This window comes from Canis lupus, chromosome 1 (assembly GCF_003254725.2).
Source record: "Canis lupus dingo isolate Sandy chromosome 1, ASM325472v2, whole genome shotgun sequence".
Taxonomy (NCBI): domain Eukaryota; kingdom Metazoa; phylum Chordata; class Mammalia; order Carnivora; family Canidae; genus Canis; species Canis lupus.
This window is the reverse complement of record NC_064243.1, coordinates 75,086,164-75,230,342: the sequence shown is the minus strand read 5'-3', so window position 1 is coordinate 75,230,342 and position 144,179 is coordinate 75,086,164. Positions and strand designations below refer to the sequence as shown.

Sequence of the window (144,179 nt, the reverse complement as noted above, 5' to 3'; positions counted from 1 at the left end):
CCCATGCCAGCTTAGGGAAGGGACCACAACCTGGGACATCTCTGAAAAACCCCCATCTCAGTGCCAGTCAGGACACACGGCATTTCCCTGTAACAGGGCTCCTTCCGGGTCTCTGCAGCACCCAGCCCAGAGGTAAATGGCATTAATCACTCAGTGAGTTTTGGTTGATGACATGAGACTGGTTTGCATAACCTGGCTGCACTGGAGAGGGGAGCACCCAGGCCACTGTCAGACGGGCTTTGGGACCTGGTGTAAGAGAAAGAAACCCTCAGGTGTGCCCCTACATCCTGGAGCTGGGTTCACCCCCATTCTCTCCATTTTACTAACTCTTTGGAAAATGTAGGCAGGGCCTGTGAGCCCAAAAGAAAAGCCAGAAAGGAAATTCTTGTTTCCAAGTGACAGGGCAAAGTTAGGGATCCAAACAAGTTCAGTTAAAAGAGATTTTTCATGTTTATCAACAGGAATAGTTCAAGAAGGAAAAAAAACAATAGGTTTTTATTTTTTTTTAAACAATAGGTTTAAAGAGTTTCATGAGAAAATCTTATGGCATTCCAGTAATCCCACTGCTTTGTTCAGAAACCTGCCAAGGTGGTAAGAAAAGAGCCTTATCCCCATTGACGTGGTCTTAAACACAAGGCAACACGCCTGTCTGCTCACCTGGAAGCCAGTGTTGCTGCAGCCCTTGGCTCTGGGGGTTGTCATACCCGTCAGCTCCACAAAGTCTCTGCTGCTCATGGAATTGGCTGGGCTCCGAATTCTTTTCAGATCTGGTCTAGAGGTTCCTCAGTAGCTTGAAAGGGATCACAGCCTCTGCTGATGTCAGGCTGCCACCTGCTGTTTGTGGCACCTGGGCAAGGCTAGCATTCGAAATTTAAGATTATCTGTTGGGTGGAGTAGGTGAAAGGAGTGGTTTTAAGGGAAGGAAACCCTTCCAGTTCAGGTCCACTGGACCCACCTCATACATTTTGGCCTTTTTTTTTTTTACTCTGGAAAACTCTTTCAGTGCGCAGGACAGAAAAGGATGCTTTCTCAACAGTCGTGAGTGAAATAATCTATTTCCTGTGGGTGGTGCTGGGGACTAGGAATCTTGGAGGAGGGCCGAGGGCCTTTAGGACTAGTTGCTACCCATTGCCAATATTCTGTGCTTGGTCTAGGCTTATACAGTGGTCTTGAGTTATCGTCAGTAGAAGCAAAAACAGGTGTGGTAAAATGAAGTTAATAAATTGCTCAAAGGTCATTTGGCTAATCAAGGGACGGTCAGAAGTCTTCATGTCTAGGAGATTCCAAAGCCTTTTGACTACATCCCTGTCCACAGACTGGACTGCTTTCAAAATCTACCTCCTAGAGATGCATACATGCAGCAGAAAAATGGAATGTGACCAACTGCTCACTTAATAAAAGTATTTTTAGGAAATCATTAGCTCGAGGATTCTTTCAAAAACGGCAGTTTCCCTTAGTACTTTTAAAATGAAGTACAATTGTGGGCCTCTTTGGAAATCTGAAAACGCTTATGATAAGTGAAAAGCTAGAATTAATGAGTGATATACTGCATACAGGTGGATAAAAGAATGGAAGAAAATATCAAATATTACTAATGGTTATTTCTGGGTTGTGGTGTTATGGGTGGTTCTTATTTTCTCCTTCATACTTTGCTGAGTTTTCTATCATGATTTACTATAATGATTAAGAACTCACTGAAACCACATTGCCTGGGTTTAAATTCTGTCTCTACCACTTCCTGCAGCAAACTATAGCTCAAGAGCTAAACTCAGCCAGCTACTTTTTTTTTTTTAAGATTTATTTATTTATTTTAGAGAGATTGAAAGAGAGAGAGGGAGAAGGAGCAAGCATGTGTGGGGTAGGGAGAAGGTATAGAGGGACAATCTCAAACAGACCCCTGCTGAGTATAGAACCCTATGCAGGGCTGGATCTCATGAAATAGACCTGAGCCAAAACCAAGAGTTGATTGCTTAACCAACTGTGCCACCCAGGCAGCCCAAGGTGCTTATTTTTATACATACAGCCTAAGAGCTAAGAATACTTTTTAAATTTTATTTATTTTTATTTACTTATTTTATTTAATTTTTTACTTTCTGTGATTTCTACTTTTATTCATTTATTTTTTAAAAAAGTTTATTTAAATTCAATTTGCCAACATACAGTATAATACCGAGTGCTCATCTCATCATGTGAGTTTTTAGGTTTTTAAATGGTTGGAAAAAATCAAAGGTATAGATATTTCATGACACAAGCAAAATATATTAAGTTCAAATTTCAGTGTCCATAAATAAAATTTTGTTGGAACACAAACATACCCATCCACTAATATATTATTTACAGCTGCTGTTGCTCCACAGAGCAGGGTTGGGTAAACACAGACTGATGGCTGAAAGTCTAAAATATTCACTACCTGGCTCTTTATGGACAATGTGTGCTGATCCTTGACTGACTATGTGAATATAGACAAGGTACCGTGTTTTCTGTGCCTCAGTACTTCATCTATAAAATTGGGATAATAGTTGTCATTTTACACTATATGATTGAGATGCCAAAATGTGTTAGTACACTTAAAAATACATGGCCTGGTGCTGGGCACATACTAAATTTGTTGTGATAAGATAATATTTATCTTAAAATGTTAGGAAAAAAAAGCACAGTGATCTCTAAACAGTAGTTTGCATGTGTTTTAGGGACAAGCTTTCTCCCTGAGGCCAGGTACACCTATGGCTTTGCAGGTGACATGTTGTGCTTACACGGGAAGGCTTAGCACTCCCACTAGATTGTCAATCCAGTCTCTCCCCAAAGCCCACTGTATTGGCGGTGTGGGAAGGGTGATCTCTGACTTCTCACTGTGTGCTCCTGTACACACCCCTGTTCCAAGTCCTCACCATGTTTCAACACCATCAGAGCTTACTTTATGGTTGTGTTCTTTATTTAATTTCACTGATTAATGGAGACTTGGGAATTTTGATCAGTTCTTCCCCATAATTGTGATATGCCATGGTAAGTTGGCACCATGTTACCAAATGCAAAAAGTCCAACTGTAGGTGATCAAGAGAGGCAAGAAAAACAGAAAGCAGATCATGTGGGGAAATTTTGTTATAAAATTGTTGGAAGAAGCCAGCTGTTACAACCAGCTATCAAAAGCACCATGAACTCAAGACAAATCTACTTAGAGCCTGGGTAAAATTCTTACTCTGGAAAAAAACAAAAAACAAAACCCAAACTATATTCTGCTACTTGTTATAAGCGTAGGTAGCTGGACTGACATACCTGACATTCTGCAGATACTCTTATATGAACCTTTTATAATGTAAAACCTAGTGTTTTCTTTGCCCCCAGGCTGTTTTCAAGCTTAAATCTGAAAAGAGTACAAACATTTTTGATAACATATCACTGTGCAAACAAGAACACTCTATAGTGCCGATTGAAAAACACAGTGACTTGCCCCTTCCGTGCTCCACCTCCACCAGTGAAAAGGAAAAATGGAGACCTAATTAGAACAAATTATATGTACAATGATGATGCTAAAATGCAAAATTGACGGTCAGTCATAGAGAAGTTTTAACTTAAAATGCTCTCTATCTGAAACCTATTAAAAGCTTTAAGAACTAATGAAAATTCAGACTCTTTGCAACATTGGTTAAAATGATCAGTAGCTTAAACACATTTCATATGTAAATAAACATGGGACATGGGCACAAAAAATGATCAGTAGCTTGGTAGAAGCTATGGTTCATTTTGAACAATTTGGAAATAGAAATTGTGATCAGAAAATGAGGTGAAAGACCCTTTCAACTTTACAGGACTGGGTGATTTGGGATGGTCAGCTAAGAAGGGCTGTTACTGGGAAAAAAACATTGCAATTTCTGGAAAAGGGAACACCCAAATATGTTTTCTATATCACTTCATAACTGTTATGGCAAGAATCTTGAACAGGTGATAAACATAGATGAAAATTTTGATGAGAAGAGTATTTATAATGTTGAAACTTTATAATTGTGAGACCTGAAAGATGCATTCTTAACCAAATGGTCACCAAGAATGGGACAAAGCAACATCATGTGCCTCCCGATATGATGCACAAAGCAGGACAAATCACTTCTGAGGGATTCCTGCCCCAAATGCGTGACTCAAATCTAACAATAAGGACATTAGAATCAGTTACAAAATAAAATGGCCTGTGTTCCTTCAAATCGTTAAGGTCATGGGAGGCAATGAAGGCAGAGAGACCATTTTAGATAATAAGATACTCAAGATACAGGGTGAATAAATGTAACACACCATCCTGCAGTGGATCCTGGACTAAGGGCAATGTTTGTTATAAAGGACAATATAGGGACACATTGAACAAATCTGAACTTTGGTCATAGCAATATATCCATGTTAAAGTTCCTCATCTTCATAACTATACCGTGTTACATAAGTGAATGACCTTAGATAGACATTGGATATTTAGGAATAGAGGGGTATGATGTAATTTATTCCTGAATGTCTTAGGAAAATAAGCAAATGGTAAATGTACATGAGTATGAGAGAAAACTTAAAAAAAGCAAATGAGGCAATGTGTAAATGGTGAATCAGATTAAGTTCTGGGAGTTTATGTTATCCTTGCAGATCTTTTGTAAGTTTGAGATGATCTTGGAGTAAAAAGTTAAAAAAGAGATGTTTTTTGAATATTCACATATGCAAATATATAAATATAGTTTCTGCCTGTTATGTATGTAGGTAATGAAATGGTTAATTTATATATGTTTTATATACACAGTCGCTCTGGAAGGCAGGATCCAGATTCATCCTGCAGGACCTGGTGCACGAGGTCAAAGTTGGATGAGATCATACTCTTCTGCTTGAGGTAATGTAAGGCCTCCTTCAGGCAGACTACTTGGTCTTCATGAGCTAAGCCATGCAGATGATGGATGAACAGGAGATCCCAAAACCTTGCCTCCCTTTTCCCTGACACGGTCAGCGAAGTCTATGCTTCTTAAGAGTGGGAGCTGCTGTCAGCCACATGGCTGTCCTCCTGTTGGATCCATGTGTAGTGGAGGGGGGCCATGCTGGCCTCAGAGCTCTGTTGTGAGACACTCAGTGGCCTGTGATGTGCAGGATGGTGTGGACATTGCCCTGATGCCTGCTAAGCAGTTTGGTGAGTACCTTGCACTTGTATGTATGGTAGGTTCTTTCAAGGTTGAGGAATGGAAGGCTTGCAACCGGGCTGCCCTCACCTGATGTTGAGCAATGTTTTCCACATTGGCTGACGAGGGCTCTCTTGTTGCACTGTTCTCTTGTTAAAATGGGTTTAACAGTCACATAACACTGAGTATACTCCGAACCGAAGGTCTCATATGCCACTTGGAGGAAGTAGAACCACAGAGTTGTAGGCAGCTGATGGAGATAAGAGCTGCCTGACATGGTCAGCACGACCAGATGCTCACCACTTCCAGAAAAAAAAAAAAAAAAAAATATATATATATATATATATATATATATATATATATAGTCTTTGAATCTTTGTATTATCCCACATATTTTCTCCTATGTGGTTAAATGCAGATTCCATACAAATTTTATTATTTGATTACAGAGTTGGGATGATTTATTAATAAAAGCCTCTAAATTCTGTTATGGATGGAGGTTAAGATTTTTGGTATATGGATTTCCTCTCATATAACACATCCATAAAATGATGTAAGATCTGTCATTACTCAGTCAAGCATCTGGCTCATAATTACAGAATGCCAACAGTGACATCAAATTTCCAATCAGTGACATTGAATTAAAAGAACTTAAGCATGTACCCCAAATGTAAGTTGTTCTAACATTTGATGTAAATGTAAAAGTAAATGTTTAAATGACATCTTGAGCTCACTTACATTTTCAGCCGTACCCATCACTATGCTATAATTTCACATATTATCAAAGCTTGAGATAGTGTTGGGGCTCTTAAACCAGGTAGGAGCACACCTAGAAGTTGTAGCATTATTTAGGGACACTAGGCAATATTGGTATTTTATTCTATTCACTCTACTGTACTAGAAACATTTTATAAGCAGAAAAGTACTATATTCTACATATGCCTTGTAACCTTCACAAATGGTCAAAACTATGTAAAATCAGGCAAGACAACCTCAATTTTTGAGTTTTTCTGTTAACTTTAGTTTGTTAGTCATCATTTGCTTTGTCAGCATTCATTAGCAGGATTCAAAACTTATCAAAAATTATAAAAAAATTCCAGGTAACTTCTATTCATTTACTCTGTGCAAATTAAAAAAAAATTTAAACATTTGTTTATTTGACAGAGAGGAAGAGCCCAAGTAAGGGGAATGGGAGAGGGAGAAGCAGACTCCCCACGGAGCAGGGTGCCTGATGCACGACTTGATTCCTGGACACTGGAATCATGACCCAAGTTGAAGACAGACGCTTAATCAACTGAGTCACAGAGGTACCCCGAGTCCGTGCAAATTTTAATGAGTAAAAGAAAAAAAGAGATCCTAGTCCCAGCTTCCTCTTCTGAGAATTGCACATACAGAGCTACTGTTCACCATTGTTCTCTGTTGGTAGAGTAACAGGGCAGAAATGCCTGGGCCTCGACTCATCTTGTTTGTTCTCATCCTTGCTCACAAGTCTTCCAGACCCTTCAGACTCTGTTTTGGATTGGAGAATTTTCACTTGAACTTGGACTGGTTCTTTTTTTTTTTAATTTTTTTTTTTAAATTTATTTATGATAGTCACAGAGAGAGAGAGAGGGAGAGAGAGAGAGGCAGAGACACAGGCAGAGGGAGAAGCAGGCTCCATGCACCGGGAGCCCGACATGGGATTTGATCCCTGGTCTCCAGGATCGTGCCCTGGGCCAAAGGCAGGCACCAAACCACTGCACCACCCAGGGATCCCATTGGACTGGTTCTTTCACCTTGCTTGGTCCTCAGCTCCCAAGTGGGTTGTCTCAAACCTCTGAATCCTCCAGCTGGCCCGCCTCTAGTCCAAGGGCCTGACTATCCCTGCACTGTTGAATCTCCCTGCAGGCACAGGACTCTTGCTGGGGGCAGCAGAGAGGAGCTATACAAAAGCTTGGAGAGCTCAGATCTTGGCTTCTCAATGCTGTCCGCCTGTAAGGAACCAGACAGGTATACCTAAAACGTGTGCTAGAAACAAGGAAGCTTTTAAGCCTGACTGAGTTTGTATCTAAAGAAGTGATCTGAAAAGGGCATCAAAAGGCATCCAAGTCAAGGTGATTTTAACACCAAAAAGAAAATGTTTATAGTGGAATGGAAACACATCAAGTATATGAAAATTCATGAGTCCATAATGAATTTGAAAAAAGAAAACTCTAGAAAAAAAAACTCTCATATTTGTGGTATTTTAACCAGGATTAATTCCTTACTGTGAAAGTTAGTTCAGGGGAAAAGTAAAACATTTATATTGTCTGGTAGGAATTACATTCAAGGTAACCAAATAGCCCAGTTGACGAGGTGGTATACTTTATATAACAATGCTAGCAGCAAATATAAGAAAAGTGATAAGAATCAAATGGTGTGATTTGGAGACCCCTTGAGTAAGGATGATTGGTTGGCATTAAATTATTTGGTGGATAGTTGGTGTGGTGCTGGACAGGGTATGGATCTGAAGTCTACACACAGGTGACATTCTGGCATAGGGAAGCACGAAAGGGTGGAAAAAGGAGATCAGGCCAATATTGAGAATGGGTCTACCTCTATTTAAAAATTAATTTTTATTAGAGAGAGAGAGTGTGTAAGTGGAGAGGGGCAGTGGGAGAGGAAGAGAGAGAATCTGAAGCAGGCTCCATGCTCAGCATGGAACCCGATTCGGGGCTCGATCCTATGACCCTGAGATCATGAGATCATGACCTGAACCAAAATCGAGAGTCTGAAGCTTGGTTGACTGCGCCATTCTAGTGTTCCAACATTTCTTTTAAGTGGGCCCACCAGCTATTATGAGCCTCTGATGTGGGATAGTATGATGTATGTGTTATCACTTCTCTTTTTGCGTGTGTTATGTTTTGGTTTCTTTTTTTCTTTTTCTCAAGAGCTCTGAAATGAGATTGCCTACTTCTACTCCTGATTCCCCCACTTCTGGGTTGGGATCTTGCGCAGTTTATGCAGCATCTCCTAGCCTCGGTTTCCTAGACCTCTTAGAGTTTTGTGAGGATCTAATAATATCTGTGAGATGTTGGACCAGAGCTAGACCATACAACACTCAATAAAGAGCTAAAGATCATATTGAGAATTTTGCCTGAGCTCCTGAATGGAGTCCCTGTTGCCTGAGGTGGGGTAGTCTGTGATGGGCAGTGTTGGGGACAGAGACTCTTTAAACATCTTGTAGAAGGACTCCTTGCTTCACCCCTGAATATTCTTGCACACAGTCCTCCTGGGCATTAAAACCTCTCCTCCACATGGAGCCCTATTAATCATTGTACTTCAGTTTCATCTCAGTCTTTCGTTGGATAATGGCATTTTAAGTGCAGTAATAAGTGCAGGATTTTTGGAGTGAGGGGGTGACAGTGTAGTGTTTGAAACAGGAGACATACAGCAGTCAGGAGACAGTAAAGGGGACCATGGAAATGCCCACAGCACCACTACAAATCAGATAAGAAGAATATAAGTTAGTTTGTGACAATCATTGCAAGCATGAGGAAGAAGGGTGGGTCAGTGGCCAAGGGTCCTAGACAAGAGTTGATTTGTGTGTACTGTTTTGATTCTTCAAAAGAAAAATGTCTTGGCATGAGTTGGAATAAATGTTAGTAGTCAGTTCTGATTGATGATAACATGGTTGTTTATTATTTTACCCTTGCATTTTCTGTGTGGTAAGCACACAAGGTGGTACTGGTTAAGAACAGATTACCTGGGCCCTGTCCTAGTTCTATTACTTATTACTTGTGTGAACTGGGGCAGTGGCTCATCCAGTCTCTCTTTTGTTACGTTATAAAGACTGTGTGAGTTTATATGGAAAGCACATAGAGTAATGCTCAGCACAGAGCTAAGGGGTATTGAAGCGTTGGCTGTTATTCTTAGAATTAAGAATATAGTTATAAGTAATTATAAATTAATCAACAAAGGATTCACAGGGTTTTACAAGTACAAAGAAACCTTGCAGTCTTGATCAAAGAAGTTCTGGGAAGGCCCTAAGACTCCCTCCGTGTGGGCCTCTGTGTGGACTGCCCCACGAGACCAGGAGCAAGGAGTAGAGGGAAGGCCAGCAGTGTAGATGCCCAGAACATTTACTTGATTCCCTCAGTGCTATCCCAAAAAATAAAGGGCCTTTCCTTATTAGTAATGTATATACAGGAAGCTTGAATTCCAAGAAGCAAGACACAAGGCTGTTTTCACACTCTTCTACACTACAAAGCTCCCCCACCCCAAAAAGTTTATCTTTCAATGATAACCTTTGCCATCTATGCATGCAGTGGATTGGCCTCACTGCAGATATGGATTATTTAAATGTATATCTTGAAGCCCAGTAGGTTTTCTTCTCCTTCGATTAGTTTGTAAACCACATGCATTTCTACCATCTTTGCTAAGAAGAAATTATACCTTCCTTATATATTGCCTCTTAAGTGCCATGACCCTCTCAGCATGTTTATTAATTTCTGATTTTGCATGTAGAAGAGGAAAGCAAATAACTCAAGTTTAGTCTTTAAAGGAGAAATACTCATGAATGCACACATATTAAGTCAATAATTCTCTCTGTAACTCACATCTCTCTGTATCTTTTGTTTTTCTCCTCGATTCACTGCTTTGTTTCCTTAATGTTTCTTCAAAGTATTTTCCACCTTAAACTTGACTTTAATTTTCCCCCACCTTTTTTTTTAAAGATTTTATTTATTTATTTGTTAGAGCAAGAGAGAGCTTGAGCAGGTGAAGTGGCAGACAGAGGGAGAAGCAGGCTCCCCTCTGAGCGGGGAACTTGATTCCAATGTGATACTGGATCACATCACCCAGAGATCACGACCTGAGTGGAAGGCAAAATTGAGTGAGCCACCGAGATGCCCCCTCAATTTCATTTCCTAAGAGACTCTACAGCTGAGGTAAATATTGATTACTGGTTATTTTTTGCTGAGAGAAGCAGCTATGGTGTGTAGGGTGCTCAATGCCAGTCTGTAAATAATTACCTCACATCTCAACAGACCTTATTTATCCACTTCATCTGCAGGTTACTTCTTAGTTCCTTGTGCCTCATCACACTGTAGAATTTGCTCCAGTGTCCCCAGTAATCCCTCCTTGCAAGCTCATAAATGCTTGGCAGTCCTTGCTCTAGTGATGCTGGATCTTGGCCCACTCTGGCCACATTGTCCTGCGCTTTGGCCACCCTGTCTATCGAGACTCCTCTCTCAGTCATTCTCTCTTGGTTGCCTTTGGGGCTCCCCTTCGTCTACCCTTGGAGTGTCCCTAGGGCTTCCTTTTGTTCTGCCTGGGATGAGTGACTCAGTTTTCACAGATAAGATCCATCATAGTATGTCCTGAGATCATTCAAATGTTTTGCATGCATGCTGTGATACTGTGACTTAAATAAGAACTATGGAGTTGGGCTTTGTTCTCCTTCTTGGCCCAGAACTCTCAAAGACCTGTATAAATCCCCAAGTGACAAGAGCACTAGGAGCATCTTTTCTTCTTTTGAGGTGACTCTGGGTGGGCTCCTGGATAGCTCCTGGATGGGAGCTGGCCCCCAGAGAGACCTGACCATGATTAGAAGCTTGGAATTTTCAACTCCAACTCCCATTCTCCAGACAGGGTCCTGGAAATTGAGTTATTGATTAATCATGCGTACGATCATGCCTCCATAAAATCCCAATGGTACGGGGTTCAGAAGGCTTCCAGGTTGATGAACACAGAGACACACAGAGAGAGTAGTGTGCATGGGGTGGGCATGGTAGCTCTGCACTCCTTCCCACATACCTTGTATGCTTCTCTTCTATCTGCATGTTCATCTGTATCTCTTATCATCTCTTTTCCTAGTAAACTGGTAAATAGTAAGTACTACTTCCTTGAGTTCTGTGAGCTTTCTAGCAACTTAATGGAACCTGTGGAGGGGGTTGTGGAAACCTCTGATTTGGAGCCTATAGATTGGTTGGAAGCACAGATGACAGCCTGGACTTGTGACTGGCATCTGAAGTCTGTGTGTGTTTGGGGGAGGGATGGCAGGAGGTGGAGTCTTGTGGGACTAAGCCCTTAACCTGTGGGAACTGATGCTATATCCAGATGGTGTCAGAATTGAGTTAAATTATAGGACACCCAGATGGTGTCACAGAATTGCTTGGTGTGTGGGTAAAAGCCCCCACATCTGGTGTCAGAAGTGTCATAGGTTGGTGGTCGAGTAAAAGGGAAGTGAAGAGAGAGAACAGGTGTCTCTTCTACATGTATCCATACATATCTTCCTGGGGATATGGTCTGGAGCTCTCATCATTCTTAAGAATCCGTGGCCCCATGAGAACCAGTGGGGAGCAGGTGGGAGGAGATGAGGGAAGGACACAGATGAAATCCAAGTTTGCAGGTGGCAGATGATCCACACCCATATTAGGAAAGTGCCCATTGGACATCTCCACCTGACGAACCCATAGGCGTTTCCAGCTCACTGTGACTAAAACTTAAATCACCCCTCACCCCCTCCAAACAGGTTCCCATTCCTGTTTTCTTTCACCTGTGCATGGCATTGCCCTTCACCCTGCTTCCCAAGTCAGGACGTTGAAGGAGAGTTTAACTTGTTACTTTGCTGGCACATCTCCCACTGGACCAATCTGTTTTCCCTCTCTGTCCTTGCTTCCTTTCCACCCTTCAGCATCTGCCCTGTCCACATACATACTCACCAAAATCAAAGCCACAGTTTCCTTGCCAACTTCTTACCTCTCATTCTTATTTGTCTAGGTAATATTTACATGACTGCCCAAGAAGTATTTCATACATGGACATTTCATCAGGTCATCCTGATGAAATATTCTTCAGTGGCTTCCCATTGCTCAAGGAAAAAAAACACCCAAACCAGGTTAAGGAAGGCCTTGGTCTTTGCCTACACTTTTCATTATCTTTCATTCACCTGCATGATTTGGTCAGCAATGCCAAATTCCTTGTGATTTGTAGAACTTACCAAGCTTTCTCACTGCATTGTACATGCAACTTCACCTCTGTAGGGAACTTCACCCTCCTTACCTCCCTCTTCATTCTCCAAGTCCACCAGGAAAAGCTCCCCATACCTTTTAAGCCTCCCATTCAAGGGATACCTCCTCTGTGACGCCTCCTGGCTTTCCCAGGTGACATAAGCAGAGAACACACTGGCAGTTGCCAGAGGGGAGTAGGTGGGGAATGGGCATGAAGGGGAGTGGGAGATACCGTCCTCTATTTGTTTTAAAAAAAAAAAAGTCCTGGGATGCTTGGGTGGCTCAGTGGTTGAGTGTTTGCCTTTGGCTCAGGATGTGATTTGGGTCTGGGGATTGGGTCCCACATTGGGCTCCCTGTGAGGAGCCTGCTTCTCCCTCTACCTATGTCTCTGCCTCTCTCTGTGTGTCAAATAAATAAATAAATAAATAAATAAATAAATAAATAAAATCTTTTAAAAAATGTCCTGATTTCTTAATAATAAAAAAGTACTACCTTTGTTAAGCATTTTTTCTTTCCTCACAGATGGAGAACTTATGGAGCTCTCCACCTAGTTAGTTCTGGGGTTTGAAGAAAAAAAATTGCATTTGCATTTGAGGCTGTCATAGGCCAGGAGAGGAGTTAGGGAAAGTAGATAATTACCCCAAAGTGTGCTTAGCCCTGGGCACAGTACCACCTTGCATTTTGTTTAATCCCCACAGTTGCAAATAAATCTCAGCATGTCATAGAAGGTTGGATGATACCAATGAAATTAAATAAGTGACCACCACATGTAAACTGTAACATTCTCCATATATCCCTTTCATTCCCTTTTAGCTTGGGAAGGTTTGGATGCCCAGACCTCCTGCGTGTAGGTTTTCTTTTTGTTGCTTCCATTAATCTTGCTCTGATTCTCTCAATATAGAGCAATAGTGTGGGCTTGTGTAAATCACTTAAGGTTGGAGAGCCTCACTCCAGTAGAAAATGCAAATGCAGTATTAGGGGGGTGTGAAACCTGGAGGTATGTAGGTAGGTGGGCTTCCCAGGTAGGTACCTGGGAAGTGGGCAGATCCCAAGAGTCTGGCTTATGTCACCTGGGGACTGGACGAAATCATATGGTGTTTTGTCTTTCTCTCTCTGATGTATTTCTTTTTGCATAAACAGAATTTGATACATTTTCTGAAGGAATGTGTAAAAGAGGGACCAAAAAAAGACATTTTCTAATGATTCTTATAAAGATAATTTATTGTGCCTTTGGGTAAGCAGTGTGCTCATCAGGCACTGGCTTTTTTCCTAACAGCTGGAGAGAGAATGCTGAATGGCAGCAAATGCTTCCATGGTGCAGTGTGCCAGGCTGGCTCTAAGTGCAACTGCTTACTGGATCCTCACACAGTCTGTGGTGCTGCTCATGATCCCACTTCATCAATGAGGCAGCTCAATGAGGTGGACCAGAGAGCGTGCTAGCTCCCCGTTAGAGCCAGATTCAAACCCAGACAGACAAAACCCAGAGTCTGTGCTCCGAGCCTCTGGACCACACTGCCTTTTCATCCAGTCCCTGCTCCTGCTACTCCCCTTCAGCTTTCATCCATCTATGAAGAGCATTTTCCTAAGCTCAGCACCTATATTACCTCCTCACGCCTTCACAATCACCCTGAGGCAGGTTCTACTATTTTCCTCTCTTTTCAGACTAGGAAACAGGCTCAGAGACAGCAAGTAACTGGGTCCTCATTACTTGATCAATAAGTGGGGAAGCCAAATGTTCACTCTCAAGTCCCAACTCTAACCCACCCCGATGTATTGCCTTTCTCTTAACTCAAACAATGGTAGCCTAATCAGAGACCAATACCCTGAAGTGACACCATGAGGGAACCAGTTAGGCTTCCAGGTGAGCCTGGCTCACCTGCCTGCTGGAATGGACCTGTCAGCTGGGTGGGCTGTGGGTGTGGCCCGGAGTGGGTGTGTCTGGTGGGCGTGGTCTGCATGGGTGGCCAGGGTGGGCGGGACCTGAGCCCTGCCTGGAAATAGTCTTTTGAAGTGTTGGATACAGGCTTCTGCCCTTATAGGGGTGGGGAAGACGAGCTAACTCAACACGTTGGGAGCTGGGATCTTCTGAGCTAGTTCTAGGGACACAGACCATCCCTGTGTGGAGGGAGCACTGTGGTTCACATGAGGCTTTAACCCCTCACTAGCTGTGTGATGGGGGTCCTTGACCTCTCCTCTGTCTCAGAGGTGGCTTAGAGGGCTTAGGGGTAAACAGCCAATACATGTTAGTGGGTTCTGCATTCATGAACTCAGATACATCCTTGATAAGAATCCAGACCATCACTGTATTGTACACCTGAAACTAATATTACATGGTATTTTAACTTACAAGAATTGAAATAAAAACTTTTTAGAAAAGGATAAATTGAAACAGAGAGAAAAGAAAGAATTCAGAGACCACTCTATGGAAAACGTCGTTTTCCAAATGCAAGCATCTTCCCTCGGGTCCAGTCTGAACTTCTCTGGCCTGTGGTTCTACAGATGGTGCTGCTTTTTGCTGGACACTCTCCTGGGTTCTCTTCCTTCTCTCCAGGTCTTCTCTTCTCCTCCCAATCTTGGAGGGTGCTGCTTCTCTAGAGGTAGTCTCTCAGGGATTTCCTGGCTCTGAAAATGTAAGAAAAGTGGTGCTTCATGCATTACCCTCTGTGTGAGTATTGCAGGTTGTGTGTTCTGTTCACCTTACTCTAATCTCCCTTACTGAGGACTCATGAACATGGCAGGCAAGTGGTTAAGTTTTTTAAACTTTCTGTATCATTTAAGTGTTGTAACAACCCAGTGAGTTAGGTACTCTTATCATTTCCATTCTCAAGCTAAGGAAATTGAGACTTAGTGAGATTGAGTTGCCAAAGTTTACGTCTTGTAAATGGTGTGTTTTGGATCAAATTCAGACATCAGGCTCCAGAGTCCACTCTTAACCACAAAGCTCTGTGGCCTACCAAGGGAAGATGAAAATTTTATTTTCTTTCTTTCTTCTTTTCTTCCTTCCTTTCTTCTTCCCTCCCTCCTTCCCTCTCTCTCTCTTTCTTTGTTCTTTCTTTCATCTTTTCTTTTTTTTTTAATTTATTATTATTTTTTTTTAGCGGGGCAGGGGCAGAGAGAGAGGAAGAGAATTCCTCACTGACTGTGGAACCTAACACAGGGCTCCTATAACGACCCAGAGATCATTATCTGAGTCAAAATCAAAAGTCAGAGCCTAAACTACTGAGCCACCCAGGCTCTCCTGGCAGAGGAACTCTCTAACAGATAAAACTGGCTGCTGTTGGGGCAGAAAAATGTACTCTTTTTTCTTTTAAATTCTTTGAGTGGTCCAATAATTCAATTGACATAAAACAGATAAACAAGAGAAACATAATTTTGTACAGTGGGAACCACATCAAAACATGAGACTCAAAGAAGTGACAAATCAGGAAGCTTTTATGACAATATATATTTTTTTGTATTTACTGTGATCAATCGACAAGACAAAGAGGTTTGGGCTTGGGGTAGTAAATTGGTGAAGAAGTAACAAGATTTGTTTATACAGCCTTCTTAACTCTGCATTTGCTATGTCTGGTGATAAGGATGTCTTCTACTCTCCTGGGACAGGTACCTTTCATCCGGCAAATTTAGCTCTTGCTTTCAGTGAGACAAAGGATGGTCAGGGCATCCGTCTTGTACTGGCTGTATGTCAAGCACCTTTCATTCAAAATAATCACTGTGTCAAAGTGGCATATTTTGGGGTGACCTATTCAGTCCTCTTCACTGCAAAGAAGAGGACTGGACTCTCGTAAGTAGGAAGTCTGGATGGAATTGAAAGGGTTCTTTTACTGGGTATAAAATATGTATAAATTTGAGGGACTCCCTCAACTCAGCTTCTGTAATCTGTGCCATGGGAGCTAAACACAGAAATACAATTGATCCCATTATCTACAGATGTGCAAATTCACCTACGTTCTAAAATTTATTTGTAACCCCCATGTCACTGCATATGGCGCCTTAGCAGTCATTTGCGGACATGTGCACGTTGGAACAAAATTTGAGTCACATGTTCCCAGCTGCACTCAGACAAGGCGACACACTACCTTCTTGTTTCAGTCCTTGTACTGTAAATAAGTGTCCTCTTCCCTAGCTTGTGCCACATTTTTTGCATTTTCGTGGTTTTTGGTGGTGATTTCACTATTTAAAATAATCAGTCCTCAAGTATGATGCTGAAATGCTGTCTAGTGTTCCCTACGGCAGGATGGCTGGCTTGTATCTTATGGGAGATACATGCGTTAGATAAGCTGTGTTCTGGCCTGAGTTCCAGTGTCCTTGGCTGTGAGTGCAGTGCTAATGGATCAGCCATATACATCCAATAGGGGTCTTTAAACAGAAACACAGACAAAATGAAGCTGTGCATTGATCTGTTGAAAAAAATGTGACCAGAGGTTGACAGGAACTGAACCATGCATTTTCCTTAGAAACAATGATTTGGTGCTTGCTAATTCAGTGTTTACAATGAATTTGTAACAGAACTGCAGGAATAGCAAGAATTGACTGTATTCAGCCTAAAGCTGAAAAACATACATTTTTTCAGTGACAGTAGGAGGAGGCTTACAAAAGGTATTGCACCATAGGGGAAGTGTGCTGATAAATGTGGTACATCTTTGTGAGTATAATAAATATCCAGGATTAACTTCACTTTGTTAACACTAAATGACTTAGAAGATACTTCTTTCTAGGACCTCAGGAAGATTTTATGTCATTTGACCCCCAAGAGTAAAATTTCCCTCATTATGAATTTTCTTTTGCTCACGCTTAGGAGGGAAATTGTACTGATGATGGAAATGCAATCTCAATTTCCTCTTTGTCCTGGAAGTGCATATAGATTCCTGGTGGGCTTCTTTCCCAGTATTAAAAAAATGATCTTATTTTAAGCTCAGTCATATAGAAGACATAAATGGGTTGCAAAAGCCTTTGGGGGTTACTTGGATATGAGGGACCAAAGTGGGAAGAAAACCAGGTAGGCTGGTATGAGGAGTCTAGGGTTGATTTTTTTTGTCATTTATTCCTTGAGTTAGCCTGAAACTTCAAGAAAAAACTCTTCTCCCCACATTTCCCTCTTCCAGTGTCGTTTACACCACTCTGCCTGCTGTATTAGTCATGTTCTCCTTCCTTTCTGGTTGCATAAGTATTGATTCATGGCCTGTTTGAAAAATCTTCCTTGCTTTATTTAAATAATTAATTAATTGATTGATTTATTTATTATTATTTTTTTACTGAATTTCTGAGGTTCAGACTCTAGTCTGACAAGGGGACAAGGGGAAAGAAGGCAGTTCTCTTCTGCATCCCCTCCTTCCTTTGCCAATGCCACTCTGGGCTCATTGCTGATTCCCAACAAAAGGCCTTCCCTGGGATGGTGTCACTTTTAGATCTTGGCCCTGACTGGGTCTCCACACAGAGCAGCAGATCCATATTTCTCAGGGCCTCTTGTTTTTCCCCAGCCAGGGGAAGTCAGGGTTCTCAGAATCTGGAGTGGGAGAGCCTGTTAAATTTCAAGGACAAAATCATGTGACTGGGGAATGACTGTGAGTTCTGTGAAGATTGCCTCTCAGGCTGTGACTTTATCACCACGACTATTATATTAGTAGAAGTATTGAGTAGAGGTATTGCTTTCGTTGGTCTTCCAGTCTTTGCAGCATGTTCTCTTGAAACAGAAATGCTCTTTCCCTTCAAAATGATCACTTGAAGCTGGTGTTAAAGGGATGCACACAAGATCCGCACAACTGGAGAGGCTGGCTATCTGTGCTTCACATTTGTAACTGGCATGGCATTAAATTAAATAATGAATAATACATAGTTAGCAATATTTTTTAAATTTTTTTTTAAATTTATGATAGTCACACAGAGAGAGAGAGAGAGAGGCAGAGACATAGGCAGAGGGAGAAGCAGGCTCCATGCACCGGGAGCCCGACGTGGGACTCGATCCGGGTCTCCAGGATCACGCCCTGGGCCAAAGGCAGGCGCTAAACTGCTGCGCCACCCAGGGATCCCTTTTTTTTTTTTTTTAATTTAGCAATATTTTTAATAGAGAAAAAGAGGTGAAGCTTCAAGGCCTCATGACTTCAAACCAAGCAACCAATTTACCAAATGATCAAAAAACTCCAAACCCAAAACACTCAAGCGAGATGGTTGTGTGTATATATAGGAGAGTGGACTGGTGATTGGGAGGGAGGCTAGAGTCTAATTACTCTGCCCAGACACATACATATGGGAAGAGTGATGCTCCTCTCTCTTCCCACTTCTGTGTCCCACAACTGTCTTATGAGAAGGGAAGTTACAGCTTCAAGATCAAATGGATGGTAGGGTAGAGCTTAAAATCCATCCCCCCCGGAAGCCCCACTGAGAACACATGAGTCCTCCCGGGGAATGAAGAGACATAAGTTGTCACAATGGTTTGGGGCTCTCCAAAGGGTCACAGTACACAGACAGATACAATATATGGATTGTACAAAAGCTTCACAGGAAGGGGATGGTCAGGGGAAAAAATGTCAAAAAATGTTGATGGGGCACAATAAGACATAAAAAAAAAAAAAGATTGAGAAGGACTATGGCAATCATATTTCTCGCCAGCACTTTTTCATCCATGGAAACATTATTTCAAACGTCTTGTGTGAAATCATGAACCCCCTGGTGCAGATTTGGCTCCCTCTGGAGTGTTATAAACATAGTTTTCCTACAAATAGATAGAAACCAGGCATCAAGATTTGATTTAGTTCTTTAATGAGGGAACTAGCAGGGAGGCCAAAGTGCTGGCTCAGAGCATTTGAGGGGGAGGGATTTGTGGTCCTTGGGGAAATGGGTGCTCAATAAGGTGGCCAGGTTAGATACAGGACTTTAACTTTCTGTGGCCTGGGGGAATGGCAACAGCTTTGGGGCTCACTTTTCTACTAGGTCATAAAGTCAGAACAACTTATCAATTTCTGCAGGTTAACTTTTAACCTGACAGAGCTAACAACTGCCTGCAGTCTTACTGCCGATTGTTAGCCAAGTATGTGGTGACAGTCCCTGGGGGTGTCAGGTGAGGGTCAGGCAGGCTCACTGGGAAATGCTCCAGCATGACATAAAATGTGAAGCAATTATCCCTCTACCTTTTACAAGCTTGGTGCATGGATTTATGATTGCTACTCCTCTGATTATCACTAACTGAACACCTCTGCTTTGTGGAGTCCTGATTTGGGGTCTTCAAATGATGACCAGCCTTCCTAGATGAAGAATAATCTTGATTTACACATATCTATACCCCTCAGACTAATGCTTAGCATGTGCTAAGCATCGTTCTAAGAGATTTGCAAGTATAATTTACTTGTACAATGTTACTTAACTTGTGCTATGAGGTATGCATATTAGAGATTCCAGAGGAATAGAACCAAAAGAATATGTATATATAGAAAAAAGAGGTTTATTATAAGGAATTGGTTTGTGATTATGGAAGCTGACACGTTCAGATCTGCGGTGTGGGCTAGAGGACTTGAGACCCAGGAGAGCAGATGGTGCAGATGAAGTCCAAAGTCATTCTCCTGGAGAATTTTTTTTCTTACCTGAGTAGGGGAGGGGAGATGGTCTTTTTGTTCTAGTCAGGCCTTCAACTGATTGGACAAGGCCCACCTGGATCACTACAGAGTATGACCTGCTTTACTTTTCTATTAAAATGTTAATCCCAGGGGCACCTGGGTGGCTTAGTCAGCAGTCAAGCATCTGACTCTTAGTTTTGGCTCAGGTCATGATCTCAGGGCTCTGAGATTGAGCCCCATGTCAGGCTCCACACTGAGCATGGAGCCTGAAAAAATTATCTCTCTCCCTCTCTCTCTGCCCCTCTGTTCTTCACTTTCTCTCTTAAAAAAGAAAAAAATGTTGACGTCATCCAAAAACACCTTAGCAGAAACATCCAGAATAATATTTGACCACATGTTTGGGCACTCTGTGGCCCAGTTAAGCTGATACATAAAATAACACAGTATGGATTATTGTCATTTCCATTTTCCTGAGGAGAAAACGGAGGCTCGGAGTATGGCAGCAATAAGCCAGAGGTCCCATAACCCTGAGGCTGGTGCTCTTTTTTTTATTTTTTTTAAGATTTATTTATTTATTTATTCATGATAGACACAGAGATTGAGAGAGAGGCAGAGACACAGGAGGAGGGAGAAGCAGGCTCCATGCCGGGAGCCCGATGTGGGACTCGATCCCGGGACTCCAGGATCGCGCCCTGGGCCAAAGGCAGGCGCTAAACCGCTGAGCCACCCAGGGATCCCGAGGCTGGTGCTCTTAACCACTCTTGTGTCAGCCCTCTCCTGTGACATCACGATTATCCGTGGGCCCAAGTCCTCCCAGTTTTCTTCGAGACCTTGAGCCCCGTGGCCTTCTCAGACCGAATCAACCTCCACACCCAACCTTTCTTTCAGAGGTTTTTCCTCGCCCCACCCCCTGTTCTTTCCACCTGCCATCACCACCTGCATGCCTCCTGCTGCCTGGCGCTGCTTCCCTTCCCTGGGACTGTGGGCCTTGCGCGTTCTGGCCACCTTCTCTCTCCATCCATCTCCCCCAGCTCCTCTTCTCCCCCCTGTGCCTACTGAGCCAAAGCCATTCCCTTGGCTCCCCCTCCCCTCCTACTTCTGACTCCTCTTTTTCCCTTGGGGTCTATACAAAAATCCCACCCAACCTTCAAGGTCTTCCTACGTGAAGGCTTCCTGCTTTCCCCCCTTTGGGAGGAACATAACCCTCTGGATAGCATGTTGGGATGCTCTGGGTGTAGTTTGGAAGCAGGATTCTGCCCCCCAGGGTGAATCTTGTCAAGGACAGACGGAGGGAAGAGGGGTGGTGATACCAGGCGGGAAAGAAGGGACAGGGAGGAGCCAGCGGGTTAACACACTCCCAAGGGAGGGGGTAAAGGCACGAAGGGCTGAGAGGGCTAGCAGGAGGGCTTCTGCACCCTATTCTCACGCTGGGTTAATTGGAAGTAAGAAGCCTTCCCCTCAAAGCCCAGGGCACAGTTAATTCCTCACTCCCTGTGCCCGCCCACCCCTCCTCGCCCTGGCCCCCCTGCCCGGCCCCCTGTCCATCACCACTTCTTTGAACTTAGCACTAGTCCCACTAAACTGCCATGCCAGCCTTCCTGTCGGGGCCAGGTCATGTTGGGGGGTGCCGCCCAAACCCAGCAGTGCTTAGACGTTAGGTGCTCAGTGGTGCTGCGGAACGACCTGATGAGGGATCTGCTGGAAGCACATGTGGGTTTATGATCGCCGCCTTTCAGTGGCTCTCAGAAACGGGCCTGAGATGAGGATTTGTGTGCAAGTGACATATTAGCAAAGTGCTCCCGGGAGACCAGTAAGGATCCCAGGAAGCAAGACAGGGGAGGGAGGAAGACAAGTGAGGTAGTGAGGTCACATCAAGGCCTGCTGGCCTGGCGTCAGCCTGGTCCCGGGCCAGCTGTGCAGGGGAAGTGACATCCACGTGCAATACTAGACCTGAAATGAGGGGACTGGGCTTTTAAACCCCTTGCCACAGTCACTGGCCTGTGGTCTGCCATGCGGAGGGTGAGAAGCACAGAAATGTCAACAGGGTCAGAAGGGTCTGGGTAGAGCCCCAGTGCTGCCCAGGACCAACACTGAGCACTGCGCTCCAACCAGAATTGTGGAGGAGCCAGTGAAGGGCATGCTTGGGACCATCCCTGCGGAGCCGTCAGGCGCGGTCTGTTCTGTTCACTGCTGGATCCAGCCTCAGTTCTTGGACGTGTGCCTGGCACAGTGTAGCGACTCTGTGTGTATGTTGATGAATGAAGCAGAGAGACAGGCAGACAGAGGGCAGCATGATTTGCCCATTCTATTCTCTCTGGGAGTTTTTAAGCATTCGAGAAGTAGAGGTAAGACGGGACTGATATTTCCTGGAGTCCTGGAAACTTCAGACCTTGGGTGCTTCTTACCCGATAGAATTGCTCTCCAGGACTGCAGGCTTGTGGGCAGCAGGATTGTCCCAGGGCCCCTCCACTTTCTGGCCCCCACATCTTTCTTCTCCTGTTGAAGACCATGACCTTTGTGTGGTCATTGTAAGGGATTATGTTCTATTTTGGCTTGTCACGATAGCCACCGGTACTTAAAGGTAGATAACATTGCATGGACCAGATCAGAGGCTGCCCCGTGTCGGTGTGTATTAAACACACATTTATTGGCAAGTGGGCACAGATCAGTTCATTCTCTGTCTGTGAGCTCAACAAAGCCCCAGCTCTCCGAGCCTGTTCAGAGGCACTGATGCCATAATAGCATAGATATCAGATCGAACTAATCTTATATGCATCATGCGGCTAGAATTGTCTACCCAACGACGAGGATCTAGGACCATGTATGGAACAGGGTCAGGTACCATTCCTACAGGGAAGGGCCACCGGACCCGCAGCAATCACTTCTCCAGGTCAAGGCTGTCATGTCAGAGTCCCTTGCCTCTAGGCCCCAGGTCTGAAGGAAAGGCAGGAGCTGCCTATAAGGGAAGACAGGTGCTCAGGAGTGAACGCACTCCCGCAGGTCCTGCAGGGAGCACCCAGAGAAGTGCGTCCAGGGTTTTGGGGAAGGAGGGCTCCAGAGACCTAAGGCCCCTGCTAGCCTCTGCGTGTGACTTTGGGAGAGGGTGTCCTTTCTGGGTGGATGAGTTTAAAAAGAGCAACTGCAGTCCTGAGATATGCAACTCTGGAGCCAAAGTCACCTTTGTGCAGAGGGAAGTTGCTGTCCCCTGCCCTCTCCTCCCCACTAGCTCCTGAAGGGTGCACCCTCCTAGCTAGGGCTAGGGGCTTGGAGCAGAGTGGGGCACCCTGCACACCCATGCTGGATGGTGCACTTCTCTTTCTGTCCTCTGCCTCCCAGCTGGCCCTCGCACCTTTGACAACAACCTGTGGGTGCCCGGGACCTGTTCCCTTGTCTTGAGCGGGATCACAGGTGTCATTCTGGGCCTGTTCACACCTCAGGGAGGACTCAGTATCTCTGAGTACCTGTCCCCTGAGGAAACCAAAGGCTCTGGATTACACTGGAGACATAAAGTGGGCTCCTCCCAAAGCATCCTGGGTTTTGCCTCTGCCACTTGCTTCCCTAAACCCATGTCATGTAGGCTCTGATTAGAAGGAGCCTGCGTTGGGGGCTCTCAGCTACTCATGAGCAGGGCAACCATAAAAATCCCAGGAGACGGGGCTGGTGGTCAAATCTGGGAGGGAGGCATGGTGAGGAGTAGGATCTGGGAGCTAGTGAGGGGGCTGGTGGTGGAAGCGGGAGTGGGTTGTCACTACAGATGCTCCAGCGGTAGAGGAAACAGGCTCTGAGTTTCTCTGGGGTATTTGCTTCCTTGCAGCAGGCCAGCAAGGTGGTGACTCACCCTCCTGTTCCCCACCCTGGGAGCTTCCCAGCTTCCCAGATCACAGCCAGCCTGGCCTAGGCAGGTGTTCACCTTCCCCAAATCTCTCAGGACGCCACCAACTGAGAGGGAGCGAACACCTGCCCAGTGACTGGCCTGCACCTTTGAGCTCATGTGTCTGAGCCTGGGGAAGGCAGTATGGCCTCTGCCTGGCCTCCCTGCCCGTCTGAGGGCAGCAGGTGTAACTCACAGGATGGCAGAGGCTTCTGAATCATTTTCCAAATATCTCCAGAAGCAAATTACTGGGTAAGGTTGAGGCAACCTGCCACAGAGAACCTTGCCCCTGCCACCAGCCCAGACCGGCTGGGGAGGGGCGGGAGGGTGGTGTGGGGACAGGCACAGCTGTGCAGGAAGTGGCCTTCCAGCTGCAGCCCGACCTGGGAACCAATGCTGCGAGGCTCTGGCTGCGTTCTGATTTACAGATGATGCAAATGTGCTTGTGCTGATTCCTGTGTATTTAATGCTTCGTTTCATGAGGATGGAGAGTTTGCGGGGACATTGCATCAGAGACGCCCTGTCATCCAGCCGCCTCGTTATATGGATGGGGACCTGAGGCTTAGAGAGAGTAGACGGTGACTTGGGATTTCAGAGCCAGGTAGCTGCTGAGTGAAATGAGAACCCAGAGGCCTCCCATCTCGGGTAGGGGTGCTCCCAGCCACTACCCCAAGGGAGGGTGTGTGGTGGAGTGGTGACAGGTGAGGGGCGGTGGGCAAGCCATTGCACTCTCTGCATTGCAGTTTCCTCATGTTAAAAAAGTGTTGTGCTAGGGTTCCGTCCCTCAGATACCAGATTCCACCATTCCAGAGTCCTTTCTATAGGTTTTCTGGCCTTTTCACTTTCCGTTTTTGTAAAGAACACTTTACAAAGTGTTGATCAATTCCTTAAAACAACTGCCAGCTAACCTTACATGTAATTGTTCATCATTAAAAAAATGATAAAATTGTTGGGCGATTTCAAAATGATTATTATTATTTAATAAGCCAAAAAGTTAAACTTGCCATGTTAAATATGAAGCTATCAATCAAGGAAAAAACAAGTAATATTTGGGTTCCTTTCTCATGAAATGTAAATGCAAAGATATTGTCTGATAATCTTCATGTTAGTGTGTTAAGAGCTGCTTGAAGCGTGGCTCATAGAGTCTGTGCATGTCGGAGACTTTCAAACCGTTTCAAATTCCAGGCAGTCCTCGGGGTCTCTTATTTTGCTTTACCTCGTGTTTTACGGCATTACAGATTCATGATTATACGCTGCATTCTTTTGTAACTGTCTAACTGTAGGATCTCTAGAAGAGATTCTGTTAGTTCCCGTGGCCATCCATTTCAGGATTATAACCTGGCCCGTAGAAGGTCCTTTTTGGGGTCTGTTAAGCCTAAATTTCTCACAGTGCAGGACCGTGTGGGCTGTCAGAGCAGCTGAAGCTAAATAATTCAGTCTGGTACCCCGTGGGCTGGTGTTCAGGGCTGCTCGGGACCACAGAGGGTCCTCTGAATTGCAGCATTTAGCAGCAGGCCCTGGGTGCTGTGGAATCAGCCCAGATTTCTGAGAAGTGCTGGGAGGAACAGAGCTGGGCCCGTGAACACAGGTCCCTTAGGCAGGGCCAGGGAGCAGTCAGGATGAGAGAGCAGGCTCAGGCTCATGACAAGGTACAGATCCCCAACTAAGCCTCCAGGTGGATGTACCGGAGCCTGGGAAGCCAGCGCTGTGTGATCTCATGAAGGCCCATTCCTCCTCTGTTTTCTCACCTGTAAAATGAGGTTGGACTAGGGAGTTTCTAAGGCTTCCACGAAAGGTGGCTTGAGTTGATTTTTTTTGTGTGTGTGTGTGTGTGGGAAGGAATGGCCAGTTGGTTGAAATCATGTCTCTGATTTATTATCTACTGTTTTTCTTGCTGTATTTGTGAGAGGTGGGATTTTATCAATCGCAAGAGACGGGGACTGTGCATGAGCTACAGCAGGTGAGAAAATCCAAGCTGCAGATGGGGAGTATGTTTATCCGCGGTGTCTGCCCGCACCCCAGGGCTGCAGCAGAAACAGGACGGGAACGCGCCCCTCTAGGTGTAGACCACGGGAGCACCTGTGTGCTTAGAGCGCCGCCCGCTGGCTACACAGGGAACGCTCGCTACATTCACGCCTTCGGAGCCAAGGGTGGGGAGACCGACGTTCCCTTGGGGAGCCTGGGGGCCCTCCGAGTTCTGTCCGTCGAGTGCATTTCCAGTGGTATAAATAGAATAGTTTTAAGGAGAAGAGAAGGGCAAGGCGCCCCACCCGGCCGCCTGGGTCCCCGTGGGTGCGCAAGGTGCGGGGCCGGGCCGAGCGCCTGTGATGACCCGGAGCGGCCACGTGGTGGCAGTGTTTCGCTGCGGTCGGCCCGGCCACCCGCCCCCTCCTTAAGGAGCTCCCCACTGCGGATTTCTGGGCTCCTCCCTCTAGGCTTTTCTGGGCCTCAAGTGAAGATGCAAAATAGTGTCCTGAGTGGAAAATGATGGCTGTGACAGATATCCCGTGGCTCCTCCCTGTCTTCTATCAGAACATCTCCCAGCTAAAAGCCCTGTAGCCGCTGGCAGAGTCAGGGTTGCAGAGAGGAGTTCAAGGGGAAGTTGGGCTGATTTGATTGACTCCTTAATTTCTCTTTCTTCAGTCTCATTGTTAGTGCTAGAAATGCCACTGATTTCTGGGCATTGATTTTGTATCGTGCCATGTTCCTGAATTGGTGTATGAGTTCTAGCAATCTTGGGGTGGAGTCTTTTGGGTTTTCTATGTACAGTATCATGTCATCTGTGAAGAGGGAGAGTTTGACTTCTTCTTTTTAATAATAAATTTATTTTTTATTGGTGTTCAATTTACCAACATACAGAATAACACCCAGTGCTCATCCCGTCAAGTGCCCCCCTCAGTGCCCGTCACCCATTCACCCCCACCGCCCGCCCTCCTCCCCTTCCACCACCCCTAGTTCGTTTCTCAGGGTTAGGAGTCTTTACGTTCTGTCCCCCTTTCTGATATTTCCCACACATTTCTTCTCCCTTCCCTTATATTCCCTTTCACTATTATTTATATTCCCCAAATGAATGAGAACATATAATGTTTGTCCTTCTCCGATTGACTTACTTCACTCAGCATAATACCCTCCAGTTCCATCCACGTTGAAGCAAATGGTGGGTATTTGTCGTCTCTAATGGCTGAGGAATATTCCATTGTATACATAAACCACATCTTCTCTATCCATTCATCTTTCGATGGACACCGAGGCTCCTTCCACAGTTTGGCTATTATGGACATTGCTGCTAGAAACATCGGGGTGCAGGTGTCCCAGCGTTTCATTGCATCTGAATCTTTGGGGTAAATCCCCAACAATGCAATTGCTGGGTCGTAGGGCAGGTCTATTTTTAACTCTTTGAGGAACCTCCACACAGTTTTCCAGAGTGGCTGCACCAGTTCACATTCCCACCAACAGTGCAAGAGGGTTCCCCTTCCTCCGCATCCTCTCCAACATTTGTGGTTTCCTGCCTTGTTAATTTTCCCCATTCTCACTGGTGTGAGGTGGTATCTCATTGTGGTTTTGATTTGTATTTCCCTGATGGCAAGTGATGCGGAGCATTTTCTCATGTGCGTGTTGGCCATGTCTATGTCTTCCTCTGTGAGATTTCTGTTCATGTCTTTTGCCCATTTCATGATTGGATTGTTTGTTTCTTTGCTGTTGAGTTTAATAAGTTCTTTATAGATCTTGGAAACTAGCCCTTTATCTGATATGTCATTTGCAAATATCTTCTCCCATTCTGCAGGTTGTCTTTTAGTTTTGTTGACTGTATCCTTTGCTGTGCAAAAGCTTCTTATCTTGATGAAGTCCCAATAGTTCATTTTTGCTTTTGTTTCTTTTGCCTTCGTGGATGTATCTTGCAAGAAGTTACTGTGGCCGAGTTCAAAAAGGGTGTTGCCTGTGTTCTCCTCTAGGATTTTGATGGAATCTTGTCTCACATTTAGATCTTTCATCATTTTGAGTTTATCTTTGTGTATGGTGAAAGAGAGTGGTCTAGTTTCATTCTTCTGCATGTGGATGTCCAATTTTCCCAGCACCATTTATTGAAGAGACTGTCTTTCTTCCAATGGATAGTCTTTCCTCCTTTATCGAATATTAGTTGACCATAAAGTTCAGGGTCCACTTCCGGGTTCTCTATTCTGTTCCATTGATCTATGTGTCTGTTTTTGTGCCAGTACCACACTGTCTTGATGACCACAGCTTTGTAGTACAACCTGAAATCTGGCATTGTGATGCCCCCAGATTTTTTTTTTTTTTGTTTTGGTTTTCTTTTTTAAAATTCCCCTGGCTATTCGGGGTCTTTTCTGATTCCACACAAATCTTAAAATAATTTGTTCTAACTCTCTGAAGAAAGTCCATGGCATTTTGATAGGGATTGCATTAAACGTGTAAATTGCCCTGAGTAACAATGACATTTTCACAATATTAATTCTGCCAATCCATGAGCATGGAATATTTTTCCATCTCTTTGTGTCTTCCTCAATTTCTTTCAGAAGTGTTCTATAGTTTTTAGGGTATAGATCCTTTACCTCTTTGGCTAGGTTTATTCCTAGGTATCTTATGCTTTAGGGTGCAATTGTAAATGGGATTGACTCCTTAATTTCTCTTTATTCAGTCTCATTGTTAGTGTATAGAAATGCCATTGATTTCTGGGCATTAGTTTTGTATCCTGCCACGCTACCAAATTGCTGTATGAGTTCTAGCAATCTTGGGGTGGAGGCTTTTGGGTTTTCTATGTAGAGTATCATGTCTTCGGCGAAGAGGGAGAGTTTGACTTCTTCTTTGCCAATTTGAATGCCTTTAATGTCTTTTTGTTGTCTGATTGCTGAGGCTAGGACTTCCAGTACTATGTTGAACAGCAGTGGTGAGAGTGGACATCCCTGTCTTGTTCCTGATCTTAGGGGAAAGGCTCCCAGTGCTTCCCCATTGAGAATATTTGCTGTGGGCTTTTCACAGATGGCTTTTAAGATGCTGAGGAATGTTCCCTCTATCCCTACACTCTGAAGAGTTTTGATCAGGAATGGATGCTGTAATTTGTCAAATGCTTTCTCTGCATCTATTGAGAGGATCATGTGGTTCTTGTTTTTTCTCTTGTTGATATGATCTATCACATTGATTGCTTTATGAGTGTTGAACCAGCCTTGCATCCCGGGGATAAATCCCACTTGGTAATGGTGAATAGTCTTCTTAATGTACTGTTGGATTCTATTGGCTAGTATCTTGTTGAGAATTTTTACATCTGTGTTCATCAGTAATATTGGTCTAAATTCTCCTTTTTGGTGGGGTCTTTGTCTGATTTTGGAATTAAGGTGATGCTGGCCTCATAGAATGAGTTTGGAAGTATTCTATCGCTTTCTGTCTTTTGGAACAGCTTTAGTAGAATAGGTATGGTTTCTTCTTTTAACATTTGATAGAATTCCCCTGGGAAGCCATCTGGCCCTGGACTTTTGTGTCTTGGGAGGTTTTTGATGACTGCTTCGATTTCCTCCCTGGTTATCGGCCTGTTCAGGGTTTCTATTTCTTCCTGTTCTAGTTTTGGTAGTTTGTGGTTTTCCAGAAATACATCCATTTCTTCTAGATTGCCTAATTTATTGGCATATAGCTGCTCATAATATGCTTTTAAAATAGCTTGTATTTCCTTTGTATTGGTGGTGATCTCTCCTTTTTCATTCATGATTTTATTAATTTAAGGCTTTTTTTTTTTTAAATAAGGCTGGCTAATGGTTTATCTATCCTATTAATTCTTTCAAAGAACCAACTCCTGGTCTTGTTGATCTGTTCTACACTTCTTCTGGTCTCTATTTCATTGAGTTCTGTTCGAATCTTTATTAACTCTTCTGCTGCTGGGTGTAGGTTTTATTTGCTGTTCTTTTTCCAGTTCCTTTAGGTGCAAGGTTAGCTTGTGTATTTGAGTTTTTTTCCAATTTTTTTGTGGGTTGCTTGTATTGCAATGTATTTCCCTCTCAGGACTGCTTTTGCTGTATCCCAATGATTTTGAACGGTTGCATCTTCATTTTCATTAGTTTCCATGAATCTTTTTAATTCTTCTCTAATTTCCTGTTTGACCCTTTTATCTTTTAGCAGGATGCTCTTTAACCTCCGTGTGTTTGAGTTTCTCCCAAATTTCTTCTTGCGATTGAATTCTAGTTTCAAAGAATTATGATCTGTAAATATGCGAGGGGCCAATCCCAATCTTTTGGTATTGGTTAAGACCTGATTTGTGACCCAGGATGTGGTCTATTCTGGAGAAAGTTCCATGTGTACTTGAGAAGAATGTGTATTCAGTTGCATTTGGATGTAAAGTTCTGTATATATCTGTGAAACCCATCTGATCTATTGTATCATTTAAAGCTCTTATTTCTTTGGAGATGTTGTGCTTAGAAAATCTGTCATTTGCAGAAAGTGCCGTGTTGTGAAGTCTCCTACAATTAGTATATTATTATCTAAGTATGTCTCTACTTTGGTTATTAATTGATTGATATACTTGGCAGCTCCCACATTAGAGGCATAAATATTCATGATTGTTAGGTCCTCTTGTTGGATAGATCCTTTAAGTATGACATAGTGTCCCTCTTTATCTCTTACTACAGTCTTTGGGATAAACTTCAATTTATCTGATATGAGGATTGCTACCTCTGCTCTCTTTTGAGGACCATTTGAATGGTAAATGGTTCTCCAACATTTTATTTTCATCCTGTAGGTGTCCTTAGGTCTACAGCGAGTCTCTTGTAGATAGCAAGTAGATGGGTCTTGCTTTTTTATCCAGTCTGAAACCCTGCGTCTTTTGATGGGATCATTAAGCCCACTCACATTCAGAGTTACTATTGAAAAATATGATTATAGTGTCATCATGATACCTATTCAGTCCCTGTTTTTGTGTATTATTTCTTTGGGCATCTTCTATCTTTTACAGGGTCCCCCGTAATATTTCTTGCAGACTGGTTTGCTGGTCACATATTCTTTCAGTTTCTGCTTATCCTGGAAGCTCTTTATCTCTCCTTCCATTTTGAATGAGAGCCTTGCTGGATAAAGTATTCTTGGCTGCATGTTTTTCTCAATTAGTACTGTGAATATATCCTGGCAGCCCTTTCTGGCCTGCCAGGTCTCTGTGGAGAGGTGTGATGTTAATCTAATATTTCTCCGCATATAATTTAGGGATCTCTTGTCCTTTGCTGCTTTAAGGATTTTCTCTTTATCTTTGGAGTTTGCAAGTTTCACTATTAAATGTCAAGGTGTTCACGGTTTTGATTGATCTTTTTTGGGGGGCGGGGGAACCTCTCTATCTCCTGGATCTGAATTCCTGTTTCCCTCCCCATGTTAGGGAAGTTCTCAGCTATGATTTGTTCAAATATGCTTTCTGGTCCTCTATCCCTTTCAGTGCCCTCTGGAACCCTAATTAAACATAGATTTTTCCTTCTGAGGCTGTCATTTATTTCCCTTAACCTTTCCTCATGGTCTTTTAATTGTTTTTCTCTTTTTTCCTCAGCTTCCTCCTTGCTGTCAACTTGTCTTCTATGTCACTCACTCGTTCTACCATTAACCCTCATCGTTAGGACCTCCAGTTCGGATTGCATCTCATTTAATTGATTTTTAATTTTGGCCTGATTAGATCTAAATTCTGTAGTCATGAAGTCTCTTGAGTCCTTTATGCGTTTTTCCAGAGCCACCAGTAGCTTTATAATTGTGCTTCTGAATCGGTTTTCTGACATCAAATTGTAATCCAGATTCTGTAACTCTGTGGGAGAGAGTACTGTTTCTGATTCTTTCTTTTGTGGTGAGTTCTTCTTTCTAGTCATTTTGCTCAGGGCAGAGTGGCTAAAAACGAGTTGTACTGGAAAAAGGAAGAAAAAGAAAAAAAGAAAAAACAAACAAATAATTAAAAACAAAACAAAACAAAAAACAAGGAGGGCTGCCCTCTGGTTCTATATACTGTAAATCCCTCGACTTCCCCTGGAGCTTTCCAGCGCTGCTTGGTCAAGCACTTGCTCTTCCCCGGTCCTTCCAGCTGGACTTCTGGGGGAGGGACCGGCTGTGCGGATTCTCAGGTGTGTGCACCGCCCCCTGCCAGGTGCAAGGCTGAGTGGGAGCTGTTTATCTGCGAGACCTCTGTTCCCTGGAGGCCCCGCCCGTCCCAGGCACAGGGTGACATCAGGAGGTACAATCCCACTGTCAGCGGGCAGCTCCCCAGCCCTGGAGTCAGCCCCCACAGTAACTACCGGACCTCTGGGTCTGTACTGGCCTGGCTGCTCCGGGGGCGGGGGTCGCTGACCTGCACAGCTGGGGGAGGGGGCCCGGTGGCAGGGCTTCCTTGCTGTCCTGTGCCTTCTGGGCCTCCGCCCTCCCAAGGGGGGCGCCAGATCCTGGGCTGTGTCCCCCGGCGCCCTGGGCTCCGGGGCCTGCGCCGCTGGAATCGCTCCCGGGCAGCGCAGCCCCCTCCACGCCCCGCCCGGCGCTCCAGCCCTGTAGGGTGCTCGCCCAGGTGTGGGGCTCTCCCCCGGGGGGCACCTCCTCTATAGTGACCCCAGGAGCCGGGGGCTCCACTGCCCCTCCTGGGAACCTGCCCGAGTTCCCTGCGAGCGCTCTTCCCTCCAGGAAGATTCCGGTGTGGATTTTTAAAAGTTCCTGCTTCTCTGAGGCTGGGCTGTACTGTCCCAGAGGCTTTCGCCGCAGTCCTTAGCTCAGCTCCTGGGGGGGGGGGGGACCCTCGGGGGGACCCTCCCCGACTTGATTCTATTAATTAATTAATTAATTAATTAATTAATTAATTTTTTATTTATTTATTTTTCTGTCTTCCTACCTTGTTAGAAGCGCAAACTCTTCTCTCTGTAGCGTTCCAGCTGTTCTCTCTTTATTTATTTATTTATTTTTTTACAAGATTTTACTTATTCATGAGAGACAGAGAGAGAGAGACAGAGAGAGAGAGGGAGAGAGGCAGAGACACAGGCAGAGGGAGAAGCAGGCTCCATGCAGGGAGCCCGACGCGGACTCGATCCCGGGTCTTCAGGATCACACCCTGGGCTGAAGGTGGCGCCAAACCGCAGGGCCATCGGGGCTGCCCTGTTCTCTCTTTAAATCTAAGTCAGAATTCCTAGGTTTTCAGGATGATTTGAAAGTTATCTAGGTAAGTTGGTGGGGACAGATGACTTGGGGACCCTACTCTTCCTCTATCTTGCCCTGCCCCACGACCAGGGCCCATTCTTTCTGAGGGTCCAGAGGGCAGCATCTTCCACAGAGAGACTTGCAGAATGCAAGGCAGAAAAATGTGAGGGAAGTCCTCGGGGATGAGGACCTTGTCCCCCAAGTTCCTCTTTGGTGTATGGGGGTGCTGATTTGCTTTGGAGATTCTGGGTCCCCCAGTTCAGGGCTACCTGCCCCAGGATCACTGGGGAAATCAATACACACCCAGATTCTGGGGCCCTGCTCCTTCTCAGTCTGTTCTGTGGGTCTGGGTTGGAGCCCAGGGGTGTGGGGGTTGAATAAGCTCCCAGGAGAAAGCAGGGGAGCCTGCAGTGCAGCGTCTAGGGATGCCTTTCATTTCCTTCCGGTGTGTGTGGGGCGGGCAATGTGTGGTTGTGAAGTGATAGCTCCAGTGGAGGACATGGCCCTGGATTCCACTTCTTACAGCTGCTGAGGTTTGTGTGCATTCATATCCTCAAGATGCTGGAGGACCTTCCTGGGGCGGGAAGCAGGTTCTGTGCCTGGTTTTCCCACTGACAGAGGGTGATGGTCCTCAGGAGGGCCTTTTGGCTCTTACCTCATAATGGGGGGTGGCAGGGGGGTGGGGGGTATCTCAGCTTTAGACTTGAGATTCTTTTTATCATGAAAAAAACGTAAACATATACAAAAGTAAAGCAAATAGTATGAGTCCTTATTTATCCATTACCTAGATTCAACAATTTTTAAGATTTTGCTATGCTGTTTTGCCTAATTATACTTTTTTTGGTCTTTGTCTTTGATAAAATATCTTCAGGCAAAATCCAAACATCTAGTCCTTTCTTCCCTGTGTGGGGCATTTTCTTCATAATTCCTATACCATTATCACAAGTTAGTAATAGTTTCTAGGTGTTACATAATTCCCAGTCTATATGCAAATTTCTCCAACGTTGTCTCAAAAATATCTTTTTACATTTAGTTTGAGGCTAGACTTTTGCCGTTATGTCCTGACATCCCCTTAAGTTGCAGAGGTACACCAATGGGGGTGTTTGAAATGTAGCACAATGTTTTCTCCCTAACACAAAGCCCTGGTGCAGTAGAGATCCTCACAGATTCAGAGCTGGAGGAGTTTTGGAAAGCATTCAGCTCCCCCTCTCCCCAGTATTGGAGTCCTTCGACAGGTCAAGGACTGCTGTGCATTCGGTGTTTCCACAAACTCTTCTGGGGTCCCCCCCACCCCGTGCCAGAGTGTAGACTCAGAATAAGACGCCCTTAGCTGTCTGACCCGGGGTGAGCTACTGACCTTCTCTGAAGCCAGAACACTCCCGCACTGAAAGGCAGAGCAGAAGCTTGCCGAGCAGATCTCCACTTAAGCATCTCTCCAGCTCGGCTCCCCTCAGTCCACTCTGTGGGCTGACAGATGCCCACGGCACGCTCAGCTGGAGATGCTCCTGGAGCTCCCCGAGGGCACATCTACCTTCCCATAGGCAGACCTGTTGTTCCCCAAACCTGTCCAGGCCAGCTCTCTTTGATATTATCCTCACATAATTTAATCAAATGTCATGAAAATTGATGAAATAGGGATGTTAAAAAGAAACAGAGGTGTTTTCATCTCCTTTGAAATGGTCGATTGAATGCAATGTCAAGACTTAGAGCAGACAAGCTGATAAAAAACTGGCTTCCCCGACCCCTAACTTCGTTGAGCTATAATTGCCATATCACACTGTATAAGAATAAGATGCACAATGTGAAGATCGGATATGTGCATGTGAAATGATTACCACAATAAGTTTAATTACACATCACCTCACATCGTTATGATCTTTTGTGTGTATTGAGAACTTTTAAGATCTATTCTCTTAGCAACTTTCAAATATGCTATAGGATGTTAACTATAGTTACCATGCTGTACATTAGATCTCCAGAATTTATTCCTCTTATAACTGGAAGTTTGTATCCTTTGATCAACATCTCACCATTTCTCCAACCCACCCTCCTGGCTTCCTGGCTTCTGTGAGTTTGACTTTTTTAGACTCGGCATATGTGTGATATCATAGGGTGTTTGTCCTTTTTTGTTTGATTTATTTCACTCAACATAACGCTTTTACAGTCCATCCATGTTGTCACAAGTGGGAAAATTTCCCCTTTTTGTGGCTAATTAATATTCCATTCTATCTATCTATCTATCTATCTATCTATCTATCTATCTATCTATCTATTCATCTCGTTCTCTTTATCCATTCATCCATCGATGGACACAGATTGTTTCCGTGTCTTGGCCATTGTGAGTAATGCTGCAATAAACATGGGGATACACTTAGACACCGATTTCATTTACTTTGGCTAGATAGCCAGAAATGGAATTACTGGATCATATGGCAAAATGTGGCTTCTGAATCAGGTGTAGAGGAGGTGGTTGTAAGACCTAGGGAAAGTTATGAAAATGTGGAAAACCTGTCCACCTCAGATTGCTTCTTAAGAGAGTTTAAGTTCTTGCTCTGCTTTAAAGAAATGGAAACTGGAAATCACTATCGACACATAGAGGTAGATTTTATAAAAGACAGACCACGTAGATCTAATCAGGAGATTCCTTCAAAGAAAGGCCTTGGGTCAACACCCATTGGGGAATGAAAGCAACCTATATATTAAGTTGAAATTAAATATTTAAGGTATGTATGTGCCATCTTTTGTGATTATTTGCTTTAACTTATTTTTTTCAATTAACCACCTATCTACAGGGGATAATATTGGATATAAGGATTCTGTATTAATAATAAATGCTTATCTCAGAGGACGAATGTAAGGAAGAAATGAGATCACACAAATTTTCTACTCCAGTGTCTGGTACACAGCAGGCCCTCTAAATACAAATTCTCATTTTCTTCTCTCTCCTTCAGTGGTAAGGAACCACAACTTCCCAAGACAGCAGATTCTATTTTCAAACAGCTCTGGATCGTGAGAAGCTCTTCTAAAGCCTCCTTATAATTTGTATCTAGTAGCCCTACTTTTATCTTTTGGGTATACACAGAACTAAGGCCATCTACCTGTATTTGAAGACAATCATCTTGTCCCTCCAGCAGTGTTTTCTTCTCTACAGCTAACCCAATAACCCAAGTTGGGTTTTTTTTTAAGATTTTATTTACTTTTTATTATTTATTTATTTATTTATATATTTTTTATTTTTTTATGAGAGAGTAAGCCAAATGTGGGGCCAGATCCCAGGGCACTAAGATCATGACCTGGGATGAAGTGAGATACCTATTCACTGAGCCACCCAAGCATCCCAAGTTTTTTTTGTTTTGTTTTTAACTGTCCCTCGGATGATATGTTTTCAAGATTCCCCACTCATTCTTTTGCCCATTCCTTTCTGGGCTTACAACACATGACTCACATTATACTCCACATGTATGTGATATTCTATACATGGAGCCCTAGAACTACTCCACCACTTTGTACTTATTCTGGACACTCTCCTAAAATGGCCATCTGCTTCTGCATGAGTGTTTTGAAAGGTGTCTAATGTTGCAAATATAGGCCTTCCTTTCTGCCAACTAATATTTGCAAGTCCTTTCCTTAGAGACTCCATGAGGGCAGGTCTTCTTTATCTTGAAATTGTACATTTGATTTTTTCAGCTTATATGCAGTAATTTCTATGAATTATAGTTCCTTCTACTGGTTTCATTTCTTTTTTTGCCATTTTGATGCAGGTCATCCATGAATCAACTATTTTCCCTACCTTGATGTTGTTGGCTAATTTGAGAAGGGGATCTTCTAAGTCTTTCCTCAAGCTGCTGGTAACTATGTTAGATAGTAAGGGGATGCAGAGACAGCCATGTGACACATTATTAAAGGTTCTTCTCTCCATCCAGTTCATTTAACTAATTCAATTCAACAAATAATTGTTAAGCTGTATATGTATCATTCTAAATGCTGGGGATACAGCAGTGGACAAAACACCAAAGTTTCATCTTTATAAAGCTTGTATTTTAGTAGGTGTCATTTTGGCTAGTAAGTCCTGCCAGCATAATATATATGCTTTTGTCTTCATTTAGTTCAGCTCACACTTATTCATGATACTTTGTTGAGTTCATATGTGTCGAGACTTGTTTTTTGGTCTTTGGGCACATTATAGGTGGCAGCTTGTATAGAACAAATAAGCTTAAGTGTCCATCCTCTAGATTGGCAAAAAGCTTATCATCATACTCTTCGGGGTCCCCTGTCCTTTCTGGATCATTCATGAAGCCTTTGAAAGTTTTGCAGTCTAAAAGGCAATTTCTCCAAACTTCCATTTTCCAGTGGGGAAAAATCAAGTTGGTCAGCCCTTCGTAGTGGCTGTTTCTTGTGACTTGGGGCACTGCTGAACTGATTGTCCTTGTGTCTCATCCCATTACCCTCCCTGCCCTAACCCCTTTCAATTGACCATGTGGTACCTGCTCCACCCAGTACTAGCTGGTGCCTTTCAAAGGATGGTGATGTTACTTCCTCTGGGCCTCCCTCAGTTCAGAGTGCTCTTCAGTGGATTCTCTGGAGAAGTCCTCAGTTCTTGGTCATTGTCCTCTGGGGATGGTGTTCCATGGGTAGTTCAGGGGACCTCCTCCCAGGATCTTAAACCTTGCCTTTCTTTAGTTTTGAGAATATTTTGAGTACAAAGGTAGAGAGACTGAGACCAAGATTGAAATATTTTTCTTTTGCAATCCTCAAAATCTAAAAAATGTATTCCATTCTCTTCTTGAGATAATCTTAGTTGATTCAAGCCTTCTCAATTCTTTTTCATTTAAGGTGAAAAAATTTGGATTATTTCCTCAGGAAGGGGAGAGGTTGATGAGGTGCCACTTTAGAGGGTGCTGCTGACCCCTGATTGCTCTCCATGCATACAGCATCAGGATAGTGGTGTTTGCAGCAGTAGCACGAGGGGGATGGGCAAGATACAGTGGTGGGGAAGAAATTTCAAAACTTAATGTATGAATTGCCATTTCTTAGAGGCCACTGTGCATTTTAAAATATCAGGGGTAAAAAGTCTTCTGTGTGTTACCCCAAAACACATGCATTATCTAAGTTGATCCCTAGAACAGCCCTACAAGGGGTTATCATTTTTGCCATTTCACAGATGGTGAGGTAGGTCAGAGAAGCAAAGTAAGGAGTTTGGACATTGGGTCAGTTGGGGCCTGTATTCTGACGTGGTCCACCACGCTGTGTTCCTCTGTGTGGCTCACGGCTCCTGCCCTCTGTACTGACCTGGAGCTTGCTGCACCATCATTCAAGCACAGAGGAACTGCTGGGGGCTTGGACCCCCAATGAATCTCCTATGGATGGAGAGTTTCAGACATGGCTTTTCCCTTTACAAAGAACCGCTGATTTGTTTCCTGAAGTAATACTTCTCATTAACCCAATTACATAATGGGAGTAGAAGGACCTTCACGTGCTAGAGCTAAAGGAGACATCAGTGATCAGGTAACTTGGCTTGTTTCACAGAGTTGAAATATGAGAGTTAGGGAGCTTAAATGACAGCCAGGCAGAGAAGGAACTGGGGGAGTAACTGGGTTTTCTCACTACAAGCCCAGGGCTTATTTTATTTTATTTTTTGAAAGATTTATTTATTTATTTATTTATTTATTTATTTATTTATTTATTTATGAGAGAGAGAGAGAGAGAGAGGGAGAGAGAGAAAGAGAGAGAGAGGGAGAGAGAGAGAGAGAGAGAGGCAGAGACACAGGCTGAGGAGGAAGCAGGTTCCATGCAGGGAGCCCGATGTAGGACTTGATCCTGGGTCTCCAGGATCACACCCTGGGCTGAAGGTGGCGCTAAACCACTGAGCCACCCAGGCCGTCCCCCAGGGCTTATTTTAAACTGGTGTTGATAGCTTTAGCTTAGAGGTCGTTGTTATTCTTAGAATAATGAAAATTATTGATGTGTTAAGATTCATAGGACTTCCAATTCTTGCCAAGACAGAGTAACAGGTTCACTTTTCTACCATTAACAGATATAAAATTGGGCAAAATAGATGAAGAACTAATTCCAGGCATCCCAGGGCTGCAGTTCTTGAGGAAAGAGAAACACACAAGGTGAGGTTCACTTCCATGCTGATGTTTTGCCTGAGACATTTTCCAAACTGTAGGGAAGTGGAGCCTAAGCAGAAATCACCAGTCTGGTTGGGGAAAGGACACAAAAATAGAAGGTCAGAGTTGTAAGGCTGCTGGAACTTGCAGATTTGGGTACCAGAGAGGATGAACCTGAAGAGAACTAGCCCCAGAAATCTGTGTAAGGGCTTCCTTCAGATTCTTTGCCAGATCTTCAGCTGTATATACATGGAATGAGACTCTGCAAAGTCAGCTGGGAACAGCTTCTTGGGGACTGAGAGGTGAACCGTGATTTGAGTAGTAGCCACTCAAGAGAGCTATTGGAATTCTGACACAACTAAAGTGGAGGTGGACGCTTACTTGAGACACTGGAAAGGCCCACCTCAGGAAGAAGGACTATGTCCTAGGTGTAAGGGACATGCCATAGCATTGAGAACAAAGATGAAACATTCTGCCTTAACAAAGTCAAAACCCAAGACTCAATAGGATCAAGATGACATGTTAGTAATTCATCTGTTTGTTAAAACAAAATATCACACTTCTTAGAGGAATAGAACAAAATCCAGAGTCTCTATGATATGTCATTCAAAATGTTCAGCATGTAATAAAGATGTCTAGATATGCAAAGAATAATCTTCAATATGTGAATCTTCCTGAATTTGCAACTCCAAACACTCTCTCAGTTGGCTTTTTTTATTTTGGGAGTGTTTTAGTCTGACTTAAATGATTAATGGAACATAGAATGTCTGGGCTTTGGCAATAAAATTATTTTTTTTAAAAATTGAGGTATAATTGGCATAACACTATATTAATTTAATGCATGCAACATAGTGGTTTGATATATGTGAATATTTTGAAATGATCGCCACAATAAGTAATGATTTTTTTCTTTTTTTATGATTTTTTTCTTGTGATGAGAACTCTTAAGATCTACTCTCTCAACTTTCACATATGCAATACCATATTATATTTTTTATTTTTAAAATTTGATTTAAGGTCAATTAATTAACTTGTAACATATTATTGGTTTCACAGGTAGAGGTCAGTGATTCATCAATATTATATAATTATAGTGCTCATTACATCACGTGTCCTCCTAAATGTTCATACCCAGTTACTCTGTCCACCCACCCCTCTCCCCTCCAGGGACCTTCAGTTTGTTTTCTATAATTAAATAGTCTCTTATGGTTTGTTTCCCTCTCTGATATTGTCTTGTTTTGTTTTTTCTTCCTTTCCCCTATGATGCTCTGTTTTATTTCTTAAATTACTCCTATGAGTGAAATCATATGATAATTGTCTTTCTCTGAATGGCTGAGTTTGCTTAGCATAATATCTTCTAATTCCATCAATGTTGTTGCAAATGGCAAGATTTTTTTTTTTATGGCTGAGTAGTATTCTATTGTATAGATACCACAATTCTTTATCCATTCATGTGTCGGTGGGCATTGGGATTTTTCCATAGTTGGCCTGAGACCAAGACCTGAGCTGAGACCAAGAGTTGGACACTCAACTGACTGAACCACTCAGGTGCCCCAGATTCCATTGTCTAAAGCAGTATTTCTTTTTTTTTTTTGAAAGTTTATTTATTCTGAAAGAGAGAGAGAGAGCAAGTGTGAGGAAAAGAGTTAGAGGGAGAGAGAATTTCAAATAGACTCCACAACAAGCTTGGAGCCTGACACGGGGCTCAATCCCAGCACCCATAGAAGATCATGACCTGAGCCAAAACCAAGAGTCAGATGTAAAGCAGTATTTCTAAGTGTGAACCACAGCTCCATCAACATCACCTGGGAACTTGCTAGATGTGCAAGTTCTCAGACTTACTGATTCAAAAACTATGGGGATAGGACCAGCTATCATGTTTGAACAAGCCTTCAATTGTGGTTCTGATGCATATTCATTTGAGAACTCACACCATTGATGTCTGATTCATTGAACTCTACGTCAGTGTGCATATTGAGTCATGTGTAAAGTTTGCAGAGTTTACAAGGCCAATTCATATAAAGTCTCCACTAGCCTAGTCTACTGGCCAGGTACACTTTTCTAAAGTTGGAACACTATTGCCCAAGTAACCGAGCCCTAGCCCTGTGAACTGGTGACTTCCCATCTTCCAGCTTCATCGTGACCGACCATAAACCTCTTTGCTTACACCAAAGGGAAATAGAGACGCCTAAGAACATACCATCAATAACAAGGACAGGTTACAGGTGCCCACAGGGGCTTTCCTAATTGGGAATCATATACCCCACTCTTTCCCTAGGGTAGGAAAGGAGTTAGAGAAAGTGTAGTTGTAAGGGCTTGAATCCCATTAAGGAGGACAGGTGGCCTGCGACATGGGACTCTCCATAAATAATAACTGTACTTTTAGCATAGTAAGTATTCAGTTGAGCACCACAGAAGCATGTGTGCAATTTTACAAGTTTCCCCTCATTATTTGTAATTGTTCTATAAGATGGAATGTGTTGAGCTTCACTTCATGGACTAAATAGAAACTCAGTACATGAGCCCTTTTACCCTGCAGGTAGGAGTAATCGAGTCAAGATGGTGTTCTAATTAGTCCTGAGATATTTTATGACTAAAATTATACTAATTTCAACTCCTAGGGAATAAGTATTGGCTCATTCCTAAAGACTATCCTCCAGGCTAGCAAACTGGGCTTACCAATAAGGCTCAGCCTGCCTGGAGCAGTTGTAAGCCTTGGATTTGGAGCTATGTGTTTCTCTGGGTGACTTGATTTTTGTGTCAGATTCAATTTCCTTGGGACGCTGTGCTGGCAAGCATTCACACGTTGTTTCCTGGGTGTGTAATTCCATTTGCCTGAAGCTACATATTCTGAGTGATGAGGATGATTACCATTTCTTACTTATCCCCCCCTTAGGAATGCTGCTCTTTTGAAGGACACCCCTTGGCATCATAGTTCCTTGCTTAAATGGGCTTCAGTCAAAGCATTTAACCATGTGATTGATCAGAAATATGAAAAGACTTTTGCTTATTGGCATTTTCCTTCAGGCCCATCTAAGACAGTCTGTTAGCCAGTACAGACACATTGAGAATAAGTGCAACTATTTATACAGCTGCAGGGTTGTTGGTGAAAAGTCTTTCTTGGTATTTTTCCTTACCACAAGCATTATACCACAGAAAGTGAGGCTGCCTGTTACATCTGTGCAGCCTCAAGATAAGTGGTGAACTCCCTTTGAGAGGGTGACCTGGTAGCTTCTGAAGGGTAGGTCTGAGACCTAACAATTCAATCAACTCAGAAAAGATGGGTTGAGAATATGTACAGAATCTATATAACACTTAGATAAAATGATTGCATCTTGCCTCCTCTCCATAAACTTTGAAGAACCCAAAATGATGCTAGGGCACTGGGACACTCGGAACGGTTCTCTCTCATACACCATTTCTCTCTCTCTCTTTCTATGGAATCTGGACATTGTCAGTGCTGGGGGTTCCTTATTTTGACACCTTTCCCAGACACTAAAAGACAAAGATGCTGTTATAGTTTTAATTCTCCTTTCCAGGGAGATTATCCACTTCAATAGGAGTTTTGTTTTTAGATTTTACAACTTACCTATCCAACGAATATATTGCCAGCAGCCACTACAGATTCAATAGGAGATGATCCCATAGTAACTAACATTACCCATCCAACCTAAAAGGGGAAAAGGAACAAAGTCAGTGAAGAGCTGTATATGTGACTCTTCAAAGTAGGGATGAAAATCTTTCAAGGAAAATGCTTTCAATAATTGTTGGCAGGCCAGCACTGGTGCATAATGTGAGCGTATGTTATTTAGCCTACAAAGTGGACCCATCAAATCCTCCTATGTGAATGGTAGGGCTGAGTCACTGTATATCCTCTGAATTCATACTTTCATCATACAAACAATTGTCTATCAAAATGTATAAGAGTAATAAATTATAATAATTGCTAACAGTCATGACAAGCTTTGCTGCATTCCAAGCACTGTTTTAAGCTCTTGATTCAGGCAATGAATTTAATGATCACAACAACCCTTTGTGAGAGGTCCTGTAATCATAGCCATTTTATAGCAAAGGAATCCAAGGCACAGAACACCTGGGTGTCTAAGATCACCCAGCTAGTAAGTAGTGGGATGTAGTTGAGGTTTGGCCTTTTGTGCTAAACTCTCAAATGAACATGCTTTATGGTCCCACTTCTACACTGGCCCTTCCGCTAGAGACTGTGGTGCCCGCTTCAGAATGGGGACATCCTGTTGCATTCTGTCCTTCCTTTCTGCTTAGACATGAGCCCAGTACTGCTGAATGTTCAAGTCAACAATCAGAAAATTACACTGTTGCTGAAATTCTGAATTCAGCTGCTATTCTTTCTCTCTGCCTCCCTGACTCCCTCTCTCTCCTTCTCCTTTGTCTCTCCTTCCCTCTCATTTATGTGTTTACAAGGATCAAGGGAGGGCTATGGCTGTGCCCAATCTTTGTATGCACCGCCTGGTTTGAGTGTGCATTTGCACTAACTTACACATTTCCTCAGGTTCTGATTTAACACAAGTCTAGTAGAACTGACAGATGCTGAGGTGGCAGGAATGAGATTAACTTTTCAGACGATTTTTATTTAAAAAAAAAAAAACAAAACTTGTGTGTGCTTATCAAGTCCCTCAGAAACACAAAGCAGCTTCCCCTTCTTGCTTTGATCTTCTAACAACTAGAGCAGGCGTCTCCACTTTTGCAACATCCTGAGGGAAAGCCGGGACTCCGTGTAAGGCACAGGGAAACACAGCCAGGATGAAGGAAGGGTGCTGTTCTCCCCACAGATGTCTGCTCTGCTGGAGTCAATACTTTGGTCAAAGAAGTAATTACTAAGGTTTCCTGAAGATAGCCAGCAGGTCAAAGCCCCGTTAAATGTCTCCGAGACTTGCTCTATGGCTACATGTAGAATTTTTTGGCGAGGGTCTAATAACTTGGGGTGGAAGAGGAGGTGATGGAGGATCTTGGTATGAACATAAAGGCATGTTGGGAAAACCTAGATAAAAGGCATTTAAGACTTTGTCCCCAAATAAGCAGCTGTACACCTGTCACCCAATCGTTTCAAGTCCCAGTACCTTTCTAATGATCCACTGCATCAATCCAAGGTAGTAAAGCATGGACATTACGGTGCTGAAGACAACCACGATTGGCAGGACCTGGGGGTGAGTTGGGAGGATGAAAGCAATCATGAGTTGATGTCGGCCTTGGTATATTCGTATGATTCAGATCAGGTCTCTCTCCTGCCTCCTTTGCCCTGCTGAAACATCATCAACATACTGGAAACTCCTCTTGAATCAAGTGACACTTTAATCAGGCAGTTTCCCCATCTATAATCTCTTATTTGAATTTGCTCTGGATAAGCTTGAGTATATTTCATAAGAAACTTGACTTTTTTTTTTTTTTGTTTCTCTGCGATGATGTTTTCTTACTGTAGTTACTCAGAGAAGGAATGCAGTTTTGGGGGGATTTGTAACCAGTAGATCAACAAACTAAAGGCCACTGGCAGATATTCTTGAAGTTCTGATATTAAACAGCCTCATTAGCAGAATATCCTGGTCAAAATTGAGTGCGAGTCACCTCTCAGATTTCTTATTTAGAAAGGCTACAGGGATCAGATATGGCATGATATGTGCTTACGTGCACTGCCTTCCAGAGAGTAAGCACTTATTCGTTTAGCTTTTATTTGTTTTTTATTTTTGTATATTTTTAATTGGAGTTCAATTTGAGAACATATAGTATAACACCCAGTGCTCATCCCGTCAAGTGCCCCCCTCAGTTCATGTCACCCAATCTCCCCATCCATCTGCCCACCTCCTCTTCTACTACCCCTTGTTCGTTTCCCAGAGTTAGGAGTGTCTCATGTTTTGTCACCCTCTCTGATTTTTCCCACTCATTTTCTCTCCTTTTAAAATAACAATTATTTTATTTATAGATTTTTTTAATTGCTAAAAAAATGAACTTTGGAAGCTAGTTTACTTCTGTGATACCACAATTGTCTTTTTTTGGATCCTGTTTCCCTGACGTTTTTGGGTGCCTTCAATGCAGCCTGTTTCCACAGTGAGCGGTTTCTACCCTGCAGAGAACACACAGAGCTGTGGGCTGGGTCCCTCCGCACTCCTGCCCCTATGTACCCCTTCCCCTCTGTTCTCCAGCTAAATGGCCAGGGACAAGCTGCCACCAGACACATAGAATGACCAAGGACAATTTGTACAGAATTAATTCAAAAAATCTATTAATAATATATATTAAAAGACATTCTGTGCCATTACTCAGAGCTCACTTATATGCTTTTATTGGCTTTAATGGGCAAGCAGAGCCTTCCTGAAAGCTTCAGGGAATTATTGGGGCTTATCTCGTGAATGTTCCCACAGGGATTCTGCTTTGGCAGAAAGGATGGAGGCCACTGCTCTGGGGAAGAGGAGGTGGTGGGTGGGTGGGTGGGCAGGAAAAGTCTAAAGAGTAGCAAATTAGGCTTTCCCAGTGACTTTTCTTTTTCCCAGGTCTAGGTTCAATTCTTGATAGCAGCATATTTCCAAACCTTTGGCCTTTTGGAGATGGCTTAGTTATCTCAGCACCAAAGCATCAAATCAGCAGTTTAAAAAATCAACAAGTCAAGAATCAGTATAAAAGATGGTCTTTTATACTGGGTAGTTTGGAGGTAAGCTTAGAGTCCCTAAGTGAGAAAACAATTTAGAAGTATAGAAACAATGGCACTGCAAGAAAGAATGCTGTAGAAAAAGCCAAATTTATCCTTGGGACTCATCAACAAGTATTTGCAGGGTCTTGACAGGGGAAACTGTGCTTCCTGGGTGTGTGGGAGTGCAGGGAGGCCAGAATGCTTTTCCCCTGGAGAATAATGTCCCTCCTTTGGTTGGGAGAAGGGTCAGCCTCCAGGTCTGCTGTGCTGAAGGAAGGACACGAAAGGTTTTGCACGGAAATGGCTCTGGAAGAACAGAGGTGAATGTGGGTGGGCAGCAGTCTCCTGTTGGGAGGCTGATGGGGTTCCTGAGCACAGAGCTGTCACTGATCCTGGGCCTAGAAGCCTTCAGTGGCCATGTGCCTGATCATGGCCAGGTACCAAGTGTTCCTTTCCCTGATGTCACAGATACTATTACCCCATAGGTCTTTTCAGTAGTATCTCAGGCAATGCTAGGAGCCCCCTCAAAACTATTTGTATATTTCTGACTTCCTCTAGATGTTTCTCTCAGTGCTGTAGTCACAAAGAAAATCTTTACAATCTGTGGACTTCAGATAAAATCAGATAAGTGGAAAAAGGCGATGCTGTGCTATCTATGTAGGACATGACCAGCAGGTGTATATCTGGTTTCTGGTCAGGTTCTATCAGAATGTCTATAAAGACCCAGACGGTCCTGAAAGGAGGTAACTACTTCAAAAAGGGATTTGGTTTTACCTTAAATGCAAATAAGTGGTCTGCGTACGTGTCACCGAAGACAAATTCTGCACCAGCATTAGTATATTCCAAGAAGGTCTGAGTTAAAGAAAGGAAGAGCCGACAATCATTACAACCTGGAATTGGTGGTTACAGTCGACCAAGGAGGAGCCCAGCAAACTTGCTGGTGAGTTGTGGAAGGACTATCCTCATAGCTTTCCCCGCTCCAGTAGATGGCGTGGAAGTATATTTTTGAGCTATAACTGCATACAGATTTCCTGTCGTTTGTGACATTCAGTATGACTCTGGGATGCTTAAGAAGGAGCCCGCTGTGTCAATCCACTAGGGTAATCCTGTCTGGTGTGCAGAAATAGGTTTATTCATCTGCATTAGTTGACCTACATTTTTGTTTGTGTAGAATATGTTAATCTGTTTAATTATTACTTAATAATTGTTGTCTCTCCCCCATATCATCCATGACATCACTATCCTATCCTGATTGTCCCTTTCATCCCGCCCCAGAGGTGCCAGCTGTGTCAAGCTGAACCTATTTCTGACATGTCTTGAGGATTATATCCAAATACTAAAAGCACTTATTGGCAAGATGTTCATTTGAACTCAACTTACCTGAACTTGTTGGCCCAACCAATCAAAAGCCATAAATCCAGGATCAGTCCTCAGGATTAAGAGCCCAAGAAGAAATTGTAGCCCAATTCCCCAAAAGACAGGCCTCCAGTAAACCTATGCAGAAAGATGAAGAGATAGATCTTACTAGAAAATGAATGCAAAGGTCAGCATAAACACCCAGAGGATGACTATTTCCTTGGAAGCTTCTCACACGTGGCCTATGATCCACCTTCTTTGGGAGCCAAGGCAGTTGTGAGCAGAGAATCCCTTGATAGAATCATGCCCCCAGATCTCAGGGTTGCATTTCCCGGTTCAAATCCCGAGTCTAAGTTCTCCAGCCTCTGGAGAGATGTAACTATTATAGCCTGATAGAATAACTTAGACACAAAGCATAGTCTTAGCGGGGACCCTAAAAGAGGAGGGATCTGGTCCTCTTCATCGTGCTGTAAATACTAGAGACCTATAATTACTTCCTCTGTCTGGAAAATGGAAAGGCAGAACATGGCTTCCCTGTGTGCCCAAGGTTTGTTAATCTGACAATTTGTAAGTGAATTAAGTGAAACTCCCCCCTGTTGAGGGGCTCTCATTTCATTGTAAAAGGAACCAATTAACTCTAATGCAGACCCAGGGAGTGCAGCAGCAATGGACAATCATCTGCTTTCATTTGTGGTGTGGAGATGAGTGGGCTGCAAAGAACTGTGGGATTGGAGGCATGGAAACTGGCAGAGATGTTGACTGGAGGTGGCCAAGGGCTTTGGATCCTATTAGGTGACTGGTTTTTTTTGGTTCAAGCTTTCAGAAAGTCAGTAAGTTCTACTGGAGTTTGCTTTCTGAGTCATGTGTGAAGGCTTCAATGTCTCCGGATTCTTGCCCATTTCACGGGTTACAGGCTGGCAGAATGAGGATGAGAACTGAATTCAAGGAAACAAAACTGTTTAAGGACAGAGTTTGGCAGGAAAATAGCCTAACTTGCAAATAGAAGTTTGATAAACTGCAGAATCTAGCAGTAGAATATTCGATTATTACCGGCCTGGAGAAATTGGGATCAAAATAGATAAGGAAGTTATCCTTCTAGAAATTATACAGACTCTTTCATTGTGACTATAAAGATAAATAGACAAAAAAATAATGTGCTTAAGTCATGAGGGTGGAGCCATTGATGGTTTTCATGTCCTTCCATCCAGTTTTCATTATACACAATGGGTCACTTCTCCCTTAAAACACTCTTGTCCCTGGCTTCTGTGATACACATGTTGGTAATCTCCTCCTACCACCCAGACTTCTCCATTTCTTGTTTCCTATCAGCCTTTCTTCTCAACCCTTAATGTGACATATAGTTTCCTGGGTCTTAGGGGTTCTAATTCAGTCGTCTAACAAATATTTTTTTGTGTACCTGCTATGGTTTATGCAATGCTGGCCGCTGAGACTGCATATATCATCCCTGTTCTCATGGAATTTAGAAGAGAAGCTGTCAACTATAAGTTACACCCTTAATTATTTTACTATACTCATGATAAAGACCTAAGAAGTTCAAATCCTACACTTTGTAAAGCTTTTACAAATTTATTAGAAGTAACTTAGCTGTGCCAGATTTTCCACAATCCCTTAGTCATATGGGAAACAGAAATGTTCTTTTTAAAACGAAATATTTTATTTAAATTCAATTTGCCAACATATTGTATAACACCAAGTGCTTATTCTATCAGGTGCTCCTTGTGCTGTCACCCAGTGACCCCATCCTTAGTGCTGTCACCCAGTGCTGGGTGCTCCTTGTGCTGTCACCCAGTGACCCCATCCCCCCACCCACATCCCCTCCTGCAACCCTTTGTTTGTTTCCCAGAATTAGGAGTCTCTCATGGTTTGCCTCCCTCTCTAATTTTTCCCACACAGTTTCCCTCCTTTCTCTTATCGTCCCTTTCGTTATTTCTTATATTCTTATATTCCACATGTGACTGAAACCATATGATGATTGTCCTCCGATTGACTTATTTCACTCAGCATAATATCCTCCATTTCCATGTCCTTTCTTATGAATGAGTAATATTCCTTTGTAGATACACAACACAGCTTCTTTACCCATTCATCTGTCAAAGGACATTGAAGGTCCTTCCACAATTTGGCTATTGTGAACTTGCTGCTGTGAACATTGGAGTGCAGGTGTCCCGGAATTTTACTTTATCTGTATATCTGTGGTAAATACCCAGTAGTGCAATTGCTGAGTCATAGGACAACTCTATTTTTAACTCTTTGAGGAACTTTCATACTGTTTTCCAGGGTGGCTGTACCAGTTTGCATTCCCACTAACAGTAGAAGAGTTCCCCTTCTCCACATCCTCTCCAACCTTTATTGTTTCCTGTCTTGTTAGTTTTAGCCATTCTCACTGGTAAGAAGTTGTATCTCATTGTAGTTTTGATTTGTATTTCCCTGATGACAAGTGATGTGGAGCATTTTCTCATGTGCTTTTGGCCATGTGTAGGTTCTTTTTGCAGAAGTGTCTGTTCATGTCTTCTGCTCATTTCATGACTGGAATTTTTGTTTCTTGGGTGTTGAGTTTGATAAGTTCTTTATAGATTTTGGGTACTAACCCTTTATATGATATGTCATTTGCAAACATCTTCTCCCATTCAGTAACTTTTCTTTTAGTTTTGTTGATTGTTTCCCTCGCTATGCAGAAGCTTTTTATCTTGATGAAGTCCCAACAGTTCATTTTTGCTTTTGTTTCCCTTGCCTTCACAGGTGTGTCTTGCAAGATGTTACTGTGGCCAAGTCCAAACAAGTTGTTGCCTGTGTTCTCCTCTAGGATTTTAATGGGTTCTTATTGCATATTTAGATTTTTCAAACATTTTGATTTTTTTTTCTTTGTGTGTGGTGTGAGAGAAGATCCATTTCCATTCTTCTTCACATGGCTCTCCAATTTTTCTAATACCATTTGTTGAAGAGACTCTCTTTTCTCCAGTGGATATTCTTTCCTGCTTTGTGGAAGAAGGGTAAATCATAGAGGTGAGGGTCCATCTCTGGGGTCACTATTCTGTTCCATTGATCTATGCATCTGTTTTTGTGCCAGTACCATTCTGTCTTGATGATCACAACTTTGTAATGCAGCTTGAAGCCAGGCATTAGATGCTCTCCAGCATTGGTTTTCTTTTTCAGTAATCCTCTGGGTATTTGGGGGTCTTTCCTGAGTACATACAAATCTTAAGATTATTTGTTCCAATTCTGTGAAGAAAGAGCAAGGTGTTGATAAGGATTGCATGTAATGTGTAAATTGCTCTGGGAAGTATAGACTTTTTCACAATATTTATTCTCCCAATCCACAAACATGGACTTTGTTTCTTTGTGTCTTCCTCAGTTTCTTTAATAAGTATTTTGTAGTTTTTAGAGTATACATCCTTTACCTCTTTGGTTAGATATATTCCTAGGTTTCTTATGCTTTGGGTGCAATTATAAAAGGGATTGATTCCTTAATTTCTATTTCTTCAGTCTCATTGTTAGTGTACAGAAATGCCACTGATTTCTCTGCATTGATTTTGTATCCTGCCACACTGCCAACTTGCTGTATGAGTTCCAGAAATCTTGGGGTGGAGTCTTTGGGTTTTCTTTTTTTTTTTTTCTTTTTAAAAAAACTTTACTCCTTTTAAAAAATTTTATTTATTTATTCATGAGAGAGAGAGAGAGAGAGAGAGAGATAGAGAGATAGAGAGAGAGAGGCAGAGACACAGGCAGAGGGAGAAGCAGACTCCATGCAGGGAGCCTGACATGAGACTGGATCTCCAGTCTCCAGGATCAGGCCCTGAGCTGAAGGTGGCTCTAAACCACTGAGCCACCGGGGCTGCCCTGGGTTTTCTATATATAGTGTCATGTCATCTGTGAAGTGGGAGAAGTTGACTTCTTCTTTGCCAATTTGAATGCCTTTTATTTCTTTTTGTTGTCTGATTCCTAGGCTAGGACTTCTAGTACTATGTTGAATAACAGTGGTGGGAATGGACAGCCCTGTCATGTTCCTGATCTTAGGGGGAAGGCTCTCAGTTTTTCCTCATTGAGAGTGATATTTGCTGTGGGCTTTTCATAGATGGCTTTTATTGTATGAGGAATGTTCCGTCTATCCCTACACTTTTTAAAAAAGATTTTATTTATTTGTTCATGAGAGACACACACAGAGTGAGAGAGGAGAGAGAGACTGGCAGAGACACAGGCAGAGGGAGAAGCAGGCTCCATGCAGGGAGCCCGACATGGGACTCGATCCCGGGTCTCCAGGATCACACCCTGGGCTGAAGGCGGCACCAAACCATTGAGCCACCAGGGCTGCCCCTGAGCCACCCCGGGCTGCCCTATCCCTACACTTTGAAGAGTTTTAATCAGGAATGAATGCTGAATTTTGTCAAATGCTTTCTTTGCATATACTTAGAGGATCATATGGTTCTTGTCTTTTCTCTTATTGATGTGATGTAACAGGTTGATTGTTTTACAAATGTTGAACCAGCCTTGCATCCCAGGGAAAATTCCATGTGGTCATATTGAATAATCCTCTTAATATACTGTTGGATCCTATTGGCTAGTATCTTGGTGAAAATTTTTACATCCATGTTCATCAGGGATATTGGTCTGCAATTCTCCTTTTTGTTGGGGTCTTTGTCTGGTTTGGGATCAAGGTAATGTTGGCCTCATAAAATGAGTTTGGAAGTATTCTCTCCCTTTCTATCCTTTGAAACAGCTTTAGTAGAATAGGTATTATTTCTGCTTTAAATGTTTTTTAGAGTTCCCCTGGGAAGCCATCTGGCCCTGGACCTTTGTGTTTTGGGAGGATTGTAATGACTTCTTCAATTTCCTCCCTGGTTATTGGCCTGTGCACGTTTTCTATTTCTTGCTGTTTCAGTTTTGGTAATTTGTGAGTTTCCAGAAATGCATCCATTTCTTTCATATTGCCTAAGTTGTTGGCATATAGCTGCTCATATTTTCAAAATTTGTATTTTCTTGATATTGGCTGTGATCTCTCCTCTTTCATCTGTGATTTAATAATATCAGTCTTCTCTTTTCTTTTTAATAAGGCTGGCTAAGGGTTTATCTATCTTATTAATTCTTTCAAAGAACCAGCTCCTTGTTTTGTTGATCTCTCCTACAGATCGTCTGATCTCTATCTCATTGAGTTCTGCTCTAATCTTTATTATCGCTCTTCTTCTACTTGGTTTAGGCTTTATTTGCTGTTGTTTCTCCAAATCCTTTAGGTGCAAGGTTAGCTTGTGTATTTGAGTTTTTCCCAGTTTTTTGAGGGAGGCTTGTATTGGAATGCATTTCCCTCTTAGGACTGCTTTTGCTGTATCAAAGATTTTGAATGTTTGTGTTTTCATTTTCACTAGTTTCCATGAATCTTTTAAGTTCTATTCTAATTCCCTGGCTGATCCATTCATCTTTTAGTAGGACGCTCTTTAACCTCCATGTTTTTGGGTTTCTTCCAAATTTCTTCTTGTGATTGAGTTCTAGTTTTAAAGCACTGTGGTCTGAAAATATGCAGAGGACAATCCCAATCTTTTGGTATTGGTTGAGACCTGATTTCTGACCCAATATGTTGTCTATTCTAGAGAAAGTTCCACGTGCGCTTGGGAAGAATGTGTATTCAGTTGCATTTGGATGCAATGTTCTGTATATATCTGTAAAACTCTTTGATAAAGTATCATTCAAGACCCTTGTTTCTTTGGTGATGTTCTGCTTAGAAGATCTGTTACTTGCTGAGAGTGCCCTGTTGAAGTCTCCTACTGTTAGTATATGATTATCTAAGTATCTCTTTACTTTGGTTATAATGGATTGATATACTTGGTGGCTCCCACATTAAGGGCATAACTATTCATGATTCTTAGGTCTTCTTGTTGGATAGACCCTTTAAGTATGATATAGTGTCCTTCTTCATCTCTTACTACCGTCTTTGGGATAAACTCTAGTTTATCTGATATGAGGATTGCTAACTCAGCTTTCTTTTGAGGGCCATTTGAATGGTAAATGGTTCTCCACCCCTTCATTTTCAGGCTGGAGGTGTCCTTAGGTCTAAAATGAGTCTCTTGTAGACAGCATATGGATGGGTCTTGCTTTTTTATCCAGTCTGATGCCCTGTGTCTTTGGATAGGATCATTTAGCCCATTTACGTTCAGACTAACTATTGAAAGATATGAATCTAGTGTCATTGTATTATGTATTCAGTCCCTGTATTTGTGGATTGTTTCTTTGGGCTCCCTCTTTCTTTTTACTGGGTCCCCCTTAATATTTCTTGCAGAGCTGGTTTTGGGGTCACATATTCTTTCAGTTTCTGCCTAGCTCTTTCAGAGCTGCCTCTTGGAAGCTCTTTATCTCTCCTTCGATTCTGAATGACAGCCTTGTTGAATAAAGTATTCGTGGTTGCATGTTCTTCTCATTTAGTACCCTGTCAATATCATGCCAGACCTTTCTGGCCTGCCAGGCTCTGTGGAGAGGTCTGCTGTTAATTTGATATTTCTCCCAATATAAGTGAAAAATCTCTTGTCCCTCACTGCTTTAAGGATTTTCTCTTTCTCTTTGAAACTTGCAAGTTTCAGTATTTAATGCCAAGGTGTTGAATGATCTTTATTGATTTGGGGGAGGGTCTTCTCTACCTCTTGGATCTGAATGCCTGCTTCTTTCCCCAGATTAGGGAAGTTCTCAGCTATTATTTATTCAAATATCCTTTATGGTCCTCTCTTTCTCTCTCAGCCATTTCTGGAATCCCAATTAGATGTATATTTTTCCTTCTCAAGCTATCATTTATTTCCCTAAGCTTTTCCTCATGAGTTCTTAATTGTTTTTCTCTTTTTTCCTCAGCTTCCTTCTTTTCTGTCAACTTGCCTCTTATATCACTCACTCTCTCTTCCACTCCATTAACCCTAGCAGTTAGAGCATCCAGTTTTGATTGCATCTCATTTAATCTATTTTAAATTTTGGCCTGAGGAGATCTCAATTCTGTAATAATGAAGTCTCTAGAACCCTTTATGCTTTTTCCAGAACCACGGGTAGCTTTATAATTATACTTCTGAATTGAATTTCTGACATTGTATTTAAATCCTAATTCTGTAATTCTAGGACAGAGAGTATTGTTCTGCTTATTTCTTTTGTGATGAATTCTTCTTTCTAGTCATTTTGTCCATTGCATAGTGGCTGTATGAGCAAGCTGATTCAAAAATATCAACCACAACCTAAATTAAATACATTGTAGATGATTCCAAAGCAGTCAAAAAAATTAAACAAAAAGAACACAACAAAATAAAATGAGATCTCTAAAGTGAAAAACAAATAGTAAAACAAAGTAGTTAAAATAAAATACCAAAAACAAAGAAGAAGAAAAGAAAAAGGAAAAGAGAGAGAGAAAAAAAAGGGCTGGAAATGGTAGTTGGGAGGAAGCTGTAGTGGAGAGTGAATGTAGTCTCCCTGAGGGGTCCTAGAGGATGATCATCTTGGTTCTGAGTGTTTTTTCTTCTGTACATTAGAAGGTGCTTAATTCCAAAGACACAACATTGACCATAAAATCCTAAACAAGATAAAGGAGAGGGCAGAATGGGAAGGAACAGAGAATATAATCTCACAGAATGAAACACCAGAGTGTCCTACTTGGTTCTGGGTGTATTTTGGTTGTGTGTTGGAAGGTACTAACTTCCACCATTGTAAAACAAAACGAGGCAGAAAAAACAAAAATAAATACCCATATCTTGTATATCTACCAAAATCAAATTGAATAGATTGAAGGGAATCCAGAAGTGAAAAAGATACCTAAGACATGCAATTGTAGTAATATGAACGTCGAAAGGGGAAAAAAACTTAAAAAAATGTAGAGTTGGTAAAATATTGTAGTTAAGTTGGGAAAAGAGAAAAATACTGCAAATTTTTAGTCTGATATAAAAACAAGTCGTAATGAAAAAAAATCCTCTAGTTCTTTATGCTATTGTCCCTCAGTCCTGAAGCTTTCCAGTGCTGCTTGGTCAGTAAACTTGCTTTTCTCTTGCTCCTCCTTTGTTCTTCTGGGGGAGGGTCTGCTGCACTGATTCTTAGATGTCTGTGCTTGGGTGGAGATATCCCATCCCTTGCCAGATGCTGGGCTCAGTGTGAGCTGTTTATCCTGTGAGACTTTTGTTCCCTAGACACCCTGCCTCTCCCAGGCACAAGGTAAAACAAAGAGGGGGAAAATGGCAGCCAGCAGACTTCCATCTCTGGAGTCAAGCTCCCTGCGAGTGCCGAACCACAGTCTCCCAGTCCACACTGGCCTAGTTGCTCCTGGTGGCAGGTGTGGGTGCACCGATCTGCACATTTGCCAAGCGCCCAGTGGCAGGAGAGTTCTTGCTTTCCTGTGCCCTCCTGGCTTCCCCCTGTCCCAAGACAGCCGGCTTTGTCTGCTTTGGTGCCCTTGGATGGAGGGCCCTGCACCACTGGATCCATGGTCCTGGGGACTGCCTCTCCCAAAGGGAACAGAAGACAGCCACCTCTGTCTGTTGCTGGGCTTTAGTGTAAAGGTAGCTCCAGAGCTGGCCTGCATAACTAGTGGGTTTCTCCCAAATGCCCCAGAAGACTGCGGTGCTCCTTTACTGATATCAGACCTTGATTTTTGGTGAGCTTTCCTCTGGATACTCCTTCTCTTACAGTGACTCCAGGAATCTTGTGGCTTCACTGCCCCTCCTGTGATTCTGCCCAACTGCCCTGCTAAGCACTTTTCCATCAGGGAAAACTCAGGCACAGATTTTTAAAGTTCCTGCTTCTCCAGGGCTGAGCTTTCATGTACCGGAGGCTTTCACCACTCAGCTTTAGCCCTGCTAGTCACAGTTTCCCTCCCCCACCTTATTTCTTTTTAATATTTTCACCTTCCTACCTTGTTTGAAGTGAAAGCTTTTATCTCTGTAGCATTCCAGCTGTTCTCTCCTTACATCTCAGGTCGAATTTTTAGGTGTTCAGGATGTTTTGAAAGTTATCTAGGTAGGTTTGTGGGACTAACTTAGATGAGGAACCCTACTCTTCAGCCATCTTGCCCAATCCCAGAAATAGGTTTATTTGCATTTTATAGATAGGGAAAATGAGGCATAGAAAGGTTTTATAAATTTCTAAGGTAATGGAACTAGTGCCTGGGACTAGAGTTTGAACCCTGGCAGCTCAGCTCCAGAGCTGGACTCCTAGCTACTGAAATAAACTTCCACCCCCAACAGAAGTAGCAACCAGTTTGTTGTTTTCCATTTTCTGTAAGAGCTTTTCCAAATCCAATAGCACAACAATTGTTCATTTAAGCAGAAGGAATCTGGTTACCTAAAATACACCTATTTATGTTGGGCATTAGGATGCTTTTAATGATTCCATTTAGTTTTAACATGGAAAACACTACTAAATTGAAGATTGGCCTTGAAGAGTATCAGGAAGGCCACTAGTCATGGTACAACACAGTTTTGCACAACAGGCAAATCCATGTGCCCTACGTTGCCAAGAAAGGGAATGTGAAGGTGATTCAGACATCGGGCTTGAAAGAAGACCCACTTCAGTTTGTTATAACTTACTATAGTTTATCATGTAAAGGGAAAAATTAGCAGCGACACCAATGTGTTACCTTTAGCCAACTATGGGGAACAGATAGAGGTGGGAGGAAGAGTTCCAATTTCTCAGTTACATACTTGTCTATCACTTGCAATTTTTGTTAGGAGTATGCATTTTTGATGGGATTTTAAAATGTTTTTAACAGTGATCTAATTAACCATTCCCACTTATGTGAAGATGAACCATTTTGTAATTCATTTATTCATTGAATGAGCAAATATTTACTGAGTGTCAATGAGATGCCAGGTGCGAGGTACTAGAGATACATAAGAATTAGTAGTCTAGTGGTCAGACAGACATAAGGGCCAACAATTATGGAATGAGGTAGCCATAGTAATCTATGGGTTTGGTGTCTCTATGTGACTGGGGTAGGGTGGCTAGAGGAGATGGAAGCATTTATGAATGACCTAGGGTTCTACAATTCTCTTATCTTATGGAAATTACTGGAAGCATGCCCAGCACATGGAAGATGTAGGCCTGGTTCTGCATATTAATATAGCTCACAAAATATCAGTTTTTCTCTGCTCCTGGTTTCTCATGGCAAACTGGTTGCTTCTCAGTTGCCAGAGGACTACATTTCAAGGTTGTCATTTAAATACTTTTCTCAGTTGCATGATTATAGGCTGCATCCCTACTATCAGAAACTTGTCCTCCAATTTTGCAAAAGGCATAACAGGTGAGAGGGGCTGGCTTGATGCAGATTCATTGTTTACTTTCTAGAGTCCCCTGAAATGAAAATGCCAAGTAGTCCACTAAGGACCGGGGTTGAAATTACTCACTCTACCTCCAGAGGTCAATCACATCGCCTTTGTAATATAAAAGAAAACGTAATGATCCTAGGTTTATGCTGTCTTTAGATCCTGAAAGAGAATAGCTAAGGGTATGCTTTCCTTCAGCTTAAAACAATTTTTAAAATTAAGCAACAGGTTGTAAAAAGTTGCTTTTCTCAGGACCGTATGGTTCATTAGTACCATACAGTGCACATGTACCAGACGTTTCTTTCTTAAGTCCTGTATTCCTGCCTGTTTAATATGTGAATGATTGCCTCCCCATCCCTGCCTCCAGTACATCTAGGGTAGTTTAATGCTTCCTGGCACGCTGTGTCTTTCAATACCTTCTTTACAAGCATGCCTGATTTTGGAATTGTTCTGTAATTGGAAGTCAGCCTCATGGGCAAGAGCACACCTTAAGCTCTTCACATGGCCTCCCAGCCTAATTAAGCCTCAGAAATATTAAAGAAATTATTTGGGAACACTTGCAAAATGAATGCATGTTGGTAATCTATATAGTTACAGAGACCTTCTTACTCAGATCTAACTGCTTGGGGGTGCTGATTTTATTAACGAAATGAAGAAAAATCAGAGAACATTCTTCACACCCCATGACTACAATCTGCTCTTTGCTGAGACAATAAGGCCTCTGCAGGTCCAGAGAACTTGTGTATAGCCATGGCTTCTGCTTTGGTGACAGAAATGCCATTTCTGCCCCCTCTCCTTTTCAAGCCCATAGAAAACAATGAACAGAATAAGAAGCAATAAACCAAGCTTCCACCTTCATTAAAATTAGGAAATATTCATATCTGGACTCATGATACAGTGTTTATAAAAGGTGTTTCAGACTAGTGAAAACTGTACTGATGTGAAGACAGGCACAGAGAGAAGTATGGCAGCTTCAAATTTCCTGGGCTGCCTAGACAGAGTGCAGAATTCCTCAAAATAGTTGTCACAGCCTTGTCTTGAAACAGGCTTAGGGTGCATAGATTCACAGCAATGTTCTGTCAGCACCGAGGGACCTCAGATGTATAGGAAGCACATGGATACCCTATCTTGGCCATCTTAGAAGACTATAGGTAGGTGGGTGTAGGGTGAACTGAGGGGAACAAGCAGCTTCCCAGCTTTTATGTTTGCTAAAGACGAGTGGAGACATCACCATGTACCCAAAACTCCAATAAGGGGAGGAGGGGAACTTTCTGCCAGTCCAGAGCCCATTCAACATTTACAGGGGATTGGTAAGATTTCTGGATACAATAAGCCCAAAGTTATCATCAGCTCATTTGTCTGGTCTGTGCCCTTACTCTTCTTTCTCATGTGGCTCAAGAATAATATGCCCTCCTCAGCTCAAGGATGGAAAATATTAAAAAAGAAATCAGCATGGGATTTATGTGAACAGGGTTGCATTTGAAAAGAAATATCACATATACACACAAAGGTAGATGAATAAAACACATTAGAAAGATTAGATCACAATGCAGGTAAAAATTAAGACAACATATTTCTCCAAGAAGCAATCTGACAACGTATATTAATACCAAATATACACACTCCCGTCAGTCCACCTAGGAAACCACCATATAGACTTGTCCTGCCCAATATGGTAGCTGCTAATTGAACTATGGAACTATTTTATATGTGGAACAGAGGAAACTAAAATTTTACTTTAAAAAACTGATGCTCATTTCAGGTATTGGAAAGCCTTTAAGTGTGTTTGGAACAATTTGGGCATGTGTATTTACTTTCAACTAAATTTTATGAAATCTAAATACAGATCAAGTATTGCCAATGAAAATGTGTCTTAAGATGTGTTCTAAGTATAAAAAATATACTGGATTTTAAATGATTAGTTCAATAAAAAGAATATTTAATAATTCATTGAAATGATAATATCATGGGTATATTGGGTGAAATATAGTATTAAATTTAATCTTACCAGTTTCCTTTTACATTTTTAACATGGTGACTAAAAAATTTTAAATCACATGTTACTTGCATTATATTTTTATCAGCTAGCACTGCTATAGAATAAAGCTAATAATATGTGAAGTAAATGGGCAGGTATTGTTCCAAGTAGTCAAAACCAAAATCAAATCCCCAAAAGTGGATGCTTGTCCTTAGAGGAATGGTTAATACATATACATAATATGTCATGGAATATTATGAACCCTTTGACAAAAATAGTTAAAGTTTTGCCAGTGGACCTGAATATCCACAAAGTATTATTATTATTAATTATTATTATTATTATTATTATATTCATTTATTCATGAGAGACACACAGAGAGAGGCAGAGGGAGAAGAAGGCTCATCATGGGGAGCCTGCTGTGAGACTCAATATTGGAACTCTGGGATCACGATCTGAGCTGAAGGCAGATGATCAGCCACTGAGCCACCCAGGCATCCCACAGAAAGTAATATTATTGAAGAAAAGTAAGCTGCAGAGAAATGTGAGTGGTCCCAGAATATCCCACTATGGTAAAACAACAATACCAATCCTCAATAAGATATGTTTGTAAAACAGGACCTGAACAGGAACGAAAAGTACAGAAAGCTATATGTCAAGTTATTTTACCTGGGTTACGTGTATGTGGTGGGTCAGGGATAAGGAAGAGGAAGGAAGCAAGTAGCAAGAATGTAAGATGTTTAATTCCTTCCTTCTCCCAGCATATATATTACCTCATTTGTGTGGAATTGTACACACAGACACACACACACACACACACGCACACACACACAGAATAAGAAGGGAAGCATAGAGTTAGAACTATATAAAATGACTTGGTAGGAATGTCCAAGATATATTGCCAGATGAAAAGAAGTTGAACAAGATATTTAAGTGGACTCTTTCTAGTTTCATAGAATCAACAAATCCTCTACATGTTTATATATGTTTGAAGGAAGGTGTGTGTGTTTGTCACTTTTTATTACAAATGGATATTACTTTCTGCAACTGAAAAAAAAGAAAACTTTAAAAACAGGACAGTAATTATTGTTTTCTTTGAAGTAAGAGACCTCAGAGAAGAGCTATAAGCATCCAAAGAACAGTAATGGCAACAGACAGAATTTGAAAATTAGTTGGCCATAGAAGCACACAGAAAGAGGAAAGAAATTCTCTTTGAGAGTCTCAGGAATCAGCAAAATAGAAAACTGCAAAGAAATGACACGATAAAAAGGAGTTAGAAAGATAATAGCCACAGTAAACCAAAAAGAACCAACATATGAATAACTGGAACACCTGACATAATGAAGACTTTTTTTTTAAATATTGCCACAAGGAATATAGAGAAGAGAGGGAAAAACATGTAAATGTAGTTTCCTAAAGTAAAATCTAAATACTAAAAAAAAAATAAAAAAAATAAAAAAAAATAAAATCTAAATACTGAAAGGGCATATAAATTTTAAGAAAAATTTGATTCAAATGATCAATAGTTAAGAATATCCTAGTATATTATACTTTAGAGATAAAGAGTCCTTTGGGCATTTAATATCATTCTTCACCTCTATTGCCACACACACACACACACACACACCAGCTACTTATATATACATTTCAAAAAATTGTGCACGAGCAAGAAAGAAACCATAGCTAAAATAAATTCAAGTATTCCAAAAACCCTTTTCACGTATCTCTTTCTGGGGAATCACCTTTTGACTCAGTCATTGGTGTCCTTGTTTCCTCACACAATGTGGTCTTTGTGTTATTAAGAGAATTGGCGATGAGCATTTCATTTAAGAGACCCTGTCATTGTCTCAGGAATTTTCTTCTGACACACATTAAATCTCAGAACCCATTGAGGAAGGTTCTTATTTAATACCCAGGAAGCAGCTTTGGTGCTGCTGCTTTCCTGGTGAATGGTGTCTGTGGAAGGCTTCGAATGTCAACCAGGACTTAGTTTTCTCCCTCCAGTGGTTCTTAAGGGACATTTCAACAGAAAAGTTGTGCTATTTTCCAGTAATGTCAACAGGAACAAACCAATTTTACACACGAGTAGGCTTTCTGTTATGGGACAGGTGACTCCTTGAAGGGAGACATGGATATCGTGCATCCATGTAGTATATCATATTTTTTTCCCCCAAAATGCTCACTATCCTTCCCTAGGACAGGATAATTCATCCATAACCATTGACATTGTGCTCATCATGATTAGCTTTGGGTGATGGAATGTAGTAGAAGTGAAGGGTCCTTCGTAGCAGAAGTTTTAAGAGCCACCTTTTTTTCCACCTCTCACAACATACCCCACATAGTGGCTGCTCCTTTAGCCTGGGTCCTAGAAGTGAAGACAATATGAATTACCACCAGAATTGACCCTCACTAGGCATATGGTGTAAGAGAAAAGTAAACTTGCAAGTCACCAAGTTTTTTGACTTATATCCTATTGCAGCAAAATTTCGGGTAAGCTGATTGGTATAAATCTCTAAGCATATAGTATTTGAAACCTGATTCTAGAATGGTCAAAAAGTTCTCTTAGGGAATGCTTGATTTCTGTAGGACTTCCTCAGGCAGGCAATGAGCAGGTGATAAGTGATTGATTCTTTTCCATGTGAGATTCAACTTCTGGCTGTTTTAGGTCAGCCAGGATGACTGCAGTGACCTCCCTAAGTCATTTTAGAAGGGAGCCACTCTGGGTGTGGCTGAGCCACAGCCCCATTGTTGTTACCCTTCATTTATGCCTGTATTCTGGTAAAATGTCATAAAATTCTAGGGTCAGAAAACATCTTTGGGACTGGAGACAAGAGCTCATCTTAAGATACCATAGTAGTTGTTAGTGGGGAAGGGTTTGCAGAAGGGAAGGAAAGAAGGAAAGGAGCGTGATTCTGGAGATCCGAAAGGTTCACTCCTGTTTTCCTTTTTTCCGATTAAAGCTGATTCCACAATGAAAGTATCAGTCTGTGAAGAATAGTTTTTTTTCCTCCCCAAAGCAGAAAATTCAGCATCTATACCTACAGTTCCATTGGAGAAGCAGCTGCACTCAAAATGTATCAGGGATCCAACTGCAGTTCAGTGTTGGTGGAGTTAACAACTTGCAGCAGCCCCTTAAAGAAGACAAGCTGTGGTTTCCTCCTGGGATGATGACACCAGGACCGTTGACAATAGTGCTGGTGAAAAGTGTAATAAAACAGTTAGTTGGGCTGTAGAACAGAAAAAGTAGATAAGCAGGAGAAGTCAGATTAAACATAGCATCAAAGGGCAAATGGGGTAGGGATATTGATTTTGCAGATAGAAACTGTACAGAGTGGGAGTGGCCAGATGGGTCACTGGTGGCACCTCATGCACTGTAGCCCACCACTATCGCTATCACCATGTTTTCAGGACAGCCTGCACTGCTTGGTGCCCTTGAAAGAGAGGCAGTAACAAAGAATTAGTGCTTGGGTACTAGTTAAGGGCATGGACTCTATAGACAGAAAGACCTAAAGTTTGCATCTTTATTGGTCTTGGGAAAGTGGTATAGCCTCCTCAAGGCCTATTTTTATTGAACACTAAAAAGAGCAATAGTTCTTACCTTATACTGTGGTTTCCAGGGTTAAATGAGCTAATTCATACAAAGTGCCTATCACAAAGCTGAGGGCATAAGAAATGCTTGCATAGCACTAGCTAGTATTATAGGTCCTAGTCTCAGATGAGAAAAGTCAAAATGAAGGGTGATCTAAATCCAAATAAATTTTTGCACAAGTTATTTATTTATTAAAAAGTTTATTTATTTGAGAGAGAGAGAGAGATAGAGTGTGTGTGTGTGTGTGTGTGTGTGAGTGTGAGTGGGGGGTGGAACAGAGGGAGAGGGACAAACAGACTCCCCACTAGGCTCTGAGCCTGAGGCAGGGTTCCATTTCAGGACCCTGGGATCATGAGCTGAGCTGAAACCAAGAATCGGACACTCAACTGACTGAGCCACCCAGGTGTCCCACAGGTTCTTATTTTTAAACAGATTTATAAAGTTATAAAAATGAGTGGATGGGCTCTATAGGCCTAATTTGTTTATTAATAATAGATATGAAGAAGTTAGACTCAAGAATACAATACCTGTTTAATAGAGATTGACAACAAGATACCACATCTGTTGTGTTCGTAGGTGAACTGGAGTTGAAGGCATTCTCTAAAATGTAATGGCAGTTGATGTCTACAGGGGTGCTGGAGAGTAGTCCTGGAAGTGAAATAGTGTCATCTATTTTATTAATTTACGACATTACTGTGCCCTCCTGTTCCTAGCTTTTCAACCATGTTCCACACATTTCACTTTACAATATGCTCAGCAGCAGCTCTGCCTCTCAGCTTCCGACAGTAGCATATGCTGCATCTGCAGGTTGGAGGCACGGCCCCCCTGAAAGCTGCCATTCTGTGGGCTCTGGAAGACAGGACACAAAGGATGGCATGTGGTACCTGCAATACAGGCTGTCATGAAGCAGGCGACAGTCCCTGCAATCAGAGCTCTCACTGACCCCGATGTGATATCACGCTTTCTGGAAGGAGCCATAGATGCTGGGAAACATGGAAGAAGGAGATTAATGTTGAGGTAATTGATTGGGAATTCCAAATCCCCAGCCTCTGAGAATTGTTCTAGGGCTGGGAGTCTCATGACTTTCTTTCTTTCTTTCTTTCTTTCTTTCTTTCTTTCTTTCTTTCTTTCTTTCTTTCTTTCTTTCTTTCTTTCTTTCTTTTCTTTCTTTCTTTCTTTCTTTCTTTCTTTCTTTCTTTCTTTCTTTCTTTCTTTCTTTCTTTCTTTCTTTTCCTTCCTTCCTTCCTTCCTTCCTTCCTTCCTTCCTTCCTTCCTTCCTTCCTTCCTTCCTTCCTTTCTTCCTTCCTTTTTTTCCAAATTAGCTGGGAAAAATAAAGATTCTAGAGCTTAATGATGAGCTTTACATCCAGAGAAGTTCTCTGGTGGGAGAGGAAAGGAATACATTTGTCCACAGGCCCAGAAGCTTCCATTTTTTACAGAAGAAGTGAGTCCTAAGTTTTATCACAGTGTATGGAGAGCATGGCAAGGCAAACAGATTTCAAGGAAAGATCCAAACATTTGCAACTCATCGTCACCATTTATTTCTATGCCTATGGAAGACATCACTAATTAATAACAGCATTTTCCACTTTCACTAGGCCTCAGAATCCTTCTCCAGTGGCCCTTAAAAGTTGACTGGAATTGTCATACAAAGTGAGACCTAGTGTCATCCTTGGGTAGACAAGCACCTGCACATTTGAACAAATTCTTTCTGAGTTTAGCTTGGGTATACAAAGGAAAACTATATGGCAGAGCAGGGATAAAAATAGGCTGCAAAGGGTTTACTACTGTCCCAGGGCCTTTTCTTCCCCTGACACAAATAATGTTACAGAGCCAGATGGAGATTGAATGTATGTTTATGTCGCATACATTATTAAAGAAAATTCTTTTCACTTACTAAGTCCGCCGATCACTATTCCTAGAGAACCGATATTCGCAAAGCCACAGAGAGCGTAAGTGGCAATTGTCTCAGAACGAATCTGTAAACAAGCATAAACACTTAGAAGTATACATGGCGTGACTAGCTTAGTAAATCTGACATCCTAACCAGGCTTCCTTTTCTGACTATGGAATTAATATTGACAAATAAATATTCAGTGCATGATGTCAAACAACTGTTGTTTCATAGACTTTTTTTTTTGTCTCCCCTTGAATCTTGAGAGAGGGAAAAGGGCTGTGTGGATTCAGAGATTTTCTACAAAGGAGTTGGAATTGATAATCTTGGCCTCTACAAATGCCACTTTCAGCCCAATGAAAAAAAATTTTTTTTTAAAGATTTTATTTATTTACTTATGAGAGACACACAGAGAGAGGCAGAGGCATAGGCGGAAGGAGAAGCAGGCTCACCATGGGGAGCCCGATGCAAGACTGGATGCAAGGACCCCAGGATCATGACGTGAACCAAAGGCAGACACTCAACCGTTGGGCCACCCAGGCATCCCTTCTTCCTTGTTTTTATTAAATATTTTTATTTATGTGAGAGAGAGCACTAGCTGGGGGATGGGCAGAGGGCGAAGCAAGCTTAGGTCAGGACTTCAGGATCATGACCTGAGCTAAAGGCAGCTGCTTAACCAACTGAGCTTCCTAGGCACCCCCAATGATAACTTCTAATATTCAGTATGACCTGGCCACCTGCTATAATGTACCAGGCCCAGTGCTAGCTACTGAAGATATAAGATTGGTTCCAGAAAATATTCACATTACATTTGTTTGACAAAGGATTTATTTAGAATCTATAAAGAGCTGTTATAATTTAATAATAAGAGGACAAGCACCTAATAAAAAATGACTAAAATGTTTTTACAAGATATATATATATATATATATATATATATATATCACATCAGAATTTCTTCTTGTGATTGAGTTATAGTTTTTACAAGATATATATATATATCTCACATCAGAAGATGTTTGACATCATTAGTCACCAGAGAAATGCAAAACAAACAGTAACATAATACTATACATCCATAAAATGGCTAAAAAATCAGACAATACCAAGTGTTGACAAGGATGTAGAATAATTGGATTTCTTGTACATTGTTGGTGGGAATATAAACTGACACAACCTGTTTATAAAGTACAAACATGCTTGACAGTTTCTTATCAAGTTGGTAGACATAGCCTGCATTATCCAGCAATAATGTTCTTTGGAATTTTCCCTGGGGAAGTAAAAATCTATATCCACAAGAAGATTGTACATGAATATTTATGGCAGTTATAATAGCTTCAAGCTAGAAACAATCCAAATACCCTTCAACAGACAAATCGATAAGCAAATTATGGATATCTATGAAATAGAATACTACTCTTAGTAAGTATAGTAATAGTAAGAAGGAAAATATATACATGCAACTACATGAAAGCTAAGTGAGTCCATTTGTATGATTTTACAAGCAAATGTAATCTATAGTGAATGAAAGATCAGGCTGTCTGGGAATGAGGGGGTGGGTCGGGGTACTATTGACTGCAGGTGGCCCTGAGACAAATTTTCCAGGTGTGATAGAAATGTTCTATATATTCATTGCAGTTGTGGTTACACAGGTGATACATTTCTCAAAACTCATATATACACAAAAAAAGGAACTTTATTGTACATAAATTATACTTAAAAGAAAAGGGATTAATTTAGTAAAGAGGAAACTCACAGATATAATAGGAGTTCCTTTCATTCTGGCTGTGGTGTGTCCTTGCCTCTCTTTGGTCCTCAGCTCTAACCATCCCCTGGGAATGTCAGGTGCCCACGTTTACAGGGCAGTAGAAAGATGGAGGGTGAATTTGTGGAAGTGTGAGCATAGCCCTCTGGTTCTGATCTGACAACCAAGAGGTGTTGCTCAGGCCAAATAATTGTGATGCCCCCAGCTTTGGTTTTCTTACTCAGCATTTTACTGGTTATACAGAGTCTTTTCTGATTCCATACAAATATTAAGATTATTTGTTCCAACTCTATGAAGAAAGAGCAAAGTGTTGATAAGGATTGCATGTAATGTGTAAATTGCTCTGAGAAGTATAGACTTTTTCACAATATCTATTCTCCCAATCTACAAACATGGACTTTGTTTCTTTGTGTCTTCCTCAGTTTCTTTAATAAGTATTTTGTAGTTTTTAGAATATAGATCCTTTTACCTCTTTAGTTAGGTATATTCCTAGGTTTCTTATGCTTTGGGTGCAATTATAAAAGGGATTGATTCCTTAATTTCTATTTCTTCAGTCTCATTGTTAGTGTACAGAAATGCCACTGATTTCTCTGCATTGATTTTGTATCCTGCCACATTGCCACTTGCTGTATGAGTTCTAGAAATCTGGGGGTGAAGTCTTTTGGGTTTTCTATATACAGTGTCATGTCATCTGTGAAGTGGGAGAAGTTGACTTCTTCTTTGCCAATTTGAATGCCTTGTATTTTGAATGCCTTTATATCTTTTTGTTGTCTGATTGCTGAGGCTAGGACTTCTAGTACTATTTTGAATAACAGTGGTGAAAATGGACATCCCTGTTGTGTTCCTGATCTTAGGGCAAAAGCTCTCAGTTTTTCCTCATTGAGAGTGATATTTGCTGTGGGCTTTTAATGGATGGCTTTTATTGTATGAGGAATGTTCCATCTATCCCTACACTGTGAAGAGTTTTAATCAGGAATGGATGCTGAATTTTATCAAATGCTTTCTTTGCATCTACTGAGAGAATCATATGGTTCTTGTCTTTTCTCTTACTGATGTGATGTAACAGGTTGATCGTTTTACAAATGTTGAACCAGCCTTGCATCCCAGGGATAATTTCCACGTGGTCATATTGAATAATCCTCTTAGTGTACTATTGGATCCTATTGGCTAGTATTTTGGTGAGAATTTTTGCATCCATGTTCATCAGGGATATTGGTCTGTAATTCTCCTTTTTGTTGGGGTCTTTGGTTTTGGGATCAAGGTAATGTTGGCCTCATAAAACAAGTTTGGAAGTATTCTCTCCCTTTCTATCCTTTGAAACAGCTTTAGTAGAATAGGTATTATATCTGCTTTAAATGTTTTTTAGAGTTCCCCTGGGAAGCCATCTGGCCCTGGACCTTTGTGTTTTGGGAGGATTGTAATGACTTCTTCAATTTCCTCCCTGGTTATTGGCCTGTGCACGTTTTCTATTTCTTGCTGTTTCAGTTTTGGTAATTTGTGAGTTTCCAGAAATGCATCCATTTCTTTCATATTGCCTAAGTTGTTGGCATATAGCTGCTCATATTTTCAAAATTTGTATTTTCTTGATATTGGCTGTGATCTCTCCTCTTTCATCTGTGATTTAATAATATCAGTCTTCTCTTTTCTTTTTAATAAGGCTGGCTAAGGGTTTATCTATCTTATTAATTCTTTCAAAGAACCAGCTCCTTGTTTTGTTGATCTCTCCTACAGATCGTCTGATCTCTATCTCATTGAGTTCTGCTCTAATCTTTATTATCGCTCTTCTTCTACTTGGTTTAGGCTTTATTTGCTGTTGTTTCTCCAAATCCTTTAGGTGCAAGGTTAGCTTGTGTATTTGAGTTTTTCCCAGTTTTTTGAGGGAGGCTTGTATTGGAATGCATTTCCCTCTTAGGACTGCTTTTGCTGTATCAAAGATTTTGAATGTTTGTGTTTTCATTTTCACTAGTTTCCATGAATCTTTTAAGTTCTATTCTAATTCCCTGGCTGATCCATTCATCTTTTAGTAGGACGCTCTTTAACCTCCATGTTTTTGGGTTTCTTCCAAATTTCTTCTTGTGATTGAGTTCTAGTTTTAAAGCACTGTGGTCTGAAAATATGCAGAGGACAATCCCAATCTTTTGGTATTGGTTGAGACCTGATTTCTGACCCAATATGTTGTCTATTCTAGAGAAAGTTCCACGTGCGCTTGGGAAGAATGTGTATTCAGTTGCATTTGGATGCAATGTTCTGTATATATCTGTAAAAACTATTTGATAAAGTATCATTCAAGACCCTTGTTTCTTTGGTGATGTTCTGCTTAGAAGATCTGTTACTTGCTGAGAGTGCCCTGTTGAAGTCTCCTACTGTTAGTATATGATTATCTAAGTATCTCTTTACTTTGGTTATAATGGATTGATATACTTGGTGGCTCCCACATTAAGGGCATAACTATTCATGATTCTTAGGTCTTCTTGTTGGATAGACCCTTTAAGTATGATATAGTGTCCTTCTTCATCTCTTACTACTGTCTTTGGGATAAACTCTAGTTTATCTGATATGAGGATTGCTAACTCAGCTTTCTTTTGAGGGCCATTTGAATGGTAAATGGTTCTCCACCCCTTCATTTTCAGGCTGGAGGTGTCCTTAGGTCTAAAATGAGTCTCTTGTAGACAGCATATGGATGGGTCTTGCTTTTTTATCCAGTCTGATGCCCTGTGTCTTTGGATAGGATCATTTAGCCCATTTACGTTCAGACTAACTATTGAAAGATATGAATCTAGTGTCATTGTATTATGTATTCAGTCCCTGTATTTGTGGATTGTTTCTTTGGGCTCCCTCTTTCTTTTTACTGGGTCCCCCTTAATATTTCTTGCAGAGCTGGTTTTGGGGTCACATATTCTTTCAGTTTCTGCCTAGCTCTTTCAGAGCTGCCTCTTGGAAGCTCTTTATCTCTCCTTTGATTCTGAATGACAGCCTTGTTGAATAAAGTATTCGTGGTTGCATGTTCTTCTCATTTAGTACCCTGTCAATATCATGCCAGACCTTTCTGGCCTGCCAGGCTCTGTGGAGAGGTCTGCTGTTAATCTGATATTTCTCCCAATATAAGTGAAAAATCTCTTGTCCCTCACTGCTTTAAGGATTTTCTCTTTCTCTTTGAAACTTGCAAGTTTCAGTATTTAATGCCAAGGTGTTGAATGATCTTTATTGATTTGGGGGAGGGTCTTCTCTACCTCTTGGATCTGAATGCCTGCTTCTTTCCCCAGATTAGGGAAGTTCTCAGCTATTATTTATTCAAATATCCTTTATGGTCCTCTCTTTCTCTCTCAGCCATTTCTGGAATCCCAATTAGATGTATATTTTTCCTTCTCAAGCTATCATTTATTTCCCTAAGCTTTTCCTCATGAGTTCTTAATTGTTTTTCTCTTTTTTCCTCAGCTTCCTTCTTTTCTGTCAACTTGCCTCTTATATCACTCACTCTCTCTTCCACTCCATTAACCCTAGCAGTTAGAGCATCCAGTTTTGATTGCATCTCATTTAATCTATTTTAAATTTTGGCCTGAGGAGATCTCAATTCTGTAATAATGAAGTCCTAGAATCCTTTATGCTTTTTTCCAGAACCACGGGTAGCTTTATAATTATACTTCTGAATTGAATTTCTGACATTGTATTTAAATCCTAATTCTGTAATTCTAGGACAGAGAGTATTGTTCTGCTTATTTCTTTTGTGATGAATTCTTCTTTCTAGTTATTTTGTCCAGTGCAGAGTGGCCTTCTTCTTGTGGTGATATGAAATGATAAAGTGCCTATGTGATGTGATAAAGGGTAATAAATGATGTAGGTGTTCTGATGTAATGTTAGATGATACGTCAGAAGGAGGAGCATCTACTTCTGAACCCCAGTTAATCTTGGTCAACTGAAACTATGTTGAGCACACTCCCTCAGATCTGAGAAACCACTCTGCTCCAGAGTGGGTTCCATCTAGAGTTTTGTAATAAGAGGGACAGGAGGCTAAAATGTTACTGTTCTTCCTTTTCCCATATTTGAGTGATGGAAAGAGCTGCATTGCACTAGGAAATCAATAATACATCGTTTGGTTCTCCCAGAGCCTGAGCAACGATGCTGGATATACAGGGACAGTCATTGTAACACTGCTTCCAATAGCAGAAAATTGGTAGCAGTGTCCATCAACAAAAGATGGCTTAAAATTAATAATTGTGTTCAGTCTATAGAATACTCTTTCACAGACACTGATAGGGAATGGCATCCAAGATATCTTATTAAGTGCAAAGAGCAAGAGTAAGAGCATAATACGGTACAAAGAGAATAGCTGAGCAGCAGAAAAATAGGGAGGATGACTCACTTATCCCTCTTGCTTTTTTGTACCTTTTTAATACTATACCAGGGTGTGTATAAATTAAGTGTAAACAAACAAACATGCACAGTATTTCTTTTATGTTAAGAAAGAAGAGATGATGGCATAATGAAGAGCTCATCCTGTGGACAACATGCTACACACATATTCTGACCTGGATAACATTGGGCTTTGCCTCATGGACCTAGATCTTATGCATTGGTCATGTGGTGCCTTTTCCAGGGGATGATGTGACACCCCCCACCACTTGTTGGTTGGTAAACAAAAATTGCAGGTACTCATCCCCATTTTGTTGCCTGTAAATAGGAAAATGGGAAAAAATGCTTTTGCCATTTTGACTAAACAGTAGCAGAAGCTATTGGGCTCCTGTCTTCAAATATCTTCTGTGGATCTGCCTCTGGTTGGGATCACCCCCAACCCAAATCAGTCCTACTGTTCTGTCTCTATTCTTGTAATAATGTGCACAAATCTGCTTGGCACTGCTAGGATTATGAGCTTCTTTTTCTCAGTATAAAAACTACTTTCTTTTGGTCAGAAGGTTCCCATTTTCCTTAGAGTTCTGTGTGTGGGACAATTCTGTTTTTCAGGAAAGAAAGGCTGGAGACTCGGCTGTAGAATATGACCTAAGTAATGGCTTCACCCACATTCCCTTGTCCCATCTGAGGTCAAGCAGACATGAATAAAGCCTTGGAGTGTATTTATCTGAAGTCCTGACATAGTTATAGGGTGCTTGTCTCAAAAATTCAGACCACAACCCAAGCTTTTCTCTTCCCTCATTCACTTGAAGAGTAGCAACTGTGTCTCACTATTTCCTTAGGATTTCTAGGCACTATTTTGCATTTGGGCAGTTTCTCAGAGTTCATAGACTTTTAAGGCTGGAAGGAAGAGACCCTTGACATTATTAGACTATGATCCCATGAGGGCAGAAACCTCATCACTTGTTCCATGTTGTGGCCTCAGTGTATATAGGTGCTTTGCACACAGAAGATATGTGGCAAATATTTTTTCATTGATTCTTGTCCCAGCTCATCTAGGTTTGGATCTACAGGTCTCAAAAGTAAATGATCATAGTAGTAAGGACTAGCTGTGTATACCTCACACAATGATACACACACACGGATTAATTCAACATTATTGAAAATTATGAGGTGCTATGTTCAGTATGAGCTCCATGAGATCAGGGATTTTTGGTTTGTCTTTTTCTCTTATGTATACCCAAATGCCTGGCCTACTATGCACAAGCACCAGTGACTATTTGACCAATGTAGATATGTGAGAAAGAAGTGTATTGAGAAATCAATGTAATTACTCACCGACATATATTGTTGCACACCATTCACAAATTGGGGTCCGGCCTCCTTTCTTAAACTGATCAATTTTGAGAGGTGTTCATAAGCGACAAATTCATTGAAAAATGTCTTATAGCCTATGAGTTTGGCCACCATGAAGCTGTCTTGCCATTCCACTCCCATCATGAAGGAAAGGGGCATGAAGACATAGGAGCATATTATCTACAAAACTCAAAAATAGATTCCTTATTAGAATGGTGATTTGCTTCTTGTTTCTCTGCCTCACCCTTTTTACAAGATTTTTCTCAACCTCTCTATATCTCCTTTAGGTGTAGAAATTTCTTCACATTGCTTTGCTCATCTCTTTCCATTAGGAGTCAAGGTTAGCATTGGGTTATATGAAGTCCCCTGAATTTCTGGCATGAGGTCAATCATTCTCTCCAGGAGGGTGATAGGAGTTGAGGGGCAGGAGGAGGTGGGAAGATGGGAGATACATGATGAGTGTGTGCATTGTGTAAGAGTATACTACAGGTGGTTACGGAAGGCAATTCACAAACCTATTTTTTTTTTTTTTAAACAAAGATAGGTAGAAACAAAATGGAGAGAGACATGATAGAATTATACCTCAAAACTTAGTTGTGGGTAGTCAAACATGTTTCCAAGCCAGGACAAGGCTGCATTCACAAAAGACAACAGGGCCAGGAAGGCAATCAGATTCACAGCTATATTTGCCACAAGGGAGATGGATGAGGATGCTCCCTGTGTTGCGGCTTCTAGGAGGTTCCTTGAATCACTTTATCAAAAAATAGCAATTTCAGAATTACCAAGGTGTTATCAGTGGATGGACATCACAGGTGTAAGAATGGAATAATCAGAGCTCATTTGGTTGGAGACACAACCTCACAAGCTCATGCCTTGGTCAAAATAACTAAATTCTATGACATCACTTATAATTGCTTATAATTCCTGAGTGTAGGTGATGGTCATATGGGTGTCTCATGGTTATACTACTCTGTTAATTGGGGAAGAGGTTATAATTAAAATTTGGGAAAAGATAAAAATATTATAGGTTTAAAAATTATATTAAGGTAGCTACTAGAAAATATTTATAAAATATTAGTAAAATATTAGTTCATGGCATAAGAACTAATAATTCAAAGAAGGCCTGAATATCCATCACCTCATTTAAGAAATGGAATGCCACCATCACTTTTGAGTACCCCTTCTTCCTTAATCTTATTCTCTTCTCTTTAATCTCAAAGGTACCTGGCTCCTTAGAGGTTGCTTATCATTCCCTTTCTTTTCCCTTTTCCTATGTGAGTGTGTACCTAAATAATATGTTGCATAGATATACACATTTGCTTAACTTTACAAGTGAAATCACACCTATTCCATACATGCATTCTTTGACAAGTTGCTTTTTACTGACTATACCTATATACAAACAGGGGATGAATCCCAGCAACATGTTTGTTGATGGATTCTGTTATTGAATTTGATTATTTTGACTATCTTGAACCCCTTTATCCTTTTCACCCTTTCTTCCTTTCTTTTGCACAAGGCAAAAAAATGAACTGAAGAGGGGCTAAAGATATCTATATCATACCTTCATACTTCCTATTATATAAGAAACTTCCAGAAATGGTTGTCCCATTGCTTTCCAACGGTCTTAAATCAGTGCTCAAAAAACACTACACCACATTTAAAATGAAATATCTACATTCTACGGTTAAGGAAATGTATTGACATACAAGTATTTAGGAAGCTTTTCAAGTATTGAAGAAGGATTTTTTTTTTTTTTTTGGAAGTCTAATGAAGCCTGATAGTCACTGGGAAATTACATTCATTTTAAGGTCATGGGCTCTCCAATGATCAACTTTTGTCTGTGCTTTGAATTTGGACACCCCCATCCCACCTCCCCAGCTTGTAGGAACGAGGTATCCCACTTACCCAGTTTCCATTTTCATGGCATTCTTGAGGGTTATTTTAGGTGTTTCTGTCTCAGGCCAGAAGAGTTTAGCCACAGCCAATGATGCAGGTGCGGACATCACTGACGCAGTTAAAAGGTGGGAGGGTGAAACCTGTGATTTTGGGAGAAGGGCCAGCTGAAGTGTAGCTTTTCTGTTGTGCTCAGAATGAACAGCCCAAAAGCTTTACAAGGGGAGAGAAGGGCAGAACGGAGCCTGCCTCACAATAGTGTATTTTTGGAGGCTTGGGAGCACTCAGTGAGCCATGTCAGCATCACCTTGAGAGTCAGAGGACGAAGGGAGGAATTTGTGCTAATTGACCACATCCTTTGGTGAGAAGCCCAAAACCAAAATCTAATCATTTCAGAAGAGAATGAATCCTGGTAAAAACTTCAGAAGAAGATTCCTCTCCCTCCCTGTGGACCTGATGAATGTTTAAATAGTCCCGAAAACACGTATTTCATTAGATCATCAGTTTAGACAAGGGAAGTGTCTGGGGTGCAGGCACAGGTACACCCCTCTCTGTCTTCCTTTCAGTCTTCTGAATTCTGTGGTGCTTTTATATAATATTCATTATCCAGAGTCCCTTTAATCTGTAAGTGATTTCTGTTTCCCTCACTGTGAACCTACTTAAACTCTTTTGCCTTTCGTCCCCACATGCTTATTTTGTTTCTGAATTCTCTTCCCTATATTTTCAGAATGCCGGAATCTGCACTTCCCTCCCCACCCCCAGTCCAGCCAGCACATTTTCACAGGCAGCACTCTTAGAGCGGTGGCTGAGTGGACCATCTGCAGATCCAAACTGCTATTCCTGAGAACTCTTTCAGCTCCTCCCCCCTTTTAGATTATTTATTTATTTATTTATTTATTTAGCAGAGAGAAGGACAGAGAGCACAAGCAGGCGGAGGGAGAGGGAGAAGCAGGCTCCTCGTAGAGCAGGGAGTTGGATGCGGGCTCCATCCCAGGACTCTGAGATCATGACCTGAGGTGAAGGCAGATGTTTAACTGGCTGAGCCTCCCAGGTGCCCCCTCTTCCACTTTTGCTCTTCCCTCTTCCTATTGGTTGGCTCTCCGAGGACTGGTTGAAGTGAAGGGATGAAACCTCTCTAGTAAGAGCTCCTACTCACCTGGGGCCACACCTCTTCATTTTTCCGTGTCTGCACTGGAGGCTGCCTCTCTTTGGGGCTTACAAGCTCTGTGCTTGGGGCACAAGCACCGGTTATAATGCTCTGCGGCCCTGTGCCACACACCAGCAGCTCTCTAACTGGGTTCCACATAAGAATGTACGGGAGGAATTTTTTTTAAAAAATTACTGATGCCTGGGTCTCACCCCAAGAGCTTCTGGTTTAATTACTCTGTGGCATGGGCCTGGACGTCCGGGTTCTTAAACATTCCTGGTTGATTCTAAATGTGCAGTAAGTTTTGAGAACCACTGCTCTAAGCCACTGGTCATAAAACTTTTTCTGTGAAGGGCCAGAGAGTAAATATTTTTGGCTTTTTCAGGCCACAACTACTCAACTCTGTAGCATGAAAGCTGCCATAGAAGAATGAATAGAGTAGCTGGTTTCTAGTGAAACTTTAGTTACCATAAAGGGGAGCAATCTAGCTTGGCCCACAAGTCACACTTTGCCGACCCTCAGTCTAGACTGCCTTTACTAGTGACAGTAATAACGGTTTTGTTATTGTTTTACGTTGTTAGATATTTGGCCAAGGGAACCTCATAATATGATTTCATTCTACCACACTTGAATACAATTCAGTTTTAGGTGGCAGGATTTGAAAGTGAAGCCACAGAGATCCTCAGGGTCACTCCATTCCAAGGCCAGAGGAAGAATAACCAACTATACAGCAAAAGGACACTCTTTGAGGAACCTCCACACAGTTTTCCAGAGTGGCTGCACCAGTTCACATTCCCACCAACAGTGTAAGAGGGTTCCCTTTTCTCCGCATCCTCTCCAACATTTGTTGTTTCCTGCCTTGTTAATTTTCCCCATTCTCACTGGTGTGAGGTGGTATCTCATTGTAGTTTTGATTTGTATTTCCCTGATGGCAAGTGATGCAGAACATTTTCTCATATGCATGTTGGCCATGTCTATGTCTTCCTCTGTGAGATTTCTGTTCATGTCTTTTGCCCATTTCATGATTGGATTGTTTGTTTCTTTGGTGTTGAGTTTAATAAGTTCTTTATAGATCTTGGAAACTAGCCCTTTATCTGATATGTCTTGCCTCCTATTCCAACAGCAGTGGTCAACAAAAGACAGAGATATAGAGGATAGTTATAGATCAGCAAAGAAAGAAGAGGTTGAATTTTCCATAAATTTATCTTCAAATGTTCTTACCCCAAAAGAAATGTATGCACCCAAGACACTTCCAGCAATGGTGGAGAACCCAGCTGTCATGATTGCATGGAGTTCAGACTTGGTGATGTGTGGTAAGTACGGTCGGACCAGCAGTGGAGACTCTGTCTAGAAACAAAGCAAGACAAGATTAAATGCTCTCTTTTAAATCATAGGAATGTGTGCCAATCTACTAAAGATTCTCTCTCCCTTTTATCTTTTAACGGAGCCCAGTGCAGGGCTTAAAAACACGACCCCGAGATCAAGAACTGAGCTAAGACCAAGAGTTGGACACCCAACTGACTGAGCCACCCAGGTCTCCCAGATTCCATTTTCTAAAGAAGTATTGCTTTGTTATTTTTTGAAAGATTTATTTATTTAAGAGAGAGCGAGAGAGAGAGAGAGAGAGAGAGAGAAAGGGAAAGAGAGCACAAGTGGAAAGGGCAAAGGGAGAGGGAAGGAAATCTCAAACAGATTCCACAACAAGCTCGAAACATGACTCGGGACTAAATCCCAGCACTCATAGAAGATCATGACCTGAGCCAAAACCAAGAGTCAGATGTAAAGCAGTATTTCTAAATGTGAACCACAGACAGCTCCATCAGCATCACCCGGGAACTTACTAGATATGCAAATTCTTAGACTTACTGATTCAAAAACTATGGGAATAGGACCAGCTATCATACTGTTTGAACAAGCCTTCAGTTGTGGTTCTGATGCATATTCATTTGAGAACTAACACCATTGATGTCTGGATCACTGAACTAGAGTTCAATATGTCAGTGTGCATATTGAGTCATGTGTAAATTTTGCAAGAGTTTACAGGGCCAATTCATATAAGGTCTCCACTAGCCTAGTCTACTGGCCAGGTACACTTTTCTAAGTTGGAACACTATTGCCCAAGTAACTGAGGCCTAGCCTTGTGAACTGGTGACTTCCCATCTTCCAGCTTCATCGTGACCGACCATAAACCTCTTTGCTTACACCAAAGGGAAATAGAGATGCCTAAGAACATACCATCAATAACAAGGACAGGTTACAGGTGCCCAAAGGGGTTATCCTAATTGGGAATCATATACCCCACTCTTCTCCTTGGGTGGAAAGGAGTTAGAGAAAGTGTTGTAAGGGCTTGAATCCCATTAAGGAGGACAGGTGGCCTGTTACATGGGACTCTATATCAATAATAGCTGTACTTTTAGCATAGTAAGTATTCAGTTGAGCACCGCAGAAGCATGTGTGCAATTTTACAAGTTTCCCCTCATTATTTGTAATTGTTCTATAAGATGGAATGTGTTGAGCTTCACTTCATGGACTAAATAGAAACTTAGAACATGAGCCCTCTTACCCCGCAGGTAGGAGTAATCGAGTCAAGATGGTGTTAGATTCTACAACTTACCTGTCCAACGAATATATTGCCAGCAGCCACTACAGATTCAATAGGAGATGATCCCATAGTAACTAACATTACCCATCCAACCTAAAAGGGGAAAAGGAACAAAATCAGTGAAGAGCTGTTTGTATATGTGACACTTCAAAGTAGGGATGAAAATCTTTCAAGGAAAATGCTTTCAATAATTGTTGGCAGGCCAGCACTGGTGCATAATGTGAGCGTATGTTATTTAGCCTACAAAGTGGACCCATCAAATCCTCCTATGTGAATGGTAGGGCTGAGTCACTGTATATCCTCTGAATTCATACTTTCATCATACAAACAATTGTCTATCAAAATGTTGTATAAGAGTAATAAATTATAATAACTGCTAACAGTCATGACAAGCTTTGCTGCATTCCAAGCACTGTTTTAAGCTCTTGATTCAGGCAATGAATTTAATGATCACAACAACCCTTTGTGAGAGGTCCTGTAATCATAGCCATTTTATAGCAAAGGAATCCAAGGCACAGAACACCTGGGTGTCTAAGATCACCCAGCTAGTAAGTAGTGGGATGTAGTTGAGGTTTGGCCTTTTGTGCTAAACTCTCAAATGAACATGGTTTATGGTCCCACTTCTACACTAGCCCTTCCGCTAGAGACTGTGGTGCCCGCTTCAGAATGGGGACATCCTGTTGCATTCTGTCCTTCCTTTCTGCTTAGACATGAGCCCAGTACTGCTGAATGTTCAAGTCAACAATCAGAAAATTACACTGTTGCTGAAATTCTGAATTCAGCTGCTATTCTTTCTCTCTGCCTCTCTGACTCCCTCTCTCTCCTTCTCCTTTGTCTCTCCTTCCCTCTCATTTATGTATTTACAAGGATCAAGGGAGGGCTATGGCTGTGCCCAATCTCTGTATGCACCGCCTGGTTTGGGTGTGCATTTGCACTAACTTACACATTTCCTCAGGTTCTGATTTAACACAAGTCTAGTAGAACTGACAGATGCTGAGGTGGCAGGAATGAGATTAACTTTTCAGACGATTTTTATTTAAAAAAAAAACAAAACTTGTGTGTGCTTATCAAGTCCCTCAGAAACACAAAGCAGCTTCCCCTTCTTGCTTTGATCTTCTAACAACTAGAGCAGGCGTCTCCACTTTTGCAACATCCTGAGGGAAAGCCGGGACTCCGTGTAAGGCACAGGGAAACACAGCCAGGATGAAGGAAGGGTGCTGTTCTCCCCACAGATGTCTGCTCTGCTGGAGTCAATACTTTGGTCAAAGAAGTAATTACTAAGGTTTCCTGAAGATAGCCAGCAGGTCAAAGCCCCGTTAAATGTCTCCGAGATAAAATTTGCTCTATGGCTACATGTAGGATTTTTTGCGAGGGTCTAATAACTTGGGGTGGAAGAGGAGGTGATGGAGGATCTTGGTATGAACATAAAGGCATGTTGGGAAAACCTAGATAAAAGGCATTTAAGACTTTGTCCCCAAATAAGCAGCTGTACACCTGTCACCCAATCGTTTCAAGTCCCAGTACCTTTCTAATGATCCACTGCATCAATCCAAGGTAGTAAAGCATGGACATTACGGTGCTGAAGAAAACCACGATTGGCAGGACCTGGGGGTGAGTTGGGGGGATGAAAGCAATCATGAGTTGATGTTGGCCTCGGTATATTCGTATGATTCAGATCAGGTCCCTCTCCTGCCTCTTTTGCCCTGCTGAAACATCATCATCATACTGGAAACTCCTCTTGAATCAGAGACACTTTAATCAGGCATCTATAATCTCTTATTTGAATTTGCTCTGGATAAGCTTGAGTATATTTCATAGGAAACTTGACTTTTTTTTTTGTTTCTCTGCGATGATGAGTTTTCTTACTGTAGTTACTCAGAGAAGGAATGCAGTTTTGGGGGGATTTGTAACCAGTAGATCAACAAACTAAAGGCCACTGGCAGATATTCTTGAAGTTCTGATATTAAACAGCCTCATTAGCAGAATATCCTGGTCAAAATTGAGTGCGAGTCACCTCTCAGATTTCTTATTTAGAAAGGCTACAGGGATCAGATATGGCATGATATGTGCTTATGTGCACTGCCTTCCAGAGAGTAAGCACTTATTCGTTTAGCTTTTGTTTTTTATTTTTGTATATTTTTAATTGGAGTTCAATTTGAGAACATATAGTATAACACCCAGTGCTCCTCCCGTCAAGTGCCCCCCTCAGTTCATGTCACCCAATCTCCCCATCCATCTGCCCACCTCCTCTTCTACTACCCCTTGTTCGTTTCCCAGAGTTAGGAGTGTCTCATGTTTTGTCACCCTCTCTGATTTTTCCCACTCATTTTCTCTCCTTTTAAAATAACAATTATTTTATTTATAGCTTTTTTTAATTGCTAAAAAAATGAACTTTGGAAGCTAGTTTACTTCAGTGATACCACAATTGTCTTTTTTTGGATCCTGTTTCCCTGACGTTTTTGGGTGCCTTCAATGCAGCCTGTTTCCACAGTGAGCGGTTTCTACCCTGCAGAGAACACACAGAGCTGTGGGCTGGGTCCCTCCGCACTCCTGCCCCTATGTACCCCTTCCCCTCTGTTCTCCAGCTAAATGGCCAGGGACAAGCTGCCACCAGACACATAGAATGACCAAGGACAATTCGTACAGAATTAATTCAAAAAATCTATTAATAATATATATTAAAAGACATTCTGTGCCATTACTCAGAGCTCACTTATATGCTTTTATTGGCTTTAATGGGCAAGCAGAGCCTTCCTGAAAGCTTCAGGGAATTATTGGGGCTTATCTCGTGAATGTTCCCACAGGGATTCTGCTTTGGCAGAAAGGATGGAGGCCACTGCTCTGGGGAAGAGGAGGTGGTGGGTGGGTGGGTGGGCAGGAAAAGTCTAAAGAGTAGCAAATTAGGCTTTCCCAGTGACTTTTCTTTTTCCCAGGTCTAGGTTCAATTCTTGATAGCAGCATATTTTCAAACCTTTGGCCTTTTGGAGATGACTTAGTTATCTCAGCACCAAAGCATCAAATCAGCAGTTTAAAAAAATCAACAAGTCAAGAATCAGTATAAAAGATGGTCTTTTATACTGGGTAGTTTGGAGGTAAGCTTAGAGTCCCTAAGTGAGAAAACAATTTAGAAGTATAGAAACAATAGCACTGCAAGAAAGAATGCTGTAGAAAAAGCCAAATTTATCCTTGGGACTCATCAACAAGTATTTGCAGGGTCTTGACAGGGGAAACTGTGCTCCTGGGTGTGTGGGAGTGCAGGGAGGCCAGAATGCTTTTCCCCTGGAGAATAATGTCCCTCCTTTGGTTGGGAGAAGGGTCAGCCTCCAGGTCTGCTGTGCTGAAGGAAGGACACGAAAGGTTTTGCACGGAAATGGCTCTGGAAGAACAGAGGTGAATGTGGGTGGGCAGCAGTCTCCTGTTGGGAGGCTGATGGGGTTCCTGAGCACAGAGCTGTCACTGATCCTGGGCCTAGAAGCCTTCAGTGGCCATGTGCCTGATCATGGCCAGGTACCAAGTGTTCCTTTCCCTGATGTCACAGATACTATTACCCCATAGGTCTTTTCAGTAGTATCTCAGGCAATGCTAGGAGCCCCCTCAAAACTATTTGTATATTTCTGACTTCCTCTAGATGTTTCTCTCAGTGCTGTAGTCACAAAGAAAATGTTTACAATCTGTGGACTTCAGATAAAATCAGATAAGTGGAAAAAGGCAATGCTGTGCTATCTATGTAGGACATGACCAGCAGGTGTATATCTGGTTTCTGGTCAGGTTCTATCAGAATGTCTATAAAGACCCAGACGGTCCTGAAAGGAGGTAACTACTTCAAAAAGGGATTTGGTTTTACCTTAAATGCAAATAAGTGGTCTGCGTACGTGTCACCGAAGACAAATTCTGCACCAGCATTAGTATATTCCAAGAAGGTCTGAGTTAAAGAAAGGAAGAGCCGACAATCATTACAACCTGGAATTGGTGGTTACAGTCGACCAAGGAGGAGCCCAGCAAACTTGCTGGTGAGTTGTGGAAGGACTATCCTCATAGCTTTCCCCGCTCCAGTAGATGGCGTGGAAGTATATTTTTGAGCTATAACTGCATACAGATTTCCTGTCGTTTGTGACATTCAGTATGACTCTGGGATGCTTAAGAAGGAGCCCGCTGTGTCAATCCACTAGGGTAATCCTGTCTGGTGTGCAGAAATAGGTTTATTCATCTGCATTAGTTGACCTACATTTTTGTTTGTGTAGAATATGTTAATCTGTTTAATTATTACTTAATAATTGTTGTCTCTCCCCCATATCATCCATGACATCACTATCCTATCCTGATTGTCCCTTTCATCCCGCCCCAGAGGTGCCAGCTGTGTCAAGCTGAACCTATTTCTGACATGTCTTGAGGATTATATCCAAATACTAAAAGCACTTATTGGCAAGATGTTCATTTGAACTCAACTTACCTGAACTTGTTGGCCCAACCAATCAAAAGCCATAAATCCAGGATCAGTCCTCAGGATTAAGAGCCCAAGAAGAAATTGTAACCCTATTCCCCAAAAGACAGGCCTCCAGTAAACCTATGCAGAAAGATGAAGAGATAGATCTTACTAGAAAATGAATGCGAAGGTCCGCATAAACACCCAGAGGATGACTATTTCCTTGGAAGCTTCTCACACGTGGCCTATGATCCACCTTCTTTGGGAGCCAAGGCAGTTGTGAGCAGAGAATCCCTTGATAGAATCATGCCCCCAGATCTCAGGGTTGCATTTCCCAGTTCAAATCCCGAGTCTGAGTTCTCCAGCCTCTGGAGAGATGTAACTATTATAGCCTGATAGAATAACTTAGACACAAAGCATAGTCTTAGCGGGGACCCTAAAAGAGGAGGGATCTGGTCCTCTTCATCGTGCTGTAAATACTAGAGACCTATAATTATTTCCTGTCTGGAAAATGGAAAGGCAGAACATGGCTTCCCTGTGTGCCCAAGGTTTGTTAATCTGACAATTTGTAAGTGAATTAAGTGAAACTCCCCCCTGTTGAGGGGCTCTCATTTCATTGTAAAAGGAACCAATTAACTCTAATGCAGACTCCAGGGAGTGCAGCAGCAATGGACAATCATCTGCTTTCATTTGTGGTGTGGAGATGAGTGGGCTGCAAAGAACTGTGGGATTGGAGGCATGGAAACAGGCAGAGATGTTGATTGGAGGTGGCCAAGGGCTTTGGATCCTATTAGGTGACTTGTTTTTCTTGGGTCAACCTTTCAGAAAGCCAGAAAAATGTGCTGGAGTTTGCTTTCTGAGTCACATGTGAAGGCTTCAGTGTCTCTGGATTCCCATATCATGTGTTACAGGCTGGCAAAATGAGGATGAGAACTGAATTCAATGGAAACAAAACTGTTTAAGGACAGAGTTTGGCAGGAAAATAGCCTAACTTGCAAATAGAAGTTTGATAAATGCACAATCTAGCAGTGAAATATTAGATTATTACCGGTCTGGGGAAATTGGTATCAAAATAGATAAATTTTCTTTTTGTGCTTGATTGAGGGAGGTGGTGTATGTGAGTAGAAATTGGACTAGGCAAGAGAGAACACCTCACTGGTGGTGTAATTGGAAGATAACTGGGAACGAAAAATGAGAGTACCAGTTCTAAGAAAGCTTGGGAAGAAAGGTCCCTGGCTACTTAAAACAGCATAGCAAGGTAAGACAAAATCTGAATAACAGTGAAATTCTCTCAAACTCATTATTTTGAACAATTTAGACATTGAGGGGAAAATTAGAAGGAAAAGTTTAAGTCTAAATCTATTTCATACTTACTTTGGTTGGGTGCTTAGAAAATAGAAACACCAGGATAATGTACATTACGAGCCCACCAAAGGATATCAGCTGCTGTTGGCCCAATTTGGCAGTATCAAAGATCAGCCAGAGAATAACTCCCAGGATCAGTAAGCTCCAAACCACCCTAAGATAATCAGAAAGGAGGCATAGACAGCATTTTTTGTGCTACCCTGAAAATCTTAAGCAGGCTTTAACAAACAGAAAATTTATTAAGTGTAACACACCCTGGCACCAGGAAGTTATGTTTCTAGAAATTACACAGACTCTTTCATTATGGCTATAAAGGCAAATAGACAAAAAATTACGTGCTGTGTTAAACACCTTCCGCAAATTTGGGGCTCTTTGCTGGTTCAAGGACATAGAAAGGGGTCAGAGATGAGAAAGGATGTTTAGAGATGGAAGTCTGGTGATTTCTTTAAGAGATTTGCTGTGTGTCCTCGCTTCCATTTTGGGAGATAGGAGAGATTTTACTTTTCTTCGTTTTAGGGGAGAACTTGAAATGTGTTTCTGAAGCTGGGGGACTTCAGATGGGCCTCAGAGAGCTAAGGGCTCTGACTCCTTGGTGGATCTAGTGGGCATAACATGTTTGATTCACAGTTTGGATCACAGAGGTGGAAAACATGCTGTGTTGGGATTGCATGAAACTGTGTAAATAAGCCAAGGATATGTGAACTTTCCTGGTACATTCCTTATGAGCCATTCTGGGGAGAATCCTGTCTGGTGTGCAATCCACTAGGGTAATCCTGTCTGGTGTGCAATCCACTAGGGCCACCTGGAGGAAAGGGAGGCTCACAGAAAGAGGCAGAAGGAAAAGCCCTGAGTGGTCATTCATAGGATATGAGATTCTATAGGGAAGAGTTGGCTTTAATAATACACAGGGTCTTTCTCTCCAAGAGGCCAGCTTCAGGCCCAGAGCAGAAAGCTGCCTCCTCAAGTCAGAACTATCCCATCATTTTATCATTTGGTGGCTCTTGAATTACAGGCACTTGTAGGGGCATTTGAACATATCTTGAATGAATCAATGCCCTATCTAGACCTTGATTTCCTGTTTGTAAAATGACGGCATTATAACAAGCATCATAACTAGGTTATTCTAGTTTCAATAGCCCATAAATGAAGGAGCGATTTCAGAACATATGTTTGGAACAGTGTTGGGAAAGACTAACATCCTTCTCAAATGCAACAAGAGGACTGGGTGCATTTACCACTTCATCCAGAACCAATGGCTGTTTAGGAGCCTTTTGGCAGGAGACAGACACTCATCGATTTGATGCTCATATTTGGCCATAAAGTAATCCCAGATAACAAAGAAGATGGCAGCAACAGTGATCACAAAAAGGGCAAGAGCTCTCTGGAAGTTCAACACACAAGCTGCAATCACCATCGCCAGATAACCTGTTGGGAAAGTGAGTACAGAACAGAGAACATCACCAACACCAGCTGCTAACCAGCACTGACAGTGCTCAGTCACAAGCAGGTTCAGTCAAGAGGTCACCAAATGCAGGAGAGCTTTTGATACAGCTATTGGCTCCAGTAATTATTAGTACTATGTTTTGAGGTGTTTTTTTTTTTTAAGATTTTATTTGTTTGAAGGAGAGCATGAGGGGCAGAGGGAGAATGAAAAGTAGGCTCCCCTCTGGCAGGGAGCCCAAAGTGGGACTTGATCCCAGGACCATGAGATCATGACCTGAGCCAAAGGCAGATACTCAACCAACTGAGCCATTCAGGTGTCCTGTTTTTTTCTTTTTTCAAAGAAATCCCCTAAGAGTCTCACCCATGCAGGGAGGACAGAGTGCTAGATCTGTTTTCTCATGGAAACCTGAGTTCTTGAATCTTGATGCTAGATTGTTGGGTCTCTCAGTACTAATAGCTTTTTTTGTGTGTTCAGAGTCAGCAGGTGAGCTTCTAGCAGAGAAACATCAGGTGTGAAGCAACCACTGGCAAAAAAGTATTGATTCTCCTTATTGGCAGCTCAGATTTGGCCTAAGCTTTAGTAGGAAAATAGACTTACCAGAAATCTCAGAGTTCCAAAGAATCTCTAAAGAAAGGGCTGAGGGATAATTACCAAGGTGGCTGCTTTGAGGAGGAGATTCTAGAGCAAGTTTTCCTAGAAGGGTCAGCAAACATGGTCTGCAGGTCATATCTGGCCTACCACTTGTTTTTGTAGGTGGTAGGTACAATTGTATTTGTATACTCGTATCTGTGTTCTACAAATAAAATTGTTTGGAAACACAGCCATGCCTGTCTGTTTACTTTTGTAAACTGTAGAGTTGTGTGGCTTTTGATGCCTTGCCTGAAAAGTCTAAAATACTATGTGGCCCAGTACAGTGGAAGCTTTCAACCCTGTTGTTCCTTGTTTCTGAGATCTGAACACCAAAAAAGCCACTGACCCTAGAAGGGCATTGGTCTTGGATTAATGTCAGTGGACTTGGGTGTGAGGGTTCATATTTTATAGACAGGAGTGTTCGTCAAAATGGGCTGCAGAATCCTTTGCTTTGGAAGGAGTAAAAATAGGGAAGCTTCTCATCTGTGAAGACAGGAAAGAAGAATAGCCTACATGACCCTAGACTCCTGCTCATGCTGTATTTGCATGAAGTGTTAATTGCTTAGATTCCCTCCTGCAATTAGGTTCCCACCTTGTGAGAATGACCATATTTTCTAGTTACCTGGATTTGCATTAACCAACCCTTAAATCCATATCACAACAACAAAGGCCATTAGAGCAGGGGACCTAAATAATTAGCTGCTGGCTGCATAAGTCAAACAAGGAAACTATCTGTATATTCAACCCCAATTGAGACCCACTACTCAGGGTTTCTCAATTAACCTCTCTGCTTCTGTGGATTCGCTGAAGTCTGGGGGAACAGAAAGATTAGAAAGATTTATTTTCCTTCTACAGAAAGATAATATATGGGGGATTCTTGAATAAAGACACTGGCATCTATCCTCCTTTCATTATTTACCTAGTATTAAGATGCCCCAGATGATGTACTGAAAGATGGTCTTGTGTTTCTTATAAAAATCACAAACTGTATCATATTTCCTTTCCAGATACCTGTAGCAACACAAAAGCAAAAATGCTGAAAGAAAACAAGAAACAAACGGACATACTGAGCTAGGTGAGGCTTTGTAAATTAAACAAGCAAACAAACAAATTGATGAGGTGTATGTCCTACTAGACAGAAGGGGGATACTGATCTCATTTTAGACTACAATCAACCATGGCTTGGGTCGACCTTTGCTGCATGATATGACAAGCCCTGAGGGCTTACAGAAATGTAGAAAACATGCTTCTGGAGATAGAGCAGGGGGGATGGATACTAACCAGACGCTGATAAAAAATCACGAGACAAGAATGTTTCTCACTGGACTAGGAGGGCCTCTGATAGCTTTTAGGCCACAGTTATGAAATCTGATTTTAGAAACTCTCATGCCATCTGGTCTCACAAAGTTTGAGTAAGTTGGTCATTCCCTGTCTTGGCTCACCGTATGTTTTAGTGGGAGACTGACACACTTCACTGGGTGCTTGAAATGTAAAGAAGGATTTTGTGGATTTCAGAGCTATTAACCAGCAGGTTGTAATATAGCTTTTCAGAAAGTTCTGGCATTGTTGGCATGCCTTTGTTTCTGTTCAGAGCTTTGTTAGAGGGTTGTGGGTAGTGAGTGAGCAATATGTGCATCTCATCACTTCTGCTGCGGAATATGGTGTCCATCAGTGAGTTTGGAGGGGCCCCAGGGCCATACACATGATGACTCTCCTCTACTTCTCCTGGGGTCCTCCTGGTTCCCTCCACACCTGCCCTGAAATCTGGCTTCCCTGCACTCACCTCTTTCCTCTATGCCCCCTGTAATGGAGACCTCTTCTTCTCCCACTGGAGGAAGGAATTTATTCACACATTTAATCATTGCTAATTTGAGACCACTTCTAGGTCACTTCTGGTCCCTAAAGGAGATTCCTTATCTCCAGGATCACAAAGGACTCATCCCTGAGTTGGGACCTCCCCTCTACTTGTTAACACCCTCACTTCTCCACCTTGCAGCAGCTATGCCAAGTATCAGCACCCACTGCCTGCTTCAGGGCACGGCCCAAGCCCCTCACTCCTACAACACCTTCTTGCATCTCCTCAGACAGGGACAGAGGCATTCCTCTGTGCTTCACTCCTACTGTCTTCCTTGATCATATTTTGTGATGAAACCTCAACTGGCTAACTTTCTGGAGATTAGATGTGAGCCCAATACCACTAGGATCTTGGACATTCGGCTGCTTGACCAGCATATGTTGAATTACTAGTTAAATGAAGTGGGACTGTGTGTTGCTTCTCTGGAACAGTATTCTACCCCTGGGCGGGGGGACCCATCTGTGGGTTATGAAGAACACTGCAGGACACCCATCTTTAATAAGAAAGAAGAGGATGTATCAGAGCATATCACACATAGTAACGATGAGTCTTATTTCATGAAAACTTTAATGTATGAATACATGTACTGAGCAGTGGAAACACTGATCTAGAAGATATTAAGGGAATACCAGTTCAGTAGACACTAAGTTTTCATGGTTGAATTTAGGAAAGGTGGATGATGCTTCCTCCTTAGTTTCTGATAGAGTTTCACAGTGGCCATGGAGGAAGGCAACATTTAATTGGGTGCATTCATGTACTTTAGTTTGGATTCATCAGATTCTTTAATTGCAAGGAATATATGTGGTCCCAAATAGCAATCTCACACCGCATAAAATAAAGTAGCTCAAAATAGAGGCTTCAGCCATTTGGTTATCTTGGCTAGATGACTCCCAACCTCCTGATGATTGCTTCCATCCCATTAACATTAGCAACGTCTGATGCCTCTGACCATTCAGGAGAATTTCTGAGGCCCTGGGGTCAGAGATCCATAAAGTAAAATGAAAGATGGAAGTAAGCTCAGGTTTCTGAGGTGGTAAATATTTTCGATGGTGCATATGTGACAAGAGCTTTTGATCCCAATTCTCACCAACTCCAGAGATATCTTCTGATGCATAAAAACAAAGTTCCTCAGAGACTTAGACATTGAAACAAAACTTAAATGGACATTCAGAAACTTGACAAATACTTGAGTGTTAAGACAGAGTCCCAGGCAATCTTAGACTAGAAATCAGAAGCTGAAATTGTGAAGGTAGTTTTGTTCCTCTCTAGCTAACTAACTTTGAGTAAGCCACTTCTAGCTTCATCTTCCTGGTTCAAGAAATAAAGAAAATAATTTGCCTCTCTTACCTCATGAGGCAATAAGGACTAGGAATACCTTCAGGATATGACAACGTAAGAGCAAATTCGCTGGGACTTAATATGGATTGGGTTTTGAGAAATCAATTGCTTATTGATTGACATTGGGAAGATGAATTAACTACTTTTGCATGGGCTGGAGCAATTAGTTGGTAATGTATGCCTTTAATAGATGACTGGCCAGGATATTGGGTTCTCAGGACATCAGTAGTTTGAATTTACTACAATTATTATCATAGAAATCCATTAAATTTTCTGAAAATGGTGTTGGGTGGGTAGTAGGGAAGAGGGATTGGTGGTGGTGGTGATAATAGCTAATAAATAGTAATAAATGTTTAAAATTAGAGGAGGATGAAACAAAGTGACAAAACCAATTAGGAGATCAGTATGGTTATTTCTCTGATTTAAACCTGTACCCTTTTTGATGTGTCTCTGGATCATCCTCCATATCTTCTTTGTTTCTTAAAGAATCCTGCTCAATGGTGATCTGCTCTTCATCCTGAAATCAAGCATTGTAGGAGAGATGGAATAATGAGAATCTGGGGCATAACAGCCCCTAATCTTTGCCAGAATTTTGGCAAAGGATTGACAACAGGTCTTTTAAAATTATTATGCAAGAATATAGCTCCTATTACCTAGTTGTGCAGACATTTTCCCCTTTATCATGAAAAGTACAGGATCACACTTCTCTCTCTCTTTTCTCCAAAAGAGCTGCAGTGTTTCCTCCTTTTCTTTAGGAAATAGGCTCATATCTCTGCCTCTTGCTCCTGTCTCTACTCTAATCCTTCAACCCCTGCTCTGTTTTTGGGCATGAGCTCAATGAAGTTAATATCAGAGGCTGCATAAGTCTCCTTTTATACTCTGCCAGACGTGGTTTCCAGAGGGCGGAGACCAACGCCAGTTTATTTTCCTGGAAGCCCAAGGCTTGGTCTGCAGATGTGAGCACTAGTCCAGTATCTTCAAGGGCTGATAAACATTCCCTTGGGAACTAGGGTCCTCCTATCAATGGGCTAAAGTTTGGAAGTAGTGCCCTTTCTCAACTAACCCTTGCTCTAAGGAATGGAGTGAAGTATATACCTGGGTATCTTTGAAGGTACCATTTGAGCTTTTCAAGATCCATGACCCATTCTGCTTTCAGGATAGCATAGAGGATTGCCTGCCTCCCTCCATTTTGCAATAATGTCTCAAATAGGTCCAGCTATTGTAAGCATGGCAAAGACAGGTAGCAAGGCAGTTTGCAGATGCGGAGCAGTTTTGAACAGGTTCTAAAAAGGATAATGTCAAATCTCAGCTTCTGTTTTCTGTCATATCCCAGGTAGCCATTGGTTCTCTGTACTGTGCGAACTCAGAAATAAGTCATAAGTGGGGCACCTCGGCTCAGATGGTTAAGTGTCTGACTCTTGATTTTGGCTCAGGTCATGACCTCAGGGTTATGAAACTGAGCCCCGTATTGGACGCCATGCTGGGTGTGGAGCATGCTTAGGATTCTCTCTCCCTCTAGCCATACCCCATCTCTTCTTTCACTGAAATTTCATCTTTCTTTCATCATCTTTCTTTCATTGAGATTCATCTTCATCTTCATCATCTTTCTTTCATTGAAATGTCTTTCATTGAAATTTCTTTCATTGAAATTCAAATTCAAAGAAATTCTTTCTTTCATTGAAATTTCTTTCATTGAAATTTCAAGTTACCTACTGTCTATGGAATGTCTGGCATTAACTGTCTGGCCCCCCCAACCTGTTCCCATCTTTATTTATTTATTTGTTTGTTTGTTTATTCTTACCTATTAGATTGGCACAGATTTTTTCTTTTTTTAAATTTTAATTTTAAGATAATTAACATGCAACTTCATATCAATTTCAATTGTACAAAATAGTCTTCAACAGTTCTCTACATTACTCAGTGCTTATCAGGGTAAGTGTACTCTTAATTCCCTTCACCTATTTCACACCCCCCCCCACCTCCTCTCTGGTACCCATCTCTTTTATAGTTGTCTGTTTTTTGGCTTATCTCTTTTTTTCTTTGTTCATTTATTTTGTTTCTTAAATTCCACATATGAGTGAGATCATACGGTATTTGTCTTTCCCTGACTGACTTCCTTCAGTTGGCATTATAGTCTCTAGAGCCATCCATGTTGTTGCAAATGACAAGATTTCATTCTTTTTTATGGCTGAATAATATTTATACATATAAATATATATACATATATATATATATATAATACACTTATCACCTCTTCTTTATCCATTCTTCTACATCAGTGGACACTTGGGTTGCTTCCATAGTTTGATATTGTAGATGATGCTACAATAAACAGAGGTATGTATGTATCCCTTTGTATTCTTTGGATAAATACTCAGTAATGCAGTTACTGGATTACCGGGTAGTTCTATTTTTAGTTTTGAGGAACCTCCATACTCTTTTCTGCAGTGGCTGCACCACTTTGTGTTCCTACCAACAGGGCACAAGGGTTCCTTTTTCTCCTCATCCTTGCCAACGCTTGTCATTTCCTGTGTTTTTGATTTTAGCTATTCTGAGAGGTGTGCAGTAATATCTCCTTGTGGTTTTGATTTACATTTCCCTTATGATGATTGATGTTGAGCATCTTTTCATGGGTCTGCTGGCCAACAGACATGTCTGTTCATGTCTTCTGCCCATTTTTTAATCGGTTTATGTTTTTTGGTGTTAAAAATATGGAATGCTTCAAAAACTTGCATGTCATCCTTGTGCAGGGGCCATGCTAATCTTTTATTGTTCCAATTAATATATGTGCTGCCAAAGTGAGCTCCCATCAGTATCTTTATTTTTTTATTTTTTCAGTTTTTAAAATTTAATTCAATTTGCCAACATATAGTATAACACTCAGTGCTCATCCATCAAGTGGCCTCCTTAGTGCCGTCACCTAGTAACCCCATCCCTCCACTCACCTCATGTTCTGCAGCCCTTTGTTTGTTTCCCAGAGTTAGGAGTGTCTCATGGTTTGTCTTCCTCTCTAATTTTTCCCCACTCAGTTTCCCTCCTTTCTCTTATAGTCCCTTTCACTATTTCTTATATTCTGTGTTTAAGTGAAACCATATGATGATTGTCCTTCTCCGATTGACTTACTTTACTCAGCATAATACCCTCCAGTTCCATTCAGGTGAAAGCAAATGGTGGGAATTCATCCTTTCTGATAGCTGAGTAATATTCCACAGTATATATAGACCACATCTTCTTTATCTATTCATCTGTCGAAGGACATTGTGACACCTTCCGCATTTGGCTATTATGGACATTGTTGCTATGAACATTGGGGTGCAGGTGTCTGCACCTTTCACTACATCAGTATCTCTGGGAGTAAATCCCCAGTAGTGCGATTACTGGGTCATAGAGTAGCTCTATTTTTAACTCTTTGAGGAACCTCCACACAGTTTTCCAGAGTGGCTGTACCAGTTCACATTCCCACCAACAGTGCAAGAGGGTTCCCTTTTCTCCACCTCCTCTCCAACATTATTTGTTTCCTGTCTTGTTAGTTTTAGCCATTCTCACTGATGTGAGGTGTATCTTATTGTGGTTTTGATTTGTATTTCTCTGATGGCAAGTTATATGGAGCATTTTTTTTATCTGTTTGTTGGCCATGTGTAGGTCTTCTTTGGAGAAATTTCTGTTCATGTCTTCTGCCCATTTCATGATGGGATTGTTTGTTTCTTGAGTGTTGAGCTTGATAAGTTCTTCATAGATCTTGGATACTAGCCCTTTATATGATATTTAATTTGCAAAAATCTGCTCCCATTCTGTAGGTTGTCTTTTAGTTTTGTTGACTGTTTTTGTTTCCCTTGCCTTCATAGATCTTTTTAGCAAGAAGTTGCTGTGGCCAAGTTCAAAAAAGTTGTTGCCTGTTTTCTCCTCTAGTATTTTGATGGATTCTTGTCTCACATTTAGATCTTTCCACCATTTTGAGTTTATCTTTGTGCATGGTATAGGAGACTGGTCCAGTTTCATTCTTCTGCATGTGGCTGTCCCCATCCCCATCTTTAAAACAAACCAAAAACGACAAAACTACACAAAATCTTCCTGACCTCATAGTCATGGGATATCTACTCTCCCTCTTTCTCTTCACAGCCAAACCACTTGAAATTATTGCCTTTACTTTTAGTGACCCTCACATCATATTCACTTAGCCGACTGTGATCAGACTTCTATTGAGATGGCTGCTGCCAAGGTCACTCAAGGTCCACTGTTGCCAAATCTGGTGGCTCCTCCTCCCTCTTTATATTCTTGTTTATAATAGTAAAGTATCTATTTTGTTTTGTTTTTGGCTGTTTTGTGAAACAATAAAAAAAAAGACTTCATTTTTTAAAGAGCAGTTTCAGGTTCTCAGCAAAATTGAAGGAAAAGTAGAAATTTCCCATGTACCTACTGCCCCCATGTATGCATAGCCTCCCCCCATTAGTACCATCTCCTGCTAGAGTGGTACATTTGTTGCAATTGATGAACCTACAGTGACACATTAGCACCCAAAGTCTATAGTTACATTAGGGTTCACTCTTAGTGTTGTACATTTTATGGATCTGGACAAATGCATAATGACATGTATTCACCATAGTAGTATCACATAGAGTAGTTTCACTGCTCCCAAATCCTCTGTGCTTTGCCCACATGTCCTTCCCTCTCGGAAACCACTTGTCTTTTTACTGTCTCCACCATTTTGCCTTTTCCTTGGAATCATATAGTATATAACCATTTCAGACTGCTTCTTTTAATTACTAATACATACTTAATGTGCAACCATGTCTATTCATGGTTCAAATGTTCATGTCTTTTTGGTGCTGAAGAATATTCCATTGTCTGGATGAGCCACAGTTCATTTCTCTATTCACTTGCTGAACAACATCTTGGCCTCTTCCAAGTTTTGGAAGTTAGGAATAAAGGTACTATAAACTTCTATGTGTGGGTGTTGTAGGGCAGAAGTATTGTTTTCCCTTCTTTTGTTGAACAATGAGTGTAAAGGACACTTTTTTTTTTTACAATATATTAAGTACAGTAGACAGTAATATATGGATAGCATGATCCCAATATAGGTGACATGTGCATGTGGGTGTATATTTGCCTTGAAAGGACAAATATTAAGATGCTAGGCATTGATTTTTTTCCCCTGGAATTATACAGGTAACAATTTTTTGTCTTCCAAATTTTACTGCGATAATTTCCCACACTTTCCACTTCAAGCAAGTTATTCTTTTTATCATGAGAATAATTCCCTCCAATAAATGGGTTGATAGTAGGCACCCAGAATTACCCGCCCCCCCAAAAAGAAGGATGATCTACATGGATAATAGGCTTGATTTTTAGCAGCAGAAGGCTTTCTTCAAATGAGATCCTAGCCAGAATTCAATATATTAAAAAAAAAAAATGAGAGTGGCCTTGTGCAGAGTGCACCTGTCTGCTGTAAATTTAGGTGTCTCTGGATAACATGAGGGCTCAATGGACAGTTTAAAAAACAGATCTTAGAACTTTCCTCATCTGCCTCACTTACTTTAACATTGAGATGCTTTGGTTTAAACCAGTGTTTTTTGCTTTAGGATGGAGTTTGGAATCTGTACTAGTGAAGTGTTAGAGAAAGCCTCTGTACCCTCCCCAGCAGAAAACTCTGAGGACAGGTTTATAAACACAACATCTCTTTATTTGAGCATGTGTGGTTTCTTCATGACCTTGCCTTACACATTCTAATTACCATTTAATTAATTCCTCTGAGTGTCAGCTGAGTGCACGCTTTCTGTCCCCATAGCTCAGTCTCTTTTGCACAGCAGTTACATGGTAATAGATTCACTCAACCATCACTGGAGTACCTGCTTGGCGTTTTCGTGTTCTCTGCCTTTTGAAACTCTACACCTTAGCGAATTGTTGTTTCCTGATGTGTTCTGGTTTTCATCAAGGTCTTCGTCATTCTACGAAAAATGTACAGATTGCAAAAAATACAATTTTAGAACAAAAAACCCAAATGATCTGTCAATAAATATTACCTAGAAGACGTTTGAGGAATGGGGCAGCAAAGATAAGGTATTTGGATGGATCAGCTGAATAAAGACAGGCAGTGAATCTTGGACTCGTAATGAAACATGATTTCTGTTTTGTTCTGTTCTGAGAGAAGGAATGGTGTGGTCTAACTTGAGAAAGAGAGAAAGGAGGACCAGGTGCCCCCATCTAAGTCATGTGACTTTATAATAAGCTTAGCTGAGACTAGGGTATATCATGTTAACACAGGCTTTCAATTTATAAATGAAGCATAATGTAGGCCAGAGAGTTTCCTTCTTAGATGTTAGATTTTTGAGATGCTAAAATGTGTTTTGTTTGGTTTAAAGCAAACTCTGGTAGTAATGAGAATAAGAAAAATGCCTTCTTTTGTCAGGCTGTCTTGATTTGACTTTAAGGACGTGAGTAAGCTGTGTTCTTGGAGGAGTGTCCTCACCCCGGAGCAGTTATTTTGAGATGTGACAGACACCTGGCTCATTTCTCTTTTACCTTTTTGAGGCAGTCCAGTCTTTCTCCCATCTCATCCCAACTTTCCTTCCTCAGGTACTTCATTTTGAGTAAGGCAACAAGATAGATAAACTGTGTTAGGTAAGTCCCTGTAACTTTCCAGGAAATGTCCTCTGTGAGGCCTGTTGGCTGTGACCTTGTCTTTGAAAGAAAAACAAGTCTATGGCTTTGATTTTAACTTTAGATCCCAGGCTGGCCTCAAGGATCTATAAAAATAATACAGTTCCAACTTGGGTTAATTCTCTATCTAGTTCACTTGGTTAAGCGTCTGCCTTCAGCTCAGGTCATGATCCGGGGTCCTGGGATCCGCAGGGAGCCTGCTTCTCCCTCTGCCTCTGCTACTCCCCCTGCTTGTGCTCTCTCTTGCACACTCCCTCTCTCAAATAAGTAAATTCTTAAAAAAAAAAAAAAAAACCTAATTTCCAGCACACAACGTGATTTATGCATGAAAGCCTTGTTGCCATACTGCCCTTTTGGTTACAGCTGTGTATCTTACTTTTGCACAATTCCCCACACGTAGCAGACACTAACAGTTATTTGTTGAATGAATGAACCACAGTGATTTTAAAGTTGCATTAACTGGTATTGCAATGTAGTACATGCAAGTATTTGGTAAAAAATATAGTCGGGGGCACTGTATGTGGTATGGAAAGATGACAGAGTGTTGCTAATTGCAGAAGCCGACTGGTAGGCACTTCGGGACTCATTTTATTATTCTCACTTTCATGGATGCTGAAAATTTCCTTAACCAAAAATTAAAAATAAAACTCAGCGTGAGGTGGTGGAAATATAGGACACAGATGGGTGAGGGTGCTGGTCTTCGGGATCCCCAATTTCATGTGTGATGCTGGGTAGGTCATATCTTCTCAGCCTCAGTCTAAGAGTTTCGATTTGCTGCTCTGATCCCTTCCAGAAACCTGACATTTTCTGGTTTCCAGAGGAGCCAGGGCAACCTCCTTGGTAATTCCTGCTAATTCTTGATTATTCCTGCCACCTGGTGGCAAAATCTGAAAGTTGGGGAACACAAGGACAGGGCTTGCGATTTTAAAGTTCATGAAAGAGAAGGTGTGTGTGTGTGTGTGTGTGTGTGTGTGTGTGTTTGGGGATGGGGTAGAGAAGGTGTAAGTGGCGACAGAGGCACCTCCGGATGGATTTTGTGACATGTGGTGAGATTGTTTTACCCCCAGTAGAGTGTTTGTCTTGACTTATTAACATTTTCAGGAAGGGACACTTGGGTGGCTCAGTGGCTGAGCATCTGCTTTTGGCTCAGGTTATGATCCTGGGGTCCGGGGATTGAGTCCTACATCAGGGTCCCTGAGAGGAGCCTGCTTCTCCCTCTGCCTGTGTCTGTGACTCTCTCTCTCTGTCTCTCATGAATAAATAAACAAAATTAAAGAAAAATTTTCAAGAAGAGCAATGTCTCCCATTTGAGGATTTCCAACAGGAATAATGGGGCTGTTGTGGGTGTTGGTCGGTATTGGAAAAATAACCCTTAAGATGTCTCTTGGCTTTGTTTTATCGCTTCTTTTCAAATTGGAGTCATAAGTCTGAATGGGTGTCCATAAGTACTTCTTAGCTCCTTGTTTCTTTACATATATATACTCAGCACTTCAGATTAAGTAGATCCGTTAGTACAGATTACTACATACCTTAGGGCACTGAACTACAACCAATATTGTGTTCTAAATGCAAGCTGGTCACTCCACTGAGTGGGTGGCCACGTTGTGGGGTTGTGTATGAGTAATTCTAGGCAGCTGACGGCACATCACTTAATTTCCATAGTTACTGTTATTTGCTGGGTGTACTTGTCCTGGCTTGAGATTCTCAAGAGCAGATCCTTGAGCCTGGAGTCCCTTGTGCCTGGACTTTGATCCTGCACATTCAGCGCTGTTTGAGCACCTGCAGATCGACAGTGGGTGTCGTGGGGAGTACAGTTGGACAGAAGGTTTTTAAAAATGATTAATTTATTCCGTTCATTCAGTTTCAACTTCTAAAACATTCTGGAAATCATCCCCTCAACGCCATCTATTTGTGCTATTTCCCTTTAATAGAATTATAGTCGAACATGAAGCCACCCAGAAGACAGGCTACATTTCCACTTATAACTAGATTCTGGCCAGTTGAAATATAAATACATGTGGTGCCCTGAGTGGGGCAGCTCAGAATGTTCCTTCAGAGATGACGGCAGATGCCCGTTGTCCGTTTCATTTTGCCCTACATCCTGCTACCTTGTGGTGGATGGTTCCAGTTGGGCCATGAACACAAGAGCCCCACCCTGAGGATGTCAGCGTGGTGAGTTGTGGGGTACTTGGGTCCTTGATAACCTTGAGTAGTGCTTCCACTCCAGTCCTGTACTACCTCCTTCCTGACTTTTAGGTGAAGGAAATAAGCTTCTCTCTTACTATTTTTTGTTTTTGTTTTTATTTGTACCTGGGTTGATATAATATGTAGTCAGCACAAGACACAGGGTTAATCTCTTTAAAGTCCTGTGATCTCCATTTTTATAGATGAAGAGACTAAGGCCAAGATAAGCCATTTACGTGACTCAGGTTATATAACCACAGTAGCCGAGATGGGACGTGAACTCAGACTGTCCAACCCAAACTGTATTGTGCCTATAGAGTTTGAACATTGGGCCAGGACACTTTGGCCTCAGGAGTGTCTAAAAGGTAGTGGTACACCTACAGATTAAATTCTGCTTCCATCAAGAATATCTGATTTGACCTCAGGATATTAAAAGACCAGTCAGAGTGGCTAGAATAAAAAAGACAAGGAATAACAAGTGTTGACAAGGAAGTGGAGAAAAAGGAATCCTTATGCATCGTTGACGGTTATGTAAGTTGGTGTAGCCACTCTGGAAGACAGTATAGAAGTTCCTCAAAAAATTAAAAAGCAAACTACTACCATAAGATCCATTAATTTGACTTCTGGATATTTATCTGAAGAAAACAAAAACACTAACTCAAAAAGATATATGCACCCCTATGTTTATTGCAGCATTATGTATAATAGCTAGACATGGAAGCAGCCTAAGTGTTCATCGATAGATGGATAGATAAGGAAGATGGGGTCTATCTGTATAGCAAATGGAATATTACACAGCCATAAAAAGGATGAGATCGTGCCATTTCGAATGTGGAATGACCTAGAGGGTGTTATGTGGAGTGAAATAAATCAGATAGAGAAAGACAAATACAGTATGATTTCACTTATGTGTGGAATCAAAAAACCCCACAAATAAGTAAACAAATTAGAAGCAAATCAGACCCATAAATAGAGTGAACAAACTGCCAGTTGCCAGAGGGGAGCAGGGTGGCGAGATGGGCAAACTGGTGAAGAGGAGTGGGAGATACAGGCTCTAGTCATGGAGTGAAGAAGTCACAGGCATAAAAGATACAGCATAAGTCGATGGTATGATAATAGCATTTTATGGGGGCAGGTGGTAGCTACATCCATGAGCATAGCACAATATAGAACCTTGCAGAATCACTATATGTACACCAGAAACTACTGTATCATTGTGTATCATTGTGAAGAACTCTTGAAATTTCTTGTGGCTATTTTCTAACTATACTTAGGCTTTGGTGTTTTTTTCTCAAACAGAATAGTGGGCCTCCCCCTCACAGACTGGTTTTAAGTAGATGTTCTCTTTTATTTGCATAAGTGGGCACTCCTGCTTTTCTGAACATGTCTTGTGTCCATTAGTCTGTCGCTTTCTCTTGCAACTGTGTCTGCTCCACTTATTGGTCTCTCCCTCGCATGATGGCCCTGGATGCACTGTGTGGCATCCATTTCTCAGTTTTTGTGGTTGTGGTTTCTCTGCTGCAAGCTGAACATCATTGTGCCAGAGGAGACTTTCTTCGAGCTTCTTTATGGAAGCTGCTCTGGCCTGGTGTGCTCTGACTGCATAACTGACCTTGACAAGGAGGCATTGATGGCCGTGAGCCTGGAGCAAGAATGGACACCTTCACCCCCGGAGAGACTTGCATCTTGGCCTTGATGGGACATAGATGATGTTTAATGACAGATGGGAATGGCCTACCAGGCAAATATGATGTCAAAAAGGACTCTGAGGAGCCGCTATTGAGATATTTACCTGATTCTAGAGCTTGACACTTCACAGCAAGTTTGTTTTAGTGTTTGCTAATATACCTTGGCTGGAAGGCTTTATAGCACCAGAAGAGATTTAGATTGGTGATCAGAGTTGTTTATCGTATTATGTGTGTATGTGTGTCTGTCTGCCTGTCTATGTATGTATGTATGTATGTATTTATCTATCTTTCTACCTACCTATCTCCACATTCTGAACATCTTTCAAGCAATCTACCTAGGGGTGCCTGGGTTGCTCAGTCGGTTAAGCATCTACCTTTGGCTCAGGTCATGGTCTCAGGGTCTTGGGATAGAGGCCCGCATCATGCTCCCTGCTCCTTGGGGAGCCTAGTTGCCTATCCCCCTGCTCATACATGCGCTCTATCTCGAAATTAAAAAAAAATATATATATATATAAAATAAAGCAATATTTCTAGAAGCAGTCAGTGAGGTACATTCTGAGAAGTGATGCCTTAAAAGTTGCTATGGATGCCCAAGTCTCAAGGCTTGTGGAAAAAATGGGAATATGATGTCACTTCAAAAACTTGGAACTGTGTAAATCTGTATAAATCTAGATTATACCCCTAGACTCTAAGCTGAGAAGCCAGATTCTCTGTCCCCTCTTCTCTTCTGAATACCACATGCATAACACAATGACAGGCACAGTAGTGCTTGGTAACTGTTTTGCAATGGAAAGATAGTCCAGGTGACAGTTGAGCTTATTATAGTGCAGCTGAAATAGTGTCTCTACCTCTGAGTAGAGACAAAATGGTACAGGACTGCTTTCTCTACTCCTCCAAGAAGATTACTATATGTTCCAATATTTTAAGCATTAGGTGCCTAAATGAAGATGTCAGAAATACACTTCTATCTTTTTAAGCTTCAAGTGATCCATTTAATATTTCTGTATCCATTTCCATGGACATGGATTGGGACTAGATTGGAGCAACTGCTTCAAACAGTGACTTAAAATTCCAAAATCCAACTTGAGTAGATAAAAGGAAGCGGCTCACCATAAATCTTAGGATGGCTGGTTTCAGGAATATTGACAAATTATCTATATTAATTGGTGCTGCATTATGATAAAAGGCTGTGTTTCATCATCATTTCTGAGTTCACATTGAGACTTAATCTCTTGAGGCTGTATTCACCACTATATAGGAGCACAGCATTCATTACCTACCTAGTGCCACATATAGTAATTGACTTTTGTGATTTGACTTTTAGATTAATTTTATGGTTGAGTTTGCTACTTACTCACTTGCTTTTATGCATTTATAGTCACTTTGTTCTCTGTGGTTGAAATCTGGCATGGAAATGCCAATATCTGTTTGGTGAGTCTGATCTCTTTGCATTGTTTGGAAATGTAGCTCACCCTTATTTATTTATTTACCTTATTTATTTATTTCGTACATTTAAAAACTACAAATGTCAAATATTTTAAGACCATTTTCTCTATCACATTTCCTCATAATTGTATGGGCTTTGCCTTGGAAGGTTTGGGTTTTCAAAGGTGGTATCCCAGAAGCCTTTGCTCTTTGCATATCGCGCATGACTCTCTTGTCTCAGGTGGCCTTCTGCCTCAGGTCTCAGGTTTATGGAATCCTTAATGTAGTTCATGGACAGTAGCTGGACTGTTCCTCCCTGAGCAGTTCCTGTTTTTGTTGCTGGCCTGTGTGGGGTAATGGATTGAATGAAGGAACAGCAGTACGGTGCGAGGCAATCACCTGGTCAGCCTGTGGTTCATGGTCCCACTTCTCTGGCACAATTCTTTGTCACCTTGAATGCTCTGAAGGCAGCTCTGAGTTGGGTGCAAAGGAGGCAGGACCACAAAACACTGATAACATTCTCCCTTTGTGATCTTTGTGATCCAGGGGCAAATGGAACCCCCCAAGTATAGGAGTGTAAGGAAAGGCAGGGTTCTATATCCAATGAGAAAAATTAGAGGAAGGTGAGTATGCCAACTTTATCTTTGATTTCTAGGAGCTAAAAGAGATTATAAGCAACAATGTTTAAGATAGAAAGGTAAATGCTAAAATATATATCCAGCTAAGATCAAATGGTAGAAGAGAAGGAATGAAAATAATAGTAGTTAGAAAATATGTTAATTTTGTGATGACTTATAATCTTAAACTTGTTGTAAAAGGAACCACTAAAAAAAAACATACGCCTTCAGAAGAAACCAAACACAAATAAAAAATATGCAAAACATACAGTGAAAAGATATCTAGAGAGCAGGATATAAAATATGGGTGGAGCTCAGAACAAATAAACCCATCTGGCAAATCAGTGGATTTGACTGAGGTGGATGGAATAACAAACACAACCATACACTCATGTCTTTCAATTTTATGATGTTGTGATAGTCATATGCATTGAGTTACAAACTGTACTTTGAATTTTGAATTTTGTCCTCTTCATGGGCTAGTGATGTGGAGTATGATCCTCACATGTGATGCTGGACATTGCCTTGAGGTCACTAGGGTCAACAACTGATATGTTTACAATGAAGTTTGTACCTGCTCAACCATTGTTTTTCACTTCACAATATTTAGTACACGTTACATAGATATTTGACACTGTGTTATACAATTGGCTTTCTGTTAGATGATATTGCCCAACTGTAGGCTAATATAAGTGTTCTGAGCACATCTAAGGTATGATGTTTGGTAGATGAGGTACATTTCATATACCTCATCTGGATATACAATACTTTGAAGTCCTGATTGGTTTATTGGGGCATCACCCTATTGTAAGTTGAGGAGGATCTGTACTGGAAATGACTCAGTAGCAACTCAGAAAGATAAAACAGGCAGTGGTCATGATCTTAATTTACCAAGTCTGAATACAGGATTAAAAAAAGCAATTAAACTGTTCCAAAACAACAACAGTCAGAGTACAAACTCTCGCTCTGAGAAGGAGGACTCTGCATACAAATGGCATAGATTAATATAAAGGAAACTGAGGGACAAGTACCTAGAAACACATTTAGCAAAAGGTTGATAAAACTCTTTCAGTCTATGACAGATCAAGTGGGCAAAAGTAAGGATAAGAAAGATCAAGATAATAATAAATAATACAATCTGATTAACATAAGTTGAATTCTATAACCCCAGTAGGAAATATATTGTGGCCAAGACTCCTAGTTGTCACTAATATCTATTCTTTTCTATTTCCTTTTTTCCCCTTCTATTTAAAGGGCAGGAGCAGAGGAAGAGAGAGAGAGAGAGAGAGACAGAATTCCAAGCAGATTCCACACCTAGCACCAAGCCCAATGCAGTGCTCGATCCCATGACCCTGAGATCATGACCTGAACCAAAGTCAAGAGTTGGATGCCCAGCTGACTGAGCCACCCAGGTGCCCCTTCTCTAATTCCTTTAAATATAGGGCTCTGAATTTGAACAGGGCCCCAAATTTCCCAGCCTCAAGGTATATTTCTAAACTCTCTGTGGCTATGATTAAATTCTGCCCCTGTGATTGAAGCTATGTGTAACTTCTGGGAAGTGTCCCAAAGCAGAACAGTTGGTACAGCCTATGGTTTCCTTTCAGAATGTTTTAAAATACATAAAATTAAATATATGATACTAAAAGGGAACCAGTTATAGTTAAATCTATTTATTAAAATTAATTTGAGATAGTGCATATGCATCTTTATTAACACCTTAAAAATCAAGAAAATAAACCCCAGCAAGGTCCAGAGGAAAATTCTATTAACTACCTTAATTTCAGTGCCATCATGTAAATTTTATTTGGAGGTATTTGCAACAGATACCAAATATTTTCTCTACTTATATACATTAACTCAGTGTAGGGAGGGTTATTTTGCATCTTTCACCTCCATTTCAAACAAGCAGTTCTACTTCCTCTTGGTCTGTGGGATGGGACTTTCTCTCTCCCTCTCAGGTCCATCTTCCACCTGGTGCATCTCATAGGAGTGACCATAATACATCTGGGAGATTACATACTTTTCCTTCTTATTTGCACTTGGATATTTGGGTTTTACTTCCAGGTCTGTCCATCTCATCATCCAGCAAATCTACTAGTGGAGGATAACAAATAATGCCCAGGAATAAAGGCTTTGGTATCGTGTTCATAGAGATTTTTGAAATAAGCATTTAATGAGTGATGTTTAAGCTTCCTGCTTAATCGAGGTGAATGTCATATGATTTTCTAAAACTAGGTCATTTTTTTTTTTTTGCATCAGAACTCATTAGAGTTCTCTTTGGAAGATAAAATGCAGATTAGCTTTTGCTGTTATTGTGGCACCAGACCAAACATGCTCAATGCAGGCCAGACACTAATGGTTGCTGCTTGAAATGTCCACTTGGTGGCGCCTGTCCACTAACACTAAATAGAGGTGTCTTGAAGGCCAAGGTGTGGCCCCACTTCTGATTCTGGCTGTGGTTAAAAGCATTAATATGCTAAAACATGGCCTCAATTTTATATACCATAAATGTTTACTTCATATATTGTTTAGGATAGTTGCATCTAATAAGTAAATTCAGTCCTTATCAAAAAGCATTCTGAGATCACTGGCCAAGTTTGGGACAAGTTGAGCACTAAAAAGCCAAAAACATGAATAATGCCTGCAACTTATTTGTATCAAACAATGAGCTGGCCTGATGGGTGTATAGAGGGGAGTGTAGATGAACAAATATGTGAGAAACTTGAGTATGGCAAAACGTTAATTATGAAGCACAGATGGTGGATATAGAGATGTTTGCTATGCAAGTCTTTTAACTTCCCTTTATGTTTAAAAGTCCTTATCATAAAATGTTGCAAGAAATAAAAAAATGTTGGGAATTGATTATAAAATATGTAACAAAAGAAAGAATGTTAGTCCAGAGAGAAGAAGATGATCAAAGTGTATTCTTAAAAAAAAAAAGGGAGGTGTATTCTTTTCAGAAGAATGTCAGGGTAGGAACAATGAAGCAATGAAAACCCTCATTTTGCAGCTCCCTAGGTGATAACTGATTCAAGGAAGGGAAGCTAACACCATTGGGTGAAATGTGTTGGGCAACTGGATATTCACATAGCCTTGAATATCACCTCTACAGATAGCTTACTAATTACAAACAGGGAAACATGCCTTGGTAGTGGTGGGGTGTTCTCCTCCATCCTAACCAAGTCATCACCAAAAGAGTGGAGTTAAATGTCTGCAAATGCACTTGTGTATATTTTTATTTTTATTTTTTTATGCCCAGAGTTTCCTGAGCCTGGAGCTAACTAAAAGTCATATAAATGTAGAATTGTGTGCTCCAAGATATCACTGACCTTCTCCTCCTGGCTTGCCTTTCACTCTTATTTTAGCTTTTGATATTTATATTGATAATTTATATTTGATAATGTCTGATTTCAGCCTGGACAAGCTGCTATCCTTAGAGCAATATATGACAATACCTGGACTCCTTACTTCCTGGGCCAGACACAGCACTCTGCAGTCCTCCCTCCCCACAACTGTACTTAATATTTCCTTCCCTTGCTTCTCAAATATTTGAATCTTTATCATTTTTTACTGCCATGAAACCAAGCATTCACGCATAGGCATCCTTTCCTTCTGTTAAAAACCAGTCTTCTGTCTGACGTCATGGGTTGCTATGGTCAATGGGCTAGCAATGCTGGTCGCTGAGACTGCATATATCATCCCTGTTCTCAGGGAATTTAGAAGAGAAGCTGTCAAACATAAGTTACACAATTAATTATTTTACTATACTCATGATTAAGACTTAAGAAGTTCAACTCCTACACTTCGTAATGCTTTTACAGATTAATTAGAATTAACTTAGCTGCATCTGAAATTCCAAAGATGCAATCCCTTTAGTCATGGGGAAACAGAAATGTACTTTTTAAAAATATATATTTTATTTAAATTCAATTTGCCAACATATACTATAATCCCCAGGGCTCATCTCATCAAGTGCCATTCTCAGTGCCCATTCAGTGCCTGTCATCTAGTTACCTCATCTCCCCACCCTCCTCCCATTCTGCAACCCTCTGTTTGTTTCCCAGAATTAGGAGTCTCTCATGGTTTGTCTCCCTCTCTAATTTTTCCTGCTCAGTTTCCCTCTTTCCCTTATAATCTGTTTCATTATTTTAATTTTCACGTATGAGTGAAACCATATAATGATTGTCCTCCTCCGATTGACTTATTTCACTCAGCATAATACACTTCAGTTCCATCCACGTCGAAGCAAATGGTAGATATTCTGATGGCTGAGTAATATCCCATTGTTCATACAGACAATATCGTCTTTACCCATTCATCTGTTGAAGGACATTGAGGTTCCTTCCACAATTTGGCTATCGTGGACATTGCTGCTATGATATTGGGGTGAAAGTGTCCCATCTTTCACCACATCAGTATTTTTAGGGTAAATACCCAGTGGTGCAATTGCTGGGTGGTGAGGAGCTTTATTTTTAACTTCTAGAAAACCTCCACACTGTTTTTCCAGTGTGCTGTACCAGTTTGCATTCTCACCAACACAAGAGGGTTCCCCTTTCTCCACATCCTCTCCAACATTTGTTGATTCCTGTCTTATTAGTTTTAGCCACTCTCACTGGTGTGAGATGGTATCTCATTATGGTTTTGATTTGTATTTCCCTGGTGGCAAGTGACATAGAGCATTTTCTCATGTGCTTGTTGGCCATGTGTAGGTCTTCTTTGGAGAAAGTCTGTTCATGTCTTCTGCCCATTTCATGACTGGATTGTTTGTTTCTTGGGTGTGGGGTATGATAAGTTCTTATAGATCTTTGATTCTAGCCTTTTATCTGATATGTCGTTTGCAAATATCTTCTCCCATTCAGTAAGTTGTCTTTTAGTTTGATGATTGTTTCCTTCACTGTGCAGAAACTTTTTATCTTGATGAAGTCTCAGTAATTCATTTTTGCTTTTGTTTCTTTTGCCTTCACAGATGTGTCTTGCAAGAAGTTACCATGACCAAGTTCAAAAAGGTTGTTGCCTGTGTTCTCCTCTAGTATTTTAATGGATTCTTATTTCACATTTAGATCTCTCAAAATTTTGAATTTATCTTTGTGTATGGTGCAAGAGAATGGCCTAGTTTCATTCTTCTTCACATGATTGTCCAATTTTCTCGACACCATTTATTAAAGAGACTGTCTTATTTCCAGTGGATATTCTTTCCTGCTTTGTCAAAGATGTTTTGATCATAGAGTTGAGGATCCATCTCTGGGTTCTCTATTCTGTTCCATTGATCCATGTGTCTGTTCTTGTGCCAGTACCACACTTTCTTGATGATTATAGCTTTGTAATGCAGCTTGAAGTCAGGAATTGTGATGCCCCCAGCTTTGGTCTTCTTTTTCAGTATTCTTCTGGCTATTTGGGGTCTTTTCTGGTTCCATACAAATCTTAAGATTATTTGTTCCAACTCTATGAAGAAAGACCAAGGTGTTTTGAGAAGGATTGCATTGAATGTGTAAGTTGCTCTGGATAGCATAGGCATTTTCACAATATTTATTCTCCCAATCCATGAGCATGGACTGTGTTTCCTTATGTCTTCCTCGATTTCTGTCATAAGTGTTTTGTAGTTTTTAGGAAATAGATCCTTTACTTCTTTGGTTAGGTTTATTCCTAGGTATCTCATGATTTTGGGTGCAATTGTAGATGAGATCGATTCCTTAATTTCTCTTCCTTCAGACTCATTGTTAGTGTACATAAATGCCACTGATTTCTCTGCATTGATTTTGTATCCTGCCACATTGGCAACTTGCTGTAGGAGTTCTAGCAATCTTGAAGTGGAGCCATTGGGTTTTCTATATAAACTATCATGTCATCTGCAAGGAGGGAGAGTTGGACTTCTTCTTTGCCAATTTGAATGCCTTTTAATTTTTTTTGTTGTCTCATTGCTGAGGCTAGGACTTCCAGTACTATGTCGAATAACAGTGGTGAGAATGGACATCCCTGTCGTGTTCCTGATCTGAGGGCAAAGGCTCTCAGTTTTCCCCATTGAGAATGATATTTGCTGTGGGCTTCTCATAAATGGCTTTTATTGTATGAAGAATGTTCTGCTTATCCCTACACTGTGAAGAGTTTTAATCAGGAATGGATGCTGAATTTTGTCAAATGCTTTCTCTGCATCTGAGAGGATCATATGGTTCTTTGTCTTTTCTCTTATTGATGTGATGTAACAGGTTGATCGTTTTACAAATGTTGAACCAGCCTTGCATCCCAGGAATAAATTCCACATGGTCACATTGAATAATCCTCTTAATGTACTGTTGGATCCTATTGGCTAGTATCTTGGTGAGAATTTTTGCATCCATGTTCATCAGGGATATTGGTCTGTAATTCTCCTTTTTGTTGGGGTCTTTGTCTGGTTTTGGGATCAAGATAATGCTGGCCTCATAAGACGAGTTGGAAGTATTCCCTCCCTTTCTATCCTTTGAAACAGCTTTAGTAGAATAGGTATTATTTCTGCTTTAAATGTTTTTTAGAGTTCCCCTGGGAAGCCATCCGGCCCTGGACCTTTGTGTCTTGGAGGATTGTGATGACTTCTTCAATTTCCTTGCTGGTTATTGGCCTGTTCACATTTTCTATTTCTTGCTGTTTCAGTTTTGGTAATTTGTAGATTTCCAGGAGTGTATCCATTTCTTCCAGATTGCCTGATTTGTTGGCATTTAGTTGCTTATAATATGTTTTTAAAATTGAAACAGAAATGTTCTTAACAGCAAACATCTTCCGACAGTTGAGGAAAAAATGAACAAGGGTATAATCCCTTTTAAGCCATCAATTGAAAAAAAAAATTCTTCTTATTCCCTCTCTGATTGGTTTTTAGTAGGTAAATCTCCAGTCTGTCTAAAGGGATCAAGGATGATAATAGATCTCTTTTTTTATGAAAATGCATTTGATGCCAAAGCCTGAATCACCTCCAGGATGAAATCTTGGTTTCATGGGCCTGCCTTACTCTTGTTCAATTTTGGGAAATCATGGTCACTTCCTAAGTATTAGTCTTATCCTGAATCAGGCTATCTCAAGTCAGAACATTCGATAGTGAGGCATTAATGAGAATACATCAGTGTGCCATAAGCATTTGAATTTGCTTACATTAGGAAGAACGTTGCTTTTTGGCTAATCCTAAAATCACTTTGGTTATCAAGCACATCATTCCAAAGAGCACTGACTAAATGAATGTAAATTAATTAGAAACACAGTGAATAAATTTAGAGCCTAAAAATTTTTTTTAGAGATGCATTTGACTTATAAGAAATGGATCAGAATAAACCAAAAGTTATTTAAAAATAACTTTGTAGGGATGCCTGGGTGGCTCAGCAGTTGAGCATCTGGCTTTGGCTCAGGGCATGATCCTGGGATCCGGGATCGAGTCTCACATCGGCTCCCTGTGTAGAGCCTGCTTCTCCCTCTGCCTGTGTCTCTCCCTCTCTCTCTGTCTCTCATGATTAAATAAATAAAATCTTTAAAAAAATAAAAATAACTTTATAAAGTCCTTTTAAAGAGACACAGATGCTGAGAGCCAAGGTCTCTCAGTCTGGCAGGGACCCAAGGGACTTGAGGTTTACATTTGGCTGACATTAAAATAATTCCAAGTTGCCTCTTAGCATCTTCCATAGTTTCTTATTGTAGATACACAGAATTCACACCTGGATTTCAAACTTTGGTTTGGCCTTTGCACCCAAAATAGCATCCCCAACTAAATGGTTTAGCTAATAGTTGCTGATACTTGAGCATTTGTTAGGTGCTAGAGCTTTCCACTATCCCCCCTAGTCTTATGATGTAGGGTATTAGGACCTGGTTTTTGGATGGGGAAACAGATTTGGGGGTTAGGTAACTTGCCTTAATGGTAGGCTGGCATTCTGGCTTTGAAGTCTCAACTCTTCACCCAAAGAACCTATGTTTTGCCCTCCTCACAATGATTCAGTATGTGACTTTTAACCTTAGCATCTGTGGTTAACCCACCACCACACCCCAGTGTGGCTTTTTCTCAAAAGCTCATCCCTTTCTTCCCTCTCCATTTCCTCCTTAAGAAGAGGCTCCTTGTTATCTCTAACCAAAGTCAAAGTCACATGCCATATAGTCAGTTCTTGGAACATTACAGACCACCTCTTTTTCCAGCTGTGCTTTTAAAATTCTTCCCCATCTACTTCTTTCTTCCCTCTACTCTGACCTCGAGATCTCATGCTCTGCAGGGGAATGAGGAAGTAGCCATGTGGGTCAACAGGAAGCCTAATTTTGGTGCCTCCTGGAAATGTCACTTGTCGGTTTCTTTGCTCTCACCTGCTCTATCTGCATGGGTCAGTAGGCGCCACTATCTTCATTTTAAATTAAGAGATGTGAAAAAAAAAAACCCACAAGTAAAGTGAGAGACTGGAGTAAAGGGCAAAACTAGATCACTAAATCCTTCCCCACTGAGGCATCATGGAAATGCCTTGGGTTCTAGCCATCTAGGTTGTTAGAAATAAATTAAGTATGATCTGATTTGAGGAAAGGAGAGAGAAGTTTTTAAAACGTCCTTCACAAAGGCAATTATTGTCATGTGTTTTCTGTGTTTTAATTCACCTGTGGGCTGAAAAGTACCTCAATAGTTCTGGCCAAGCTTGTTCTGAGTTAGTGGAAACCTACTCAACCACCTGGTGTGATTCATGTGGACCTCCCTCAGAGGATTAGAGAGAAATAAAGCTCTTCCTCCTTACTTTGCATGATTACTCCCAACCACAGATAATTTGAACTTCTCTATTCAAATTATCTGTGTCAAACATTCTTGCACTTAGATGACCTCCCAAAATTTCCCCATAATTTAACAAACTCTTCAAATTCAACTAACTCGCCAGACTATTCAAGGAGTAGGTCAATCTGTGTATGTGTGTGTGTGTGTGTGTGTGTGTGTGTGTGTGTGTGTGCAGAGTCACATTTCCCACCCAGTTCCGTGTTGAGACTCTTGTAAGTGGGTACCACGCAGCTGACATCTGAGTGAGCATGGGCTGTGTGGCTCTGAGGGCCATAGGTCCTAAAATCAATGACTCATAGGCAGGATGAAACCTCACCTGTATTTCTACAGAACACCCTTTAGTAAGAGTATTCTTTCAAAAATTGCCTCAATTTTCACCCTTAGAAATCCTGACCTCTCTTGCTGTCAATTTTCCATTCTCTGTCTCCTCTGGATCCTTCCCCCTGCTTTCAGTTTGGGAAAATCTTTTAGTTGCCCTATTCTAAAAAGACATACCCTAAATATGGACACTTGATAAATGTGATACTAGTCACGTGGGGAAAATATTGTTTTTTAAGTGATGCTGAAATAATTGGATGCCTGTGTAGAAAAACAAAAACTTGATTGCCACCTTGTTTATTCATAAGATCTAATTTCAGGAGGACCAGAGTCCTCAATGTGGAAGTCAGCAACAAGTTTTTGGAAAATATGGGGGGGTATTTTATGATCTTGTGAGACAGAAAAAGATGTCTTAAACAGGATATATAAAACAGAAACACTTAATAAATAATTGGGACCACAATGTAATTAACTTTTGTGCATCCAAATATTAAAGGGTGAAAGACAACTTAAGAAGTATAGAAGTCATTTGGAAACCATATAACTGAAAAAGGGCTTGTCTTTGGAACATAAAAAGAACTCCATCACATCAGTAGGAAAAGACACAAAATCCAGTAGAGAAAACAGGTGAGAGACTTGAGCAAGCATTCCATAAAGTTGGTATCTAGTGGCCAATAACAAGGGAAAAGTAAAATGAAACCAAAGTGTTGCACTACTTACTATACATCTACCAGAAACATTGCAGTTAAAAAGCCAGATAAATATTGGTGAGGCTCTGCAATAAAAAGAACTCACACTCCCTGGATGGAAGTGTGTATTAGTAAAACCACTTGAGAAACCAGGTTGCCAGAGTCGCTAAAGTTGAAAATATAGATGCATTCCCAATGACCTAGCGATTCTACTCCTAAATATAATGCCAAACAAGTCTGTTACATACGCATCAGGGGACATGTCTGAGAGTGTTTAGAGCTGTGTTTGCTTGTAGAAGCTCCTAAAAGCTCCAAGCTTAATGACATAAATGTCCACCAACAGTAAAAGAGATAAATTGTGTAATGTTTATGGAGAATACTGTATATCAATGAAATGGGATGAACTCCAGTTACACACAATACCATGGCTGAGTCTCAGGAATCCAAAACTGAGCAAAATAAGTCAGACACAAAATGATTCATCTTGCCCAATTCCATATAAATGTTTTAAAATAAGCAAATATTTTCTTGTAATTTTCTGTTTATATAAAATTTAAAAATAGGCAAAAGCAGTGCTAGGGGATTCATAATTATAAGATAAGACATAAAGCAAAGCAGGGAAGTAATTCCTATAAAGTTAGGATCATTGTCATCCCCAGTGGAGGTGGCAGTTGTGACAGATGTACAGAATTGGGGTGTCCTAGCTGAGGGATGCAATGTCCTGTTTCTTGACGTGGATGGCACTTTATAATAAGTGTGGTTTTTTTTGCATGTTATATTTCACAATGAAATTTTTTTGGGGGGATGCTCAGTGGTTGAGCATCTGCCTTTGTTTGGCTCAGATCGTGATCCCGGAGTCCTGGGATCAAGTCCTGTATTGGGCTCCTGGCAGGGAGCCTGTTTCTCCCTCTACCAATGCCTCTGCCTCCCTTTGTGTCTCTTGTGAAGAAATAAATAAAATCCTTAAAAAAATTTTTTTTTGAGTTAAAAAGCCTCCTGTCTACAGTCTCAATCCTGCCTCCCCTGAGTCTGTCTCTCTTCCCCGCTCTGCTCTGCCAGGGGAAAGAACGTCCTCTCTTCCCTCATTTGCTCCCCTTCACAGCTCCCGCTCATAACACCACCTGTCCTCCTCCCCCACTCCTGGTCACTGGTGACTTCTTGGTTGGCAAATCCAGTGAATTTGTCTTTGCTGCTGCTCATGTAGTTCTCTTTTCCCTTGGCTTCCCCAGACTCTCCCCTCTCCTGGTGCTGCTCCTCATTCTCTCCCTGAGGATGAAGATCCTTTGATTGCTCCAACCTCCCAGCTCCATAAACACTGGGGCTTCCTAGGTTTCTCTTATAAGCCGGTCTCATTCATGCCACTGGATCATCAGTGTGCTAACAGCCCCCAAATGCATGATGGCCCCTTCTAGCCTCCAGGTGCATGTATGCCTGCAGTTTCCTGCCTCCTCCCCATCTTCATCTAGGGGTGAGGAATCACCCTAATTTCATCCAGCAGGCCTCAAAATGAATTCATGGTTGTCCTTGTTCTAATCATCCCTCTGGATTTCCTGTTTCTATAAAGGGAATCACTTCTAAGTTCTGCTCTCAAGCCAGATATGTTGGCTAGTCACTCTCTTTAACCTGCCCCAGCACCAAGAGATACTATTATTATGTTCACTCTGAGTGCTAGCTAGGTACCTGCTAAGGTCTGAAGGTGTCCCTGCTATCCTCACAAAATTCCTGCTGGAAAATCTAATACTAACGTGACAGATTTAGGTGGTGAGGACTTTGAGGTGATTAGGCTATGAGGGTAGAGCCCTCAGCAATGGGATCAGTGCCCTTATAAAAGAGACTCCAGAGATCCCCTTGCACCTTCTGCCCTTGAGGACACAATAAGTAGATGGCTGTCCATGAGGAAGTGTGTCTTCACCAGATCCCGAGTCTGTTGGTGCTACAGTCTTGCACTTTCAGTCGCCAGAACCATGGGAAATAAATTTTTATTTATAAGCCACCCACTTTATGGTGTTTATACCAGCCTGAACGAACTAAGACAGCACAGTTTTTAAAAACAAATACTTTCTCCCCCTAACATATATTAATTCACTTAATTCTCTCAACCCCAAGATATACTATCATTATCCTACCTTTCAGAGGAGAGAACGGGAATATTCACAGCCAGAGCAACTCTTACCTCACCCTGACTCAACGCTAGTTCCACGCTGAGAGGGCCTCCAACCAGTATTGGTACTTCTGCCCCGTGCTGGTTTGCACCATGATTATCATGCTACCCTTCTAAGTGGCATCACAACCACACACAAATCTCTTTCCATTTTGTCCACCCTCGACAGGGCTAGTAGAGTACTTTAACAATTGGATAGTCAAATTCTGGTTGATTCGTCCCCAATGTGCTAGCATGCGTTGAGTCCACATGATCTGGGGCCAGCTTGCCTACTCTCCAGCTCCAGTACCTCATCTTCTCTATCCCAAGCACATACCCTCTTTCGGGAAGTTCTCTTTGCTTGCAGTGCTCTGCTGACAGCTCTCCCTGTTCAACTGGGAAATCCCTGCCCCTTCTTTCACCCTGAGAGGCTTCCTGGTCAGCCCGGCTCACCTGCATCTGTATGGGCAATATACTCTCTGCCAACTTCTGACATCGTTTTTTGTTTATTTTTACATCATGTTACAATTGCATATTGGTTTCTGCTTGCTTTGCTCCTGGAGGGCAAGAATAGTGTCTTATCCCTTCTTGCCTTGGTATCCCTTTCCAGCAGTGGTCTTAAATAAGGGGGGAAGTTAATGATTTTGCTGAGTAAACATGTGTCTTGTCAAACCGCAAGCGTTGGAAGAAATAACCTGGTCACAGTTTGTGGGTGTTGATGTGTGGAATTCTCCTGAGTTTGATACCTGGAACTGCTATGTTTGATAGAAGAGAATGAAGCATAGAAACCAGGGCTATCTTTGATGGATTTGTGTCCTCCTCACTGACTGGGATGCCAACTACTGGTGATATGGGTCCCCTTCCACTGCAGAAAAAGGGGGGGGGTCCTGCTTCATCCTGACTTTAATTCTATGCCATTCTGTTTCTTCCATTCTCTTGAACCGTAAAGAACCTCTGCTTTATGCTTTTTCTCATTTAACTCCTATGAAGGGAGTTAGGATATACCACCGCCAAAAGATGCCATTTTGGCTAAGAGTAATTTTGAGCTGTAAGCAATTAAGGAAAAGCAGACACAGAAAACTCTCTTCAGTCTTCCTCCCTTTTTCTGAGAGCAGGGCATGAATTTCCCTTGTGCAGCTGTCCTCTCTTCCAGCAGTGAGAGGAGAATACTCCTAATCACTGGTAATAGAGTTAAGATTGCATAAACCTCATATTAAACCTTATCTTCCATTAGCTACCCCAATATTTCCTAGTCACTTCCCACAATCTCTTGGCCCTTAACCTCTTTCTCTCTCTTTCTCTTTTGTCTAATCACTTTTCCACAATTCTTTTTCCTTTGTTAAAATGGTATATAAGCCCCTGAGTTGTTGAGGTTCTTTGAATTTTTTATTTCTTTTCTATGAAGCTACATGAACCTAACATTAAAATATATATTTTTAATTTTTATTTATTTATGATAGTCACAGAGAGAGAGAGAGAGAGAGGCAGAGACATAGGCAGAGGGAGAAGCAGGTTCCATGCACCGGGAGCCCGACGTGGGATTCGATCCCGGGTCTCCACGATTGCGCCCTGGGCCAAAGGCAGGCACCAAACCGCTGCGCCACCCAGGGATCCCCCTAACATTAAAATATTAATAAACTTTATTACCTTTCTCTGTTTAATCTGCCATTTCTCAGTTTAATTCACAGACCTCAGGTGCTGAATCTAAGAGGGAAGAGGACAAAACTTTTCTTCCCTTACACTACTAACCTTGAGAGAAGATCACTGTGACTACTTTACAGGCAGCTGAACTGAAACTCAGGGAAGGGACAGTAACTTGTGGGTAGAAGACTTAGGACGTGTGCTAAAGCCCTTTTACCTTCCTTGTTCCTTTCTTTGCCAGTGCCTAAAAGTTTGTATTGCTTTCTTTGGTAACCATGAATCCCAGGAGGTTGCTGACCCCCATTAGTGTGACTCCCATGCTAGCTTAGGGAAGGGACCACAGCCCGGGATATCTCTGAAAACCCCCATCTCAGTGCCAGTCAGAACACCTGGCATTTCCCTGTAACAGGGCTCCTTCCGGGTCTCTGCAGCACCCAGCCCAGAGGTAAGTGGCATTAATCACTCAGTGAGTTTTGATTGATGACATGAGACTAGTTTGCATAACCTGGCTGCACTGGAGAGGGGGGCACCTAGGCCACTGTCAGACAGGGGCTTTGGGACCTGGTATAAAGAAAGAAAGCCTCAAGTGTGCTCCTTACATTCAGGAGCTGGACTCACCCCATTCTCTCCATTTTACTAGCTCTTTGGAAAATGCTGGCAGGGCCTGTGAACTCAAAACAAAAGCCAGAGAAGAAAGTCTTGTTCCTAAGTGACAGGGCAAGTCAGCGATGCAAACAAGTTCAATTAAAAGAGACTTTTCAGGTTTGTCAACAGGAACAACTCAAGAAGCAAAATACAATATTTTAGAAAAAGTTTTATGAGAAAATCTTATTGCATTCCAGTAATCCCACTGCTTTGTTCAGAAACCTGCCAAGGTGGTAAGAAAAGAGCCTTATTCCCATTGACGTGGTCTTAAACACAAGGCAACACGCCTGTCTGCTCACCTGGAAGCCAGTGTTGCTGCAGCCCTCGGCTCTGGGGGTTGTCATACCCGTCAGCTCCACAAAGTCTCTGCTGCTCATGGAATTGGCTGGGCTCCGAATTCTTTTCAGATCTGGTCTAGAGGTTCCTCAGTAGCTTGAAAGGGATCACAGCCTCTGCTGATGTCAGGCTGCTACCTGCTGTTTATGGCACCTGGGCAAGGCTTGCACTGGAAACTGAAGAATCTGTTGGGCGGAGTAGGTGGAAGGAGTGGTTTTAAGGGAAGGAAACCCTTCCAGTTCAGGTCCACCCACCTCATTAAGCTTGGGTTGTTTTTACTCTGGAAAACTCTTTCAGTGAACAGGACAGAAAAGGATGCTTTCACAAGAGTGATGAGTGAAATAATCTATTTCCTGTGGGTGGTGCTGGGGACTAGGAATCTTGGGGGATGGGGAAAGACCTTAAGGACTGGTTTTTATCTATTGCCAATATTCTGTGCCAGGTCTACACTTTTACAGTGGTCTTGGGTTCAGTACAAGCAAAACCAGGTGTGGTAAAGTTATGATTTGCTCAGGGTTGTTGGCTAATTAAGGGATGGTGAGAGGCCAACCTCATGTCTAGATGATTCCAAAGCCTTTTGACTACATCCCTGTCCACAGATTGGATTGCTTTTCAAAATCTACTTCCTAGAAATGCAAATATGCAGCAGATAAATGGAATGTGACCAACTGCTCATTTAATAAAAAGATTCTCTATTTTAGGAAATTATTAGCTATACAATTCTTTCAAAAATGGCAGTTTCCCTTAGTACCTTTAAAATGAGTGGCAATTGTGGGCCTTTTTGGAAATGTGAAAAATGCTTGCAAGAAGTGAAAAGCTAGAATTAATGAACGATATACTGCATACAGAATGAAAGAAAAGAATGGAAGAAAATATCAAATATTATTAATGGTTATTTCTGGGTTGAGGTGTTATGGGTGGTTCTTATTTTCTGTTTCATACTTTGCTGCAATTTCTATCATGATTTACTATAATGATTAGTGAGTTCTTAATCCACATTGCCTGGATGAGATTAAATTCTGGGTTTAAATTCTGTCTCTACCACTTCCTGCAGCAAACTATAGCTGAAGAGCTAAACTCAGCCAGTTGCTTTTTTTTTTTTTTTAAAATTCATTTATTTATTTCAGAGAGATTTAAAGAGAGATAGAGAGATAGCAGGCACATGTGGGAAGGGGGAAGGTGTAGAGGGGTAATCTCAAACAGACCCCCTGCTGAGTACAGACACCCACTCTCCCCACCCCCATGCAGGCAGGATCTCATGAAATAGACCTGAGCCAAAACCAAGAGTTGTTTGCTTGAGCAACGGATCCACCCAGGTGCTCCAAGGTGCTTATTTTTATACATACAATCTAAAAGCTTGGAATAGTTTTAGATTTTTATGTATTTTAATTAATTTATTTTGTTTTACTTTCTGTAATTTTTATTTTTTTTTTATTTTTTAAAAAATTATTTAAATTCAATTTGCCAACAAATAGTATCACACTCAGTGCTCATCTCATTGTGTGAGATTTTAGGTTTTTAAATGGTTGGAAAAAAAATCAAAGGTACAAGTATTTTATGACACAAGCAAAGAATATGAAGTTGAAATTTCAGTGTCCATAAATAAAATTTTGTTGGGACACCAACTTACCCATGCACTATGTATCATTTACGGCTGCTGATGGCTCCACAGTAGCTTGAAAGGGATCACAGACTGATGGCTAAAAGTCTAAAATATTCACTACCTGGCTCTTTATGGAAAATGTGTGCTGATCATTGACTGACTAACCTTGTGAATTTGGACAAGGTACCAAATTCTGTGCTCAATAGTTCATCTATAAAATTGGGATAATAGTTGTCATTTTACAGTATATAATTGAGATGACAAGATGTACAACTAAAAATAGACTGGTGCTGGGCACATATTAAATTTGTTGTGATATGATAATACTTATCTTAAGATGTTAGAAAAAAAGAAAAAAAAAACACGATGATCTCTAAACAGTAGTTTGCATGCATTTTAGGGACAATTTTCTCCCTGAGGCCAGGTACACCTCTGGCTGAGCAGGTAACATGTGCTTACACGGGAAGGCTTAGCACTCCCACTAGATTGTCAATCCAGTCTCTCCCCAAAGCCCCACTGTATTGGCGGTGTGGGAAGGGTGATCTCTGACTTCTCACTGTGTGCTCCTGTACACACCCCTGTTCCAAGTCCTCACCATGTTTCAACACCATCAGAGCTTGCTTTATGGGCATGCTCTTTATTGATTCTCACTGAGTAATGGAGACTTGGGAATTTTGATCAGTTCTTCCCCATAATTGTGATATGCCATCATAAGTAGGCACCATGTTACCAGATGCTAAAAGTCCAATTGGAAGTGATTGAGAAAGGTGAGATAAACAGAAAGCAGATCATATGGGGAACTTTCATTGTAAATTTGTTGGAAGAAACCAGCTGCTACAACCAGATATCAAAACCACCATGAGCTCATGATTCAATCTAGTTAGAGCTTAGGTAGCATCTTACTCTCTGGAGGGAACAACAAAACAAAACTCAAATTTTATTCTGATATATGTGGTTATGAGCACAGGTAGCTTGACTGACGTGCTTGACACTCCTGCAGATACTCTTATAAGAAATTTTTATAATATACAACCCAGTGTTTTCTTTGCCCCCAGGCTGTTTTCAAACTTCAGTTTGAAAAGAGTACAAACATTTTTGAGAATATATCACTGTGCAAACAAGAACACTATAGTGTTAATGGAAAACACATACTTGCCTCTTCTATGCTCCACCTACACCAGTGAAAAGGAAAAATGGAGAGATAATTAGAAAAAATTATATGGGGCAGCCCTGGTGGCGCAGCGGTTTAGCGCTGCCTGCAGCCCGGGGTGTGATCCTGGAGACCTGGGATCGAGTCCCACATCGGGCTTCCTGCATGGAGCCTGCTTCTCCCTCTGCCTGTGTCTCTGCCTCTCTCTTGCTCTCTCTGACTGAATAAATAAATAAATCTTTAAAAAAAAAAAAAGAAAAAATTATATGTACAACAATGTGCTAAAATGCAAAAGTGATTGTCAATCATAGAGAAGTTTTAACTTAAAACGTATCTCTTTCAAACCTGTTGCTAAAAGCTTTAAAAACTAATGAAATTCAGATTTTCTTTGCAACATTGGTTAAAATGATTGATAGCTTTGTAGATCTATGGTTCATTTTGACCAATTTGGAAATAGAAATTGTGATCAGAAAATGAGGTGAAGGACCCTTTGAACTTTACAAGACTGTATTTTAAATCCTTCCTCGGCCATGTAGAATCTTATCTGTAAGGAATAGCTGGTGCCCGGGCCAGAGGAACGGTCCCTTAACTCTGAGTCTGAGCTATTTTCATTGCCGTGTTCCTCAAACTCAATTTTAAACTTGAAACCATTGTGTGGGGATTCTCAGTGGCTCACTGGTTGAGAGTCTGCCTTCAGCTCAGGGCATGATTCCTGTTCCCCAGATCGAGTCCTGCATCAGCTTCCTGCGAGGATCCTGCTTCTCCATCTGCCTATGTCTCTGTTTCTCTCTCTCTGTGGCTCTCATGAATAAATAAATAATTAATTAAAAAAAATAAACCGTTGTGTGGCCAGTCACTGGTGTTTTTAATCAAATAATTTCTACATTCCATACCCCAAGAATTGGCTTTATGAAGACTGCATGTACAAGCTCATCAAAGAAAAACAAATGGAAAAAATGCAAGTACTTCAAAGTTTATTAAAAATACGAAAGCAAAGAAAATGAAATATATGACAATACATCTTGCCTTGTGAGTGATTCTAGAGTAAGGTTACTCTTTCTTTTTTGGTGAGAGTGTTTCCAGAAGGAGTCAAATGAATTTTCAAAATATGTGTAACACTTGTCCCACATTAAGAACAATGTGTTATAACATGAGTTTTATCTGCTCCCTGCTGTTTTCCCCTAAGGGACTCATCACGTATTACAGAGTGACATTTGCTTATACATCTTGTAGTTTAATAAACCAAAAATGTAATCCTGGGATGCTAACAAAGCTTAATCTCATTAACCAACTCTATTCAGATATTCAAGAGTGGAAGAAAAAAAAAACCCACAATAACATGTAGTTGAAATAAATACTTTGGGATGTTTTCAAACAAGAAAACTTTTTGCTTTTCAACATTCCTGCTGTGCTAAGGATAGTTAGCCACAATACTTCCTATAGTCAAAGATAGGTCAGTGGATTTTTGGCCTGAGGAATACTTAACTGTGATTTAAGATTGTTTGGCAGACTGTATCACTTTATTTATTTATTTATTTATTTATTTATTTATTTATTTATTTATGAGAGAGAGTGCACAAATGGGGGGGGGGGACAAGCAGAAGGAGAGGGAGAAGTAGGTTCCCCACTGAGCAGGGAGCCTGACTTGGGGTTTGATACTAGGACCCCCTGAGTCAGTCACTGAGCCAGCCAGGTGCCTCTGTCTGTCTGCACCACTTTAGTTAGAATCCTGGGAAGGAAGTTTGTGGCTCAAGGGATGACCAATAAAGAAAGAGAGAGAACTAGCATCTGTGAGCACTGCCATGTGCCTTTTAAGTATTTATGTTGTTTCCATTTTATCTTCGTAACTTTGCAAATGAAGTATTACACTCTCTGTTTCACAGAGGAAATACTGGAGGCTCAGAGAGACACACTGATTTTTCCCAGAATATAATGAATAAGTGGCAAAGTCTAAATTGGGCCCATGCCTCTTGATGGTCATATCAAGAGCTCTATGTTCTGGGGAGAAATACAGTCCAGAGGAAGCACAACTGAGTTAATACCCAGAAGCACTCATTCTATCAGTTGAGAAAGCAAACCATCCCCAAGCTAAATGCAAAAAAGTGAATAAAATGGAAAAATGATGGGCTCGACAGCAGAGTCTCATCCACCTGTGTATTTTGAAATCCTCAAAAAATGTGCCAATGCTTAGTTGAGGTGATTTGTAAGAAGGCCCAAGTAATGGCTTGACTTATTGTTTCCACCAGAAATGAACATTTGGGCTGCAAGCTATCCCCATCTAAGCTGTACCCATCTTAGTCTCTGCTTTCTCTTCTGTGCTCTAGAACAGAGTAGGCTCGAGGCTGAATAGCTTGTCCATTGATCAAAGGAAGAAAATGGAAGTCCCTACATTCCAGTAAAATGAGGTGTATAGTGGCACCTCTCTTACTTAGAATAGGCCTGCTGTGGGGGTTAAATGAAATACTGTGTGAACAGTGGCTGGCATTAGGTAGTGAGAATGTGCATACTCAAGATTCTGAGGGAAACATGCCAGCCCAGAGTGGACTCCTAGTGCTCAGTGTCTGGTAGGCTAGGTAGGTACCATCACACGTCCCTTAAATAAGGTTAACTAAGGGAGTGGGGAGTGATAAAAAAAATTGATTTTGGCCTGGGTTATGGTAATACCAACGTAATCCTTGTGGAGGAACAAAGGCTTTTGAGGAAACCTGTTCCTGAGTCTGAGAATATGAGATTCCCAGAGGTAAAAACCTTCCCCTTCATTTTGTTAGTTTAGAGAAAAAAGTGGTCTGCAGAAAAGCATCATGCTGGGCTGGGTCTGCATATAAACTCTCCTCAGTTCTTACCCATAAAAGTGGTTAACAATAGTGTCAGCTGCGTTCTTCTGACATGATCAGGTGAGTGGATCTTATGCGATTTCAGGGTCCATGGACCTGGCCCAAGGTCTGAACACTTAGGCATTATTTCCTAAGTTACCACGGTGCTGGTCATTCTACTGTGGAAAACACTCATTGTCCTTTATCATGGATGAGAAACCAGGACATAGTTCATGAGGGAACAGTGGGTGGTTTTAGATGGTCAGCTAAAATAGGGCTGTTACTGGGGAAAAAAAATTGCAATTTCTGGAAAAGGGAACACCCAAATATATTTTCTACATCACTTCATAACTGTCATGGCAAGAATCTTGAACAGGTGCTAAACGTAGATGAAAATTTTGATGAGAAGAGCTCATTTATAAAGTTGAAACTTTATAATTGTGAGAACTGAAAGATGCATTCTTAACCAAATAATCACCAAGCATGGGACAAAGCAACATCATGTGCCTCCTGATATGATGCACAGAGGAGGACAGATCACTTCCGAGGGATTCCTGCCCCAAATGCGTGACTCAAATCTAACAATAAGGACATTAGAACCAATCAAAGGATATTTTACAAACTAAAATGGCCTGTGTTCTTCCAAATTGTTATGGTCGTGGGAGGCAGTGCAGGCAGAGAGACCATTATAGATGATATGATACCCAAGATAAAGGGTGATCCTGGAGTGGATCCTGGACTAAGGGGCAATGTTTGTTATAAAGGACAATATAGGGACACATTGACCAAATTTTGGACATAGCAATATATCAATGTTAAATTTCTTCATCTTCATAACTATGCCATGTTATATAAGAGAAAGTCCTTAGGTAGACATTGGATACTTAGAATTAGAGGAGTATGATGTCTGTAATTTATTCCTGAATGGCTTAGGGAAAAAAGCAAATGATAAATATACATAAGTATGAGAGAAAATTAAAAAAAGGAAATGAGGCAATGTGTTAGTGGTGAATCTGATTAAGTTCTAGGGGTTTATGTTATTCTTGCAACATTTCTATAAGTTTCAGATGATCTCAGAATAGAAAGTTATAAAAAGAGATGTTTTATGAATGATTCACATATGTGAACTTATAAATTTAGCTTCTGCCAGTTATGTTTGTAATAACGAAATGGTTAATTTATATATATAATTCCCCTTGAACTATTTTATTTTGCACTGTAGAAAACAAGAACCAATAATAATGCTTTTCTTCACATTCATACAGATTTTAGGAAATTACTGCCTTTTCCTCTGGAGAAATAACCTACAGACAAAAATACAGTACCCCATTGTGAAATCTGCAAATGACAGAAGTCAATCGCTCAAAGACAACCCCCAGGGCAGGAAAGCACACAAGTGAGTCACAAGATGGGGCAAGCACATAAGCACCACAAGCTGGGGAAACCAGTCATTTCTGTTTTCAACACCACTGATCCAGAATATACAGTAGGTTCCACAAAGGGATGATTTTTGATATATGGTCTGAAGAACGTTTCCCAAATGACACAAGAGTGTCTTTGAGGAGCTGTGCAAGGAGAAATGTTCAAGAGTAAGAATCATGCCAAAGATCAGGGTCAGGGAAGAACCTATAGGGAAAAGGAAACTCAGAATGTCAATGTCTGGATACTTCCTTCAACCAACTGTCTCTGTGGGACTCAAGAGGGAACCTCAAAAATTTTGAGGGCTCAAATCAGCATATATATGGTGTCCCTACAAATCCTCTAGGGTTAACTATCTTGGATAGTGATCAACATATATCCTAAAGCAACAGAGACAGACACTGAGGCTGTCAACATTAAAAACTAAGATGGAAATTGTGCTTCCGACAAGATGAATTGGGTTTCTGACTGGCTTTTATCCTGATCTAGCAGCTTCCTTCTCCCCTGTTATTCCTTATATTTTTTACCTTATACTCAAAATTAAATGTGAAATCTGAGGTGCAGGTACTAGGTAGTCCAGAAGGCAGGGCTTCTGGAAGTGCTGGAGTCAGTACTCACTGTCTTCTCATAACAGCCTGACCTTCCTTCAGACTCGAGAACCTACTACCCTGGAGGTAGGTCTGAAGTTCATCCATAAGCCTGGTGACTGCTCACTATCCCCCCTCCCCTGCCCTCCAAAGTAGGGGAACAGAGTGAATCTTTACTATGGCACAGGTATGAAATGCACATGAGTTAAAAAGAAAATCACAGTCGCTCTGGAAGGCAGGATCCAGATTCATCCTGCAGGACCTGGTGCATGAGGCCAAAGTTGGATGAGATCATACTCTTCTGCTTGAGGTAATGTAAGGCCTCCTTCAGGCAGACTACTTGGTCTTCATGAGCTAAGCCATGCAGATGATGGATGAACAGGAGATCCCAAAACCTTGCCTCCCTTTTCCCTGACACGGTCAGCGAAGTCTATGCTTCTTAAGAGTGGGAGCTGCTGTCAGCCACATGGCTGTCCTCCTGTTGGATCCATGTGTAGTGGAGGGGGGCCATGCTGGCCTCAGAGCTCTGTTGTGAGACATTCAGTGGCCTGTGATGTGCAGGATGGTGTGGACATTGCTCTGATGCCTGCTAAGCAGTTTGGTGAGTACCTTGCACTTGTATGTATGGTAGGTTCTTTCAAGGTTGAGGAATGGAAGGCTTGCAACCGGGCTGCCCTCACCTGATGTTGAGCAATGGTTTCCCACACTGGCTGGCGAGGGCTCTCTTGTTGCACTGTTCTCTTGTGAAACAGTTTTGACAGTCATGTAACACTGAGTATCTTCTGAGTCAAAGGACTCATATCCCACTTGGAGGAAGTAGAGGCGCAGAGCTGTAGCCAGCTGATGGAGCTAAGAGCTGCCTGTCGTGGTCAGCTACTGACCTGTTTTTCACCACTCCCAGAATTCCTCCTATATATATATTTAAAATCTTTGAATCTTTGTATTATTCCACATATTTTCTCCTATGTGGTTAAATGCAGATTCCATACAAATTTTATCATTTGAGTTCAGAGTTGGGATGGATTTATTAATAACAACATCAAAAATTCTGTTATGGATTGGGGGTTAAGATATTTGGTATAGGGGTTTCTTCTCATATAACACATCCATAAAATGGTAAGATCTGTCATTAGTCGGTCAAGTAGTCTGGCTCATATTTACAGAATGCCAACAGTGACATCAAATTTCAATCAGGGGCATTAAATTCAAAGAACTTAAGCATGTACCCCAAATGTTGTCAATTGTTCTAACATTTGCTCTAAATGCAAAAGTAAATGTTTAAATGAGATCTTGAGCTCACTTATATTTTCAGCCGTACCCATCACTATGCTATAATTTCACATATTATCAAAGCTTGAGATGGTGTTGGGGCTCTTAAACTGGGTGGGAGCACATCTAGAAGTTATAGCATTATTTGGGAACACTAGGCAATATTTGTATTTTATTCTATTCACTCTACTGTGCAGCAGCAGGAAAGGATTATATTCTGCATATGCCTGGTAACCTTCACAATTCTAAATTCTCAAAACTATGTAAAATAAGGCAAGAAAACCTCAGTTTCTGAGTTTTTCTGCTACCTTTAGTGTGTTAGTCATCACTTGCTTTGTTACCATTCATTAGGAGGATGCAAAACTTATAAAAATTCCAGGTAACTTCTTCATTCATTCTGTGCAAATTTTTTAAAAGATTTTTTAAAAGATTTTATTTATTTATGAGACACAGAGAGAGAGGCAGAGACACAGGCAGAGGGAGAAGCAGACTCCATGCAGCGAGCCTGATGTGGGACTTGATCCCGGGGCTCCAAGATCAGGCCCAGAGCTGAAGGCAGTGCTAAACCACTGAGCCACCCAGGCTGCCCTAAAGATTTTTTTTTTAAACATCTCTTTATTTGACAGAGAGAAAGGTCACAAGCAGGGGGAATGGGTGAGGGAGAAGCAGCTCCCCATGGATCGGGGTGCCTGATGCAGGACTCGATCCCAGGACACTGGAATCATGACCCAAGCTGAAGACAGATGCTTAATTGACTGAGCCACCTAGGCACCCCGACTCCATTCAAACTTTTTTGAGTAAAAGAAAAAAAGAAATCCTAATCCCAGCTTTCTCTTCTGAGAACTGCACATACTGAAATGTTGTTAACCATTGTTCTCTGTTTGTAGAAGAACAGGGCAGAAACGCCTGGGCCTCGACTATCTTGTTCTGTTCACATCCTTGCTCACAAATGTTCCAGACCCTTCAGACTCTGTTCTGGATTGGAGAATTTTCACTTGACCTTGGACTGGTTCTTTCACCTTGCTTGGTCCTCAGCTCCCCAGTGGGTTGTCTCAAACCTCTGAATCCTCTAGCTGGCCCGCCTCTAGTCCAAGGGCCTGACTGTCCCTGCACTGTTGAATCTCCCTGCAGGCACAGGACTCTTCCTGGGGGCAGCAGAGAGGAGCTATACAGAAGCTTGGAGGGCTCAGATCTTGGCTTCTAAATGCTGTCCCCCTGGAAAGAACCGGACAGGTATCCCTAAAATGTGTGCTGGAAACAAGGAAGTTTTTAAGCCTGACTGAGTTTGTATCTAAAGTTTGTATCTGAAAAGGGCATCAAAAGGCCTCCAACTCAAGGTGATTTAACACCAAAAAGAAAAATGTTTATAGTGGAATGGAAACACACCAAGTATATCAAATTTCATGAGTCCATAATGAGTTTTAAAAAAGAAAACTCTAGGAAGAAACCTCTCATTTGTCATCACTTAAGCAGGATTAATTCCTTACTGTGAAAGTTTGTACAGGGGAAAAGTAAACATTTACGTTGTCTTGTAGGAATTGCATTCAAGGTAACCAAATAGCCCAGCTGATGAGGAGGTATACTTTATATTAGCAGCAAATATAAGAGAAATTATAAGAATCAAATGGTGTGATTTGGAGACCCCTTGAGTAAGGATGATTGGTTGGTGTTAAATTATTTGGTGGGTAGTTGGTGTAGTGCTGGACAGGGTATGGAGCTGAAGTCTACACATAGGTGACATTCTGGCACATGAAGCATGAAAGGGTGGGAAAAGGAGATCAGGTCAATTTTGATGAAAATGGGTCTACTTTTTTTTTCTTCAGTTTATTTTTATTAGAGAGAGGGAGTGTGTAAGTGGGGAGGGGCAGTGGGAGAGGAAGAGAGAGAATCTGAAGCAGGCTCCATGCTTAGCATGGAAAGCATGGGGCTCGATCCTATGATCCTGAGACCATGAGATCATGACCTGAGCCAAAATCAGGAGTCTGAAGCTTGGCCCCCTGAGCCATCCTGGTATCCCAAAATTTCTTTTAAGTGGGGCCACTAGCTATTATGAGCCTCTGATGTGGGATAATATGATGTATGAGTTATCACTTCTCTTTTTGCATGTGTATGTTTTGGTTTCTTTCTTTCTTTTTTTCCTCAAGAGCACTGAAATGAGATTGTCTACTTCTACTCTTAATTCCCCCACTTCTGGGTTGGGATCTTGAGCAGTTTATGCAGCATCTCCTAGCCTCGGTTTCCTAGACCTCTTAAGGTTTTGTGAGGATGTAATAAGAATATCTGTGAGATGTTGGACTGGAGCTAGACCATACAGCTCTCAATAAAGAGCTACAGATCATGCCAAGATTTTGCCTGAGCTCCTGAATGGAGTCCCTGTTGCCTGAGATGGGGGCATCTGTGATGGGCAGCGTTGGGACAGAGACTCTTTAAACATCTTGTAGAAGGACTCCTTGCTTCACCCCTGAATATTCTTGCACACAGTCCTCCTGGGCATTAAAACCTCTCCTCCACATGGAGCCCTATTAATCATTGTACTTCAGTTTCATCTCAGTCTTTGGTTGGATAATGGCATTTCAAGTGCAGTAACAAGTGCAGGATTTTTGGAGTGAGGGGGTGACAGTGTAGTGTTTGAAACAGGAGACATACAGCAGTCAGGAGACAGTAAAGGGGATTACCTGGAAATGCCCACAGCACCACTACAAATCAGATAAGAAGACTATGAATTAGTTTGTGACAATCATTGCAAGCATGAGGAGGAAGGGTGGGCCAGTGGCCAAGGATCCTTGACAAGGTTGATTGTGTGTACTGTTTTGATTCTTCAAAAGAGAAATGTCTTGGTATGAATTGGATTAAATGTTAGTAGCCACTTCTGACTGGTGATAACATGATTGTTTATTATTTTACCCTTGCATTTTCTGTGTGGTAAGCATATAGATAAGAACGAGGTGGTAGTGGTTAAGAACAGATTACCTGCATCCTGCTCCAGTTCTGTTACTTATTAGCTGTATGACCTTGGGCAGTGACTCAGCCAGGCTCTCTTTTTTTTGTGTGTTATAAAGACTGTGTGAGTTTCATAGACTAATGCTTAGCACAGAGCTAAGGTGTATTGAAGGTTTGGCTGTTATTGTTCTTAGAATGAAGAACATAGAAGTAAATATAAATTAATCAACAAGGGATTCACAGGATTATACAAGTACAAAGAAATCTTGCAGTCTTGATCAGAGAAGTTCTGGGAAGGCCCTAAGACTCCCTCCATGTGGGCCTCTGTGTAGAGTGCCCCACGAGACATGAGCAAGGAGTCAAGGAGTGGAGGTAAGGCCAGCAGTGTCGATGCCCAGACCATTTACTTGATTCCTTCAGTGCTATCCCATAAAAAAGGGCCTTTCCTTATATTAGTAATGTATACACAGGAAGTTTGAATTCCAAGAAGTAAGACACAAGGCTGTTTTCACACTCTTCTACACAACAAGGCTCTTCCCCCACCCCCAAATTGTCAATCTTTCAGTGATGACCCTTGCCATCTATGTGTGCAGTGGATCGGCCTCACTGTGGATGTGGATTATTTAAATGTAAGTCTATCTTAAAGCCAAGAAATTTTTTTCTCCTTCAATTAGTTTGTAAACCAAATGCATTTCTACTACCTTTGCTAAGAAGAAATTATATCTTCCTTGTACATTGCCTCTTAAGTGCCATGACCCTCTCAGCATGTTTATTAATTTCTGATTTTGCATATAGAAGAAGAAAGCAAATAACTCAGGTTAGTCCTTTTTTCTTTTTAGTGATTTTATTTATTCATGAGAGACACAGAAAGAGCGAGAGGCAGAGACATAGGAGGAGGGAGAAGCAGGCTCCATGCAAGGAGCCTGATGTGGGACTCAATCCCGAGACTCCAGGATCATGCCCTGAGCTGAAGGCAGGTGCTCAACTGCTGAGCCACCCAGGCATCCCAGGGTTTAGTCTTTAAAGGAAAAATGCTCATGAATGCACATATATTAAGTCAATAATTCCCTCTGTAATCGCATCTCTCTGTATTTTTTTTCTCCTGACTCTCTGCTCTGTTTCCTTAATCTGTTTTCAAAGTATTTTCTACTTTAAACCTGATTTTAATCCCCCTCTTTTTAAAAGATATTATTTATTTATTTATTTATTTATTTATTTATTTATTTATTAGGGAGAGGGAGAGAGAGAGAGAGAGAGAGAGAGAGAGAAATTGAGCAGAGGAAGCAGCAGGCAGAGGGAGAAGCAGGCTCCCCCCTGAGCAGGGAACCTGTTTCCGATGCCAGACTGGATCTCAGGACCCTGAGATCATAATCTGAGCCAAAGGCAGAATTGACTGAGCCACTCAGGTGCCCCCTGACTTTCATTTCCTAAGAGAATCTAATTGCTGAGATAAATATTGATTACTGGTTATTTTTTGGCTGATGGAAGCAGCTATGGTGTGCAGGGTGCTCAATGACAATCTGTTAATAATTACCTCAGATCTCATCAGACCTCATTCAATCCACTTCCTCTGAAGGTTACTTCTTAGTTCCTTGTGCCTCATCACACTATAGAATTGGCTCCAGTGTCCCCAGCGACTCCTCCTTGCAAGCTCATAAACTCTTGGCAGTCCTTGCTCTGGTGATCTTGAACCTTGACCCACCCTGGCCACATTGTCCTGCACTTTGCCCACCCAGTCTGTCGGGGCTCCTTTCTCAGCCACTCCCTCTTGGTTGCCTTTGGGGTTCCCTTTCCTCTACCCTTGGAGTGTCCCTAGGGCTTCCTTTTGCTCTGCCTCGAATGTGTGACTCAGTTTTCACAGATAAGATCCATCACAGTATGTCCTGAGATCGTGCAAACGTTTTGCATGCATCCTGTGATACTGCGACTTCTTTAAGAACTATGGAGTTGGGCTTTGTTCTCCTTCTTGGACCAGAACTCTCAAAGACCTGTGTAAATCCCCAAGTGATAAGGGCACTAAGAACTTCTTTTCTTCTATTGAGGCGACTCTGGGTGGGCTCCTGGATAGCTCCTGGATGCGACCTGGCCCCCAGAGAGACCTGACCATGATTAGAAGCCTGGAATTTTCAACTCCACCTCCCATTCTCCAGACAGGGTCCTGGAAATGGAGTTATTGATCTATCATGCATACAATCATGCCTCCATAAAAATCCCAATAATACGGGGTTCAGAAGGCTTCCAGGCTGGTGAACAAATGGACACACAGGGAGAGTAGTGTCTGTGGGTAGGACATGGTAGCTCTGCACTCCTTCAGGCATACAAGGTATCTGCATGTTCATCTGTATCCTTTATCATCTCGTCTCCCAGTAAACTGGTAAATAGTAAGTACTGATTCCCTGAGTTCTGTGAGGCTTATAGCAACTTAATGGAACCTGTGGAGGTGGTTGTGGAAACCTCTGATTTAGAGCCTGTAGGTTGGTGGCAAGCACAGATGACAGCCTGGACTTGTGACTGGCATCTGTAGTCTGTGTGTGTTTGGGGGAGGGATGGGGAGTAGGGGAGTCTGGTGGGACTGTCCCCTTAACCCGAGGAATCTGATGCTACTACCAGGTAGATGGTGTCAGAATTGACTTAAATTTTAAGACACCCAGATGGTGTCACAGAATTGCTTGGTGTGTGGGTAAAAGCCCCCACCTCTGGTGTCAGAAGTGTCATGGATTGGTGGTCGAGTAAAGGGGAAGTGTAGGGAGAGAACAGGTGTCTCTTCTGCATGTGTCCATATATTTTTTCCTGGGGATATGGTCTGGAGCTCTCATCATTCTTCAGAATCCGTGGCCCCATGAGAACCAGTGGGGACAAGGTGGGAGGAAATGGGGAAGGACACAGATGAAATCCAAGTTTGCAGGTGGCAGATGCTCCACACCCATATTAGGAAAGTGTCCATTGGACATCTCCACCTGACGAACCCATAGGCGTTTCCAGCTCACTGTGACTAAAACTTAAATCACCCCCCCCCAAACAGGTTCCCATTCCTGTTTTCTTTCACCTGTGCATGGCATTGCCCTTCACCCTGCTTCCTAAGTCAGGACCTTGAAGGAGAGTTTAGCTTGTTAACTTTACTCTCACACCTCATGCATGGCCAATCAGTTTTCCCTCTGTCCTTGCTTCCTTTCCACCCTTCAGCATCTGCCCTGTTCACATACTCACCTAATTCAAAGCCACAGTTTCTTTGTCAGCTTCTTGCCTCTCATTCTTATTTCTCTTATTCTTCAGTGGCTTCCCATTGCTCACAGAAAAGGCAGCTGAACCAAGTTAACGAAGGCCTTGGTCTTTGCCTACACTTCTCGTTATCTTTCTATCTCCAGCATGATTTGGTCAGCAATGCTGAACCTCTTGTGGCCTGTAGAACATGCCAAGCTTTCTCACTCTGCTTTGTACATGCAGCTTCTCTGTAGGGAACTTCACCCTCCACCTCAATACCTCCCCCTTCATTCTCCATGTCCACCAGGCAAAGCACCCCCAGGCTTCAAGTCTGTCCTTCAAGGGATGCCTCTTCTGTGAGGCCTCCTGGCTTTCCCAGATGACATAAGCACACAGAGAACAAACTGGAAGTTGTCAGAGGGGGTAGGTGGAGAATGGACATGAAGGGGAGTGGGAGATACAGGCTTCTAGTTGTTAAAAAAAAAAAAAAAAAAGGTCTTGATTTCTTAAAAATAAAAAAAGTACTACCTTTGTTTGTCTGTTGTTAAGAATCCTTTCCTCACGGATGGGGATTTTATGGAGCTCTCTACCTAGGTAGTTCTGGGCTCTGAGGGAAAAAAATTGCATTTGCATTCGAGGCTGTCATAGGCCAACAGAGGAAGTAATGGAAATAGATAATCACCCCAAAGTGTGCTTAGATCTGGGCACAGTACCATATTGCTGTTTTGTTTAATCCCCACAGTTGCAAATAAATCTCAGCATGTCATAGAGGGATGGATGACAAAAATGAAATTAAACGAGTGACCAGCACATGTAAATTGTAACCTTCTCCATATAGCTTTTTCACTCCCTTTTAGCTTGGGAGGTTTGGATGCCCTGATCCCACTGGGTCTCGATTTTCTTTGTGTTGCTTCCATTAACCTTGCTCTGGTTCTGTCTATATAGAGCAAGAGTGCCGGCTTGTGTAAATCATTTAACGTTGGAGAGCCTCACTCCGGTAGAAAATGCAAATGCAGCTGGGGGTGTGTGAAACTTGGAGGTATGTAGCTAGGTGGGCTTAACTAGGAAGTGGGCAGATCCCAGGGGTCAGGCTTATGTCACCTGGGGACTGGACAAAATCATAGGGTATTTATCTTTCTCTGTCTGACATATTTCTTTTCTGTAATAAGAAACTGATATATTTTCTGAAGTAATGTGCAACACGGGGAACCAAAATAAGATATTTTCTAGTGATTCTTATAAAGGTAATTCATTGTGCCAGGCACTGGCTTCTCTTCTCACAGCTGGAGAGAGAATGCTGAATGGCAGCAAATGCTTGGATGGTGCGGTGTAACAGGCTGGTTCTAATGCCACTGCCTACTGGATCCTCACACAGTCTGTGGTGCTGCTCATGATCCCACTTCATCAATGAGGCAGCTCAATGAGGTGGACCAGAGAGCGTGCTAGCTCCCCGTTAGAGCCAGATTCAAACCCAGACAGACAAAACCCAGAGTCTGTGCTCCGAGCCTCTGGACCACACTGCCTTTTCATCCAGTCCCTGCTCCTGCTACTCCCCTTCAGCTTTCATCCATCTATGAAGAGCATTTTCCTAAGCTCAGCACCTATATTACCTCCTCACGCCTTCACAATCACCCTGAGGCAGGTCCTACTATTTTCCTCTCTTTTCAGACTGGGAAAGGGAGGTTCAGAGACCAAAACTGGATCCATATTTCTTGGTTAATAAGTGGTGAAGCCAAATGTTCAGGCCGGGTACACACTCTGAAGTCCAAACCCCAACCCACCCGGTGTATTGCCTTTCTCTTGACCTGCTCAAGCAACAGTAGCCTAATCAGAGAACAATACCCTGAAGTGACACAAGCGAGGGGACCAGTTAGGCTTCTAGGTGAGCCTGGCTCACCTGCCTGCTGGGATGGACCTGTCCGCTGGGTGGGCTGTGGGTGCGGCCCGGGGTGGGCGTGCCTGGTGGGCGTGGTCTGTGTGGGTGGCCAGGGTGGGCGGGACCTGAGCCCCACCTGGAAATGGTCTGGAGGTGTTGGATACAGGCTTCTGCCCTTATAGGGGTGGGGAAGACGAGCTAACGCAACGCGTTGGGAGCTGGGGTCTTCTGAGCTAGTTCTAGGGACACAGACCATCCCTGTGTGGAGGGAGCACTGTGGTTCACATGAGGTTTTCTTTTTCTTTCTTTCTTTCTTTCTTTCTTTCTTTCTTTCTTTCTTTCTTTCTTTCTTTCTTTCAACGATTTTATTTATTTATTCATGATAGACAGAGAGAGAGAGACAGAGACACAGGCAGAGGGAGAAGCAGGCTCCATGCCGGGAGCGCGAGGCAGGACCCGATACCGGGACCCCAGGACCGCACCCTGGGCCAAAGGCAGGCGCCAAATCGCTGAGCCACCCAGGGATCCCCTCACATGAGGCTTTAACCCCTCACTAGCTGTGTGATGGGGGTCCTTGACCTCTCCTTTGTCTCAGAGGTGGCTTAGAGGGCTTAGGGGTGAACGGCCAATACATGTTAGTGGGTTCTGCATTCATGAACTCAGATACGTCCTTGATAAGAATCCAGACCATCACTGTATTGTACACCTGAAACTAATATTACACGGCATTTTAACTTCTAAGATTTGAAATAAAAACTTTTTAGAATAGGATAAATTGAAACAGACAAAAAAAAAAAAAAAAAAAAGAATTCACTCTATGGAAAACGTCCTTGCCAAATGCAAGCATCTTCCCTCGGGTCCAGTCTCAACTTCTCTGGCCTGTGGTTCTACAGATGGTGCTGCTTTTTGCTGGACACTCTCCTGGGTGCTCTTCCTTCCCTCCAGGTCTTCTCTTCTCCTCCCAATCTTGGAGGGTGCTGCTCCTCTAGAGGTAGTCTCTCTCAGGGGATTCACCATCCCACCACCACCAGCGGGCTTTCCAAACTACCTTCCCTTGCCCCTCCTCCCATCCTAGCCGTGTTTTCATCTCCAGCTGCCCCCAGGTGTTTTTGTTCCGGGTGTTCCTCTCCTGTTACAAAGCACAACAGACCACATACTGTCTAATACTCGAGTTTAGGGCAGCTAGACCAAAGAGAAAACAGTTAAAATGCACATTTCATATACACTCCAGCATTCCACTTGTAGGAAACTGACTTACAGAAATATTCAAGTCCTCGGGGACACATGTACTAAAGACGTTCATTGTAGCATTAATAAAAGCAAAACAGTAGAACAGCTTATAGGGGAAACTGTGAGTTATGGTACATTCGTACCAGGGGAGAGTGAGCACCAGAAAGAATAAAGCACATCTATAAGAACTGATATAAAAAGATTCTGCAAAATACATGAAAAAAAAGTAACTTGGAGAACAATATGTGTACTATCATCCCTTTTGTGGGTGTGTTTGAAAGCATGTACATGAGATATAAATCAAGGTCTAAAACAGGGTGTCCAAATTAAAATGTCTTTGGACCTAACCTGAAAGCTACAGCTGGTATCAGCGCCTAAGAACAAACAAAGGGACCTCATTGTAAAGTATCGAAGTGCAAAAAATCTAAAGACTACTCTCATGTTTTATCTCTGTGGGTGTGTAGGAGGTAAAGATTCTGACAAGGGCTCTGGAACCTACAAGGCCTTTGTGGCTAGAGTGGCAGAAAATAAAGCCAAACTCTTAAGGTAGAATGTGCATTCTGTTCTAAGAAACTATGAGAAGCCCCTGGGAGGTTCTCAGTGAGGGAGGATGGATCTGTGCGAAGGGGCGGGCCTGGAAGCTTGGGAGACCAGTTGAGAGTCAGGCAGGCATTTGCTGACAGGAGCAAGGGGTAGTGGCAAGGTGGAAAAAATGTGAAGCCTTTAAAAGTAACCTGGCTATCATTTACTTAGATAAGCAATCTCAGAGATTAGCAGTTTGGTGTGATGGCCAGGTCAGGGCATGGAGAGTCCTGGCAACGTTTGGGATTCTTACAGGGGATCTGAGCAGAAAAGAGAAAGAAGTTAGAGTTCGTTTGGATGTGCCCTTAGAACCCAAGCGGGGGGGGGAGGGGGGTAGAAATATGAGTTGACAGCGTGTAGACATGTAGGGTGAACAGGAGACAGTAGTCCAGGATTAATCCCAAGAGATTGACATTTCACTGGGGATTAAATGATACCACTCGTGAAAAACCCCCAGCATAGTGCCTGGAATGCAGCACACACTAAGTAAATGTTAGTTTCCCTCCCCACATGAAATACTTGTTAACTGAGCTCATAGTCAATGATTAATCTGAAACCAGACTGATATTTAAGGATAAACGTAAAATAAGGTGATGGGGCTTATTCAGGATATGAGCCATCACGTACTTGCTGAGTTATACAAAGAAAAGCATTTCAGGAAAGGAAGTTCTGTTCTCTGTACTCCCACTGGGGCCACAGATGATCTCTACACTTTAGGGTGTGTCCTCCCTGGTGGATCTGACTGGAGGGCCAGAAGCCAGGTTGACTCTCCATCTTGCTCACCTGTGATGATGTCTTCTACCCTTTGGGAATGCCTTATGAGTCCTACCAGCTGGGTGTTGATAAACTCATTTTAAAGGATCTGTTTGTTTTCTTCTTTCACTCTGCCCTACCCATCCTGATTTGTACCACCCTAGGGTAGGACTCAAAAGGATGGACAATATGAATTTTCAATCCAGGGGGTGGGAGGGTGTGTGTGCAGGGGAATTCATCCCTAGTAACTACTAAGGGAGGTTTCTGGTTTGGGGTTTTTCTGAAGAGGCTCATTGTAGCTATTCCAATCCTTTTCTGACTTCAAAATAAGAATCAACTAACCTTTTCTTCGGGGGGCACACCTGGCTTCTGGTTTTTCTCCTGAAGCTTGTAGACTAGAGAATTTCAGGTGCTGTTCTGGAGGTGGTCGTCTTTGTGCTTTGGCGATTTGAGGGGGAGGAACTAGTGTGGAGCCCTTGAGTTGTTTTCTCTGTTTCTGATGTTGAGGGGCCTCCTGGACACCTCTTGTGGAGGGACCAAGGAGGCAACTTAATATATGAGGTTGCAGCCAGAGTGAACTCAGATCTGAAGTTAGATCTTTAGGACTAATCACTTAACTCAGGAGTGATTAACTTTTTTTATGCCATGGACCCCTTGGGAACCTAGTGAAGCCTAGAATTTTTCTTGGAAGGATGTCTTAAATATAAAATAACATGCATAAGATCATACAGGAAACCATATCAAATATAAAGAAGTTTTAAAAATTGTGATTAGTAACATAATGTGTTCTTTTATCAACACATTAAGTAACAGATCTAATAGAAATATGTGTTAAATTAACAACCGGAGGTCTGAGAAATTAAGGACTATGGTTTCAAAGTAATAAAAAAATAAATAATGTCTTCAGATAATTGGAACAACTGTAATGTCATGTGAAAATGTGATTTCTATTGGTGACAAATTCAGTTGACTGAAGGTAGTACTTAAGTCTTTTATTCATGAATTTTAAAAATATCAAATTTCAGTTACAGATTAGTGGAAATAAGATATTTCCCCATCCAAGGTCCTAGATATCCTGACTGGTATTTAAAACCACAAAACACAATGAAAGCAACTAGTAGTATATAGATGAAGAAGAACAAGTTTCCTAAAACTAATCTCTGGGATATTCTGGCATTGGAAGATTGAACAAAAGAGGAGGAGGAGCTCAAAAGAGACTGAGAAGGTACCAGCAGTGAGGTAGGAGAGTAGTGGAGGAGAGGGCGGAGTTGAGAAGCCAAGTGAAGAGAATGTCTCTGGGAGAGGATCCAAGGATCTGCATTGTTTATAATCCTGTGTTTGCATATTGGGATTTGCTACGTAGAACAACTTTTAGATTCTTTTCTACTGGACCATTTCCATCGTTCATTCATTCATTCACTCATTCATTCATCCACCTATCCATCCACCCATTCATTCATCCACCCATCCATCCACCGATCCTTCTGTTCATTAATTTTTGTCAATTCCAACAAAATGCAAAGCGAAGTGTTCTGGGAATACAGAAGCAATGGCCAATTACTCTGTGACACGCCCTCAATGTTCATGATTAATTCTTACAACAACTCATTTATTATTACTCCCACTCAGTAGATGAAATCAGGGCAGGAGAGATTAAATAAATTATCCAAAGAAAGGGATATAGCCTGGATTTAGACCTGACTCCTTAGCCCTACATCTTTTTTTTTTTTTTAAGGATTTGAATATTCATGATTCTCTTTAAAGTTGTTTTACCTCTGCTTCATTAAGATATAACTGACATTTAACTTTGTGTAAGTTTCATAATGATTTGATATATGTGAAACGATTATCACAATAAAGTTAGTTAACACATCCATCACCTCACATAGTTAGAATTTTTTGAGTGTATGTTAAGAATATTTAAGATCTAATCTGTTTGCAAATTTCAAGTATACAATATGATATTGTTAATTAAAGTCATCATATGGTACATGAAACCTCCAAACTTATTCCTCTTATAATTGGAAGTGTATATACTCTGACCAACATCTCACCTTTCCACCACCCAGCCTCAGCAATCACCAAGCCTACTCTTTGCTTCTATAAGTTCAACTTTTTTAGATTCCACTGCAAGTGATATCATACTGTATTTATCTTTTTCTGATTTATTTTACTTAGCATAATACCATCAGGATGCATCCATGTTGTCACAAATGGTGAGATTTTCTTCCTTTTATTTTTTTTTATGGCTGAATATCCCATTGTATACATACATGCACCACATTTTATTTGACCATTCATCTGTTCAAGAATGGGTAGGGTAGTTTCGATGTCTCAGCTATTGTGAACAATGCGGCAGTGAACATGGGGCTGCAGGCGTATCTCTTCAAGGTATTGCTTTCATTGTCCTTGGACATATGCCCAGAGGTAGGATGGCTGGGTTATATAGTCCTGTTTTTAAATTTTTTTAAAAAAAATTATTTATTTATTTGAGAGAGCGAGAGAGAGCGGGAGACAATTAGAGAGAGTATAAGTAGGAGGAGGGCAGAGGAAGAGGGAGAAGCAGACTCCCTGCTGAGTAGGGAGCTCAACTCAGGGCTAGATCCCAAGAACCTGGGCTCATGACCTGAGGTGAAGGTAGATACTTGACTGACTGAGCCACCCAGGTGCCCCTATCTTTAATTTTTTGAGGAGATGCCATATTGTTTTCCATAGTGGCTGAACAAATTTACATCCCACCAATGGAGCACAAGGGTTCCTTTTTCTCCACATCTATGCCAACACCTATTATCTGTTGTCTTTTTGTTAATAGTCATGGTAACAGGTGTGGGGGAATGTCTCAATGTGGTTCTGATTTGCATTTCCCTGATGATGAGTAATGTTGAGTACCTTTTCATGTATCTTTTTGCTATTTGTTTGTCTTTGAAAAAATGTCTATTCAGAGTTTTTAAAAAGTTAAATGAATTTCTTATATATTTTACATATTAACCCCTTATCAAAAATATGATTTACAAATATCTTCTCCCATTCCTTAGGTTGTCTCTTTATTTTGAGTTTTTCTTTTGTTTTGCAGAAGTTTTTTTTGTTTGATGTAGACTTGTTTATTTTTGCTTTTGTTGCCTGTGTTTTTGGTGTCAGTTGACGTTTTATCTCTTCTCTCTCTTAACCTGATTCCACTTTTTTGAAGCATCATCTTCCAGTTTCTTTGACCCATCACTCTCCTGGTTTCCCTTCTATCTCACTGCTCTTTCTCTCTTATGCTCTATATGAAGACTAATGATCAAACTTTGGGCTGCATCAGAATTGTGTAAATGTTTTGTTAACAAAGAAGAAAAAAGAAAGATGACTAGGCCCTACTCCAGACATTCAGAGTCAGAATGCATGGTCGGATGCTCATAAACCACTGCCTCTTAGGTAAATGGCACAGGTGATTTTGGCATAGACCAAAGTTTTAAACCTAGCACTAGCTAGGATTTTAAAAATTACTTTTCCATATAATAGTTATAATAGAATCAACAAAGTATTCCTTTCATACTTTGAGTGTTATGATAATTCCTTTTCTAAAATGAGATTGTTTCTGTGATTTCACCAGTTATTAAGGATGCAGGAAAGTACACATTCTGAAAACCAATTATAAAGATCAATTCTCTTGTTTCCATCTTATGTCTGAAAATAGAAGAAGCAGTAATACTAGATATGGGTCAGAAGACCCAAGTTCAGTCCCTTTTATAGATGTGATTTTCCAGTTCTGGACTGGATCTCAGTTTTATCTCATTCACGATATGAGAATTGTCATAATCCCTATTGAGACATGATTCATTGTGCTATTGGCTTTCCTCTTCCCCACCTTAGAATAATTAGATGTTTCAAAGTTCCAGAATGACTGTTACAAATATATCCAATCATCAGTTTCTATCTATCTATGGAGGGGTCAGTCCCCTTATCCAGATACTGTTTGATACCTAGAGTTGCCTGGTATAGTTATTTGTTTATATTGAAAGGTTATTTTGATAAAAGATGGAAGGCTGAATAATAATTTTATTGCTTTGGGGACAGACTTTTTACTAGAGTAGAAATAAAGAATAGATAAAATGTGAGCTGAAAAAATTATGAATGTGAGGGAAAAGCAAGATGAGGATTCATCTCTAACTAACAGATCTAACAAATCTCAAAAAAGCCTATGCTCATTTCCTTTTGTTCCCTTTGTGTGTAAGAAAAAAAATCTCTGCAAGATTCTGATTATGATGTAGGGTATGGCTGGATAGAAACAGGTCACAAAAATAGCAAACCTATTTCTAAAATCAGGAAGAAAACTGCCTTGGACAGATCTGGTTGGAGTGTTTTTGTTTTTGTTTTTTCCTCCTCTCAATCTATAAAACAAACATTTAGTAGTAAACTGCTGTAAACACAGTTCACACAACTTGTTTGGCACCTTAATAAAGTCTCAGTTCTCTTTCTTTGTAGATACTCTGGCCACCACCTTCCATGAAGGGTTTACTCAAGACAGATATGATTTATTCTAGACCTGTGTTGCCCAACATGGTAGTCTTCAGCCACATATAGCTATTCAGATTTCAACTTGAATGAATTGAAATGAAATAAAACTAAAAATTCAGTTCCTTGGACACAATAATCAATCACATTTCAAAGGTTAGTAAGGTATATGTGACAATGGCTTCTGTGTTGGAGCTGTGTAGACATTGAACATTTTCATCATCACAGAGAATTCTATTTAATAACAGTACTTGAGAGCAATTTAGCTCCCTCAAGAATGTTTGGTAATATCTGGAGATGTTTTAGGTTGTCAAAAGAGAGGGTTGTGTGCAAGGGTGCTGCTAAAAAATCCTACAGTGCTTAGGATAGTCTTAAACCAAAAAGGATTATCTGGGCCAAAATAGCAACAGTGCCAAGGTTGAGAAACTGCTCGAAAGGTAGGAATCTGTTAGATTGATGATTGGCATCAGGTAACAAGCACAATGAAATCATGGTGGGACCCCATAGGATTTAGCTCAGGGCATTTTCCTTAAGATCACAGGTAATAGATCTCCCTGGTTTCCCTTATTTGTTTGGGCTATTGTTTGTTTTTGAAGATTTTACTTATTTATTTGAGAGAGAGAGGGAAAGAGAGAAAAAGAAAATAAGTGGTGGGGAGGAGCAGAGGGAGATGGAAGCAGATTCCTCACTGAGGAGGGAGCCTCTCACTGAGGAGGGAGCCTGATGCAGGGCTTGATCCCAGGATCCTGGGATCATGACCTGACCCAAAGGCAGATGCTTAACCCATTGAGCCACCCAGGTGCCTCTGTTTGGGCTATTATTGATTGGGTAGAGTCTCTGGAATATTTGAACCAATCCATATATCATTGATTGATCCAATAACATTAATTTCCCTAAATAAAAGCTCACTTTTGGGGTGCCTGTGTGGCTCAGTAGATTGGGTGATGGACTCCTGATTTTGGCTCAGGTCATGATCTCAGGGTCATGAGATGGAGTCCAGTGTCAGGATCTGCACTCAGTGGAGTCTGCTTGAGATTCCCTCTACCCCTCCCTTGCCCGCACTTGCACGTGCTCTCTTAAATAAATAAATAAAACCTCTTCTTTTTCTTTTTTAAAAAAGCTCACTTTTAACAACTCTTATGCTTAGTACCAAGCTTACTAATTTCCCCAATGAAAAATCTATCTGAAACATTTATTATGTTTACCATGATGGCTCTCCTATAGCCTAGAAGCCTTTCTCATAAGTGGCTGACTATGTGCTCCTGATCGGTGCCAAAGATAAAACAAGCCAGAACATAGCAAAGATCTGCCACCTTAAATTTAATTATTTTTCAAAGTACTCAAACATCAGTATCACACACACACCAAAAATCTGAATGTAGGGGTATATGGGAGTCTTTGTGTTTCTGCTACTTCTTTTCGTTCTTGGCCAAAGCTCAGGTCCCTAGTTCCTCAAATACACAAGCGTATCCAGCCAGGGTGATTCATTACCCTGTACCCTGTATCCATGACATGTTGCTGCCTGCAGTGTGTCATGTCTTATTTGAATGGACCAAAGGCCACTTATGCATGCATTGCAGTTTGTCCACCTTGTGTGCAAATTCTCCCATATCTTGATACCTTTACACTGACTTCGGGCCTACCATAATGAGACCTATGATACCCTTAATTTCGGGGCTTTGTTTCCTTTGCCTATTAAATGAAGGGGGTTGATCTGCTACTCCTTTAGTTCCCTTTTAGTTATAGCTTCCTATAACGCTACACTATTGGCTTGGTAGCCACCTTCACCTACACTAAACTCAAAGAAGGTCGAGTGATTTTGCTGTCTCCTTAAAGCTCATTATAATGGATTTTAACACAGCTGAAATAGTTAGGGATGAAATTGATGTTCACAAGTTCTCACAGAATTAATTCTAAGAGAGAGAGAAAAGGAATTGTAGCAAAATGTCAGTGAATCCAGTTGGAAGACATATAGGTATGCATTACAGAATTCTTCCACCTTTAATAAGGATGACTTCTTTTTCAATGAAAAATTAAAATAAAAACAAAATGAGGTGAATTTCTAACTCAGTGCAGTTGTCCAAAGGGATTTGTTTGCTCCCTGCTAAAGTCAAACTCAGAAATTTCCTAACTATCCAAAGAAACATATTCTTTCTTTCTGGAAGCTGTTGACACACAGGAATGAAAAGACCAGGCAAAATGAGCACCCCCCTATTGATTTTGGAGAATGCCATAGCCCAACACTTCAGCTTGTTCTTTTAACAAATAATGAATACAACATTTATCTTGTCCCTCCAAAAATGGAAAATAGGGACATAAGACTTTAAAAACATGTTGAACTACAGTTTTGTACATGTTGAAAACACGTGAGGGTTTTACAGTTGACCCTTGAACAACATGAGTTTGAACTCCTTGGGCCCACATACATTTGAATTTTTTCCCATAAATACAGTATGGTACTGTAAATGTACTTTCTCTTTATGATTTTCTTTTAAAAATAGGTTTTTATATAAATTTCAGTTAGTTCACATACAGTGTAATATTAGTTTCAGGTATACAATTTAGTGATTCAACACTTCCATACAACATCCAACTCCTCACAAGTGCCCTCCTTAATCCCCATCACCTATTTCTCCCATTCTCCCAACCACTTCCCCTCTGGTAACCATCAGTTTGTTCTCTATAGTTAAGAGCTTGTTTCTTGGTTGGCCTAGCTCTCTCCCTCCACCCACCCCATGATTGTTAGTTTTGTTTCTCAAATTCCACATATGAGTGAAATCATATGGTATTTGTCTTTTTCTGACTTACTTTGCTTAGTATAATACTTTCTCGATTCCATGCAAATGGCAAGATATCATTCTTTTTTATGTTTGAGTCATATTCCATTGTGTGTGTGTGCATGTATATATATATATATATACACACATCTTAATCCATTCATCAGTCAATGGACACTTGGGCTTTTTCCATAATTTGGTTATTGTTGATAATGCTGCTATAAACATCAGGGTGCATATATCCCTTTGAATTAGTATTTTTGTATTCTTTGGGTAAATATCTAGTAGTGCAGTTGCTTAATTGTAAGGTAGTTCTATTTATATATATTTATATATTGTTTTCCAGAGTGGCTGCACCAGTGTCGTTCCTATCAACAGTGTGGGGAGGGTTTCCCTTTCTCTACATCCTTGCCAACATCTATTGTTTCCTGTGTGGCTGATTTTAGCCATTCTGACAGTTATGAGGTGATATCTCATTGTAGTTTTGTGTTTGCCTGATAATGAATGATGTTGAACATCTTTTCATGTGTCTGTTGGCAATCTGCCTGTCTTCTTTGGAAAATGTCTATTCATGTCTTCTGCCCATTTTTAAAACTGGATTATTTTTTTACTGAGTTTTAGTTTTATAAGTTCTTATATATTTTGGATGCTAACCCTTTATCAAATATGTTATTTTCAAAATATCTTCTCCCATTCTGTAGGTTGCCTTTGAGTTTTGTTGATTGTTTCCTTTGCTGTGCAGTTTTTATTGTGATGAAGTCCCAAATAGTTTATTTTTGCCCTTGTTTCCCTTGCCACAGGAGACATATCTAGTAAGAAGCTGCTATAGCCAATGTCAAAGAGGTTACTGCCTGTGTTCTTCTCTAGGATTTTAATGGTTTCCTGTCCCACATTTAGGTCTTTAATCCATTTTGAATTTATTTTTGTGTATGGTGTAAGAAAGTGGTCCACTTTTATTCTTTTGCATATAACTGACCAGTTTTCCAGTATCATTTGTGGAAGAGACTTTTTTCCATTAGATATTCTTTCCTGCTTTGTATAAGATTAGTTGACCATATAGTTGTGGGTCCATTTCTGGGTTTTCTATTCAGTTCCACTGATCCAGAAGTCTATTTTTGTGCCTGTACCATATTGTGTTTTTGTTTTTTTTTTTTAATTTTTATTTATTTATGATAGTTACAGAGAGAGAGAGAGGCAGAGACACAGGCAGAGAGAGAAGCAGGCTCCATGCACCGGGAGCCCGACGTGGGATTCGATCCCGGGTCTCCAGGATCGCGCCCTGGGCCAAAGGCAGGCGCCAAACCGCTGCGCCACCCAGGGATCCCCCATATTGTGTTTTTTAAAGAACTTAAAAAAAATACTTTTAATTTATTTGAAAGAGAGAGAGAATGAACAGGGAGAGGAGCAGAGGGGGAGGGACAAACAGATTCTACATTGACCACAGAGCCAAAGCAGAGCTTGTTCTCATGACCTGAGATCATGATCTGAGCAAAATCAAGAGTGGTTCCTAATGAACTGAGCAACCCAGGCACCCCTATCATATTGTCTTGATCACTACACTTTTGTAATATAACTTGAAGTCTGGAATCATGATGCTTCCACCTTTGGTTTTCTTTTTCAAGGTTGCTATGGTTATTTTGGATCTTTTGTGATTCCACACAAAATTTTAGGATTGTTGTTCTAGTTCT

At 41.4% G+C, this 144,179-nt stretch overlaps 1 protein-coding gene and 1 pseudogene across 5 annotated transcripts; both read right to left on the bottom strand.

Annotated features, from left to right (window-relative positions):
- Window positions 1-46,811: 46,811 nt before the first annotated feature.
- Window positions 46,812-116,086, bottom strand: SLC28A3 (solute carrier family 28 member 3). Of its 5 annotated transcripts, none has more exons than XM_035700283.2 (19): window positions 115,761-116,083; window positions 94,549-94,647; window positions 89,137-89,219; window positions 86,429-86,520; window positions 84,671-84,860; window positions 83,445-83,589; window positions 82,098-82,211; window positions 81,492-81,569; window positions 79,172-79,252; window positions 77,660-77,740; window positions 76,267-76,392; window positions 73,911-74,041; window positions 72,585-72,753; window positions 71,985-72,182; window positions 64,538-64,619; window positions 63,525-63,623; window positions 63,168-63,288; window positions 62,094-62,245; window positions 46,812-46,925 (listed from the first exon to the last, which is right to left on the bottom strand). In XM_035700283.2, the coding sequence occupies exons 1-18, from the start codon at window positions 115,836-115,838 to the stop codon at window positions 62,119-62,121; spliced, it is 2,094 nt and encodes a 697-aa protein (XP_035556176.1). In that variant the 5' UTR covers window positions 115,839-116,083; the 3' UTR covers window positions 46,812-46,925; window positions 62,094-62,118. The 5 variants fall into 5 exon arrangements, with proteins under 5 accessions (XP_035556176.1, XP_025278974.1, XP_025278973.1 ...); XM_025423189.3 differs by lacking the exon at window positions 46,812-46,925 and adding an exon at window positions 58,529-61,416 and having other exon boundaries at window positions 62,090-62,245; XM_025423188.3 differs by lacking the exon at window positions 46,812-46,925 and adding an exon at window positions 58,529-61,416 and having other exon boundaries at window positions 115,761-116,082.
- On the bottom strand, window positions 91,408-91,506 carry LOC112645680 (U6 spliceosomal RNA; annotated as a pseudogene).
- Window positions 116,087-144,179: the final 28,093 nt, after the last annotated feature.

Coding starts and splice junctions, on each gene's coding strand:
- SLC28A3 (XM_035700283.2), bottom strand. CDS start 115,838: ATGAGCAGCAGAGACTTTGTGGAGCTGACGGGTATGACAACCCCCAGA. Junction 77,741..79,171: donor TGCAGTGGATCATTAGAAAG/GTACTGGGACTT, acceptor TTCCCCTTTTAG/GTTGGATGGGTAATGTTAGT. Junction 74,042..76,266: donor GTGCATACATTTCTTTTGGG/GTAAGAACATTT, acceptor CCAAAATCACAG/GTTTCACCCTCCCACCTTTT.